The following is a 144,179-nucleotide window of genomic DNA, read 5'->3' as shown; positions in this document are numbered from 1 at the left end:
TCCATATTGCTTGGGAAGTCCACTTCCATGACACATGACTGTATTGTGTCCCTGTAAATATTTAAATGTTCGCTATTTTAAAATAGCCGATGTACAAGCTCACATCTGTGCCCACCCACATTGTGCCAGGCCTAGCCAGTTGGTAAATCCTGGCTACGCCGCTGCCCCCAAAATAATCGTATTTGAACTGGGAGGCATGCATTTTGTATACTGTAACACGGTTCTATTGTGAAAATAGCAGATCTACATGCTCACTCACAACGCCTCGCAACGCAAGGTGTTGTGAGCATGTAGATCGGCTATTTTCACAATTTCTTCCTCCAATATTTGACAATTTGACCAATGTTACATTTTTCAGGTATTAAAAAAGTCCTATTGTCACTTTAGAAATGTGCAGATACCCTCCATACACTTAAAATCTATGTTGGTTTGTTTACTGTTGAGAGAGAAAACAATGTTGAACATTAATCATCTGGGGACCCCCCGGGGGTCCCTACCCACAGGTTGAGAACCATGTACCTTTCTTAATGTAATTATCTAAGCACCCACATTCCCACAGATGAGCTGATGGAACTGTGTCTTTTCTAGTATGGCAGCGCTGGATGAAGACGACGACGATAACAACGAAGCGGAAGAGTGTGACTCGAAGAAAAAGATGGAGCTGAAGAGTCACCAGGCCTCGCACACCAACTACCTGATAATGCGAGGATTCTGTAGTCCAGGCATAGGTAGCGTTTGATTGTGTTTTGGTTTCATTGTTTTCGTGTCTACTTATTCTTAAAGTGCAAACAAGAAAATGCAGCTGAAAATTCAGAGTACCGGTATATGAATTTCACCTAAGATGTCCTTGCACATAATGATGCATTGGTAGCTGACCGGACAGTGTGTAAGTAAGTAGGCCGGACTGGCTTACTGTCGATATCAGCCGAGAAGGCAGGAGTCTATACCTGTTAAGATTAGCCAGACACCTGGGAGATGCATTGCTGAGGTGGAGCGCCAAAAGCACCATCATCTCTCACTACTTACCGCACAACTCATCACACCCAAGCCATGAACTACCTACTCATGTGCTACTGAGTTGGCGGTACCTGGGATCGAACCCATGACCATTTGGTCCCACCGACTGAGCCACCCGGATGGTGTTTCAACCATATAGTTTTACAAGCCCTTTGTTGCATGTTGCAGGAACTACCTAAAATAAATTAAGATATTCCTGTGCAGAACAAACTTAATCTGATTAATTGTGCATTATATTATTTGCTTTTTGGAGGAAGTATTGAGTAAAAAGAAAGACAATTATCACTTGATCAGTGTTAAGAAACCTGTAAATTCCTTATGTCAGTTGCAGGAAAAAACAAACTTCAAAGTAAAGAAGTTACCAACTGGCTAAGTAGAGTGATTATTATTGCTGTTATGATTTGCATCATTTAGTGATGAATATAAATTAAGAAACTCAAGATGAAGATGGAGCATGCCAGTAGCTGACCGGATAGTGTGTCAACCTCGTCTGCCAGAGGTCCCTGGTTCAATCCCAGGTGGAGACGTGTATCCTCCTCTCTCTGTCGTCCTTCTCTGTACTATCCTATCTAAATAAAGCAACAAAAGGCCTTCAAAGTATTAAATGATTGAATTTAAGTGGCTCCCTGGCTCCTCCAGTCGGTGACGCGTCATACGCAAGTGAGGATCAGTTATGCATTTGCTACAAAATCATCAATTATTAATGGATCCATTGTACTGATGGACCCTAAACATAGAAGATGTGTCTGTGTCAGATGGATGGAGTACTGAACCATTTATTCTGTGTGTCTACATACACATACACGTATATAGATAGATAGATGGATATTTAATAATCAGTGCATCACAAGGCACCCGCTAAAACCCTTCATTGTTGTTTCCCCTTGTAGCTAAAATACGTAACCTCAGCATCACTGACAGCATCGTGGTGGAGTCCTGTTTTCTAAGAGTGCAAATGCGTGACACTCCAGCTCACCAGATATTTAACCTGGAGCGTAAGTATAGACACAGATTCAGACTTAATATTCAAGTATAAACAGTTGTATCCTCTGGGAAAATAAAGTCACCTCTCGTTTCTTTCAGACTCGCCACCTTTGGACTTCTCCAAAAGTGGCCTTTCTCTGGTGCCTTCCATACTCACGCGCACTCTCCAACCCACGTCTTTGAGTTCTCCATCCACCGTGAAGGAGTGTGAAGTGCATTTGGTTCAGCAATATGGCTACACCCCTCAGGACCTGGAAGCCTGTGCTCAGATAGAGGCCAGCTTAGATGCGGTGGGTGTGATTGGCATGAGTAAACATGACTTGTACCAGGCACACAAGCACCTGGCTGAACCACCACCTGGTCACACCAGGAACTTACAGCAGTACATGCAGGTAAAAACAATGTCCTACAATTTTTTTCTTATCGTTTTGTTTGTTTTTCCCCTCTCTCTGTGTATCCTGATTGAATTTGTGGTCATTTGATTGTTCCAGGAGCTGCAGGAACAAGGTCTGGTGGTGCAAGTTGGTGGTTTTGGGCCACGTTGGGTGTCGATGGGCCATGCCAGCCCGTGGATTCTGACATCAAAGTCCAGGCCCCGGTCCCAGTCCCGCAAGACTCAGGACGGAAAGCGACCCTGGAGAAGCCAGCACAACATCCCCTTCCTTCGCAAGAGATGCCACGTAGGCTATGACAGGCAAGAGGAGCCGCCAGGGAAAAGACTGGCTGTGGAGACGCAGAAAGAGGGGGCGGATGAGCTCTCAGACGGGACAAGGGGTGCCCATCAAAATGGCAGGGACGAGTCGGAGGAGCAGGAGAGAGAGGAGGAAGGCAGGAAAAGCACAGACATTGCATCGTTAAGCCAAGAAGAGAAGGGCGGGAGTCAGTCGTTGCCTGAGGCTGAGACGGAGCCAGCAGAGGTGTCAGAGAATGGAATCCAGGAAACCAAGGTCACACAGGAGCAGGGGGGGCCAAGGACTAGGTCCATGGAGGCTGCAGGTTCACCAGCACCAGCTGATGAAGATGACAATGACGAGTAAGTAGCGGAGAGCCACCTTCAACTAAGCTATAGATCACCAACTCATTATTATCCCATTTAGGCCTAGAATTATTGAATGCTTTAACCAGTGAAAAATAGCAGATATACAAGCTCACAGCGCGGCACCGAGTGCCGCGCTGCGAGCTTGTAGATCTGCTATTTTTTGGAAAACGTCGTGAAAATGTGTGCAAATCTTTGAATATATGTATTTTCAAAGCGAACGTTTGTAACTCACATTTTGCTTCTGGGTGGTCCCTGGAACTAGATATTTTGAGATGGGGGTCCGTGGCCAAATAAATATCATTTTGGGGGTCCTTCACATGAAAAGGTTTGAGAACCACTGACATAGTAGTCTCTGATGAACAGACTAACTGAGCTCCAGTTAAGTGAAAAGGACCTTTTCTTTGACGATGGCTGGCCAGATTGTTGACATACAAACATCGGTTTTTCTAAAAATCTTAGAAGGATTCAAAAGACACTTATGTAATCGGGTCAAAAATCTAATTTTCACGATTTTTCAAAAATAGCAGATCTACAAGCTCGCAGCGCGGCACTCGGTGCTGCGCTGTGAGCTTGTATATCTGCTATTTTTCAATAGTTAAAGCATAAAATAATATAACACAAAATGTGTACCCGTTCTAAATGGGTTATAGTTGTTTACAGATTAGATTTTGATCTTTGCTGTTGCTGTGTCCAAACAGAGATGATGTGAGTTTCGTCAGTCGACCATGGCGTTTGGTGGAGAGCAGTCTGAACCGGCCGGTGTGTAAAGGCATGCTGGAGGCCCTTATGTACCACATCATGTCCCGGCCTGGACTCACGCAGCAGTCACTGTTGGAACACTATCAGAATGTACTACAGCCAACTGCCATATGTGAACTCTTACAGGTATTATGCTCTCTCTAGTCTGTCTGTCTGTCTGTCTGTCTTATTCTCTTGTTGCTTTCTTTCCTTCCTTCTTTCCTTTCTCATACACATGATATAATATACTGTGCACCGAAAATAGAACATCTACAGTCTCCCAATGCGTCTGTGTCGCATTGGGAGCTTGCAGATCTTCTATTTATGGTGCGTGACACTAGCATGGGAGTACAAATCTGCCTTAACCCTTTAAGTGCCTATCCCGAACATGTTCGGGATATTCTGGATCAAAAACAATTTTTTATTTGCTATTTTACTTACCCCGAGCTGCTTGGAGCAACGTGGGTGGTCCCGGCTCGCCCAGCGCTCACCAACGAGAGACGCTAGATGCTCCGACGATTTATTCCATTGAAAATGGTTTAAAATAAAGTTTAGACCCCCCCCAATGTTCACCCAATGTTCATTGTAGGCGGCGCGACGTATTCCAGGGTGCCTATCCCGAACATGTCCAGGATATTTAATAAAATGAATTATTTTATCGGAGGCCTCAATGAAGCCCCGGTCTAGACGTCCATCCTTGGCCGGGACTTAGACACGGCCATCCACGGGCCGTATTCGCGCTAACGGCCAAGTGTGTTAAAAGTGATGACTCAACACTTTTCATCACTAAACCATAGTCTTGTAGGGCAGGTTTTTTTAGCCCAAGGAATGTTTTTTGTGAAAAACGGATGCTTGCAATGGATTCAGAATCATGAAAACCCCCTAGTTTGACCAGTTATATGCTACTTAAAGCCCGACTACCCTCACAAAAAACATGCAGTAATCCTGGTCTCTATACTGCCCCACCCCCTGGCCAGCTGGTGTGCCTAATGGAGTGGAAAGGAAGTGTTTGGAATAACGTGTTCCTTCCACACACTATGTCCAACCCTAGGAACAAGAGGAAGGGACACCAATGTAATTTTCGCTATCTCGCAATTCCAATCGTCAGATTCGTCGCACCATGGGTGCCAAACTGCAGCCGGAAGTTCAGTAGAATGCACTGGAGTCATTGGAAGCCTGTGGACCAGCTCATGAACAAACACTATTTCTGAACAATTGAGTGACCTAAATTAAAAGAAAACATGTCACACATTTCTTTCTGCTGTGTTGATTTTTGATGTGCGCACTGTGTAATTGTATAGCAGTAAGTATGTTTCTGAACGTGCCAATTATCGCGAGATGTCCAACGTTACTTATGAGACAGAAACTATTATTATTTACTGTTATCATTATTATTATGTACTGTGCACATCGAAAAGCAAGTGATTGTAAAAATACCTGTGATATGTTTTCTTTTATATTCCTGAACCAATTATATGACAAAGGTCTCAGTAGTTCATAAATAGTGTTTGTTCATGAGCTGATCTAGCCGGCTCCATTCCCTGCCATATACTGTATTTCATCGCAAATCTGGTGCAAGTTTTGGCACCCATGGTGAGCGCCATGGTCGATCAATGGCGCATTCCCGGCGTCGCGTGTTTCCCTTCCTCCTATGTTCCTTGGTCCAACCGGGGCAGTCCAGGGGTGCCGCCGCTGCCGTGAGATCATTTGATAATATTTGGAATTTATTTGGACACTTGAAAAAATATTTAGTATCATTTTAAACTTGAAGTACAAAGTTATTTTCAGTCAGTTCTAACCAAAATGGCTATTATCTCAACGTTTTCCTGTCGGGCAGAGACCTCGTATCTCCACGTTTCAAATGTGTACGTCTTTTGGTAAAGCAAAGCCCTGCTTCATCATACAAGACCGTCGCACAAAACTAGTGAAAACAGCCGATCTACAAGCACACAACGCCTCGCATCGCGAGGCGTTGTGTGCTTGTAGATCTGCTGTTTTCACTAGTTAGTACATTTTATAGATGATAAATACAAAACAAACAGTTTTGGACATAGAAGGTTTCCACCCGACAACGACGATATGCTATGAATATAAGGTGCTGGGTGTGAAAATTATAATGTAGGGGTGCCTCGGATTAAACAAATATTTATGGGGTGCCCTGAGACAAAAAGGTTTGGGAACCCCTGTTCTAATGTACCCCCTCTCGTCCTCCACAGGCACTGATCGAGTTGGGCTGTGTGACGAAGAGAGTCCTGGTCAAACGTCCAAAAGCGTCCCTCTTCTCCCGCCCTGCACATCAGAAGGTGGACACGGCAGACACGAGGACGGAGGAGCCAGACGCAGTGTTCTATGAGCCCACCATCAGCTGCTGTGTGCGGCTCGCTCAGGTGTTTCCCGATGACCCCGACTGGAACTACTTCTCCCAGTTATAACAAATAGCGGCGCGTGTCCTGACCGCTCCTCATTTTTACGTTGGTCACACACACGCATAAGTCGTTTTAAATTCTATTTTGAAGACTTGCGACTAGAGAAGTATTCTGGGCACACTCAGCGGTGACGCCGCCGAGACCTGCCAGGTTCAGCAAGGTTTTTATTCAGATTTTGACAGTTGCAATAAGACTTTCACTTCTGGTTTTACAGAATAAAGACGTCATTTCTTTTTGTTTTTGTTTTTTAACTGGAGTACATATTTCCTTCCTTTCATTGTAAACATAATTTATTTTGTATTTTAATATCGTTTTGGCTGTGGCTGTTCTTTTTTACAGGAATTTGCTTGGAATTGTAAATAAATGTCCCAGATATTTCTTCATGCCGTGTGCTTTTGTTGTTGTACTGTAAAAGTGCATCAATACAATCATTATGCCGAGTGAAGAATTGCCTTGCATTGCATTGCATGGTCAATGGTTCTCAACAGTGGATCCGGGGACCCCAAGGGGTCCTTGAGGGGGTTCCAGTGGGTCCCCAGCTGATTGATTGATGGTTAGGAACCAAATGGACCCTTAAAGGTGTGTAATCCTGAGAAGGCACACATGTACACATACTTGTACACTCCTGAAGTTAAATGACCACTGAGGATTTTACAGTATTATTGTGTGCGGTCCCAGCATATCACTGGTTTACGAGGCTAGCATATCACATGGTAATCCGTGGCAAAAAGCATATCAAACTGGATACCTTGAAATGAAAAAGATTGACTGAGGTTTAGGTTTTACTGTAAGCACGGCTGGGGCAGCAGTAGCTCAGGAGATGGAACAGACATCTGGTAGCCTGAAGGTTCTTTCTTAGTTCCATTCCGACTGAGACGACGCACTTCTAACGGGTCCTGATGGGCACGTTGAGTAGTGTGACTGTGTACTTCTTTATATGACTAACGGTATGTGAATGTGAAATACAATTTAAACCACTTTAGGTGGTCGGAAATACTAGACAAATGTTATATAAATGCAGTCAATTTACAAATTTAAAGTTAGGCTTGATCCTCATGCAACTCATTAACAATATGGCATAATGAGGCACTGATGGCTGAGTGGCTAAGGCACATTGTCCATATAAATGCAGCCTGACCGTGAGTACGGGGTTCGATTCCCAAGCCCGACAGACCTTTGCAGCATGTCACTCCCTGACTCTCTTTACTGTATGAAAATGAAGGTTAAACAACTAAAAAAAATCTACAAAAACAATATGGCATGTTAGGACGTTCGATATGAAGTAGCATAAACTGGGCATCTAGTAGTCTGGATATTCAGCCATTGGATAGCATTAATGAAGGAAGGTACAAGGTTCTTCATTGTTACATCTTATGTAGGCCTACTTTTGTTTGGCTTTTCTGACAATGCATTAGACTTCCAACTTTTAGGGTTCTGAACCAATTCATTTTCAGTGGAAACACTCTTTTTTTGGTTTGATATTTGGCGGGAGAAATAAAATAACCGAACCGGTTCAACCCTGGTGGAAAAGGAGCCTGAGTGTCTCCATAGGGAATCACTGCTGGTCATCAAACTATTAAGAATGTGACAAAAACAAAAAGATATTCATGAATTCAAGTCTCCATGGGGTAATGGATAGGAAAAAAAGGTGAACTATACCTATAAGTGAACTATAATGAACTTGCAGGCAGGGAGGCATACCAGTTCACTGCCCAGGAGAATGAAACTTGCCATGTGTTTCAGGAAGCCACACTTGACCTCATCTGACCTCTACAGTAACAGTATCTGCTACTATAATTAGTGTGGGACGTGAGCGAGCCCTGTTGTGTTCTTTGTGGGAATTTGTGCGTTTGTTCAGGGAGCTTACAGGGAGGAGCTCCCCAGCGAGGAGCTTACAACGCATCACAATGTGAGGCGTTGTGATTGTCGTTTATTTTCACAATATATGTGTCCGTAGTCAGTTAAATGAAGTCCCCTCACATGTATGCAAATTACATCCTTCACATAAACTCTGAACTCTGAGGGAGCCAGGGAGTCTAATGATCATTATACAATGTCCTGATGTGTGAGAAAATATTTCAAAAAGAGGAGAAAAAAAGGTTTATCTTATTGACAATCCAAAACGGCTGGAAATATTTTATTTTTATGTGGTGTAATGTTGATAAGGCACGCTGACTAATGACTATCAAGAAAATAAAAACATGGCACTTCATGTCAAAAAGGTTGCGGTAGTATCGAGCCCACATCAAAATAACGCTTGAAAATAGGTTCTTGTTGCCTTAGAGCAGTGGTTTTCAACCAGTGGTGCTTGTAAATAAATGTTACGTTTTTTAAGGGCCTGGGGGCCATTCCAGGTGCATGGCCCCCAGGCCCAGCTAAATGATAGACAGTTGGTATGGTAACCAAATGGGCCCTTATAGATCTTTAACTCTTGAGTGTAGAATGAAATCAAATGTTGGTTGGAATTGGTCAGAAGCCTACACAATCAGAGAAGGTAGAAGAATTGTTATTTTAACATTTGCCTATCATCTATCCTATTGGTACCAACATGATACAGCATGGAATTGTGGTCACAATTTTATCCAACGATAAGTAAAATACATTGGACCTTGGTATGAAAAAGGTTGAAAACCACTGAGTGTGCTGCTGTTGTTTTTCCACACACACCACCAGGCACCAGGGAGTGGAAATAGCTGGAATATTTCCTCTCTGATAAGGAGCGTTTGACACTTTCTCAGGAAGAGCAAGTGAGAAAAAGAATCAGAGTGGGTGGCTATGCTGATGAGGAAAAAGTTTGTAAATTAAGTAAGGAATTAAGTGAAAACAGATTAATTCATGACAGTGATTAATGACAGATACAATAATGTAGATGATGAGAAAAATACTTTTGTGATAGAACTTTAGAAGGCAAGAGTAAAAGGCATAGGATCATCATTCATCCTGTTGTAAGGGATGTGATTGTGAAACTGTTCCATTGCCAGGCAGTCTTGGCCGGGGGATTCCTGGACATCATGTGATAAACATCATCAGGAAGTTAGTCATGAACCAGAGGAAGTCACTGCTTAGGGTCTCTCTCTCTCTCTCTCTCTCTCTCTCTCTCTCTCTCTCTCTCTCTCTCTCTCTCTCTATCTGTGTGTGTGTGTGTGTGTGTGTGTGTGTGTGTGTGTGTGTGTGTGTGTGTGTGTGTGTGTGTGTGTGTGTGTGTGTGTGTGTGTGTGTGTGGTCTCAGTTACAGAATACAGTAGCTACACCTCCATTAGCAAGCTTATTATTTATAGCCTATAATTTAACCAAAACATAACTACAGTAGATGTGTGGAAAAAATACATTTTAGTTAACTCAAATAGAACTACAAGGCTTTACAAAAAGTCTGAACTAACTAACTTAGAAAACTTGTTTGTTTTAGAAAACTAAAACAAATTAAAAGCTGCAGCCCACTTTGGTTCCAGATTTCTTGCTTTGCCTGCACCCTGTTCCATCATATAATTTACCTGATCCCCCCATCTCTCTCTCTCTCTCTCTCTCTCTCTCTCTCTCTCTCTCTCTCTCTCTCTCTCTCTAAAACCGAAATTAAATAGTCTAAATCTGTGAGTGACTGCTCACACCGGAATGATTACAACACACACAAGGTTTTATTACAACATGTATCTAGAATGTGGGTCTTTTCCGGGAAGTACCTGCCCTTCCTCGATCCTCAGCTCCCCGCCTCACTGGGCGCGGGTGGAAGTAGAGATGTGCTGGAGGTCCTTTCACTTTCATCTTCACCGGTCAGACGCCGAGCAGTTCACTTAACGCCTCACAGTTAACGGTTTTGGGAGCATTATTGGCTCGAGGTAGAAATGGAAATTATATTAGCTTGTCACCATGTACTTTTTGTCGGTCTATTGGTGCAGTCTACTTTGCTTCACATCAGCCATGGATCTGGTAAGTTCCTGTTAACGGAATCCTTTTCCAGCAACTACAAAACTAATGCCTATGCTACTTTAGGGTGTCACTGCTAGACTACTTGAAATTCAGTGTGTTTCATGTTATTTTAATTCGGACTAATTACTGTAATAATTGGCCAGTTACATTGTCTCTTTTAGTCACTAAAGGGGCAATGTAAAGTTTAGTGTCTCAAAGAGATTTAAAGTGGATGAGTTTTTAGAAATATGTTTAGCCTTAATCAATATGCTATTCACAAATCATAAAATATTAGAATCATAACTTCTACTAAACAGAAACGAAACATAGGTCTATAATTATAACAATAATGATGAAAAAAGTTTCTGTCTGCCTTTAGTAGGCTATTATTAGGCAATTATTATTTAGTGATCTATTCAAGCCATCTAGTTCAGTGACGCCCCACAAGCCCTGAAAACTAAACTCCAAACAGCCCATAATAAACTATGGTCCTGCTTAACCTTCCCTATCAGACTCACCTCACCGCTACTCACCAGTTAAGAGTGGGGTGGCTCAGAGTAGATGACAGAGTACAGCAACTTGCAATGGGCCTGGTGTACAAGATACACTACACCACTATGATACCCAAGTACCTGTCAAAATACTTTATAAACATTAAGGATGTACATAATTACAACACCAGAGGCAGCGCCACAGATCACTTTCAACCCAGAGTCAAAACCAACAAAGGGTCAAACTCTTTTTTCTGCTATACCACCAACATGTGGAAAGCCTTACCGAAGGCCATAAAGGAGTGTGGATCACTAGCATCCTTTAAAATTGCCCTGAAAAACCACTTACAGGCAGCAGCCTTTCGCAACTGGTAAAAAATGAACCTAGCCCAACCCTACCCTCCTCTGCCCCTTCTTTGTATATACTGCTTGTTTTAGACTTACTGTCTTCTTTTTTGTTTTTCTTTACATATCTACTGCATAGTACTGTGTTCTATTTGTCTGTCATTCAATGTTATATGAGATACTTCAATGGTTTCCAGTGGAAATAAGCTTAGTCTTTTCATGGATCTCCTTTTAGTAGACCTAGTACCAGTGAACTGTACCGTCATGAAACTGTACCTTTTCCTATGCAAACTTCTAATAAAGTCTTCAATCAATCAATCAAACCACTCCAGTGTGATCTTGACTTGAAGATCACTCACTGACTCAACTCCCTCACTCCCTCACTCCCTCACTCACTCACTCACTCACTCACTCACTCACTCACTCACTCACTCACTCACTCACTCACTCCCCTTCTTTAACCCACTGTTCTCTACATGTTGTCTCTCCCTCACAGCTTCCAGTGGCACAAAGTGCAGTGATCGTCCAGTGATTGTCCCACCCAGGCTTATAGTGAGGATTAATGACACAGCCTCTGCCGTTTGCATGCCAAGTCAGAGTTGCAGTAACTGTACAGTCGATTGGGAAGTTAGTATCGGCACAAAGACACCAAGTAACAATTCAGTTACCTGGAAAGTGGACATTATGAATGAGTGGAATCCAGACCCCTTGTGCTTTTATGAGACTGATCAGTGTACAAGTGAGCTGGACATAATTGCATACAGTAAGTGTTCTCATTATTTTTAACTGTGTTCTCTTAGAATATCTTGATTGTTGCAGCATGTTGGTACATTTGTTCATTTTGTCAACTTTGATTTAAAAAGTCACACCCATTGTGAAGTGAGCTGTGGTCGTGCTTGCATAACGTCTTCAACAGGCTACACACACACATTGCTATGGCAAAACGCTGAGGAAAAAGACTAGGATATAGGTCTAGGATGTAATTGGTGATGTAATATGGCTACACTACACACACACACACACACACACACACACACACACACACACACACACACACACACACACACACATATTGCTATGGCAAAACGCTGAGGAAAACACATTGCTATGGCAAAACGCTGAGGAAAGGTGGCTACAGATAGGTCTAGGATGTAACTGTTGATGTAATGTGATGTAATATGGCTACGCACACACACATATTGCTATGGCAGAACGCTGAGGAAAACACATTGCTATGGCAAAACGCTGAGGAAACACGCACAGCCACACGCACAGCCACTTATAGGAGCGGTTTGCACCGCTCAAAGATGCAGTTACCATCAGTGCAAATTACAAGTCACTTGCTGTTTGTACAGCCTACGACTTGACCTCCAAATTGTTGTGTGTATTTCTCCCCAGAGCCTCCAGACAGTGTGTCCATCAGTTATGTAAATCACAGTGGTCCAGAGCTTGAGGCTCAGCAGTACACCCTGCAGTGTCAGGTCCAGGATGTAGCTCCTGTTGAGAACCTCACTGTGACCTTCTACAGAGGACACCAAGCATTGGGTCCTCCTCAGTCCAGTAACAAAGATGACAAGAAACCAGTGGACGAGACCTTCTCTCTGAACGTCACCTCCAGTAGAGCAGATGATGGGGCCGTGTACTGGTGTGAAGCGAGGCTGGATCTTGGACCAGACGGCCCTCAGCCTCCTCCTGTGGTGAAATCTAACAACCTCACAGCCACCGTCCACTGTGAGTCTGAACTTTTAGATGTTCTTATTTAGATGCATGTGAAGATTCTACCTGCATTTTACTCATTTTGACCAATTCAGATGTCCTGTATAAGTGGGTACACCATTTCTGGCACTGGGTTGCAATGATATCAGTTTAATTAGCCTTCCCAATTCATAATTTAACCCATCACATATGGCATTGTGATTTCTCCAACTAACTTGTTAATGATAACTTGTTATTGATTAGGCTGCTAAATATTCGACAAATATTGGACAGGGAGGCCATGCTGTTTTGAGACATTGGCCTATTCTGGGCATGTCATGATAAGAGAACATTCAGTGAGCTTGTAGATCTGCTGTTTTTGGTGAAGAGATTTGGTGTAGAAGGAAGGTGGGGACCATGTACAACCAGACCCCTGTACTTGGTCCATCAGTTTAAGCTGTTAAATTAATAGGTTACTTACTGCTCTCTTGTGGTCAAAATTGATTATTGCACCTTAAAAGAATGTTATACAGATTGAACAACCTAATTGGAAACGATTTAATCTAGCAACAGTAACCCTGACGCATGAAAGCATAAACTCTCTGTGCTGGAAAAACTAATGTTGTATCTCAGTTTTTTGCAACATTGTCAGTTTTTGTCTCACATCTACATACCTTCCCCCAGACAAACCTCAGACAGTGTTGGGCTTGGGCAGCAAAAGCTTCACCATCACAGCAGGAGATCACCTACATCTTAACTGCTCAGCCAAGGGTAACCCGTCCGCTGCCTACACTTGGACATTGCCTCCAGCTGTCTCCAACCAGAATAGGACTTCCTGTTGTCTAATGTTTGACTCCGTAAAATATGAGGATGGAGGAGAGTACACTTGTGTTGCCAGTAACAACGTTGGAAACACCACTATGTTGTTTCATGTCACTGTCAAAGGTAAGCTGAACCTACCTGACATCACCAGTGCTGTAATTAAGTACAATTTTGAGGCAATTTTACTTTAGGCCTACTAGTATTTCCAATTTTAGTTACTTTGTAAATTTGTATTTTCATTATTAAACATACATAACCACTTCAGCCTATATAGTTACTTAAAGGAGCTATAGTCAACTTTTTCTTGAAAAACGGATGCTAAATTAAAATAATGTTCGAACATATTTTATAAAAGAAATATGCTTCAAATATGTGTTTCTGTTCAAAAATGGCCACAGAAAGCGTAAAATAATGATAAAATAATCATTTTGGCAATTGTCGGGCTGACACTTTGTTTACATCCTATCAATCCATATAAAAGAATAGACTAGGATGTAAACAGTGTCAGCCTGACAATGGCCAAAATGATTATTTTATCATTATTTTACGCTTTTTGTGGACATTTTTGAACAGAAACACATATTTGAAGCATATTTTTTTATAAAATATTTTCAAAACATTATTTTTATCTTAGCATCCGTTTTTTAAGAAGAAGTTGACTATAGCTCCTTTAAGAGAAGAACCACAGCATGAATTTGAACTTGAGAATTTACTGCATAATTGTGATGACTTACGGTAGTATTGTCCTTTGTTTCTTCTTGTTGCAGTCGACCTCCTGCCCATTATTGCTGGCCTTGTAGCATTGGGTATGGTGGTTCTAATGGTCTTCGGTGGGCTTTTCTACTCTTCCCACTACAGGCGCACTCATACGGGACACTACACACTGAAAGACATGCTCCCCTTTCGAAGGAACAACCATGTACTGTAGCACAACCTAATGGAATATAATTATGTATAAATGCACATGCAGATGTATCTCTCTCGGGGCCGGTGTTTTACTTTACAATAAGAATCACACCCGTGTGAAGTGAGCGGTGCTGCTGCTGCTGCTGATGATGATGATGATAGACCCACAATACGTCACAGGATAGGGGGTCAAATAGTAGTTGATACAATGAGAAAACACTTTGAAAACGAACAACTTCAGTATTTGATACCATGCATGGACAGATTAAAAGTGAAAATGGACCCTGTGCACAAAATCACCACAGCCCCCCACCCCCCCAGCCGCTATCTCCTTTAATGCCTTGTCTTTATGACAAAATACAGCCTACATTTTCAAGCATTTCACATTACATTTTCAAGTGCATCCGTCAGTAGAGCCATATGAATTTCATCCATTAAGACAATACATGATGGCTGACAGTTTGTTTTAATTGACCTTGGTAAATGGTAAATGGTGCATTTATATAGCACTTTTATCCAAGGCGCTTTACATAGATTGTGCATTACATTCACACACCGGTGGCAGAGGAAACCATGCAAGGCACCAACCTGCTCACCGGGAGCAATTAGGGGTTCAGAGTCTTGCCCAAGGACTCTTCGACATTAACTCAGGGGGAGCCCGGATTCGAACTGGGAACCCTTCGGGAACCCTTCGTGCTCTAATAACGGTTTCTCTACCCCTGAGCTATGCCGACCTTCTCACCTTCCGACCTTCTCACCTTCCTCACAGGCCTTCTCTCCTGCTGCCAAGGAAGGAGCAGCGGTCGAAAGAGAGAACACCAATTAAACAGCTCCAAGACAGAAGCCATTCTGATCGGCACCCCACACCAGATCAAATCATCCACACTCACCCTTCCAGATGCCGAAAAACTTGTTCTCGCCTTTATCTCCTCCCTAGACTACTGCAACTCACTTCTCATCGGGACCCCTAGCAAGAGCATCCAGAGGCTCCAGTACATCCAGAACAGTGCTGCTAGGATCCTGATGAGAGTGCGGAAATATGACTATATCACACCCATACTTCATCCTCTACACTGGCTTCCCGTTTCCTTCAGGATAGAATACGCTCTGGAAATTCTAACTCCCTGAAAGGCAAAAAGACTAACCTCTGTACCATTGGGGACCGGGCCTTCTGCTTAGCTGCTCCTCTGCTGTGGAATGCCCTCCCTGACCACCTGAGAGCGCCACAGTCAGCCGATGCTTTTAAAAGGGGACTAAAGACCTTTTTTTTTTTTTTGGCATTTTGCCTAGTAGGACTTTTGCCTTACGTGATTTTGAACCCTTTCTTAGCTGTGTATAATAAGTATGGCACTGATCTGAATGTACAAATTTAAACTGCACAGGTTTTCTTTTTAGATCCGACTGACTAATCAAAATGTTGTAAAGGAGAATAGATCAGAACAGATGTATTGTGTAAAAACAAAGGATCCTGAGCTGGTATACTGCAATGCATGCTTACACTGAAGCCATGACTGCCTCATTAGTAAGAGATTGACTCCTTATTGCTTTCACTCATGCACTTTAAATAGGCTATTTAACACTGATATTTGTAGGCATTTTTAGCAATGACTTTTGTATCTGCTTTGTAAAGTGGTGATGGGACAATACAGTTGTTTGACCTTGACCTTGAGCTGTACATAATGGCATACAGTAAGTGATCTCATTAGTGAACAGTAGGCCTACTATATCCTCAAGTGAGTGTCATACCTTTGACACCTTTGTCAGTCTTTGGCCATTGCATGTATTGGAATATCAGTGTGTTCTTCCTGCCATCTAGTAGCTGAAATGCACATTTACCTTCAGAAAGATCACTGATTCGCAATGCTTAACAAAGTATTAAGAGGTAAAAGTAAGTATTTACTCACTTATCCAACAAATGAAACATGACGTAAATGGGCTCACAGCATTTAATGCGTTGCACTCTATACTCTATGGTTGCACTGGCAAGTATAAGGGAGATTAAAATGAACAGCTTGTTGTCAGTCGGCCTAAGAGGATTTGTGTCTTCTCTAGCCTTAACATTTCCGGCATTTAAGTAAGGCTTGTTGTCTCTCAAACGACAGCTCCTATATCGCTTTTACGGTTGATTGTGAACACGCAGCAGGAGTGTGAGGATGTCGATCTGCACCGGTATTGATTACAGCGCCTGGGATCACATCTACGTCTCGGACGATGAAGATGTGACTCATCCCAACGTGGACACCGCAAGCTTGTTCAGGATGAGACACCGGGTAGACCAGACACTTAATGATGAATTGACATAGAGGTAGGCCTAGATAAAGAGTAGAGTAAGACACTTAATGATGAATTGACATAGAGGTAGGCCTAGATAAAGAGTAGAGTAAGACACTTAATGATGAATTGACATAGAGGTAGGCCTAGATAAAGAGTAGAGTAAGCAAGTGTTACCCCCTCCCCAGTCAATGACCCCTCCACCACCCAGTGTTGATTTCGTCGACTATAACAATGACGAAAAATGTTTGTCGACTGTGTTTATTACACGGACGAAAACGAAATAAAAACTAAGCTGTGAAGACTAAAACCAAGACTAAATATATTGACAATTTCGTCAACAAAATAAAAACTAGACTAAAATGTTAGGGAGGGACAAGTGGAGAAGAAAGTAATTTTATGTTTGCTCTCAGGTGTTGAAAATAGCCGATCTACAGTCGCAGCGTGACGCGTTGTGAGCTTGTAGAAATACATTTCAGTTGACTAAATCAACTGCATATTTAGTCGCCTAAAATCTTATGATATTTAGTCGACTAAAATTAGACTAAAACTAAACCTTTTCAGGTGACTAAATTATGACTAAAACGAAATGACATTTTATTCATAAGACTATGACTAAAACTAAATCAAAATTTGCTGTCAAAAACAACACCGCCACTGTAAGTGATTTTCTTCATTGCCATAGCGTTTGTTCAGTAGGAGTCTCGCTGTCTCTCCATTATACAGGATACAGAATAAACAAGTGAAATTGGAAACAAATGAAGAGACAATTTTTAAACTGGAACACTGTAAAATTGAAGCTGGGAAATGGGTACTCTCTCCTGATTGGGTTAAAGTGGCAACCCACCTGAAAATACTGAAAACAAACACTGCAGCAATGATTCTTCTCAAATAAAACCTTAGTTTTAACGAAAAATATAATTTGGCATTAAAGTAAACAAAATATGTTTATTTACAAATGTTATTTATCTAATGTATGTGCATTCAGACCACTGAATTGCCAGCCAGTGTTCATTTTTCATGAATTCACAGTGGTGGAAAATAATAATTCGAGTATCAATACTGCAATATAGAAATACTCTGTTACAAGTAAAAGTCCGGAAATTCAAAGTTTTCTTGAGTAAAAGTACGAACGAAAGTATCAAAATATATTTAAAGTACCAAAGGTTATTTTCAAATATCCTAGGTATAAAATAGGGTTAAAGTGGATTAATTTATGCTTTATAATATAATCAATTATATCTGCAAAGTAACTAGTAACTAAAGTGTTCAAATAAATGTAGTAGAGTAAAAGTACAATATTTGGATCCGTAAAAGTACAGAAGATTTGAAATACTCCAGTAAAGTATAAAAAAAATCTTATTGTAGTGCTCACTCATGATGGTGTGGCTTCCTGACAAGATATGTTCATGAGTAGGCTATACATTTTAGCTTAAATACTCTGACCGAAGAACTGATGGCATTTATAGAATTTGACCAGATTGTAGCTAAATTAAATACACCCCTACTTATATACATACTGGATATGCTGCCCCCTCGTGAGTCTGACTCTGGGCGCATCCTTAGGTCCTCAGATAAGGCCCTCTTGGAGGGCAGACATACTAAAACCTGTTAACCGGGGGTGATCGGGCACCCAGGATGCGGAATGCACCGCCAATGCAGCTAAGGTTAGCACCATCCTTCTGTTTAATGTTTTTCATAATTGCTTTTTATGTCATAGTACACAATGTTATGTTGTTATTTGTGAATCAAACTGTTAGTTTTTGCTCTGTTGTATGTGCTTTTAACCTTGTTCTGTGCAGAAGTTTGTTTTGAAAGGTGCTATACAAATAAAATGCATTATCATTATCATAAATAGGATAGCCTACTTCAAGCCCTCCATGAAATTATACTTGTGTGAATTATCATTTTATTATGAAATGGCAAAACTCTACATGCCTCTTAATTTCTAATTAGCTTAAATGATGTCTAATTGTCAGAATGCCTATAGGTGGAAGGTATTGTGTTGATTTCAGTGTCATGGCTCCATCCATTCCTGTTGTGGATTAGTGGATTAGACATGAGATTATAGCCTTATACTGGTGATAATGGGGTGAAATCCAAATAACACCCAATATGTGACATGATTAGGACCTTATCTTAGGCCATCTTTGAGGACCCCTGTTAACCTCGTTTCAACCTGGGCAAACAAAAAACATTTTCTAAATAACTCACAATTCTTCCGCATCCACAAATGTTCACACATTTTGGATCATCATAGCAGAATCTACAAGCTGTGTAGATCAGCTATTAAAAAAGGATAACTAATAAGTTAAGAGGTTAAGCTATGGCCTTAGGGATCGTCAATATTCTTCACCCCTTTTTTGTGCCAGTGACTTATATGAGTTAATGAGTATCCCTCCATCATTTTGTTTCTCCACACTCCACTCATTCATTCAAATGTATTTCATTTATCTCTCTGATCCACTCTGGCCTGACCCAACAGTCCCGTTTGGAGCGAATGGCAGAGTTTCAGCAGAGAGGTGAAGATTTGGAACATAACTTAGAAGAGTGCAAGCGGTGCATAGGGGAAACACAGGGACGACTCGGAGAGCTGGGAGAGAATGGAGAAGGAGTAAAGGAGGGCCAAGAGGATGAAAGCAAAGCTCAACTAAACGAACTCCAGGAAAAGTTAAAGAAACTGAGGAGGGATGAGAAGAAGTTTGTCAAAATGCTGCAGGAATATGAGAAAGAAAAGAAGAAACTACCATGGGATGTCGACACGCTCAGTAAAGATGGCTTCAGCAAGGTGAGGGAAAGATCTCACTGGGTAGCACTATGACTAAAGCCACGCACAAACAGGGGCATCACAAGGGGGGGAAACGTGGGACTGACTTACCAGGGCCTAAGGTGGAGGGGCCTCAATTATTTTATACTTTAACTATTGAAAAATAGCAGATATACAAGCTCACAGTGCGGCACCGAGTGCCGTGCTGCGAGCTTCTAGATCTGCTATTTTTTTAAAGTTGTGAAAATGTGTGCAAATCTTTCAATATAGGCTATGTACTTTTTTAAGCAAACATTTGTAACTCAAATTTTGCTTCTGGGGGGTCCCTGGAACTAACTATTTTCAGATGGGAAACATAGGTTTTTCAAAAAACCTTAGAAGGATTTGAAATATTCAAAGACTTGCACAAATTTCCTTGATTTTTCAAAAATAGCAGATCTACAAGCTTGCAGCGCAGCACTCGGTGCCCCGCTGTGAGCTTGTATATCAGCTATTTTTCAATAGTTAAAGCACAAAGTAATGCGTAATAATGCGTTCCCAGTCTAAATGGGTTAAACCCGCTCCCCCTATGAAGAATATTCATGGGGGGGCCCACAGTGAATTCTTGTGCCCAGGGCCCACAATTTGGTGCGACACCCCTGCGCACAAAGCAAGGTTTTGACTAGAGCTGTGAGTGAATGTTTCATTTTTGGAGCGGTGAAAGCGCTCCCAATAGACAGGTATGTCCGTGGGTATGTCCCTGGGTGGGTGGCTGGGTGGCTGGCCATGTCCGTAGCCTGGCAATACCTTGAGTGGCCACACACAACACACTAGTTAAAGGAGGGGCGCTGTTTTGTGCAGGCCAGGCACACTCACCACTCACTCACACAGACACACACACGCACGGACGCACGCGCACACGCACGCACGCACGCACGCACGCCACGCACGCACGCTCAGATTCACCGCTCCACTTCGAACCGAGGTTTGATTTTTTTGGATGGGTTTTATTATGGCTTCTGCATACTCCACCAAATACATTCTTAGTCAAGCATAACAGTCATAGGAATTTATCTAATATTCGATTTGAGTTGATTTAATCAACCAATCTGTAAAATTGTGTTTTCCACTGACAATCGTGCAGAGACCATGGCATTATTAAGTTGGTGACGTCTAAAGTTGTTTCACAATGGCTACTGCCTATACTGTATGATCTTACAAAAACTTACATCAAGAAATAATTAATTCAGCATGAGAGAAAGCATAACACATTTCTAATCAACTAATAAAGTCTTGGTCGACTAAAGCTTACCATACTAGAAGTTTGAAATATACTTTTAGAACACGCGCCAAAAATGCGCCAAAAAGACTTACTGGGGCCGTCATGACTAAAAAAAGACGGCTTTAAAGGAGTAGTTCACCCGCAAAATGACTTTATTTCTATTGATTACTCATGCCATGGAGACTTGAGATCAATAATATTTTTAGTTTTTTGTCCACTGTTAAGATAAAAATGTAATTACGGTATAGTAAATTTACCCCCATTGATTCCAGATAGAGACCCAAATGCATTTGGGTCCCCATCCGGAATCAATGGGGATACATTTATTGTAATCAAATTATTGTGTTAGGAATGTCAATGTCATTAATGTCATATGACAGCCAGTCACTGAAGAAGAAAATCTGTTATTTTCAGTGACACAATCGTATGAAAAAACTAGAAAAGATCTTTAACACATACCTTGATTTTGTCAACTTTCTGCTTTCCAGAGTGTAGTAAACATCAAGCCAATAGCAATGGAGGAGACAGAGGAGGAGAAGGAGGAGAAACACAAAACCTTTGTGGACAAGTATGAGAAGCAAATCAAGCACTTTGGTGGGTTTTAGGAACACGTGTTCTGTGTTGCTCTTCCTTTGTCTTTAAAGAGGTGGTGCCATAGTTTTGTACTTTTTCTGTTTTTCATGTGTCTAGGAGGTTGAAAGTACTTCATTAGACCCCCTTATGTTTTTTTTTTTAGAAATGATGTATTCTCTTAGTATTTGTTTGTTTTCTCGTGGAGGCTGCCACCTTGTGGTGAAAAGTGTCAGTTAAAAAACACAGATAAGATGACATCACAGAATCAACTCCTCCCCTATTTACCATTCACCCAACACTGTGGGGTGTGGCTATATCAGCTGGGTCACCACCCACCATGCCATCCATGCATACTTAATGAACTGGGGTGTGTCCACATAAAAACCCAATTCTAACTTTCTGTATACGTTTTTTTGAAAAAATCTTCCTCCTAGTATAATCATAATACCTGATAATCATGTTTTATAGGGGGGGGGGGGGGAATCATGGCACCACCTCTTTAAAGGAAAATCTTGACACGTGTGTGTGTGTGTGTGTGTGTGTGTGTGTGTGTGTGTGTGTGTGTGTGTGTGTGTGCGTGTGTGCGTGTGTGCGTGTGTGCGCGTGCGTGCGTGTGTGTGCGTGTGTGTGTGTGCGTGTGTGTGTGTGTGTGTGTGCGTGTGTGCGTGTGTGCGTGTGTGTGTGTGTGTGCGTGCGTGCGTGTGTGTGCGTGTGTGGGTATGTGTGTTTCAGGCATGATGCGGCGCTGGGATGACAGTCAGAAGTACCTGTCAGATAATACACACCTGGTATGTGAGGAGACGGCTAATTATCTTGTCGTCATTTGCATTGATTTGGAGGTGGAGGAGGTGAGTGGACTTGATTGATCTACTTATGTATGGAGTGATTGATTGATTGATTGATTAATTGATTTTATTTGGTAGGTAGGAAACACAAACACAACCCAGAATAACAGTTACAGTATAATAAAATTCTCATTTCCAAAGTGGTACTGCCATTAAAACCCCATACTTAGTTGCCTTTTGGCCCCCAGGGCTCTACTAGATCCTCTCGTGTTTCCATCTAAAATATTTTTTTAGATCAGGACAGCTGGCGTAGTCCCATTCCCGACGATCTTTGCTGGCGTCTATCCCTATCTCTCTCCCTGTTTCCTGTTTGTCTCAATGTGATCTATACATAAAGCCCAAAAAGTATCTTAAAATTAATGATAAGTGAGTTAGTTAGTTGTGGCCTATCAGTTAAGCCAAGCTCAATCTGGGGACCCATTTTGTGGACCGATTTCTTTTTTCATATTTTTTTCCAGTTGTGCAGCATATAATCTGTTCTGAGAGATTAAGCCAAACTTGGTTGGCCAATGGATACATCGGATGAACACAACGAACACACTGAATTTGTGCGTTCGCCTCAGACCCCCAGTCAGACAGATACAGATATTGGTGGCACACAGACAAATTAATAGTTTGATGAGAAATATTCACAGATGTATTTTTGGATGCTTCAATGTAGCCTGACAGCGCGTCACAGGTTCGAGTCCCGATCACAACAGCCTTTGCTGCGTGTCACTCCCCATCTCTTTCTCTCCCCATTTCCTGTCAGCCTACTGTCCTTTCAATAATAAATACATAAAAAGCCCCAAAATGAATCTTGAAATCTCTTTATAGCCCATCTACAGGCTCGGCTTGTAGATGGGCTGTATTTGCTAAATGTTCACCCCAGAATAGGGACGCTGGGTTCAAGTGGTTAAAAGTCTAGCAGGGGCAGGTCATTAGAGAAATACCTGTGTAAATACTATACTGTATGTGTGAGGGAATGCATGCATGCCCTTCAATATGATTTAGTCAAGATAATTTTTTGAAGACTGCATGTGTATGTATTGCAGAAACACGCATTGATGGAACAGGTGGCTCACCAGACTATAGTGATGCAGTTTATCCTGGAGATGGCTCGGGCGCTGGAGGTTGACTCACGAGGTTGCTTTCGAGGGTTCTTCTCCAGGATTAAGGTCTGTGAAGGTGTAGACCTACTAGTTTAGTGTGTCTGTGTGTCAGTATCTATTAATGTGTCTGTTATCACTCCCTGGTATATTTATGTCTGTATGGAGTGCCAAGTTGGTCAATATTTATACAATTCTCATTTACAATGGCTGTTAGTTAGGCGCGGACTGCTGGCATAGCAGTCCGGTCACCTAGGCTCCAATGTAGCCTGACAGAGCATCGCGGGTTCAAGTCCCATCCCCGAAGATCTTTGCTGCATGGCTATCCCTATCTCTCTCCTGTTTGTCTCTACTGTGATTTATAAATAAAGCCCAAAAAGTATCTTGTGGCCTATCAGTTAAACCAAGCTCAATCTGGGGACCCATTTATTTTTTATTTTTTTTCCAGTTGTGCAGCATATAATCTGTTCTGAGAGATTAAGCCAAGCTTGGTTGGCAAAATGGATACATCGGATGAACACAACGAACACACTGAATTTGTGCGTTCGCCTCAGACCCCCAGTCAGACAGATACAGATATTGGTGGCACACAGACAAATTAATAGTTTGATGAGAAATATTCACGGATGCATTTTTGGATGCAATGCAATGCCAGTAAAAAAAACAACAACCTCAGTGTGTGTGTGTGTGTGTGTGTGTGTGTGTGTGTGTGTGTGTGTGTGTGTGTGTGTGTGTGTGTGTGTGTGTGTGTGTGTGTGTGTGTGTGTGTGTGTGTGTGTGTGTGTGTGTGTGTGTTTGTGTGTGTTTGTGTGTGTTTGTGTGTGTGTGCATGAACTTCAGACAGCAGACAAACCATACCTGGATGCATTCAATAATGAGCTTGAGTCATTGAAGGAGCGTGTCCGCAGCTGTGCTCAACTCCGCATTGAGAATGCTATGAGGGAGTATGAGGAAGAGGAGAGGCAGAGGAGGCTGGGACCAGGTGGCTTAGACCCTGCTGAGGTCTACCAGTCACTCCCTGAGGTAAACGCTCACAACCCAAAACACTTTGAAAAATGTACCGGTGTACTTGACAGAATCCTGGAAAAGACAACGCACTATTGCTCAAAGAAAATAAAACTAACACGGTAACACCTGACATGATTTCAGTGAAATGGTTGCAAGCTTACACCATTGAAGCTTTTGACAAAGACAGCATGTTGAAACGCATTTTCACTAAATACTGTAATTTCAACAGTTGTTGCAGTGTGTTCTTTGGAGTTGGGATGGCAAGCACACAATGTAACTTGAAAAGATCACCACAAGCACTCACTTAAAGTTCTTTTAGGATCTCTTATTTATTAAATGACCCAGCAGCAGTGACGTATTTTCTTTTTCAAGAACACAAAGGTGACATACTGTACCATAATGTTTATTCAACTGACAAAAAATGGCAACCATGGCTGGACATTACACTTGACCCTGTATTAATAGTGCCCACTGCTCCTAATAGTTAGGATATGTTTAAGCGGCACTACTGTATGTCACTTTTCTTTTAATTAATAAAACTAGCCCTTACCCGTTCAAAGATATGAGCTCCGAAATGATGTGCAGTGTGTGGATTATGGGATGTGCACTGTGCACACAGTATATGAGGGATGGAAAGTAACTTTAACTGGTGCTTGCATGCTAATATGTAGGAGCATCAATGTAAGAAATACCCGTTCCATTTAACGGCTACAGAGATACTGTGTACCGATCTGCATGATTTTGGACAACATCTGTAACAGGGCCAGAACCACCCCCCCCCCCCCCCCCCCCCCCCCCCCGCCCGCCCGCCCGCCTGCCCGCCTGCACCCCCCCCCCCGTGTGTGTGTGTGTGTGTGTGTGTGTGGGTTTGTGTGTGATTGTGCATGGCCTGAACAACAGCGCCCCTCCCTTAACATGTGTGGTCACAAAAGGTACTGTAGGCTAAATAGATATAGATACACCATAAAAATGCAATTATACAGCATACGATTTGTGAAAGTGACAAACGGGCTTCACAGTTATGTCAGGTGTGTTCATATGCTGATGGTGATGCGATTTCAGATCAATTGCTCCAGCCACTGAGGAGAAACGCGGTTTCAGACAGACAGACACTCAGACAGACAGACAGACATTCGGAAAATTATATGTTAGATGTAATGTGGTCCAATTTGTATGGTAGAGTATATTAATACAATATAACATGTAATTACCTAGACACAGAGAGAATCTGACACAAATTTTGACCTGATGGTTAAGATTAAATGTATCCCCTGAGCAAGCAGGATTTGCGCACTAAACCAGGTTAAAATCCGGGGTAGAAGATGAAAATTTACTTGGTGCATCTTTAAATGCAGAGGAAAGGATTTGCGTTTGTGCAAATGTACTGTGACAGAAAATACTCATAAGGAATGTGGGCCTTATTATTATTATTATGAGTAGTAAGGTATGGGCATGGGCATCCACTACAATAGAGGTAATACCATGACATTTTAAATATAGACCAGGGGTCTTCAACAGGGGGTCCGGGACCCCTAGGGGGTTCTCAGAGTTACTACAGAGGGTCCCCCAAATCTTTGGTTGATAGAAACTTTTGTTCTCCTTTTTTTTTATCACCATAGCGTCCATATTCTGAGAACTTTAGCCAAAAATAGAACTGACCATTCAAGAATCCAAAATACACTGAAGATTGTGCTGTCATTACGCTGTCAACAATGAAACTATATGGAATCTATTAACAGGTTGTGGGTTCCTTGCTTCATCTCTCTCTCAACTAAGGGGTCCTTGGACTGAAAACGTTGAAGACCCCTGATCTAGACGTTTTGAATTTCAATGTCAGTAGGCCTATAAAAAGTTGCAACCTACCCTTATTACCAAGGAATGTAGCAGTGCCATGCTGTCTGGCCTGTGAGGTGTTTGTCCTTGCTTGCAGGTTGATGACCCTTTCTGTATTCATAGGAATTGCAGAGGGGTTTTGATGAGAAAAACATTGAAATGCTTCAGGAAGCTATGAGCAAACTAGACATCACGGTAAGTGACTTTGGGTGTGTGTGTGTGTGTGTGCGCGTGTGCGCGCGTGTGTGTGTGTGTGTGTGTGTGTGTGTGTGTGTGTGTGTGTGTGTGTGTGTGTGTGTGTGTGTGTGTATGTGTGTGTGTGTGTGTGTGTGTGTGTTTGTGCGTGCGTGCGTGATTCTTGCAATTTGAACACTATTATGAATTTTGTGCATAATTATTCTTTTCTCTAAAATCCGAACACGGATCTACACACTTAATTTCCTCATGTTTAAATAATACCGTTGATTTTCTACACCTTGCAGATTGATTTGTTACAGTAGGACTGGAACAATTTATTCGAGGAAATGTCTTAAGTGTGTTTTCTTTCACAAAAACAACCCAATAACAAAAATTGCAGCCTCTTGAAATGTGGAAATTGTATTGGCCTATATGACACACATGCATGTTTACATTTATCGCTGACCCAGACAATAAAATAACACATTGTCATTAGAGAACATTGTAGGACCCATGTGGAAAAGTGACTTGGGGAGCATAAAACATAATTATGGCCTTTTCCACTACAAGGACCAAGTGAAACGTGTCTGTTCTGGAATTTTTTCCATAGACAGTAGCCTCTACAGCACAGTTTCATTTAATCATATAAGGTTGTCAGAACCTAAATGTGGGGCCTGCTCAGGAGGCAGTACTGTACTGGCTGCCTTGTGAGCAGGGGCGTCAATTGGGTATGGCAGGGGTATGCAGCTGCCATACCCTGGGTCCAGGGGGGAAAATAAAAGTTACCTTTAAATATAAATCCATGAATGTCTATCTGCGCTGGTTATTATGTTGTTAATTTACAGTAAAATAACTACAAATGCAAAATGTAACAAAATGGTCACTTTGACTATTCTCCACACTTCTCCCCATCTTGAAAAATGGTATATTCTCAGGTTCCGCAGATCAGCTGTGCAATGCATTATTGTTAATTGTGGCACATTTACTAACATGCCAAGTTTAGCTGCACTTGAACAACCGTTCCAGGCTGCCATATCCAGACCAAGAAACCGTAGAAACCTGTGTAAAAAAACAGCCAAAATTCGTGAAAATAGCCGATCTACATGCTCACAACGCCTCGCAACCAGAGCCACCTTCAGAGGTGGCTCTGGTTATGGAAACGTGAACAAAAACCATCACAATTACAACTAAAGGTCCTGTATTCTAAATGTTACTTGTATACAAGTACAAAAGTATTAGCATCAAAATATAAATCATTTAAAATCCCATTTCACTCTTTTTTTTCTAAATATAAAAAAACGTGTCAGCTCATAACGCATTGCGATGCGTTGGGAAGTAGTTATTTTAGATCAATTACGAATAATCCAAATCTGCTAATTAACTATATGTGTAGCAGAGCACAAATACAATTAAAAATGATAAAATTAAAAAACATGGAAATATTCCATTACAGAAAAAGTCCCTCAAAATGATATACAGTAAGTATAGTACTTGAGTAAATGCACTTAGCTAATTTCCACCACACTGATTATAATTTGTCTGCCTGGAACCTGAATAACTTGAATTCTCTTCAAAGGAAGGAAAATATCACCTGATGAGGTGCATTGACTCTGGACTCTGGGTCCCTGACTCAGGAAGGGATGATGACGAAGATGAAGAAGAAGATGATGATGACGACAAGGATGAGGATGAGGAGGGTGCCGAGGGAGGAGAACAGGAAGGAATAGTTGAATGAAAAGGAAATGTCTGCAGTGGAACGACTACACAGCACAATCGTCAGTGTTCATTTAAATCCAAAGAGTTTACAAATGCAACCAAATCCATTTGTACCCCGTAAGGCAGTTGTTCCCAAACCTTTTAATTTCAAGGACCCACATAACTCAGAATTACCTGTAAGGCACTTCTAGGAATCTCCCCGAAGGGGACCATTTGGATTTGAGTTTAAATAATAATAATAATAATAGTTACCTACTCCTCCCGCGAGGGAAATTCAGATATCGCAGCCCAACCCAGCTGCTTTTTTCAGCTTAACCTAGTGCTGCCCACAAGGAGCGTGAGGGGGAGGGGAGCAGTGATGGCTGGAGCGGGGAATTGTACCTGCGACCTCTGGGGCCTCCGGAGTCCTAGGTATGGACACTAACCACTCAGCCATCTGCTCTCGTAAATGGGTTTAAAGTGTCTAAATGTCATAATGTTACATGAGAATTAGATTCACAGTGGTGATATTGAAATACTATAAGATTAGTAATTGTTTTTGTTTTGTAACACATTCAATTATAGTGATATTAAACTACTCCTCATTTGGTTGGCTCAACTATTTCACATCTCATATCAGTGTCCCAAGGACACAATCATTTGATAGGCCACTTTGGGGGGTAAATGAGGTGACAGGCCAAGTGAAACTTACTCACACACTCATGTAACGTTGGGATTCGAACTCGGGTCTCTCATGTGAAAGTCCAACATCTTAACCACTAGACCAAAGGGATATCCCTATGGTTCAGGGGAGATCCAGGTCACAGCACCATTGTAACGCCCGGGATTCTAACTCGATGAATTGAATTCATAGGACCACGATGGAAACAAGCCCTTATGGCTTTTTGTGTTATCCTTTTAGCATCATTGTATAATCGTCACTGTACTATTTTCAAACTGTTAATAAAGTTTTCAATCAAAGTATTTTGAAAAGCTCTAACCTTTCACTGAAGAGCCTGCAAAGACAATGGACAAAATGCAAAACAGTGGTGCAGTGGTAAGATACAGTATGTGCCTGTCATAGCAGAGGCTGACAGTTCAAACTTGTAGACTTGCAGACTAAGATATTTTGTCAAAGTTTCTACCAGGGCTCCCAGCTTTCTCTAAAGAGCATGTAGACAAAGGGCAAAATAAAATAAAAACTCAGTGGTAAGATCTCTTCCTGTTCCCAAGATTGTTGGTTCATAGTACCCCACTCTTACACTTCCAAAGTAGTGGAGTAGAAAGACGTAGCAACTGTTCTATAAATATCAGAGGCATCAATAGATATCTGTAACGGTTCAGCTGGGTGAGGCATGTTCTTACCATAACCGCCAATATTTGATCTTGGGAAAATGTAGGGAATGTCTTAACACAAATCTTGCTGTAACATCACAGTGTGAAAGAGCCTTTCAGTCTCAGCTACACTGCTGATATTTTACTAAGATTCAAGGCCCTTGGCTCATATACTGACAGTTTTTCAATCTATAAGAAAGTGTTAGAGTGGGCTTTGAACCAGTTATCGTGGGAACATCTAGAGAACATCTTAACACAGTGAGGTGAGCCAAGTGTTCATTATTTGCACAATCTCCTTCACCATTTATTTGAATACTGTCACAATACCTCACCACTGCACTACAGAACCGTCACACTCTTTACATTGATTTGGAAGATGATGGGGCCACTCCAATGAACACATGCCCCGTTGCACCTGTTGTCAGAGTAGGAAGCCAGTCTATGATGTCAGTACTATGACATCATATTGATTACAGGGATCTCCATACATTGACATTAAAAGGGAAACAGACAGACAGGCAAATAGATACACAGAGTGATGTGAATTTTTGGTTCTGGACAACTGCTGGAGCTGATCCAACCAACTTCCCATTCGAATGGGTTTCAATTTCTCGATATACAGTGTATGGGGGGTAAATCCAGACACACACAGATTCCGTGTACCGGTATTTATAGATATATATACAGTAGAAGTCCAACAGAAACCTTGAAGAGGTACAAGGAGCAGCATTACTTGCAAAGTCTGATAAAGGTTTACCCACTCAACCAGTAGCATGATTGCCTCAAATCCTGGTATGTGATGCTTCTATTGTCTACAGAGACATTTGAATGACAGAAAACTGAGAGAAAGATGGAGAGCAGCAGACAATGTGTATGAGAGAGAAGGAGGAATACAGTAGAGACAATCTAATCGCATGCTGTGCAGCACTTTGCACCTGGTGGAGATGTATGCTCTACTGAGCACACCTTTCTAGTTGGGTTCCGCTGGGTTCAGTTTACATTAGTGGCCTGGGTAGGACTTCTGAGGCTACGGTTCTTTTTGCAGCCGTGTCATGTAAATCACATGAATCATAAATCATAAATTGGTCATACATAAAATATAAGTAATAATACCCGAACAAGCGGTAAGAAAGCTCACACTGTGCTTTTGGCAAATATTACCCCAGAATGTTATGTTACCCCCAGAATAGATAGAAATGATACTGTCCAAGATCACTGGACTAACATGATTTGCCTTTTGCGACTCGCAACATTCTGCTTCACAGTAGCATGTCGCAGACAGATGTCCTTGAATGACCGTAGAAGGACAATCAATAGGAGGAGAGATACACGCGTGTGTCTGTGAAAGGGAGTGAGAGACAAAAGGGGTGGGCAGACAAAGTGTCCTGCTGTCCTTAAACATGCTTTATGTGGGTAAGAGACAGAAACGGTGCTCGACTGCTAGAGAGAAGTGACAGGGTGGGGCGACGTGAAGATGCAAAAGGAGGAAGGCGTATAGCAGGAATAAAGGCAAAGCCCAGGGATGCCATGGATTGGAGGAGGGATGACTGCTGTGGGGGATTAACAGATACACTGTGAGTGTGTGCTGAAGGGGAGGGAGGAGAGGGACTCTCCATGGAGCCTTTGGGGGTGGTTGGGGGAGACCACTGTGGTAGGAGAGAGGGAGATGAGAGAGAGGAGGGATAGAGGGAGGCTGGTGGAGCCACCTATTCATGAAGCCGCCAAGTGTTTTTTTTCCTCTCTCTCTCTCTCTCCGCTGTGACATACTGCTAGACTGCAGCGAGAGAGAGAGAGAGTGAGAGAGAGGGAGAGAGAGAGAAAGGAGGGAAGAGAGGGAAAAAGGAGGGAGATAGCGAAAGCAAGAAAAAAGGCACAGCCCATCTTGTCGTTGATCTTGAGGCGATCAAGGTGAGTGTGTTGTGTTCTTACACTTTGCAGGCTGTGTGTGTGTGTGTGTGTGTGTGTGTGTGTGTGTGTGTGTGTGTGTGTGTGTGTGTGTGTGTGTGTGCCTGCAATGCATGTCCAATTAGGCACGCATGGCATTGGGTATATTTTGTAAGAGCAGAACAGGTTCCTAGCTGAGCTGCATTTTGATGCACTGTTTGATTTGATTTTATGAGCTGCTTTATCTATCTTCAGAGGTGGTGATGATGGCAGGCAGCGGCCACAGTGAGTGTGTGTGTGTGTGTGTGTGTGTGTGTGTGTGTGTGTGTGTGTGTGTGTGTGTGTGTGTGTGTGCGTGCGTGCGTGCGTGCGTGCGTGCGTGCGTGTGCGTGTGTGTGTGTGTCCACAATTCTCAGTGAATGTAATAATCTACACTGTGTCACTATGTGCATTTGTCATTATTGTCATCCCAGCTCTCTTTGTTGTGTTTGTTTGTGTAGAAGACTGTTGTTGTGTGTCTTCCATTAAGTGGGTGTGTTGCCAGTGGTGGTGACCCTGGTAAAAGTCGTCTCCACCACTGCCACTCTCTGTACCAGCTCAGTGAGAAACACATGCATGCAGCGATAAACTGAATCCATTGGAATTAGGTCAATTCTTACTGCTTACTACAGTAATTATATAACAGCCGTGAGCTTTTTGTGTTGCAGTGTTTATTCACAATTGGACACTCTCAATTTACAAGCCTCTGTATCTATTCAACATGGTTGTAAAAACTATATTCATCACTACTCCTGTCCATGTCCTTCGTTTATTCAAACTGACCACAATTCTTTTCCTACAATTTAAAGATTTGTCTCCTCTTTCTCCTCTTGTATCGCAGAAGAATATGAACATATACTACATTTTTTTAGTTTTTTGGTGCATTACTGCTGGAGAAAATGTTAGAATCTTGTATTATTATTATTACTGTATATCACATTAGTATCCTTATTATCATCCTTAGTATCATCCGTAGTATGAGTAGTATCAGTAGTATCAGTAGTATCAGTATAGGGAAGTAGGAAGATATTTAAAAGACATATGAATCCTTTGTTATACTAACTACTAATCTCTCTTTTTATAAAGGAGGCTAACATGAAATGGACACACCATAGCCGAAGAAAAACAAAGGCTTCAGCAAACACGTCTTGGATGTTTGACTCCATAGATAAACCAAACTCTTTCAAGCCTAACTTCTGTCCTATGCCGAATCTGGATCCAGCCAGGCAATCAAACCGTGGAAAACTCTGACTTGGGAGCAAACGTTTGGATGTGGGATTGATAAGTAGTAGTGTGTACTGTGCACGTGGTAACAGGGTTCTGGCTTGGACATTTCATGAAAACAAACCTGGACATTGGATGAGCAAATCAAAACAGCTGGATAAAAAGTGGCTGACACCATGACCTTTGACTGGTATAAGCCACTGGCTGGCCTAGCCAAAGCAAGGCGAAAAATGAACACAAATCAAGTATTTCTTGTAAGCAAGTGAGAGGAAACATGAAATGAGTTCCGCTTCTTCTTCCAACGGCACATGAATGCCAACAGGTCATTAAAAATAAGAAAACGATAACCAACTCATCGGCGAGCTTCCAATGAGTACATGAATGCGCTTTGACAGGATATCACATAGTCCCAGCCAGAGCCAGTCCGAATCTTGAGCTTGACGGAGGAGTGCGAGGCACTTGGCGCGGTCAGATCCAAATGGGGACCGGTTGTGACCGGTCTGACCCCGGTTTCACCTTGTAGTGACCTTTGACCTCCGGTCCTGGCTCTCCACCTGCTCTGCTGCCTGGGTTCCGGAACACTCCGCCCTGGGGCCCAGAACGAGCCAACCAGAATGAAGAAGAGCCGCAGCGTGCTGTCGGTGAATGGAGAAGAGGTGAGAAGGGTGAACATAAACAAATGGCCTGGCATCAGGTGGGGCCAGGGCGCTTTGCTGCCAGGAGTCAACTGGGAACAAATTGGGAGTCTTGCCGGTGTTATACCAGTAGATGTCACTTATTCAAAAAATAACAGATTAGAAAGAGGACACAACATTTAGGGAAACAGGAGAGCAGCACTGTACGTGTGTTTGCCTGCGTGCAAGCGTGTGTGTTTGTGTTTGAATTAATTCAGTGGGCACAGAGCTACGCATGTAGTATATCGTAGGTACAGGTATGTGTATGCTCAGGTATGTATGTACATGCAAACATATTCCCGTCCGTGTGTGCGTGCAATCCGTGCATGCATGATGTGGTCAAATTCAGTGTTTATTTAACTCTGAGAACCAAATGAACCCCATTCGATACAATTTCTATGCTCTCAGAGTTCAATTAAAACCGGATTTTAGTGTACCATGTCGTAGGGCCTGCTAACCTAGTGATTGCAACACACCTAAAGCTCCCTCTTTTCTGAGAAATGAAGGCTTGTCCGTGTCAAGCCCAATTCATTAGGCTTGACAGAGAATAGCAGACCTACGAGCTGCACAGCGCGGCGCATCCGCTTGTAGGTCAGCTATTTTCGACGTGCAAAGTGTGAATCGAATCGGCCTTCAGTCAGCAGAACTCCATGAAGATTATTTCATTCTCCAGTGTCCTCTCATATATGGTGTGAGCCCCTTAACCAGCCACTGAGATGATGTGAGATCACAATCCAGGGATCAAGCAACAGGGCAGAAAGCTAAGTCATGTAAATCGGAGTAAAGCAGGCTCTTGGGCCAGTGAGGGCAGAACTCTCCATATACTGAATGGGCATAAAAGGTTTTTTTTCTTTTCTGGGAATGACCATATATGGATCCTTTATTAATAATAACTAGCCCTTACCCGTTCAAAGATATGAGCTCCGAAATGATGTGCAGTGTGTGGATTATGGGATGTGCACTGTGCACACAGTATATGAGGGATGGAAAGTAACTTTAACTGGTGCTTGCATGCTAATATGTAGGAGCATCAATGTAAGAAATACCCGATCCATTTAACGGCTACAGAGATACTGTGTACCGATCTGCATGATTTTGGACAACATCTGTAACAGGGCCAGAACCCCCCCCCCCCCCCCCCCCCCCCCCCCCCCGCCCGCCCGCCCACCTGCCCGCCTGCACACACACACACATTCCCCCCCCCCCCCGTGTGTGTGTGTGTGTGTGTGTGTGTGTGGGTTTGTGTGTGATTGTGCATGGCCTGAACAACAGCGCCCCTCCCTTAACATGTGTGGCCACAAAAGGTACTGTAGGCTAAATAGATATAGATACACCATAAAAATGCTATTATACAGCATACGATTTGTGAAAGTGACAAACGGGCTTCACAGTTATGTCAGGTGTGTTCATATGCTGATGGTGATGCGATTTCATATCAATTGCTCCAGCCACCGAGGAGAAACGCTGAGACAGACAGACAGACAGACACTCACTCAGACATTCGCAAAATTATAGTATAGATATGTATCCATATACATACAATATATTTTATGCCCATAAATGGAGATCCCTATCTGAGCCACACATATATGGGCCATGCCTTTGCCATCTGGCCAGTGATATATTACATCAGGGATCTTCATACAGTATATGGGCATAAAAGGGATACCCATATATGGACTTTTACATAGGTGATGTCACAGTGACAAGGGAACCAACCCATAGACTGTAAAAATGTGTACGTACTGACTGACTGACTGACTGACTGGCTGACTGACTGACTGACTGACTGACTGACTGACTGACTGACACAGTATAGATATCCAGGTTTTGATGAGGTAATGTCACGTGACATCAGTTCCTGTACTGACTGAAGGACTGACTTAAGGACGGACAAGCTGCGACATTTCCCATGGTATACTGCGACCTTTGGTCGCAATTAACGCCCTATACTTGATCGTGCAAAAGTATGAAAAGTAGCCGATCCGCAAGCTGAAAGCGCGACGCGAAACAACGTGTTTTGAACTTGTAGATCTGATATTTTTGCCATTTTTGAATTTGAATCCTGAACAGTTTTGGACATAATGAGGTTTCCACCAGAGCAGAGACCATGTGCTCTTTAACAACTTTCAACCTGGCATCAACCTAGGAATGTCGTTACCAGGCGAAAACAAAGAATATATACTGAAAGGCCATATTATTGATTATGCAGAGCACTGTATGTGTCCTTGCGTTGTTGTGTGTAGGGGTCTTCAGCAGTGGGTCTGGGAACCCTAGGGGGTCCTCAGAGTTACTACAGGGGTTCCTCCAAATCTTCCAATCCTTTTTGGAGCTGTGTGAAGCACAGGCTCCCTATACGTGGCCGTGTGGGTCTGTCTGTCTGTCTGTGTGTCTGTCTGTCTGTGTGTCTGTATGTAGCCTGAACTTCCTAAACTTCGGCACGCCACTAGTCCCACAGTTTTGCCACCACACACTCGCGCCATATGTCAAATCGACCGGCTTACTCGGGAATCGTGGGCTATTACTTTTCTAAGAGAAAGGTTCTATAGTTTAATTGATATTAATTTATTAGTGAATTAATTTTCCCCATTGACTTATAATGGGAATCGCAAAAACTCACATTCAATTATTTGTCTCTCGCAAACCATAGGGGCTAGAGTTTCAAGACTTGGAGAGGAGGTTCATAATGATTTCAAGGATTACATAAAAAATAATTGTGTCATTTGGCCGCATGGTGGCGCCATAACACCCCACTTTACGTTTTGGCCTGTAACTCTTGAACCGTAGGTCGGAAAATTAAAAATATTTTTTCCCTGGATTCCTTGGGTCATGACGCATCTCCCCATATAGGCCACGCCCATTTGCGCCATGATAGATTTTCCGCCATCTTGAATTTTCTCCAAAACACACTTTTTGCTCCTTTTCCTACATATTTTCTTCAAATGTCACAAAAATCGGTACACATGATCCACACACACACACACACACACACACACACACACACACACACACACACACACACACACACACACACACACACACACACAGCTCCACTTCACACGGGTGTGATTTTTATATTAACAACTTGAACCCTGGTGTCCATGGTGTCCAAAAATAGCAGATCTACAAGCTCGATCTACAACGCCTCGCAGCCTTGTGATCTTGTAGATCGGCTATTTTCGGCAAAGAGGTTTGGTGTAGAGGGGGAAAAGAGAGACTAAGTACAGAGTGAAAGGTCAAGTTTATTAGGTAATGACGCCTCAAGTGGTTGAATATCTGAAAACACACATTGACATGAATCCAAAATACACTGACGGATTGTGCTGTCAAACAATGAAACTATATGGAATCTATGAAAAGGTTGTGGGGGTCTCTGCTTCATCTCTCGCTCAACTAAGGGGTCCTCCTTGGCCTGAAAACGTTGAAGACCCCTGGTGTAGTGTATAAATGTGTGTGCCTGTGGATGTGAGCGTCTCACATCTGGGTCTGGACGACATCAAACGCAGCATGGAGGCAACACGGCGCTGTTGCCTAGCAACTGCTGCCATTCCCCCAGTGTTTTGTTGCTACGGTACTGCAGTGCAGATCAGCCTCGTAGAGCTGAGCCTGTGGAGGCCTTATCACACACACACACACACACACACACACACACACACACCGACACACACACTATGGCGGCTTTATCGTGCCACATGGACGTTGCTACACTCGCGCGCACGCATTCGATTTTATCTGTGTTGTACTGAACGCATGAACGTCTCCTGTCATTTTCAAATGGCTTTTGAATCAGAACGCGCAGACGTCGCCGGCACGCGTCCCCCTGTGCCTTCTCTTTTGTGCCTCACAGGGGAACGCGAGGTCGCGTAGTGTTAGGCGTTTGTGGCGAACGCATGTGTTAACGCACGCATACATCTAATGGCCATGTGGCCATCATGCGTGAGACGACACGGTCAAATGCAGCGCCGCCATGAACTGTACGCGTGATTGACTTGTTGCTCTGCTCTGGAACGCACGTGTGAGATGTGTGCCACCCATTTGATTCTCAGCGCTAAACCTGCGTGTGTGTGTGTAGACGTGTATATCAAATAAAACATCCAGACGTTCATGCGAGCATGCGTTGGTCTGTCTCCACTGTGGGCTGCATGCTCTCTGTGCTCCTTGGCTGACGTAGCAAATTTGCTTTATATAGGCCTATTTGAATTGGGATAAAATACAGACCCTCAAGGACCACCGGTGGTCCTTTGGTGAGTTGGTGGTCCTGGTGGTCCCCCCCCCCCAAGGACCACCGTTGGCCAAGGACCACCGTTGGTCCTTGGGGGAAGTTCCAAGTGGTCCACAGCTAAATTATGGAGAGTTGTTAACCAAATGGATCTTTTAAATCTTTAGAGTATAAAGTGAAACCAAATAGATTTCGTTTCATTTTCTGGAAACACCCCGCCATTCCGAATATATTATTTATTATTATTTGGGCGATGATGTGATGTTGAAATGTAACTTTCAGATCAGCGCATGCATGAGTCACGGCCTTGCGCCCTGCTGGTTGGGACTAATATATTAAGTAGAAGTGTGTTGTGTTTATGGACTAAAATAACAGATGCTGGTTATTTTATTTGTTTTGCCCATTTTTATATTTGCATTTTAACCAAATGTTTTAATCCTTGACTGATTGAGACTATACATATTTCGTTAATTTATTTATATTTATTTATTTATTTATTTATTTATTTATTTAACTGTTTTTGTTTTGTTTGGTGTTCCTAAGTTGAGCCCTTCGGAATGGCTGCCTTCTGGTTAAGTTGTCAGTTAAATTGCTTTATTTATTATTTGTTTAGTTATGTTCAGTTATGTTGTGTTTAGACCTTTATTTCGTTATTTGTTTGTTTTGTTTAGCTGTTAACTTCAGCTCTGAGCAGCGGCCTGGCCTGCCGGGCTCAATTTGTCACGCACATGTCGGGCTTTGGGCTGGGTCGGGCTTGAGAAAAATAAATAAAGAAAAAAATTGGCAAGATCTGTGCTTTGCATCCCGGCCAGCAGCAGTTCCAGTGAACGGGTTTTCAGCGCTGCGGGCAGAACCATCTCCGAGCGAAGGACATCGTTGAACGATTTTCTTCATCACAATTTATAAGATCGGTGAGTACAGCCTAGCCTTTAACTGTTGGCAATATATACCCAATGGCCAACGTAGAATGTAGTCATCTTGGTCTCTTGTGATCTTATCATTTATTTATAAATGTATTTTATTTAATTTCAGCTGCTTGCTGTCTGATTGGATTATTCGCCGGTGCGGCCTCCCGGCGCGGCCTTGCGCCCAGCGCTGGATTTTTGGGACTATTAAACTGAACGAATAAGTGTTGATTCATACAAAGAAAAGTGCTGTGTTACGGACTAAAATAACAAATGCTGTTTATTTTATTTGTTTAGCCTATTTATATACTTTAATTTAACCAGGGAATGGGAATGTTTCGTTGCTTGACTGATTAAGGCTATTCATTCTAATATTTTATACACATACTTAACTTGAGATTGTTTATTTTAATTGCACAAATGTCGCACAACGCAAACTCAAAGGATTGTTCATTGTTAAATTGTCCTCGGGAGTCGGGACCTGTTTCACAATTGAATAAAGACAGTTGGAAAGGGGTATCATGTCTCTGTTCTTCACCAATATTTAAAATGTAATGAAAACAAAAGGCCGCCGCTACACGCACTCTGCAATTAAGCTTGTTTAGAAAAATGTCGGTCTTCGGGCCGGGCCGGTCTCCAATTGTCAATTATGTATCGGGCTTTGGGTTAGGGTTAGGTTACATTAGATTTCTGACCATTCTGGCCGCCTCCTCCCCTCATTGATTTAATTTCTGATCACCCCTCCCTCCATCGCACATAGTGTATTATTTGTGAGGAGTTGCTCACATTTAGATGAAAGGAAAGTGCTTCTGGAGTCACTTGTATATCATATATAGGCTATAGGCTAATATAATATAGGCCGATGTGTGGGTCTCTCGCCCTAGCTCGCGCGCGCTGCTCTCTGTGCCAGATCATGTCCAAATGGAGACGCTTTTGCGCAGCGAGTGAGCCAGCGGAGGGCAAGACGAGGGGCAGAGAGAGAGAGAGAGAGAGAGAGAGAGAGAGAGAGAGAGAGAGACGTTGTCCTCTTCGTAGATATTAATATCTTGCTAAAGTATTTTCTGTCTGGTTTATTGCTGGTAGATTTTGCGAGACTCTCCCGCCGCCGCTGGTTTTATTTTTTGATTGCCCGTTTACGAACGTTGACCGCTGATAAATAGGCTAATGCGGCGCTTGCGGGGGTCCTGCGGTTACACACAGGGAGATGGAGGAGGCATTATTATGCAGCTTGGATACATTCATGTCCCTGGACAGACGTGCACGGACGATTCCTTGTTTCGGATGACAAAGTGCAGTGCGAGCGCAAACGTATCAATTAAATATGCAAGAATGTGGCAACTTCACCCCTCCCATTCGCACGACTAAACCGAATTATATTATGAGAATGTGGCCTCACCATTTAGGCCTACTGCTAATCTGCATAGATTCTCTGCCATTCCGCCATTTTTTTTGTACCATGCATGTTCCAAGCTCCTCCATGCTCCGGTTTAGATAACTACTGTACAACGCATTTGCCCTTCGCAATAGGGCCAGGTCTGTCTGTCTGTCTGTCTGTCTGTCTGTCTGTCTGTCTGTCTGTCTGTCTGTCTGTCTGTCTGTCTGTCTGTCACGCAGCAATGCATGCATGCGCTCAGCGGAGAGGCAGCCCCTTGCCTAGTTAGTAAAGCCTGATGTGCGAGGTTACCTAGTTAGTAGTATAGTAATAAGGGTAATAATAACCCCCCCCCCCTCTCTCTCTTTCCTTTAGTTGTCTTGTTATAGGCATATAGGCATAAAACGTACGGCTAAAGTGGATCAATGGATGTTTTATAATATAATAGGCCTAATCATATCTTCAAATACCTCAACATTTTACTTGAGCATACAGTATAAGTAAATCTACTTAGTTACTTTGCCCCACTGCGCCCAGTGAGAGCAGAGAGAGAGAGAGAGAGAGAGAGAGAGAGAGAGAGAGAGAGAGAGAGAGAGAGAGAGAGAGAGAGAGAGAGAGATCTCGGCAAGCGCCGAGGTCCATTTGGTTACCAACTGTCCAACTCCATCATTAATAAGCTGGGGATTGTGGACCACCTTAAGCCTCAAGGACCACTGGTGGTATTTGAAGCAGATGATCAGATCGTGCAAAACTCGGAATACCCCGAAACGCTTTGCGTGGTGTCACAGGCGAGAGAGATGAAGCAGGGATCCCCACAACCTTCATAGATTCCATATAGTTTCATTGTTTGACAGCACAATCATCAGTGTATTTTGGATTCATGTGTGAAATAGCCGATTTACAAGCTCACAATGCCTAGCAGCAGGAGGCGGTGTGAGCTTGTAGATCTGCCATTTTTGGCTAAAGTTCTCAGAATAGCCTATACGCTAGGGTTCAAGTGGTTAATCTACTGACGGCCTTAAAATAATGATTGCTGGATCATCGGCTTCTACGTCGATGTGTGTAAGGTCATGTTGCACCCCTCTTGGCCTTGGGCACAACGTATGCTTCGCCAATATCTTTATATAGGCCTATACAGACAGACAGACAGACAGACAGACAGACAGACAGACAGACAGACATAGAGAGGGGGTGGGGGGGAGACGAGAGAGAGAGACCAGCTATGGTCCATTAATGTTCATGAATCTTTTTTTTTTTGCGCAGCCTCCTCGCCAGCATGGTGCTTTAAAACGGCGAAATTAAACAAATATAGGCCTATTCGCTATATAAATATTTTGTTCGTGGGCCTGTGTTTCGCCGTTAATAGTTCTCCTTGGCTTTATTTATTTTTTCCTATAGGCCTACGCCAATGTAATGTGCACAGGAGTATTTTAGTTGCACAAAAAACAACCGCTCGCCCAGAACGAACCAACGGCGCAGTACAAAACCAAGGCAGGCAGGGTCCATTTGGTTTCATTTTACGCTCTCAAGAGTTAAGGGTCTATATAGTTCCGTTTGGTTACTCTCCATATTTTAACTGGAGATCACCTGCATGGAAACCCTAACCCCTCAAGGACCAACACAGCACTGGTGGTCCCCGGACCACTGGTTGAGACCCACTGCTGTAGACTCAATATACTGTAATCATATCGAACAAAAATAAATACCCTATGAATTCAATGAAATGTCGGCTTGACAAGTGTAACGCTGACACTGCATGTGTAATGGATGTGTAATGAATGGATGGATGAAATAATAAAATGTACTTTTCATCATGTCTGTTGCTAAGGTATGGCAACATGACTGGTGTCTTGCACGCACGCGAGGGCGCGCGTGCAAGACACCAGTCATGTTGCCATACCTTAGCTTTTGCTGAACTGACGCCACTGGTAAACCCCGACTCTGCAGGGTCTCCAGCGAACAAGACAGCGCTGATTTGGGACAAGCGCTAGAGCTGCAGGCAGCTCGCCCCGTGTTGCGTATCTATAGCAGATATACAAGCTCATAGCGTGGTGAATTGCGTGAGCTTGTAGCTCTGATATTTTCAACGCGCGTCACCATCGTACGACGAATAGGGCCTAGGCTGATTTTTAACATCCCTTCGGGATTTAAACCACGCTGACAGATCATGATACAAAAATTATGATTTGTTTTAATGGTTGTAGCCTACTACTTTAACCAAATAATAATAAGAATAATAGGCTTAAATCTGATAAAATAGCCCAAAGGGAGCCACATGATAAAATAGCCTATATAAGGGAGACATTTTCCCAGCCGGTCACAGTGTCCGGTGCCGGTGGACTTTATAATTACCGGCCAATTAAACATTTTAACGGTCAATGGCACAACGTATGCTTCGCCAATATCTTTATATATACAGACAGACAGACAGACATAGAGAGAGGGGGGGGGAGAGAGAGAGAGAGAGAGAGAGAGAGAGAGAGAGAGAGAGAGAGAGAGAGAGAGAGAGAGAGGTAATGTTCATGAATCATGGAGACTTGTAGAGGATTGATTGAATAGCCATTAGACACCTGGCACCCCCTCAAGAACCACTGGGGGGCCCCGGACCACTGGTTGAAATCCACTGTCAGTAAGAAAGTAATGACGTGCTGCCGTGCATATCACCGGAAAAAAAAAAAAGAAAAGAAAAAGTCAGGCAAGACTGAAAGTCAGGCAAGACTGACGTTAACCTTTATTTTATTTAGAACATAAGATGAAACCAAATGGACCCTGTGTTCATGAATGAGTTAGAGCTTAAAATAGTGAAAGTCGGAAAAAATGCATAACGCACCAATGGATGCGAGCGAGGCAGCAAGTGGAGTAGACTACAGAGGCGCACATGGGTATGGTAGCTACCGTACCTTGATTACAGGAGAAAATAATAAAATGTACTTCTTAAAATGAATTCATCATGCTTGTTGCTAAGTATTGGCAACATGACTGGTGTATTGCATGAGTGCCTTCCTTCACACGTGCAAAACAACAGCCATGTTACCATACCTTAGCATTTGCAGAACTGACGCTGCTGGCGGGATCGCGCAGCCGAGGAGGAGGAGGAGGAGGGCCTATTCGTGGACTCTTTTCATTCTGTCTGTCTGTCAGCATATTCATTACATTACTCTGTGTGAGTAGCCTAATGGCAAAGCATCTGGATAAATCACTGTCTGTCTGTCTGTCTGTCTGTCTGTCTGTCTGTCTGTCTGTCTGTCTGTCTGTCTGTCTGTCTGTCTGTCTTCCTTCCACACTGTGTGGACAAATTGAATGAATTTTGATATTTTTATAAATGAATTAATAGGCCTACTGTCATTGCATTTCCATTTTTCAATTATACACCGAATAGCGCAATTAAGTAGGCCTAGGTCAACGAGTCAACCCAATTAGCACTCCCGCAGCTGGTCTGATTGGACTCTGACCAGCTCTGCGCTTCTCAAAGTTACATTAGATCATTTAAACCATTGTGGCATTATTCTCAGCCAACTAATGATAGTCTATTCTGCATTCTGGTTGTCGTCACCCCAAATAATGGATTACTTCTTCATATAATTAATATAGGATATAATGCAGCACTCTTTATGTGCAAAGCCCTCTTCTATAATGATCAGATTCATTTTTACTCACAACAGAGTAAAATATATTTAAACTCTTAGGTCTGCATTGTTAAATGCAACGGAACAGGCAACAATAGTGGATGGCAATGGCATAGAATTGAATGGTTTGGTCTGTATTTGAACTGGAATGAGTTACTGCTTAAAACGAATACAATTAAACCATTGATATAAGAATCACTGTACATTTACAGAATTAAATTCTGTAAAAAAAAAAAAAAAAAAAATCTGAGATTTTTTTTTTTTTTTTTTTTTTTTTTTTTTTTACATGACATGTCACGCGTACCTTCGCGGAACCATCGTGTAAAGACGCGATGCGTCCAGACGCTTTGATGCAGCGCAACGTGTGCCCCGGAGTGCCACTGGAGCAGAACTAACGCATGCATGCACGCACGCATATGTAAACAAAAAGCCATTTGGCACACATGCGTCGCTTCGCTTAGCTGGCACGGAAAAGCCGCCATACACACACACACACACACACACACACACACACACACACACACACACACACGTGCGCGCGCACGCACGCACGCACACACACACACCATTACATCAGCTGTGTGCAATCACCTCATTCTGACCTACCAGATGATCAGATTGGGCTGCTGAGGTGATTAACTGAGTGGATAAAAAAAAGAAAAAAAGGGGGGGGGGGGGGTGAGGGGGACATCCATTATTAACCATTATTGTTTGATGTGCCTCAAACCTTTCTCCCCAGACAGTCAGAATGTATCTAGCCTTAATTATTGACTCGATCTTGGTTAGATTTTAGTTTTAAATGATTTAATATTTATTTTCTATGCTTGTATAATTATTATTATTATTTTTTAAGATGTTTTGGGAGGGTGCCCGGCTGCCCACTGGCCTACTGGTCCAGTTGCATACCACATAGGCATTGATGCCTGACGGCATCGCAGGTTCGATTCCCGATCCCAATGACCCTTGTCGCATGTCACTCCCCGTATCTACCCCCATTTCCTGCCAGTCTACTCTACACTACTGTCCTATCCAATAAAGGCATATAAAACCAAATCTACGATATGTTATGGGGCTTTTTATGGCTTTATTGATAGGACAGTAGACTGACAGGAAATGGAGAGTGACACGCAGCAAAGTTGGTCGGGATTGGGAATCGAACCATGCGACACGCTGTCAGGCTACACCGAGCTTATGTGGTATGCACCTGGACCGGTAGGCCAGCGGGCACCCAACTACGCTTGTGTAATTCACATTATCAGTCTATAATAATAACCTCTTACTGTCACTGGCTGATCATCATCCCAGCCCATGAAAATAGTTCAAGTTAACATGTGCCTGAAAAGGTTGCCCTCCCCGGCATATACAGTAACTACATGATGCAGCTGGCTGTTTTCTGCACATCGTCGTTGTCGGGTGGAAACCTTGTCCAAAACCGTTCGTTTTGTATTTATCATCTATAAAATGTACTAAACTAGTGAAAACAGCAGATCTACAAGCACACAACGCCTGGCATCGTGAGGCGTTGTGTGCTTGTAGATCGGCTGTTTTCACTAGTTCTGTGCGACAGTCTTGTATGATGAAGCAGGGCTTTGCTTTACCAAAAGACGTACACATTTGAAACTTGGAGATGCCCGACAGTGACGACATGCTGTATATACTGTATGTATGTATCCACTAAATGTCTCTTTACTGCCATTCTTTTTAGCCGTGTGAATATGTGCTAGCATGGGGCTCAACAGCCTTTATGAAACAGGCACATGGTGGCCACAAATGAAACATCGATTTTAATCATACATCAAACCACTTTGTTGTAGGCCTACAACGGTGTTGCACATGTTCAACACAACGCGCAACACCGTTGTGCCTTTTTGTGTGCTTTCAAATTGGCCTTTTTCATTAGGCCTATTCTTGAAAATCTTTGACCTCTAAGGACAAGAACCAAAATAGCAATGCTAGCTTCAAGGTGGTTAAGGGTTAGGATTTTTTTGATATTTTTGTGATATTTATTTGTGTTTACAGTAACTGCCCCCACCTCTCGTATTCCCCTCCCTCTGTCTGACAGGGTGAAGACACAGATACAGTGGGTGGTGGGGAGAAGGCGGAGTCATCTAGCTACAGCCGCTCCTATACGTCAGGGGCCACGTTGGGGTCGGAGCTATGCAGGGGGAGGAGCCGAAGACTCCCCTCTAGTCTTCAGGTATGCTCTGAGACACACATACGGGTATTTGGGTTTTTGTCCGAGTTTGCCATTGCTTCTCCAGGTGGCTTTGCACCATTGGAATTGCATTACGGAGCGTACACGTTGTTCCATTTTATTTATGGCTTTATGTCATCATAACTGAACATATGGTGTATTAGAGCAGGCTATTGCAAAAACGGGGCCGCCAAATATTCAAAACATTTCTGCGATTCTGCCAATAATAATCATATAATTTGAGTTTTTTTCCGGGCCAAACAACGGAGTCACGTGACGTTTATCCCCTTCCCCTATTCGCTCATCCTAGACGTACTGTACGTGTGGACAGAAGAATTGATGGAGCTAGTTTAGGAACTAGAACTGCACTCTGTCGAGGTGCCAACTTGCATCTTGTGCACAAGTAGGCCATGGTATGGCCTACTTGTGCACCAGAAGAGCGCGCCATGAGGTGCGTTCACCACTGGCATCACCACTGGCGATGCCAGTGACATCACCACTGGAATCACCAGGAATGCTGGTCCCTCATTGGCTGTTAATGAGTGCATCTCTCCACTCCGACATGTCTCCTTTCCGACATGTCTCCTTTCCGACATGTCTCCATTTCGACACTAACCCTATCTCTAACCCTAACCTAAACCGAACCCCCATGGGAGTGTTGCCACTCCGACAATAAGAAGTCAATTTCGGAGTGGCGACATGTCGGAATGGAGAGAGCCTCCCGCTGTGAATGATGGCGTTGCCAGAAATGTTGGTCCCTAATTGGGCTACAGGCTTAAACACACACAGCTACTTACCTACCTACATATGCAGCTGAACGCAGTGTATTGACATGTGACCCGGCAGGTGCCCTGCTGGCTCCGCCCCCGAGACCGCACACGCTCCCCAGAGGTCCCCAGCAACGTGTCTCGACCCACAACACTTCCACTGCACATACCACCACGCATCTCCATCACACATGCAGACGCTGATGGGTATGTATGACACACGGTGTAAAGTAACCAAGTAGATTTAAGTGCTGTACTTAAGTACAATTTGTAGGTACAGTATTTGTACTTTACTTGAGTGTTTCCAATTTCCAATACTTTTACTTCTACTCCACTACATCTAGGATCCAAATAGTGTACTTTTACTCCACTACATTTATTTGAAAATGTACTTAGTTACTAGTTACTTTGCAGATATAAATTATAATATTGTAAAACATACATAAACCACTTTAGCCCTATTCTATACCTTATGGCTATTTTGACTTTTTTTCTATTGATTACTCATGCCATGGAGACTTGAGTTAAATAATATGTTATAGTATTCTTTGCATTCCTAAGTCAAAAATTTGATTATAGTAAATGTACCCCCATTGATTCCGGATGAGGTTGACATCCGGAATCAATGGGGGTAAATGTATTATAATGAACATATTGTCTTAGGAATGCGACTAAAACCAAAAAATATTCTCCATGGCATGAGTAATAAAAAAAAAAAATACATTTTGGGGGTGAACTACTCCTTTTATAAAGAAAAGTTATAAAGAAGAGTTCTGCAATGCTGATATGGGGGACTGAAGCCACAATAATGCAGGTGCTGGAGCGGCTATAGGCCTATATGAGAGCTTAACTTATCGGCAGTCGCAACGAGAGTAACATAGAGGAAGTTGGGATTTTGAAGAGGGGGGGAAAAGAGAGCTGCAAATACTACGATGAATCCTATTCTCTCTTTGTTCTAGATGTGAAGTGGAAAACGGCGCGTCCCCAGCTCACAGCCCTCTGGGACAGAGCCCAGGACTCACCCTCCACACCTTCCCTCAGGGCCAGAGACGAGAGTCTTTCCTCTACCGCTCTGACTCGGATTACGACATGTCCCCCAAGACTGTCTCACGGAACTCCCTGGCGAGTGAGGGGTGAGACACAGCAGGAGAGAGAGAGAGAGAGAGAGAGAGAGAGAGAGAGAGAGAGAGAGAGCATTCATGATAGTATGCCTGCGTAAGACCAATCCACATTTTTCAATTATTGCTTTTGCTCTCTCTCCATTCCCTCTCCTTCCCATCTCTCTCCCAGGCACACAGCAGAGGACTTCATTGTCACACCCTTTGCTCAAGTGAGTTTCTCTCTCTGCGTACAGTATATTACTTTTGGATCTAACGTTATGTCTAGTACCAGCTGCACACTGGCCATCAGATGTTGCTTGCAATTTTAAATGTGTCCAACATCTTCTTAAAATCACACCCGTGTGAAGTGGAGCTGTGTGTGTGTGTGTGTGTGTGTGTGTGTGTGTGTGTGTGTGTGTGTGTAGATCATGTGTACCGATTTTTGTGACATTTGAAGAAAATATGTAGGAAAAGGAGCAAAAAGTGTGTTTTGGAGAAAATTCAAGATGGCAGAAAATCTATCCTGGCGCAAATGGGCGTGGCCTATATGGGGAGATGCGTCTTGACCCAAGGAATCCAGGGAAAAAAGAATTTTAATTTTCCGATCTACGGTTCAAGAGTTACGGGGCAAAACGTAAAGTGGGCCGTTATAGCGCCACCATGAGGCCGAGTGATGTAATTATTTTTCGATTCATTCTTAAAATCATTATGAATCTCCTCTCCGAGGTTTGAAACTGTAGCTCCTATGGTTTACGAGAGAAAAATACTTGAAAGTGATTTCTTGCATTGTCCCATTATAAGTCAATGGGGACAATTAAGCGTCGTTTTTTGCCGATTACGTCGGCATGGTAAGGCGGATCGGAACGAAAGGTAATAGAACACCATTCCCGGCCGAGCCGCACATTTTGATGTATATATTGCGCGAGTGGCGTAAATGGTGCGGCACTAGTTACGCGCCGAAGTCAGGCTACATACACACACACAAACACACACACACAGACAGACCCACACAGCCACGTATAGGGAGCTGCACACAGCTCCAAAAAGCCTACTCTGGAACCCCTCCATTCACAACAATTATAGACCAATTTACAAACTTCTGTATGTGTATAAAATATGAATCATCTCCACATCATTAACTATAAGGAGGGAGACAGTATATCAGTCTGACTTCAGATCCAAACACAATACTGAGAGACTGCTCTTACTGTCACAAACAATCTCCTACTAGCTGGTGGATGCTCTGTTCTGGTTCTGCTTTACCTCCGTGTTGCCTTTGATTCAGTCAATTATATGTGTTGGTAACACCTTTGTTGCTCAGCCCTCCTCTCATGGTCAGTATCATGGTCAGTATCATGTCAGTATATCATGTCAGTACCGCATGTCAGTATCATGGTCAGTATCATGTCAATATCATGTCAGTACCATGGTCAGTATCATGGTCAGTATCATGGTCAGTATCATGGTCAGTATCATGTCAATATCATGTCAGTACCATGGTCAGTATCATGGTCATTATCTAGGTAGTTTTAGAAATATCAATCATTATAGAATGAGAAATAAGTTTAACTCCCATTTTATCAACCTTGCTCTGACTTCCTGAGTTTAGGGCAGATTTTGAGGAAGGATCTTTTCGTGACACTGACTCTGCTGTGACACTCACTGTCTATAATAATGAGTCTGTCATAGTGAATATCAAGTGAATATTATTCACTTGTCCCAGTGCTGGTGCCAGTAACTCTCATTCCACCACAGTTTGGGTCATCTGACCAAGCCCCTAGTTCAGTCAAAAAGTGGCCCATCGAAGCACTGTGGACCTTTGCATTTGCACTTTCAATTGTACTTAATTTACAATCAAGCTGACCTCATTTTGTTTGACTCTCAACGTCCCAACCTGTAGGCCTAGGTATCTTTTTTATTATTATTTTTTCTGAGCGGTGGTAACGGTGGTAAACCGCTCCATAGAGTGGCTGTGCGTGTGTCTGTAGCCACTTTTCCTCAGCGTTTTGCCATAGCAATGTGTTTCTCCTCAGCGTTTTGCCATAGCAATGTGTGTGTGTGTAGCCTATATTACATCACCAATTACATCCTAGTCTGTAGCCACTTTTTCCACAGCGTTTTGCCATAGCAATGTGTGTGTGTAGCCTGTATTACATCACCAATTACGCTGTGCGTGTGTCTGTAGCCACTTTTTCCTCAGCGTTTTGCCATAGCAATGTGTGTGTGTGTAGCCTGTATTACATCACCAATTACATCCTAGACCTATATCCTAGTCTGAAGTTGTTATGCAAGCACGACCACCGCTCACTTCACATTGGGTGTGATTTTTTTAGTCTCCCGTTGTACTTCCTGTATTTGAATGTGTTTCCTAGCACTGCGTGCTGCTTTGGTAACCCATCATGTAACATTGATTGAAAAACTGCCATACATCATTGTTATTATATTCTCCTAGGTTCTGGCCAGTTTACGATCAGTGCGGAGCAACTTCACCCTTCTTGCCAATGTTTCTACGCCAGTCAAGTCAGTACCAACTTTCTGTCCCCAAAGGTCTTTCACTGACTAGGTTAACATGTGTTAGTAATTGATGTAAGTAGTTCTTACAGTGATGCAGTCAAAACAAGGATTGTCAGTTTTATTATGGATGAAATGTCTTGAAACTATTTCCTGTTTCAGTACAGGCAGGCATGGCATAATGCTTGCATTGAATGCTCATATAAAGTTTCAGTAATATCGCTGTGTTGTTGAATTAGTTATCACTATGTACCTTTTATTATGACTATGAGACAAATGTGTCTTACTGTGTCACTGCTGCTTATCCAAATTTCACTTTTCTGTAACAATACTTAATGTATTGAGAGAGAGAGGTTTATTATAAACAGGGGTCATCACCATGCTGGGCTGGCTTTGTGGCCGATCACTTTGTCAAAATTCTTTTTTTTTTTGCCACGGACATACAACATGAATAGACAAAGGCATAAAGAGCTATCCCTAAATGACCGTCACAGGTCTGTAACTCTGAGAGGGTTCATTTGTACAGTCTCAGAGTTATGGGGCGGTTCTTGAAAATAAAACGTTATAGTGGACTTGTGTTTCATAGTGTCACGGTAAATCAGTGGAATATATATTCTGAAGAAAACCTGGAGACTGCCATGCAGCAATTGGGTCTTATGATCAAAATAAGAACATTATAATGCTGTGTCTAGAATCTAGAATTTGACACGGCCGAGGCCAAGTCTTGCCACGGACACATTTTGTCCGTGTACGGACATATTGATGACCCCTGATTATAAAGCTCTCTGAGCTTTACTTATTTATTTTTTCCATTTGATTTGTTATCCCTTCTATGTTTAATGAAACCAATATTGTGTCCCCAGAAGGTCTCCCCTGAGTGGGGTGGCCTCCAGCCCCCGGACAGCCCTGTCAGAGCAGCAGTACCAGCAGCTGGCCGTGGAAACCTTAGAAGAACTGGACTGGTGCCTGGACCAGCTGGAGACCATTCAAACACACCGCTCTGTCAGTGACATGGCTTCCAACAAGGTACTGTGTAGTGTAGTACCCACAAACACAAAAATGAAACGGATGATGAATCTGATGTCATATGTGTGATATGTATAACAAAGCAGTTGTTATACTGTAATCTTAAACCTTTAGACTTACTTACATAATTATAACAAAATATGACATACATTGTCTGCACTTCAAGGCTGACTTTATTGTGTGTGTGTGTGTGTTTTGTTCATTGTTACACTGCCACATGGCATTTTGTATTCTGCAACACATGGACTTGCATTCATGTTGGAGAGTAACCCAACCTAATCTAACCTAACCTAACATGCCACAACCCAAGTCTAAAATTCCAGCCAATAAAGTTGTCATTTGTTCTGTTCATAAAGTATCTTTCAGTACAAAAGAAAGATCTGATGTATTATGATTGTTATGGTTATGATTGTGATGACGATGATTATTATAAATAAGTAGTCTCTTGTTGAGACACTTTATGAACCAATTATTGCAACAACTTTGCAACACATGCTGTGTGGCTCAACTCCCATGATGCAATCCCACAACAAACCTGAAGCGTGACACGGACATGTCTGAGCCCTACACTGTGGCGTTCAACACCTGTCCTCCTTATCTGTGTGCTGTCCCCGCTCTCTGCTGCAGTTCAAGAGGATGCTGAACAGGGAGCTGTCCCACCTGTCAGAGATGAGTCGCTCGGGCAACCAGGTGTCAGAATACATCTCCAGCACCTTCCTGGGTGAGTTGACTGGTATAAAGGCTACCCTCCATAACATGTCAACTATGGTGGCCGACACTGCGAGGCCCAATGTGCTGCGAATTGACACAAAACGGCACAAGCAATTTCAGAAAATACACGCCCCCGTTTGACAACTATATACAGTTGTCAAACATGGCATTACAAAAAAACGTTTCTCAAAACACAAACAGGCTCATTTCTGTGGCGCATTTCGGCGTGGTCGTTCACTTCCATTATGATAACTTTATGAAGCGAAAAGGGTGCCATGTCTTCTTCGGCCTTTCACGGCAATCTGACGCTGCATTCATGATTTGATTAATTTGTTCCTCGACCTAGTGGGAATTTGCTTGCTAAATTTACGGAAATCATGCCCTGTGTTCATGATTTGAGGCATGGAAGGAAGGAAGACGTTCTGCTCTTCACCCAGGGAGTGTGCGTGCACAGTTTCGCTGCGATTGTGCCAAAGATTAGCTGTCCTCGGACGGATGGACGGACGGACGGACGGACGGACGGACGGACGGACAAAGACAGTATCCGAATCACAGGTGAACGCTAACCTGCTTTCGCGGGTGAACGCTAACCTACTGACGCTGGTGAACGATAACCTGCCGATAGGTGAATGCTAACCTGGTGAATAAGTCTAAACCTTAACCCTAACCCGGCTAAACCTAACCCTTACCCTAACCCTAACCGGAGTAGGCCTACCGGGGATTCGAAACAGCGGGACATCGAAATAACGAGATTTTGCCTGGCAGAGACAATTAACAAACGAGAAAAACAAACAGTGGAGCGAGGCGGCCAAAACTGGAGTAATCTGAATTCCCAGATGTCTTCTTTTTGGAGTGATGTGGTTGTGCTTTTCTTTTTCTTTTTTCTTTTTTTTATGTTGTGGAGGTGATCAGCTGCATTTTAAAGTTAAAGGAGTAGTTCACCCCCAAAATTACTTTTTTTCTATTGATTAGTCACACCATGGAGACTAGAGTTCAATAATATTTGAATTTTTTTGTCGCATTCCTAAGACAAAAATGTGATAACAATAAATTTACCCCCATTCGTTCTGGATGGGGACCCGTTTCGAAACGGGTCCCCATCCGGAATCAATGGGGGTAAATTTACTTGAATCAAATTTTTGTCTTAGGAATGTGACAAAAACCAAAAAATAACATTGAACTCTACTCTCCATGGCATGAGTAATCAATAGAAAAAAAGTCATTTTGGGGGTGAACTACTCCTTTAAGCACGTACTGTAGGATGACTGATCAATGACCACATACAGAGAGTTACAATAACAAATACTTAAGGGACTTGAGAAAGCATGAATTACCCTCGCTATGTCTTTTGGGGAGAGGTAGGCCTTAATCTGAAGCTGGGAAAAGCTGGTTTTGACTACAGAGCTAACCTATTTATCACATTTGAAGGCGCTAAAAAGGTCACACCAAGCAGATGTTGGAGCTATAGCAGGCAGGGTATTGACAGAAAAGGTGCCAGATTTATGAAACCAGGTCTATGAAAACAAGCCCAAATGAAGCAAGCTCACAATGCTGTTGTGAGCTTGCATGCAGATCTGTTGTTTTCAAAAGAGATCTTGAACATTTCCCTGGCATTTCCCATCTGAAAAGAATATTGCAGACAAATTATGGAACCCCACAGGTAAATGGGGTTCCTCACAGTTTTTACTTGATTAAAAGTATCAATGCTGCAATGTGGACATTAAAAATTTACTTGAGTAAAAGTACTAAAGTATTGGTATTAAAATGTGCTTAAAGCACCAAAAGGTGAAATTACTCATTATGCAGAATAGATCAGATAGCTCAATACAATGCATCGCATCGCAATTGCGCCTCTGAGATGTAGTGGAGTAGAAGTAAAAGTACTGACTGACTTGTTGCTTGTCATTTTGTGGCCACTGTGCTTTACCCGACCACGTACAATGTGTCATGATGTGTGTATGATTGTGTGTGCCCGTGCCTGTTTGTGTGTGTGTGTGTGTGCGTGCGTGCGTGCGTGCGTGCGGGCGTGCGTGAAATCTATAGACAAGCAGAATGAAGTGGAGATCCCATCTCCAACTCTGAAGGACAAGTCGATGAGTCGTATCAGTGGAGTGAGGAAGCTGTCTCACAGCTCCAGCCTTTCCAGCACCTCAGTGCCTCGTTTTGGGGTGAACACAGACCAGGAGGATGATCTGGCCAAGGTCTGTCTGTCTCTTTCTCTTTCTCTCTCTTTCTCTCTCTCACTGTTTCTCATTTCTTTCTGACTGTTTCCCTCTGTCACACATTGTAAAATAAAAAATAAGTGTGTGTGTGTGTGTGTGTGCGTGCGTGCGTGCGCGCGCGTGCGTGCGTGCGCGCATGTGTGTGTGTGTGTGTGTGCGTGTGTGTGTGTGTGTGTGTAGGAGCTGGAGGATCTGGATAAGTGGAGCTTCAATATCTTCAGTATAGCAGAGCTCTCCAACGGCAGACCTCTCAGCTGCATCATGTATGCCATCTTCCAGGTAAATACAATTAGGCGTGCGTGAGTGTGCACGTGCGTTTCAGAATCATGAAAACCCACCAGTTGCCCCCTCACATGCTACTTAAAGCAGACTTCTTTTTCTTTTTTTAATATTTCTAGTGGAGTCAATGGGACAGTGAATATACAAATGGCCATAACTTTTTTTCACGATGTTTCCGGCAGAGCAGGCCTCTCATTCTGTGGACCTTAATGACCAAACTAATAGATAAAACAGAAATAAAAAGTGTGGCAGAACATCACAGGTTCAACCTTATTCCTTGAGCTTTTGGGCTTGTGGGTCTCCGACTAATAATATTTTTTTAGTTTTTGCCGCATTCCAAATCCAATAATTAGAGGAGACTATGAATATGAATGACATTTGTGGGTATGGAATGTTCACACGTGTCATATACAGTACAGTATATGGTGACAGTGCCAGTGTAATGGCAATATAGTCATGTTAGGCTGACATTGGCAACAGGGCGCTTCTCCTTCAGAAGCCTGACAGCCTGACTATCAGAACAGTCCCTAGTCTGTTCATTCAGCAGTTGATCGCCTGTCTGACAGTAGCACTGTTGACAGATGGTGGTTGGGTTGTTAAGTGTCTTTGATGATCCACTTAGACTTGGCTACACACCGTTTGGTGTACAGCTTGGGTCTTCAACAGGGGTCCGGGACTCCTTTGATAGGAACTTCTCGTTTTTTTTACTTGAACCCTAGCGTCCCTATTTCGAGGGGAACATTAGCTGAAAATAGCAGATCTAAAAGCTCACAATGCCTAGCGAAGCGAGGCGTTGTGACTTGTGACCTTGTAGATCGGCTATTTTTGGTAAAGAGGTTTGGCGTAGGGTGAAAAAAGAGTAGAACAAAAATAAAAACAAACGTAATACTTCCTATGGTTAATATGAGCATCAAATCAATATTCCAAATGTGTGTCTTTTTTCTTTTTTTTTTTTGCACAGGCATGCCATAAAATGTGGGATAGACCAGACATGGTTTCATGACATCATCAACCTGCGACAGGAATTTCCCCTATTGAGTGAAAGATTAGCTATTTCTAGAAGAAATAAAATATTTAAGGTGTTTTTAATTTTACATTGTAGTTATAGAGGACAATTATAATGTATTAAGGCATATTTGTCGTATTAGCCAGGGATCCTTTTAAGAGTTTAAGTGTTAAAATGTCTGAAAATATATACAGTACAATACACCAGTAAGACTCCCTAATCGGGAGATAAGCGACCGTCAGGTCGCAGCGTGATTTTAGGGCAAAATGTGTAGGAGCAGTGTCCAAAAATGTCTTTGAAAAAATTGGCCAGATGGTGGCGCTATATGGGACAGATCCATGTTGATGACATGAGTGTAGACATACTGTGTACCGATTTGCATGATTTTAGGGCATAATCTGTAGGAGCAGTGTCCAAAAATGTTTTTGAAAAAATGGGCCTGATGGTGGCGCTATATGGGACAGATTCATGTTGACGGCTCTCTTGGCGCCGCCGAGGCGGATGCGTGGGTATAAACCCAACACACCGCTACAAAAAGATGATTTCAAACAAGTCTACGAAGCCATCTATTAATCTATGCAGCACAATCTGTAGTAGGGGTCCAGGGGCGTCAATTGGGTATGGCAGGGGTATGTCCATATATGCAGCTGCCATAGCCTGAGTCCAGGGGGGAGAATACAAGTTACTTTAAAATATAAATCCATGAATGTCTCATTGTCTATCTGTGTGGTTATGTTGTAAAATTACATTAAAATAACTACAAATGCAAAATTTAACAAGGTATAATTATATTCTCCACACTTGTATTCTCCCCATCTTCCCAGGTTCCGCAGGTCAGCTGCACAGGTGCAATGCATTATTGTAAATTGTGGCACGTTTACTATATTACTGTATGTCAAGTTTAGCTGCACTTGAACAACCGTTCCAGGCTGCCATATCCAGCCCAAGAAACCATAGACATTTTTTGGGAAAAAAATAGAATGTACTTCTTAAAATAAATGTATCATGCCTGTTGCTAAGGTATGGCAACATGACTGGTGTCTTGCACGCGCGCCTTCGCGCGCATGCACGACACCAGTCATGTTGCCATACCTTACCTTTTTCTGAACTGACGCCACTGTGGGGGTCCCTGCTTCTCCCTGCATGGGTCCTTAGCCTGCAAAGCGTTGAAGCCCCCTGGTGTACAGTCATGTCCTGACTCATCCATGTGGCTTGTGCACTTTCAGGAGCGAGAGTTGTTGAAGACATTCCGTATCCCAGTTGACACCTTCGTGACCTATGTGATGACCCTGGAGGACCACTACCATGGGAACGTAGCGTACCACAACAGCCTCCATGCAGCTGACGTCACCCAGTCTACACACGTCCTTCTCTCAACGCCTGCCCTTGACGTAGGTCTCCGCACACGCGTGTGCCATATATGGGCATGCCCATATGCAGTAGTGGAAAAAGTACTCACATTTTTTGAACCGCTCTTATGTTTCACTCTAGTGCGACCGTAGATCACAGTTTAGTTGTTGCGAACAAAGGTCGCATATACCCTGAAAAACCTTGTCGTTTGTCTGCCCAAATATGAGTCATTCTGTACCACATCACTGTGACTCACTATCACTCTGTGCCACATCACTGCTCTGAAGTTTATTGCATGGCAAAGCGAAAGCTGATCACAGTGATGTGGTACAGAATATGGGCATAAAAGGGATGTCACGTGATATTGTACAGAAAATGGAGGCCGAAAACGAGAATGTTAGGGTACCCCCTTATGCCCATATATGGAGATCCACAGGCATCAAACCAAGGCCCTATGTTTAATGCCATATATGGAGATTCCTATATTGTCAATATTAAGAACATTGTTAAGGATATTATATTAAGGACATATATGGGAATGCTCATATTTGGTAATGTCCATATGTGGGCATATTCATAACTGTCATGAAGGGGTCTCCATATATGAGTAACTGGTCCCATATACATCACTGGCCAGATGGCTAAGAATTGGCGCGTCATCAGGCGTTACAGACAGACAGAGATACCGCCACAGCTTGACGGTATCTCTGTCTGTCTGTAACGCCTGATGACACTGTGGTTCCCCTGACAGATCACTGTGACATCACAGGTGACATCACAGTGATGTCAGATATTCAGAGCAGGGATCTCCATATAGGGGCATAAAAGGGATTGTATGTATGATGTCAGACAACAGAATCCATATATGGCCAAGACAGATGGCGCAACCTCACCCTTTAGGGCAAGGTTGATTTTCGCCCTTAGGCGTCTTACTGGTGTTAGTGTAACGCCTGGGATTCGACCTCGGGTCTCCCACATGAAAGTCCAATATATATTATATATCTTATAACCACTAGACCAAAGGGATATCCCTGTGCACTGGGGGAGATACTAGACCTTTCAAGCCATCAGGCTGAGGCAGTGAGTCACTACATTAGCACAAACATTAGCACGGACCAATCAAAAGATGTTCTCTCCATGACGTCACTGAACCTCAAACCCCACAAACCGACGCCGGTCGAACACCACTGAGAATCCGAAACAGCAACCACACTTGCACAGATCGTGGTCACTGTCACAGATCTCAGGCGGATCTCTGCCGACAGAAGCTCAAAGTGTGGACCAAAATTAGCACGGTCCAATCAAAAGCTGTTCTGTCCATGATGTCACAGGCCAAAAAGCACAGACCAATAAATGTTAGATTGGTTTTGATTGGGTATTCGCATGTACATGACGTCATGTGCACGGACCAGAACGTGTTTAGCCCCAAAGAATTGACATTAGCATGGACCAGTCAAAAGCTGTTCTGTCCATGACATCACTGAATTGAAAATGTGTCCATTAACATGAACCCTACCAAATGGATCTCATATTATTTTGACTCGTAATCCAGGTCCTCATCTTAAATCCCAGTTCATAGGCATTTTAAACTCCCAGCAGCCATCGTGGATGCCATCTTGAAAATGATGCCTTTCCAGAAGTAATTCTTTCCTAAATTCTAGACTATTATTTATCATACAGAACAGTAACAGAATCCATTGAAACATCTCGTATTCATTATTTGGGGTTTCAAGTTCAAATACTGACCTATCTAATATTTGACTCATTGCAAACACAGCACTAGTGGGTGAGCCCAACTTGTTTGCGATGGGTATTGAAAACCTTATACCCATACATAACACCATACCAAAAAAACTACTCACCAGATTTAGATTTGTTTTGGGGCTTTTATGCCTTTATTGATAGGACAGTAAGTAGACTGATAGGAAATTGGGAGAAACAGGGGAGACATGCAAAAAAGGTTGTCCGGATCAAGAATCGAACCAGCGACATGCTGGACCATTAGGCCAGCGGGTGCCCCGAACTTATGGGCAGTGTTTTCAACTGCCCATGACTGCAGGCCACATGCATTACGCAGGCAGGCCCATCGGGAAATGTCCCAATCCCAGTGATGGCCTATTGGATGGGCTTGGCCCTCTGCTTTGGCTACCATCTCCTCCTCATCATATACATCCACCTCAGCTTTCTCATCCTCTAGACTCTCCAGTCAATTCCATCTCCTCCGTCTCGGTCACCACTTCGGGCTCCATGATGTTAAAGATTCCATTCTTCTCCTCTATCTTCTCCTTGATAGCATCCATGGCCTGGTTGATGACAGACAGACCCACTGTGGGATCCAGTGTGGTCGTAGTCACCATGAATCGTGGATGAGCGATCAGGTTTATATGAATAGGCGTGGCTTTCGTCGAGTAGGCCTGGCCTGCCCGCAGAGCATCTTTGATGGCATTGATCCCCTCGTAGTCATAGCACTGCAAGTCAACGTCTGCTCTGATTCTGAAGGCCTGCGGAGTGAGTCGGAGTGAGTTGATCAACTCGCTCCTCTCTCTCTCCGTCAGGTCCAGGCCGTTAAGGATTGAAGGATCTGAATCAACCTGTTTGAAGGCATCATGCGCTCCATATCCGGGGTTCTCGTATCTCTCGTCGAAGACCCAAGCGGTGCGTTCAAACAAGCTCTCCAGCTCTGCATCCTTGGTGTACTCAAGCTTCTCGGCCACGTGTCGAAGTATGCTGTACACAGCTTTGGATTTGGTGAATTTGTCTGCGCACCTTTCAGCCTCCTCTTTGACAACTATTTTGTTGGATAAATCAACGTACCCTTTCTCGTTGTCCACGCTGATGACCTCTAAACAGTCATTGTGACCTATGTGGATGAGCTTGTCACTGAGCGGGATCATGCCCTGGATGTTGTTGTACTCCAAAAGGCAGACATAGGCACCCAGGTTGTCCTCAATGGACCTCACGTTCACCATCACAACATCACCCTTTGCTGGGAACCGGTGCTGGTAAAACCGACAGTTGAGTTGTGGCATCTCTGCAAAGTATATGGTTACAGAATCTGTACTGGAAATGTTTATTTATGAATCCTGGCTCTCTCTGACCTGTTTTATCCCTTGCTGAGTTGATTAAATCTCTTCACTCTCTTTCTTTGGTTGACACTAGAGTTTTGATCTGTCGGTAGATAATGCCGGTCTTATATAATGCTCATTTGTGATGTCATACTGATGTCAGCAGCTATGTCTCTATATATGGAGTTATAGGTTGTCCGGGTCCAAATATGGGGCTTGTGAGGTCAGACTTAGTGAGATGCATCTGTTATCTCCATATGGAGATTCAACATTCAACGGTAACTAACGACTAGCCATGTGACGTGAAGATGAGTGAGGGTCTTTGTAACACACACGCAGAGACTTCTCGCATTTATTGTAAGATTTAGAGGTGTAAAGGAATCCTCACCTATAAGCTGACCAGCGCTCCGGTCTGATGTCTTAAGTTATCAGTATATGCCCATATAAGGACATGCCCGCTTTTGTGCCCATACATGTAGCTGACAGGTGGTTATGTTGTCATATAGTGATGTGGCACTGGCAGTGGTTTGTTTAAGACCGAGTTAAGGCCTTTTAGGGTTTCCGCACGGAGAAAACAGACAATAAATGAACACACATGGTGTCTCTTTGACCTCATGCCCACCAGGTCCGAATTTGTACACATTCTGAAACTATAGCCTGCACTCTGTCGAGGTGCCAACTTCCTCCTTGTGCACTTGTGGCCATGTATGGCCTACGTTGCGCCAGCAGAGCACGCAAGTACTGCGTTCGGTGCTGTCTGTATGTAGGCAAGTTGGCACTCTGCCAAGGTATATCAGGTCGCAGTTGTTGTTGGTGACGTCACCAAGAATACTGGCTCATTGTTGGCTGTTGATTATGATGTCACCAAGAATGCTGGTCCTTGATTGGCTACAGGCGTAAACACAAACCGAACGCACTACCTGTGCACTCTTGTACTTGAGTACAAGAGTGCACAGGTACTGCATTTACTTGGAACAGAGTGTAATATCTATATTGCAGTACTGATACTTTTACTTAAACATTTGAGTACCTCTCCACCACTGGTGCTAAATGCCTCGAGTGTGAATGAAAGATATCTGATGAAGCAAGAGCAGGTGTATGAAATCAGAAGTCACTAATTTTCTATTTTCTTGTTGATGTATGACAGGGTTCCCCAATTAGTTTTCCCCAAGGGCCGAATTATGTCTAGGGTACCAAGCCGAGGGCCACAACATTGCAGGGGGCGACGGTGGCGTTCCCGCTACTCCAGCGACAGTTTTCGTCGTTGTCGGAAAAAAGTAGTGAAAACGGCCGATCTACAAGCACACAGTAGATCTGCTGTTTTCACTACTTTTGTGCGACCGCCTTGTATGATTTGCGAAAGAACGTACAAATTTGGAGATACAAGATTTCCACCCGACAACGACGATATACTAGTGTTGTTGCTGCTCTTATACCACCATTATTACTGGGGTTGGTGTGGGCCAGACAGTAGCCCCCCGCGGGCCGCAAATGGCCCGCGGGCCGCCTATTGGGGAACCCTGATGTATGATGTATGATTGTATTGATGCTGTTTGAAGTTGATCAAATAAACTAAACTAAACGCAAACTAAACTCTGTCTCTGTACTCCTGTGCACTACCATGCTCCATTCCCAGGCTGTGTTCACTGACCTGGAGATCCTTGCAGCTCTGTTCGCGGCAGCTATTCATGATGTAGATCACCCTGGGGTCTCCAACCAGTTCCTCATCAACACCAGTGAGTGCATGCTCCAAACACACACACTCACTCACACACGCACGCACGCACGCACGCACGCACGCACGTGGGCGCGTGCACCCACACACACACACACACACACACACACACACACACACACACACACACACACACACACACACACACACACACACTTCAATTCAATTCAATTCAAAGGTGCTTTATTGGCATGAGAAAACATACGTTTACGGTACATTGCCAAAGCAAGTGTCACAAATAAAATAAAAACAGTTGAAAATGGGGAACATAATATATACATTAGGAGGGGGTACAGCATTGTGTAAACAGAGCTATGTCGCATTGTGACATTTTATATATATACAGAGTAAGCTTTTGGAACAAATAACAGCATTATTTTTTCTCAAAATGCATTCAAAGGTAGCAGCTCTGTTTCATACTGTATGTGCAGTAGTAGGTCTAGATGTCAATCCATGGTTTATATTCCTATAGGGTGGCAATTACGAACCACACACCACTAAGGCTCAAACCCTTTCATGTCTTGGATTGACTTCATTGTATTTCTCCCCATTTCAAATGATTCTGTCCACACGATTCATGGAAGCATTGTGGAGACGTCATTGTGGGCTCGCCTATAAGGCGAGCACACTTTAGATATTGTACTGGTTTATTTATCTATCAGGCAGGCGGTCAGTAGACGGGAACTTCGGTTCCTTTCTACTCCTACATACTTAGTGAGAAAATGAAAATAAAAACATCAATGTGTTCAGTTTACAGTGGCGAAGTGTGCTATTATTTTCTATAGCAATCGGCCAAATGGTGGCGCTGTAGGAAGCCTTCGAAAGTGCAAACTTTGAACAGGTATAGCTCATGCTGTGTTTGAGGTACAGGCATGAAACCTGTATACACGTATGCGTCTCCTCATGCCGAACAACTTTTAGCCTCTTACTTTTGACCTCTGACCTTTAGATCTCCCACAATTTGGAATTATATGATAAACAGTAAAAATCTATCTCCTCCTGGAATTTTTGCGTTAAGCGTAAAAAACTTTTTTCACATGAAATTTGAACCTATATCTACACAGGCTATGTGGTGAGAAGTTTGTACGTTAAATAATGATTTTTTAATAATTCAATCAATATTGCGGTTTTATGCAAATTATTCTTCGGCCTCTAAATCATACATGCAAAGTAACATGTTCATGGCATTTGGCAAAGATGTAGAGTGTTAGTCCAAATATCACTAAAACCAATCTTACCCCAATTGGCCAAAGGGGGGCGCTATATCATTTTGAGCAGTTTGTGAAACGCTTAAACCCGTTAGGATTTTTTTTTGCAATTTGCATGAAACATTCTACACACAATCTAAGGACCTTTATCTAATATGCCTATGAAGTGCACACACACAAAAAAATAATAATAATGAATATAGCTGCAAGCAGCGATAAAGTGGCCAAAGCCAAAAACACCTCAAATCATGAACACAGCCTGCAATGTGCGTGAAATCTTGCAAGCACATTCCCAATAGGTCAAGGAACAGATACCACCCTTCTTACATTGGCCTGTTATAGCGCCACCAGCGGGTCAACTTTTGCACAACACATTTTTGGAACAAAATGGACCAATCTTTGACGTCAGTAACGTCAAAGAGATCACTGCCTGCGATCTTGACATTTTGTACTTTTATAGCCATTGTTTTCTGGCTTGAAGCGAGCCCACAATTGTTTCGAAGGAACAATATTTTTCTAGTTGAAAATATATTGTTAGACTAGTCACTCGTTCATATTTAATTTATAGTGACATTAATCTACTCATTTGGCTTGAATGCACACCCTCCAATGATCCCACTTATAACCACTTTATCTCTAGGTGTATCATTTAAATGGCTTTTTTGTGATATCCTGTCCTTGCCTCCTCCTTATCTTGACACTCCCTTCTTGGCTTTCTCCCTTTCCCTTGTCCTCACTGTTAGGGCTGTCACGATATGACATTTTACATGACGATTAATTGTCACTCAAATAATTGGCGATTAACGATTTAATTGTGTTTTTGTCGTTGATAATTACATTTCTGTTTGGCTTTTAGGCTTTGAAGTTGTACATGGTAGATATGACACATAACCTAAATATACAAAGAAATTACTGACATATTTGACAACTTACTACTTAAAAAATAACTTTGATAGTGGAAATAGCCGATCTACAAGCTCACAACGCGTCGCGATGCGACGCGTTGTGAGCTTGTAGATCTGCTATTTCCACTATTTCGGACATTTTTCAACATTCATGATTATGACGATTATGACAAAATAATTGCGATAATGTCAAATAATCACGATTAGACGATTATGTAATAATTGTGACAGCCCTACTCACTGTGTCACAACATGTCACTCCCCTCCTCAGACTCTGAGCTGGCCCTTATGTATAACGATGAGTCTGTCCTGGAGAACCATCACCTGGCTGTGGGCTTCAAGCTTTTGCACCAGGACAACTGTGACATCTTTCAGAACCTCACCAAGCGACAGCGCCAGAGCCTCCGCAAGCTTGTCATCGACATGGTCAGAGCATGGTCAAATCTCCCAGTGAAATGTCATAATGAAAAATAAAGAAATCAGAGCCGCATCGGTTAACTTTGAGCTCAATTCAGGAAGTCGTTTTACTGCAGAGTTTTGACTTGCATTTCTATTTTAGGAAGGCCATCGCCCAGAGCAACTCCTGGAGTATGCATTACATTTTCTACATTGATGTTAAAACTAATGTAACAGGGAACAAAAAACAGTGCCCTGACAATATTACTGTGGTACTCAAAGTTGTTACTTAGAGGAATAATAATGTGTATACCTATTTACTTACCTACCAGCTCAGTGGCCTAGTGGGTTGAGGGTCTGCCCTGAGACTGAGAGATTGAGGTTCAAACCCCGGTCAGGTCATACCAAAGACTCTAAAAAATGGGACCCAGTGCTTCCCCGCTTGGCACTCAGCATCAAGGGTTAGATTCGGGGTAATTCCCTGTGACATGCTAGCGTCATGTCCAGGGGGTGTACTTGTACATCAAGCTGCCTCACACTACAGAAACAGGAGATAGGCTATACTGCCCTATGAGCCTCATGGCTCGGCCGAGTCATATGGGCCTCATGGCTCGGCAAGGCTTACACTTATACCTATTTTTGCTCAAGAAAAGTATAAATTATCCTCCTGAACAGATTCTGACCGGATTCATCTAGTCTGTAGGCCTATACTTTCCACCTCTTGCAACTGGGGTTCCTGCTCTCTGTCTCCCTCTAGGTGTTGGCCACTGACATGTCAAAACACATGACCCTGATGGCTGACCTGAAGACCATGGTGGAGACCAAGAAGGTGACAAGCTCCGGTGTATTACTGCTGGACCACTACACAGAACGCATACAGGTGACTGCTGTCAATTGGTGGTTTTACTGCACACAAGTACATTATGCCAGGGGTCTTCAACAGGGGGTCCTCAGAGTTACTACAGGGGGTCCTCCAAATCTTTGTGTGATAAAAAATGTTTTCTTCTTTTTTTATATTAATCACTTGAACCCTAGTGTCCTTATTCTGTGAACTTTAGACAAAAATAGCAGATCTACAAGCTCACAACGCCTTGCGCTGCAAGGCGTTGTGAGCTTGTAGATCTGCTATTTTTGGTAAAGAGCTTTGGTGTAGAGGGGAAAAAGAGAGTGAAAGGTCAAGTGTAATAAGTATTGACTGTTTAGTTAAATATCTGAAAACACAAATGTACGTGAATCCAAAATACACTGATGATCGATCGTGTTGTCAAACAATGAAACTATATGGAATCTATGAACAGGTTGTGGGGTCCCTGCTTCATCTCTCTCTCAATAAGGGGTCCTTGGCCTGAAAATGTTGAAGACCCCTGGATTATGCCAATGGCCAATGCCCATGTACAATTTCAGACTGATAGGTCAACCCACTAAGGCAGTGTTTCTCCAAACTGTTTTGGGCTTGTGCCCCCTATCCAATATCCAGGTTCCTTATCGCCTGACGCCCCCTACGCCCAATTAAAATGTAAACTTTATTTGTTATTGTATTGTGTTGCTTATATCATTTTGAAAACATCTCATCGATTATGTATTCACGCTCACACCTTGACCAGAGAAGATGGCTATACTGCCGATCAACTAATGTTACCTGACTCACTTTCAGGATGCATATCTGTACAGGCAATCATACTGTATATGTTCTCTATCTTTCTATACAGTGATTTTTTATAAATGTTGGTCAATGCATATACTGTATTGGACCCAGTGTGAAACTACACTATCACATGCACATACTGTCCATGCACATAGGTAGCCTGGGGCCAGCCTATATACTATGCAGCTAACAAGTAACTGCGTATAGATCATCCCCTCCATGTTTTAACCATAGGTTTTAACATGTGTGGGGATGAAGTCTAGCTCCAGCTAGGCTAGCACAGAGGAGCCTCAGATCCAGAAGGGGACACGTTACTGAAGGGCCTTTTCCACCGGCAAAGAACCGGTTCTGGTTCTTTCTCCCGCCTATGGGATGAACCAGAGGTGAGCTTTTCCACCGAGAACCGGAGTTGGTTCCGAACCGTAAAAGTTGGTTCCGAACAGGAACCACAAAATCCTTGGTTCCTCTGGTTCAATCATGGTTCAATCTGGTGGAAACGCAAGCCGGTTCGCAAGAACGAACCAAGGTTCCAAGAAAGTTGAACCGGCACTGGTTCTGGAACCGGTTCTTTGCTGGTGGAAAAGGCCCCTGAGTGTATCAGCATACACGTTTTATTTAAAGTGTATGTATGTGTGTTTATGCCTGTGTCCATGTGTGAAGGTATTAAGGAACATGGTGCACTGTGCAGACTTGAGCAACCCTACCAAGTCTCTGCTAATCTACAGACAGTGGACAGAGAGGATTATGGAGGAGTTCTTCAGACAGGGGGACAAGGAAAGGGAGAAAGGCATGGAGATCAGTGCCATGTGTGACAAACACACAGCCTCTGTGGAGAAGAATCAGGTAACAATGTTTGTCCGTCTCGCTCTCTCACCCCTCCCCAACCTAACCCCCACACACAGTGTTTGCTTTCATACTATACTATGTCATCACATGTCTTTAATATTCACTGAAGGAGTCCAGAGGAAGAGCCATGCGTATAGGGGTTATCCTGCAATCTGCCAATTACTGTACTTTGTGAAAGGCTGCTGTGTCTTTTGGGAAAAGTTGTAATTTTGGCTAGAGGGTGGCACTGCGGGCTACATCATCACGGGACCCCTCAGACTTTTAGGGGCATCCACCGTGCTCAGCAAGTGCACTCATCTCACAAGTTTCTGGCAATCGATCCATTAAGCAGTGGGTCACTGAAATCAGCAGGATTCATACTCTGGGAAGCATAAATGCCCTCGGCAAGTATCATGACACACTGACCTGTATATCCTTAGCTACAGTATGTTGTTTTGGGACCAAAATGGTGGATGGATGGATGGATGGATGGCCGGACATGACCGGCATCCTTAGAAAAACAAATCACGCCTATGTGAAGTGAGCAGTGCTGCTGATCATGATAGACCCACATGACGTCACAGGATAGGGACATACGATACAATACAATTTGATACAATGGGAAAACCCTTCGAAAACGTATGACATCAGTATTTGATACCACACTGATGTCCTTGACCTTGGAAAAACACATGGACATACTCACAAGGTTACATATTGGTGCGGTCAGTCCCGCTCAAAAGCAAAACATTCAAATTCCCAACTAAGCAGGGGTTATCATCACCATGCTGGCTTGTGGTGGACAATTTTGTAAAAAATTTAATTTTTGCCACTGACATATACAAAATGAGTGGACAATAATATTACCAGAAACAGTCCTGAATCACCAAAGGGGGTCCTTGCAAATAAATCATTTGAGAACCACTAGTACTAGTGGACTCCTAAATGTGCCATGGTGTCATAGTAAATGGCATAAAGAGACTTTGACATTCAGTAACTGGGTGTTATAATCAAAATAATTAATTATAATTGTGTGTAAAAACAAAAATCTAGTATTGGTCACGGACAAGGACAGGTCTTGCCACAGACAGACACATTTGTCTGTGTACGGACATAATAGACCCTATTCACAGCTCACCCACGTACGCGCACTCAGCGAATTTCTCAGCAACTTCCTGGTGCTGACGTCAGCTTTGGAGGCTAAAATAACATAGAAATTGCTAGACTTAAAGCCAACAAATCATTATTTCGAACGGTAAAGTAAATTATAACGCTTTCTGCCTTTTACTATCTCGTGTTCTTGATCATGCTAGCCGTATTTTATACATTACTATTCGGAAATTGCATTAAATTTGCGATTTCTGTGTTAACTCTATGGGATATTAGTAGTTTTTCCCCTTCAACCGTGACGTCAGCACCAGGAAGTTGCGTAACGTGAATTCGGTCAATTGGTGACCCGTGCCTTCCCTCCGTCTTCTTCTGCAGGTGGGCTTCATCGACTACATCGTCCACCCGCTGTGGGAGACGTGGGCGGACCTGGTGCACCCCGACGCCCAGGAGCTGCTGGACACGCTGGAGGAGAACAGGGAGTGGTACCAGGGCGCCATGCCCCAGTCGCCCTCGCCGCCTCCTGACAGACACCTGCTGCAGCGCGACCGCTTCCAGTTCGAGCTCACGCTGGAGGAGCTGGAGCACAACGACCACAACAACATGCACCTGCTGGCCCACCACAGCCTGGACGGCGCCGGCGGGAGGAGGAGCAGCGCGCTCGGGCGGAACGCAAACTGCGACGACGCGCCGGAGAGCCGGAGGTCAGTGGTGTGAAATAACTAAGTCAGGGGTCTTCAACGTTTTCAGGCTAAGGACCCCTTAGTTCAGGGGTTTTCAAAGTGGGTGACGGGGCACCCAGGGGTGCCGCGAGATACTTTGATAATATTTGGAATTCATTTGGACACTTGAAAAAATATTTAATCATTTTAAACTTGAAGTAGGCCAACACAGTTATTTTTAGTCAGTTCTAACCAAATGGCTATTATCTCAATGTTTTCCTCGCAACATAATCACTAAAATATCGTCACTGTCGGGCAGAAACCTCGTATCTCCAAGTTTCAGATGTGTACGTCTTTTGCCCTGCTTCATAATACAAGACCGTTTAGTACATTTTATAGATGATAAATACAAAACAAACGGTTTTGGACATACAAGGTTTTCACCCGACAACGACGATATGCCATAAATATAAGGTGCTGGGAGTGAAAATTATAATGTAGGGGTGCCTCGGATTAAAAAAATATATTCATGGGGTGCCCTGAGACAAAAAGGTTTGGGAACCCCTGCCTTAGTTGAGAGAGAGATGAAGCAGGGACCCCCACAACCTTTTCATAGATTCCATATAGTTTCGTTGTTTGACAGCACAATCGTCGGTGTATTTTGGATTCATGTCAATTTGTGTTTTCAGATATTTAACCACTTGAACCGTCAACACTTAATAAACTTGACCTTTCACTCTGTACTTGGTCTGCTCTTTTCCCCCTCTACACCAAACCTCTTTGCCGAAAACAGCCGATCTACAAGCTCTACAATGCCTCGCGCTGCGATGCGTTGTGAGCTTGTAGATCTGCTATTTTTGGCTAAAGTGCTCCGAATCTGGACTATAGGGTTCAAGTGAGTGCATATAAAAAATCACACGCGTGTGAACTGAGCGGTGGTTTCCCCCCCCCCCCCCCCCCCCCCCCCGTGTGTGTGTGTGTGTGTGTGTGTGTGTGTGTGTGTGGCCTGGCCTGAACAACAGCGCCCCTCCCTTAATATGTGTGGTCAGAAAAGGTACTACACCACAGGCTTGAGGCTACATACAGACCCACATACAAACAAACAAACATACCTACACACACGGCCACGCTATGGAGACGGTGTGACCACCGCTCAAAAAGGAGAAAAAAGGTTTCTATCACACAAAGATTTGGAGGACCCCCTGTAGTAACTCTGAGGACCCTCTAGGGGTCCCAGACCCCTCGTTGAAGACCCTTGAACTAAGTACATTTACTCAAGTACTGTGCATATTTTTTACTTAAGTGAGTATTCCCCATTTTCAGTACTTTTACTTTTACTACAATTAGTAAAAGTTTTCAAATACAATTAGTTGAAAACTTTAGTTTCTAGTTACTTTGTAGATTTTGATTATTATAACAAAACACACAATACCACTTCAGCCCTTTTGGCCATTTGAGAATAGCCGATTTACAAGCTCACAATGCCTTCTAGATCTGCTATTTTCCAAAGATTTTTTATACATTTGAAAACTTCTGGTCCTCAGGTCCTCCTCCTGTGCGACGGAGGGAGAGCGTGCGGTGGACGAAGACGCCCGTGCGGAGGTCGAGGACGACGAGGAGAACCACAACAACGAACAGAATGAGGACGTGATAACGGTGAGACTCTTATGTAGCAATGACTGTTCTGCTGGAAACTTTATATTTTTTCACCTGCGTTTACGACTCCTCTGTATTGTTGATGCTTCTTTTTTTGCTTTGTTATCTCGCTGTACACAACAGTACTTTTTTCTTTTCATACTTCCCGGTAACTTTGTAACCTTAACTGCTGCGCTGCCTCTGGACGACGGGAGCGCATCAATATTGCGACATAGCATTTATTCGACGGTTCATACTTTCGACACGGGTGATTGTTAACCTGGTGAAAGGCTAACCTGCCGACGCGGGTGAGTAGCTAACCTGTCGACTCCCTTAGTCGAAATGATGGGACGTAGAAATAGCAAGATTTCCCCTATTTTTCCCTCTTGGGATAATAAAGGTATCTATCTATCTATCTATCTATCTAGAACGGGGACGGCGGAGGTGCAGAGGACGAGGAGGAGGAGCAGCAGCAGGAGGAGGAGGAAGGTGGCGGAGAGGAGAAGGATGACGAATTGACGGGGGAGGAGGCGCGGGAGGCAGAGGAAGGAGCAGACGAGGAGAAGGGGGAGAAGGGAGACCAGGCGGCGGAGTGCGAGGTCACAGGGGAGAGGACAGAGGACGAGAGGGAAGAAGGAGGGGAGGAGGAGGAGGAGGAGGAGGAGGAGGCGTGCGACTCGGAGGAGGGAGAGAGGGAGGACACTGAGACGGCAGAGGGAGAGGAGGTGCTGAAAGCAGAGGAGGTGGTGAACGCAGAGGAGGCGGCCGGAGACGAGAGCGCAGAGCAAGAAGAGGTGGAGTCGGAACCCGGAGAGAAGGAGGGAGGAGGAGGCACAGGAGAGAATGATGACAATGAGCAGGGGGAGGAAGAAGACGCGACTGTGACGGAGGAGGAGAAAGGAGGTGGAGAGGAGAGTACAGAGAGGGAGGAGGAGGAAGAGTGGGACGAGGCAGGTGGAAATGGAGAACGGGAGGAGGGAGGAGAAGGCGGGGAGGAGGAGAAAACGCAGGAGAATGAGGAAGACGGAGAAGAGACGGAGGTGAACGAGGGGGGCGAGCAAGTAGAGGATGGTGAAGAAGAGGAGGAGGTGGAGGAGGAAGAACAGGAGGCAGGGGACGAAGGGAAAGAGGAGGAGGATGGTTAGTCACTCATGAACAAGAGACAAGAGAGAGGTTGGAAAAATGAAGCAGTCAGACTAAAGACAAAAGGTTATGGAAGGGTGAAGGACAGAGAGAGAATGTGTGTGTGTGTGTGTGTGTGTGTGTGTGTGTGTGTGTGTGTGTGTGTGTGTGTGTGTGTGTGTGTGTGTGTGTGTGTGTGTGTCTGTGTGTGTGTGTGTGTGTGTGTGTGTGTGTGTGTGTGTGTGTGTGTGTGTGTGTGTGTGTGTGAGAGAGAGAGAGTAATGTAAGTACAGAATAGCATTGTGCTAGTGGATGAAACGACAATGAGGAATTAAGACGCCTCCTCCACCCATTCACCAGAGGATGCTTTTTTTCTCGGTCATACAGCATTTGTGCTGCTTATCCCAAGAGGTGCTTGGTGGGAAGTCTTTGTGTGCTGACTTATTGATGTCACCTTTACTGCTAAAAAAACACGTTGGGAGACGTTGAAGATGTGAATTCCAGCGGCGACAACCACGACAAAAGCAGATTTCGCATATGCCTGCCTGGACAGCCAGATGTTGCACTGTATTTACGTGACTAAAACCAAGCAAATATGAGCAGGTTTTTCCAGGTATTTTGGCCCTGGTAAAAGATGAGCCTTCGTCACCTAGCATAATGTACATTCACCACTGCCATAGGGATATGGGGATGAAGGGAACCTGTTTTATCAACCTTTTGTAGCACCCTAGAATCTAAAACCTCACAAACAATACAGTACATTCAAACAACAGCATGCAAAACTTATTTTTGATCTCATGGACTGTTATAGTTTACTCTCTCTCTTTAATCTTTACTACATTCTAATCTCTCCCCTCTCACTCTCATAGACAACAAACACACACACACACGCACGCACGCACGCACGCACGCACGCACGCACACACACACACACACACACACACACACACACACACACACGTATTTAACAGCAAGATACAGGATTACTCTGTTCTGACCATTAACTCAAGATTCTTGTTAAAACTTAACTATTCTTCCATTTTTGTCGGAAAAGCAAAAAAGTCTTGGACCTTTGGAACAAATATGATATTTCCAACGCAAGAGCAGTGCTGCGTCTTTACGATTCTTTAGGCTTGGCCTAGGAACGGTTCACACTCCTCATACACTAACCTTAAAACCATAAATGCTGGATTTCTGAGACATTTGGAATACTGGAGTAACACACGTGTGTGAACAGGGCTGTTCATTCTCCTTCCACCGGAAGCCTCTGCAACACAACTTAAGTGGTCAACTTATTAAAGCCTGATTCATGCTTCAGCGAACAAGCGTCAGGTGGTGACATGTCAGCCATCAATATGAGTAATAGACTCTATGCCAGGGGTCTTCAACAGGGGGTCCGGGACCCCTAGGGGGTCCTCAGAGTTACTACAGGGGGTCCTCCAAATCTTTTTTATATTAACCACTTGAACCCTAGTGTCCATATTCTGAGAACTGTAGCTAAAAATAGCCGATCTACAAGCTCACAAATAGCCGATCTACAAGCTCTACAAGCTCTACAAGCTCTACAAGCTCTACAAGCTCTACAAGCTCACAACGCCTCGCGCTGCGAGGCGTTGTGAGCTTGTAGATCGGCTATTTTTGGCAAAGAGATTTAATGTAGAGGTGAAAAAGAGCAGACTAGGTACATAGTGAAAGGTCAGGTTTATTAGGTAATGACGGCTCTAGTGGTATCTGAAAACACAAACTGACATGAATCCAAAATACACTGACGATTGTGCTGTCAAACGATGAAACTATATGGAATCTATGGAAAGATTGCAGGGGTCCCTGCTTCATCTCTCTCTCAACTAGGGGGTCCTTGGCCTGAAAACGTTGAAGACCCCTGCTCTATGCACAGCAGCCATGTTGGAAAGAAATTGAGCCTCTTCCTTACTTCTGTCACGTACAGTATGAGTATGTTACGAATGATGCTAACAAAGGCTCTGTTCCATGCTTCTGGTCAAACAGATTGGGGTCCAGGGTTCCAAATGGCCCCTTGCAGGTGGGTAACTCTGATTGTACAAATGGAACCAAATGGACCCCGACGCGTCCATCTGGTTCCATTTGTACACTCTCAGAGTTAAAGGGGTCCTTGAAATGTAAATGTTTGAGAACCACTCTGCCACACCAAATGGAACAGAGCCTTAGTTAGTAACATTGGCAACACCTGTGAAGGCCCAATTTATTTCCAACACGACTGCTGTACATAGAGTCTATTTCACCAAAGTATAAATCAGGCTTAAGTGTCGCTGTGGCTTCACGCTGGATTCCCCATGTATTCCATCCACCATAATGAAGTCTGTTGACTGTTTCTCCACTCCCAGAATGTGACTTTCATTCCAGGATGGATCATTACAAACCTACTGTAGAAGTCCACAATAGTCAGTTTGGCTACTCATGAAGCAATGTACAGCAGTGTTTCTCTTTTACATTTCAAGGATCTCCCCTTAACTCTTGACAGTGTACAAATGCTGTTAGAGTTACAGACTTGTATGGGTCAATTTAGACCCCACTAAAGTCCCTGGAATCCACTTTGAGAACCACTGTACTACAGGACCATGGTTGGGGTGTGATGGTCTTCCATCATTCCTTTTTCGTTTTTTCTCTCTTTTTTTTTCTTTTTCTTTTGGTAAAACCTGTATTTGGCACTTTATCTAACACCCCTGTTACATATATGTACATAATAAACATGTATTTTAATCTGATGATGTCATACAATAAATGAAAATGTAAATTATGTTTACCAGTGCAGGTGTTGTTTTCACTATCCTTTCACCCCAATGATCCTAATTGGGGTGAAATTTTACCTGTTGTTAAACTGCTAATTAAGCGTTAAATTAACACTGAGGATTTGCTGTGTAATCTTTAGTCGTGTTCTAACAATCAATCAGTGACCAATGACCAAATATAACAAACAGCAGTTTTATTGATGGCTGAAGTTACATAGGCACACATGGCATATACAAGAACGGTCTGTTCAACAGGCAATTCATAACATATTCAAGTGTAGTGGACATTGTGACAATCTTAACATTCCCACCACAAGCCTTGACCAGCATCTTTGTCAAACCGACATCTGGTAATATCAATACGCAAGCTGTTGCAAGATGTCCTACAGGAGATCAGATGATAAGGGTAAAGAGCAAGCTTTGACCAACTCTATATTCATTCAATTATCAGATTAAGACTACTACTGAATAAGGGTCAATAGCAAGGAGTCCTGCCTGACTATGACTCAAATGAGTACTTAAGATTTAAAAACTGGTTCTTGATCTGGAGTTTCACATTCTTTCATAATATTATAAAACGTTATCATCTTAATAGCCCAGGTGAGTGAGAAAAAGCCACTGGAATATTCTTACATGAATGAGGCCACTTCCTGCAACATCATAACACACCGTTGAGGCAAAAATGTAAAAGTACAAAATGCAATAATTAAAAACACCAATTTGTATCTCGTATAGATCCTGATAAATGTTACAAAGCCTAGCAAACACAAGCAGTTGCAAATAAATACACGCTACATGGAAATATACAGTACGAGGTGTGTAAGAAAGGTAACAGGACTGTGGTCGCCACGCTCATGTCACTGTGTAGTGTAACATCTCACTATTCCGCTATACTATTGTTCACTTCTTTCTCTCAGTCTTTGCTTCTGTTCGAGACTGGTGTGTAATTACGCTGCTGTTATCCTCCGTCACGTAACAGGAGGTGGCACAAAAATGGATCAAAGATTTATTTTGAAATCCCTGGTTAAATTGGATTAGCCTAACCATAACACTAAACACACAACAGCCTGGATAAGAAGCACAGAGTGAGAGAAGTTTACAATATTATATTATAGCAGAATAGTGAGCTGTTGCACTACACAGTGACTTACTCAAGAGTCACTCGTGAGCGTGGCTGCCACAGTCCTTATCTTACACACTGTGTACATCAGACACTCACTAAGATGTACAGTATATTTACATTACTGTACATAAGCTCATATCAGACATGACACACACACGCACACACACACACACACACACACACACACACACACACACACACACACACACACACACACACACACACACACACACACACAGTGGAATCAGGATCTCCACTGAGAAGCTGGATCTAGGTTCTTAGAAGCCCACCCAAGTCAGGGAAGTTATGTATCTCTCCTGTCTCACTAAGCTGCTGGTCTCCATGGATTAGGCTCAGCTTGTATCGCAGACGCACCTTACACTATAAAAAAAGGTGTAGAGAGGATGGGAAAAGGATAAGTGGAAAAGGAAAAGGAGAGGGTCAAGATTGAATGTATCACGTCAATGAACGGAGAAGAATGTATTTTTAGATCTTTTTGGATCTTTGCAATCCAAAGCCTCTCACTAAGGCTAGGAATGTTTACCTTTCCAAAATATAACCATAGAAGAAGAAAATAAATTAAATCGTCTGGGCACTCGTGTACATAATTAGCCCTATTCATGGCCCGCCCACTCAGCAAATTTCTCAGCAACTTTCTGGTGCTGATGTCAGTTTAGAAGGGGAAACTATAACAGAAATAGCTGGACTTAAAGCCAACAAATCATTATTTCGAACGGTAAAGTAAATTATAATGCTTTGTGCCTTTAACTATCTTGTGTTCTTGATCATGCTAGCCGTATTTTATACTTTACTATTCGGAAATTGCATTAAATTTGCGATTTCTGTGTTAACTCTATGGGCTTTTAGAAGGGTTTCCCCCTTCAAAGCGTGACTTCAGCACCAGGGGGATGCTGAGTGGGCGGGCCGTGAATAGGGCTAATAAGCACCAGCTGAATCCTACAGTCAAGCCCAGGTGCATTTCTTGCTTGTGCATGCCGCAGTTTTAACCGGAAGTGAATACAAAAATGTTCTTATTCAACATAAAGCTGTGTTTTGAACATATAAACAGCTGGAGAAGACACTTGGGATTACACTATGAGCATTGCCTGGGAGTTTATAAATAGATTTTGTTATTATTTTGCTGTTGTTAACTCGGCCACTCGTTTACTTCAATTCAAAGTATTTTCTTTCGTTCACTAATGTTATACAGCACAAACAAAACTTCTCTTGTATTCAATACATCATGGGGTGAGTAACGGATTGAAATAAAGTCCTTTTTTGGGTGAACTTCCCCTTTAAATGTATAACTCTGCAGTACAGTCAAACTTACCCTCTGGGGATTGGCCAACAATAGCACCTGCGAGACGGCAGCTGGAGGGAGCAGGGGATTATATGGAGGTAGATGTGTTGCTGATGAGGGTTGCAGTTTCACTGACATTACCTGGACAGATAACAGATAAACACGCTCAGAAAGTGATCAATGTTTATTTTTATTACGACCGTAGGTCGCAGTTTACCATCAAAACCGTCAAATCTTGACCGTATCTGTCCGTATGGCTTTTATGACTTTTATTGCCATATATGGAGATCCCTGTGATGCCAGGGGAACCAAATCCCTTTGGCCAGATGGCCAAGACATGTCGCGACCTCGCCCCCTTAGGTATCTTACTGGTGTATATATAGAGCATCGCAGTGAGGTGTCGGAAGTCCATTTTCCATTCATTTTCAACATAGGGTTTTTCATTATCAGCCACAAAGTCGTAGCAATTCAATGTACACTTACCACTAGGCTGGTGGTTGTAAAATGGTTCTATATGCTCCTGTAGAAGCCCCGAGTATGTATGCAATCACTCTAGTTTTAGTAAAACACGTTTTAATCAAGATCGCACGGAGAAGAACTGCAATTCCCATACTGCTAAACATGTACATCCGGTGAAATCGACGTCTGTGATTGGTCTAGCTTCTTCTTCTTTCACATATCTTGCGGTTACCGCGGAAGTAGCTACTGCCCCCTGTCTTCCCGGCGGATTATTGCACATCAGCAGAACTCCGTGAGCGATCGTCTTTCTTTTACAAATATGATGCACTATGTTAAGGATGACGATAAGAGCGTCCACAGAGATGACAATCACTACATTTCAGGCCATATGCTGGCCTGGATAACTAAACTGAGCGTGATTTAAGGGCTATATTTCAGGAAACAACAACAACATTCGCAATGCATTCTGGGAGTGTAGTTTCCGCAATTTTAAAAATAATGATGTACACAGTCTTGTACCCTGCCCTTTCTTTCAGCTTTCTAATTAATCTTTGCATTCAAAAAAATGTGAATATTGACATGATCCCTCTCCAGCCGAGGTGGCTTACAAACGTTTAAATAAATACTTTATGAAACGTCTATGGAAGAAAAGAATGCGGAAAATGCTTCCGACACCAGAGTGAGGACGGAGTGGGGCTTCAACTGCGATGCTCTATATTAGAAAGGTGTCACAAGAGACAAAAGGACTGTTACATTTGGTCATGCCATTACATTTGGCAAGACAAAAACTGAAACAGTCTTACTAATCTGAACCACGGCACATACATAACTTCCCTCCTCCTTCCTTGTCCATCTATACACTCTCTTCCATTAATGCATGTCACCATTTAAACTTTTAGTGACCTCTTCTTCAGTGTTTTTGTGCTTTCTCATTTGGCCGGCTGCAGTGGATCCAGGGTTCCCATGGAATATGACTGAAGCTTGCTAATATTGCCGTTATCATTATTGTTGTCATTATATGTAGTTGTTACACTAATGTTGTCGTTGCCATTATCATTACTCTCTCTCTCTCTCTCTCTCTCTCTCTCTCTCTCTCTCTCTCTCTCTCTCTCTCTCTCTCTCTCACATTCTCTCACATTTTTTGTACACTACTCTTACAGATTTTGTCTTCTTTGTATTCTATCCTGATTGGCAAACGCAAAGTGCAATTATCATGAAGTCGGGCACACACGTTCCCACTAGGCCGAGGAAGAAATGCCACTTAATTCTTTTTTAATCAGCCTCATGGTGGCACTATAACAGGCCGATTTGTCGTTATACCTATAACTCCACCGATCAGTTTCAAACTTTGTAAGCGCACTCCCTAGAGGCCAAGGAAAAACCCTTTCCCTGCATTTTTCACATCAGCCTTTTATAGCGCCACCATGAGGCTGTTTTTTGACAAACAAATGTTTTGACATTTCACTGTCTCTGAAGCTAACTTGTCCACTCACCTTGGATTGCGTTTGACCCCGCTCATTCATAACCACCTAATTCAATACCACCCAATGCACACCCACAACCAACATGCCACACCTGGTGGAGACCTGTGCTTGGAAGAGCACTGCTTCTAGTTCAGGGGTTCCCAAACTTTTTTGTCTCAGGGCACCCCATAAATATTGTTTTAATCCGAGGCACCCCTACATTATAATTTTCACTCCCAGCACCTTATATTTATAGCATATCTAAAAAAATAATAATACTAAACTAGTGAAAACAGCAGATCTACAAGCACACAACGCCTCGCGATGCAAGGCGTTGTGTGCTTGTAGATCGGCTGTTTTCACTAGTTTTGCGCGACAGTCTTGTATGATGAAGCAGGGCTTTGCTTTACCAAAAGACATACACATTTGAAACTTGGCGATACGAGGTTTCTGCCCGACAGTGACGATATTTTAGTGATTATGTTGTGAGGAAAACGTTGAGATAATAGCCATTTTGGTTAGAACTGACTGAAAATAACTTTGTACTTCAAGTTTAAAATGGCACTAAATATTAAATAGTGTCGAAAATAAATTCCATATATTATCAAATGATCTCGCGGCACCCCTGGACTGCCGTCGCGGCACCCCAGGGTGCCCCGTCACCCACTTTGAAGACCCCTGTTCTGGTTACCTTGGGAACCGCAGCTTGAAACAGGAAGTCTGTCACTAGAAGAGCAGAAGTGTTCACGGTAGAGAGGACCATCACAGCAACACCTGGGTGTTCTGGAGGAGGGTCTTTGGCAAAGTGGATTGAAACATGGACCCCGCCCTGATCAAATATTGTGATTGGCTCCAACTGACCTATCAGAGCAAAGGAACAACACTCGTATTAGTTAGGGAAAATTTGCAGAATACCTGTCAAATCTGGGAATAAATTCCTTACCAAACAATTTCTTCACCAATGTGTTGGTAAAGGTGTCTAGTAACATATCTAACAAAGATTGAAATTCAACATCCCTAGCAAAATATTTGACAGCTAGGGTAATTCTGGGTCTCATTCACTTACTATACACTGTACTATAAGGGAAAAAAATTACTCCCAAAAATATGCTTTAAGTGGGATGTGAGGGGTCTAACTAGTTGTTTTTAATTATTCTGAATCCATTGCAAGCATTTGTTTTGCACGAAAAACATTCCTTGGGCCAAACATGGACCCCATACACCTTGTGAAAAGTGATGACTCATCACTAAACCATCGTTTTTTTGCGTCTGATTTTGTCCCTTACAGAATAGTGTATAGTAAGTGAATGAGACCCAGAATTACCCTAGCTGTCAAAGATTTTGCTAGGGATGTTGAATTTCAATCTTTGTTAGATATGTTACTAGACACCTTTACGAACACATTGATGAAGAAATTGTTTGGTAAGGAATTTATTCCCAGGGTTTTATTAAAATTCCCTGACTATATGTAGCTTGTTACATGACGCCAGGTGAGACAGCTTGTTTGCATTAATAATGTTGAACACGCTACTGAAAAGAGTTTTGTTTGCTATTGTTTGAAAATATCTACAGTATATAAAAAAAAAAAAAAGACGATTTCTAATAACTAACTAGAACAGTGGTTCTCAACCTTTTCAGGACGCGACCCCCAAAATAATCATAATTTGAAATGGGGACCCCCCACCCTGCACAAGCACTTGGAATTGTAGGAGTTTGCATTACATTTAGTTTGACTCGATCTATTCCATTGATGCAAGGCGTTGTGAGCATGTCGATCTGCTATTTTCACAATTTCTGCCTCTAATATTTGTCAATTTTACCAACATTTGACCAGAGGTACTAAAAAGGTTTTTAAAGTCCTTAAATTGCCATTTAGAAATGTGCAGATACCCTCTATACACTCAAACTTTATATTGGTTTGTTTACTGTTGAGTGAGAAAACAATGTTGCACATTAAGTAAATTATCTGGGGACCCCCCAGACCACCCACAATTATTCGGGGACCCCCCTGGGGGTCCTGACCCACAGGTTCTCAACCACTGAACTAGAAGAATGAGAATGTTATCAATAAATTCCAAGTTTTACATGCTAAAGAAGCTGATGAAGTTAATGCTGGAGATGGAGCTGAATGGTTTTGCAGTGAGCACCTACAGTGCTTGGACCATACTGGTAGTCTGGCATGTTTCACTAATTGTCTATGAATCATGGTATACTTGACATTACTGCCAAGACTGTTCTAAAGCTTTTTGTTGTTCGTTTGACAGTACAGTATGAAAACCACCTTGCAGACTCTTTTCTTGTCAGTTAAATTATAGTCATCCAATCCATCATAAATTGATTTGAAAAGTCTAGCTGAAAATAGTCCCCAGAGAAGATATTGATTTAAACATCCATGAAGTATTAACCATGCAATGATGTTTAAGTAAAATTGTCTACAAAATCGAAGAGGAAAAGGGTCTGTTTATCGCCAAAGATATGAACAAACACATGTACCGACGATGCCTCTAATCTTTTACATGGCCATTTAAATCAGGGAACATACTTGGTTTGATTGTCTCCAGTGGAACACAGATGCCTGCTAGGGGTTGCTGAAGGCGCAAGCTCTCCTCCACTTTCACAGGAGACAGTGACATCTCCATTTCTTGTTTCTGTGTCTTAGATGGTGATCCTGACCAGGTAAAAGGCAAATCTTGAGCGAGTGACCTACAGTACAAAGACAAAAGACAGTTGGTATTGTGATGTCCAGTTTAGAATCGGAAGGTTTTCCAGTTAGTTAGACTACCCCATTGGTGTGTGAATGGGGTGAACATTTTAAAGAGCTTTGAATGAATGGTTAGACGATTAGAAAGGCACTACAGTAATAAATGTCTGTTTACCATCCATCCTTTATGGAGTTTGTGGAGACTGTGTTCCCTCCACCTCCACGGGCTCTCAGAAAATGGTCACTCCCTTCATTTTCATGAACAATGTTCATATGGACACATCCACTGAGCTGGTAGAAAGGAAAGCTTCTGTCAAACAAGCATTCAAGTTCCCTCATGACAAAAACAAGAATTAAAGTTTTTTGTGCTGGCAAACCAGATTCCAAGTCGAATCTTACCTCCATTAATTCCTCATAGTGTGTCTTTGGAGTAACTGGAGTTTGGTTGGGTTTTGAGACCAGATGATCAAAACCTGTAATGACACCAAATGGCTGCAGGTCAATCAAACACATTACTTGAGCCAGAGCAAGCCAAGGTCCCAACAAGGGAAATGACAAATGACGGGTGTAAACGTATAGTTTATCACACACCCATTGCCTTATTTATTCATATATCTTATCAACACTTTTTTTATCACTACATTTTATTAAAGAATGTTATCAACACTTTTAAGTTCACAGATGAACATTACTGTTAACTAGAAGCAGTGCTCTTCCGAGCACAGGTCTCTGCCAGGTCAGGTAGGTTATTGTGGCCTCCTGGTGGCACTATAATAGTACAGCGTGAAAAGGGTGGCATTTGTTCTTTGACCCAGTGGGAATGATTTCACGGAAATCTCACAATGTGTTCATGATTTGAGGCATTTTGTTCAAAACGGACAAATCCTGCAAACTTTGGAAGCCAATCTTAGCCAATCAGGATGGAAAATGGGAAATCTGACAGATTCATGTTGATCACATGACTGTAGAGATACCGTCTACCGATTTGCATGATTTGTGGACACAATCTATAGGAGTACTGTCCAAAAAATGTGTTTAGCAAAAATCGGCCTCATGGTGGCACTAGAACAGTTCCATGTGAGAACATGTGGGGCTGAGGTTCTTAATTGTGTTCTTGCACAGTTTGGGCCTGGTGGAGACAACAAGGATCTCCCCCAGTTTTCCGACAGTGTCAGGGGTGGCCAACAAGTTACTTACTTACTAAACTCAAGCTCAGAATCCAATAGAGATACTGTACCTAGTTCTATGACTCCCTGGTCAGTCGGTGAGGAGGTAAACGTAAGAAAGGAGGACAGTGGAGAGGAGTCACAGGCAGAGAAGTCAGAGGGAGAAATGGACCTCCTGTGAGGCTGTGGAGAGTCCAGTGCTGACAAGTCGATGAGGTGATAGCTCTTAATCTCTCTAGGACTTGTGGGAGCTGTAGTACAGGATTGAGAGAGCATCAAACTACAACCCAGTGGCGTCAGTTCAGAAAAAGCTAAGGTATGGCAACATGACTGGTGTTTTGCACGCGCAAGGCGCGCGTGCAAGACACCAGTCATGTTGCCTTAGCAACAGGCATAATACATTTATTGCCAGACCCATGAAATGGGTAGGCCTACATAAGCAAATGTCGGTCTGTCCGGGTTTTCTATATAAAGGGTATATATGATGATGACATGATGATGACATGCCTACAAAAGGCATGATGTCATAAATGATGATGACAGACAGGGGGTCTGGCACAACCAGGTTGACCTGGTCTAGTTTTAAGAAGTACATTCTATTTCCCCCCCGTTTCTACAGTTTCTTGGGCTGGATATGGCAGCCTGGAACGCTTGTTCAAGTGCAGCTAAACTTGGCATGTTAGTAAATGTGCGGAGAATATAATTATAATACCTTGTTAAAGTGACCATTTTTGTTAAATTTTGCATTTGTAGTTATTTTACTGTAATTAGCAACATAATAACCAGCACAGATAGACAAAGAGACATTCATGGATTTATATTTAAAAGTAACTTTTATTTTCCCCCCTGGACCCAGGGTATGGCAGCTGCATACCCCTGCCATACCCAATTGACGCCCCTGCTACAACCTCAAGAAATCAGTCACAAAAATGAACACCACAAAACATGGTGCAATGCATCGTTTCATTCACAGAGATCTACCTACCGCTGGTTTTACATTCCTCCGTTGGTTCTCCATTTGTCCTTCCTTTGCCTACTCTTCTCTCCACCTGGCACTTGTAGGCGTTCACTACCAGCGTTAATTCATCATTGGCTGCGAGGATCTGGGCCAGTGCCGCATCATCATCCATCGTGTCGCTGGCCAGTCGGAACAGGCTGGGCCTCAGCCTATCACAGCGCTCATACAGGGCCTGCCGTTAGGAGAGGGAAGGGAAGGGTCAGCTCCGTCGATATGAAATAGTATTAGATACAGTAGGTCATAAGCCGCCTACTTCTGTGTTCAAAATCACCTACTTAATGAGATACTCAATGACACTTATCGCTACTATATACGATCATAACCAATGCAACTTCACATCAAACTAACGTGTCATGGAGGCCTCCATGGATCGATTACTTCCTATTCTGTGTTGGACATGTAGGCACCGAGGTGAATGGAAATTAATGTTCTATACTTTTTCAACAGTAAAGTCTCAATATATGATACAAACACATTCCCCTCAACGTGGAGTTACCTATGGTTACAGAGGAGGTGGGGTTACGTACTGTACATGTACTGTCTGCTTGATGGTTATAGCACATAATCAGGCGTTGAGGATTCATGGGTTTCAAACATTCATTCCTTCAACTCCAATTAAAACCCTTACCCTATCCCTAAACAAGAGTTCATAGCCTTGAATTAGCGGGGCCAACTCTGGTAGGTGTACTGTAAGTAGATGTGTTTATTCCTAAAAAAAAATCAAACCTCGGTTCGAAGTGAAGCGGTGAACTTTTATTCTATGTGTTCCAGAGTTATGAACTCTGGAACACATAGATACATTCTTTATTCTGAATGAATGAATGTTTTTATCTGGAGGGCCGAATTGTCATGTGAAGCTTGACCAATCCTCAAAGTATCCAATCATCAGACCGGGACGGACACCACACATATATTCTGGACATACGGGACAGATTCTGGACGTACGGGACAGATGAAACCTGTTAATTCTGGACTGAAATGACCATATATGGACATGAGGTGACACACATTTTGTTTTTGATAAAACCTGTTCATTCTGGACTGAAATGACCATATATGGACATGGGACACACATTTTGTTTTTGATAAAACCTGTTCATTCTGGACTGAAATGACCATATATGGACATGGGACACACAAAGCCACCTCCTTGGAAGCGGCTTTCACCACTTCAAAAACATATAAACATATATCATTGTACCTTCAATTGGTCAATGTGTTGTGATGAGTCTCCAGTGTGTCTGTGTTGGTCCAATAGTTCCCTAAGCTGCCTGGTGCTTGTCTCCACCTCTTCTAGAGTAGACACACGCTTTGACTCTTTCTCTGCTTTTTCCTGCTCCTGGCACAATCAAGCAAACAAACAAACACACTATCAGCAATACACAACACCACCATCACCACTACCGATATTCCCCCGGCCCCTACAACACAGCTCACCTCTTTCATGGTGCTTTTAATAAGTCTGTTGGCGGCTTCCAGGTCCTCTGGACGGGTGCTCTTCAATAATCTGGCTAATTGCTGAAGTAATAACAAACATTAGCACGCAAGCAAGAAAAACACATGGTTTTGCATTAATTATGAGGACTTTTCATTGACTAAATTAATTTCCTATCTAAGCCCCACCATAACCCTTTACATTTACCCTAAATTCAATCTGGGAACCCATAAATCTGCTTTGTTTTTCCCTCTGGAGGCACAACGTCCTTTTTTTGTGTAGAAAGAAGAACACAGTTTGGCTCCTCCCCTTTCTTAGTCCACTTCCTTCCAGGTGCTTCTGTGTTTATTCCTACTAACAACAATACTACATATTTAGGGCACTGGTGCTGACATATTCTGCTGTTAGCAGAAACTGTCTTGAGGGATTACCCTAAACTTAACATGACCCTAATTCTAAGGCGCGCTACAGACATTTGCGAGAGCTATAGTGTCCGTATCGTCTGAGAATGAGAATGAGGGGCAGTCCAATTCATTGTCAACGAAGGTCACGTGGTATTTTGTCGTTGCCGTGTCTCTTGGCCAAAAGACTGTCTTCGGTTGAGCAAGAGACACGGCAAAGACATGAAACCATGTGACGTAGATAGAAAATGCATTGGACGCCCTCACCTCCCCTCTCATTCTCAGACGTTACTGAGAAGATGTCTCATGCGTAGGTGTGATTCCGGCCTAATACTAAAGCTATGGCCTAACCCAATAGTTGCCCAATTAATGCACAGGCAAACTTACTTTACTTTCCATCCAAATGTCCTCACTATCCACTAGTTTTCTAAATGTTTTAGATCATGAAGATGGCAAACAAGTACATAATGTAATCGAATGCACACACACACACACACACACACACACACACACACACACACACACACACACACACACACACACACACACACACACACACACACACACACACACACACACACCTTGGCCTTCTCCTCCTGGTCAAAGACAGATTCCAAACTTCTTTGGGGAGGGGGTGGCATCACAATAGTGTCTGGCAGTTTTGGGTCCTTCTTAACGATACCTAACAAATCGAGGAGGAAAACACTACTAAATAATTTTATTCTGGAGGGAGAAACATACATAACTGTAAGGTGTCGACTATGCGTATTCAGTTAAATAATGTCCATCAACCTATTTGCTACAGTATTTCCTGGTGTCCATGCCATCATAGGCAAACATTTTGTTTAAAAAAAAAAGAAAAGAAAGAAAAATCATACTAAATGTATGAAACTAATAAATAGTGCTCAAGCAGTTAAACTTAATATTTGGCATTAGTAAAAGAAAAATAAACGTTTACAGGGTGATAAGAGTGAAGTTATAGAGACACGGATATACAGGAGTGCCTTCAGATTTGGACTTCCCCTTTGGTGTACCTTGAGCACAACATCTAACTATTAATCATCACACTGATAATAAAACAAACAGTGTCGCCACCATGGTAACAATGCCCAACTGACATCACTGACTGACATCACTACGGTGCCCAAATTTGGAGATGACATCACAGACTGGTCTGGACACAGAACTCCATATATGGGCATAAAAGAGTGCCAGCCAGACAGAGGATACAAGGGGTATTGCGCAACTGGACATCGATGGTGACTATTCTGCCCAACGGGCACCGGTCTGGGATCTCCAACATTACTTCTGAGACTCCTACATTCAATTTTAAAACCACTGGACTAACGTACACAACCTTAAATAGGTATAAAAAACATATTAGAAAGTGCATTCAAGGTGTAGCTCTGGTGAGTGTTGTTTTAAATTCAAACCTTGTTTCTTTAGCATGCGGTACGCTTCCTGGACCTTGGGTTCATCTTTGAGCCATAGAGTCCAACTGTAGAGGACTTCTATCACTTTGTCCTTGACCTTCTGAGGACTCCATTGACCCAGATACTGTTCACACAGAACAACCAGGTTCAACACACATAATGCCATTGTCATGAATCACTGAATGATTTATCTTTCATTTAATATGAATTAGATGGATTCCATTTATAATCATATTTGGAGAAGACTGAACTCGTTGTGAACTTTATGTGTAACTCGTTTAGGGCTGTCACGATTATGACATTTTACGAGACGATTAATTGTCACTCAAATAATTGCGATTAACGATTTAATTGTGTTTTTGTCGCTGACAATTACATTTCTGTTCAGACTTTTAGGCTTTGAAGTTGTGCATGGTAGATATGACACATGAAATAAATATACAAAGAAATTACTGACATATTTGACAACTTTATACTTAAAAAAGAACATCGATAGTGGAAATAGACGATCTACAAGCTCACAACGCGTCGCATCGCTACGCGTTGTGAGCTTGTAGATCTGCTATTTCCACTATTTTTGACTAATATATGAACATTTTTCAACATGGAAACAATTATCACGATTATGAAAAATAATCACGATTATGTCAAATAATTGCGATTAGACGATTATGTAATAATTGTGACAGCCCTAAACTCGTTTTGGTATTGTTAGATTGGAAATAGGGATGCACTGATGCTAATGTAGTGAGTTAGCAACCACGCTATGAGGATTTCATATCAGAACTTTTCCTTCATACTGTACTAAAACAAAACCATATGTAACCTGTCAAACATCTGTCTGAGGAAAGCAAGATGATTGGCAGCCCTTATCACAGATTTCACATGATCTTCTTAACTGGAAGGAATATGTTTTAACAAGTACTTTTTTCCAGAAGTGACCACAGACGTATCCAATTACATTTAGTAGTTATAGGTGATGATCAGTGATAAATACAAGGAGTCTTTTGTCTTCTCTTGATTTGCCTAATGTGATTCTAAGTTTTTTTTTCTATTGATTAGTCACGCCATGGAGACTAGAGTTCAATAATATTTTTAGTTTTTTGTAGCATTCCTAAGACAAAAATGTGATAACAATAAATTTACCCCCATTCGTTCCGGATGGGGACCCGTTTCGAAACGGGTCCCCATCCGGAATCAATGGGGGTAAATTTACTTGAATCAAATTTTTGTCTAGGAATGTGACAAAAACCCAAAAATATTATTGAACTCTACTCTCCATGGCATGAGTAATCAATAGAAAAAAAGTCATTTTGGGGGTGAACTACTCCTTTAATACTCAGTATTGGATTCAGTATAGTAAATTCACTAGTGATAAGATAGTATCAGTGCATCCCTTAACTTAGAATCACATTAGGCAAATCAAGAGAAGACAAAAGACTCCTTGTATTTATCACTGATCATCACCTATAACTACTAAATGTAATTGGATACGTCTGTGGTCACTTCTGGAAAAAAGTACTTGTTAAAACATATTCCTTCCAGTTAAGAAGATCATTTTCCTTTGATTAGCATTACCTTTGGTGACAGAACTTTGATGAGCTCATTGAGAAAGCGGAACTTTATTGCTTCATGGTGGAATCTCTTACCACAGTAGTTCATGCATGCCTCTAGAACCTACAAAACACATGACAAACCATTGTCAGGAGAGCCATTTGAATGTTACACTGTGTAGTGACAAAGACAAAGAAAGACAGATATGACTGACAGACAGATAGACAGACAGACAGACAGACAGACAGACAGACAGACAGACAGACAGACATTTCATAACGAAAATAAATTAAACTCATTAAAAAAATCACACTTGTGTGAACTGAGCGGTGGAGGCTGCGTGTGTGTGTGTGTGTGTGTGTGTGTGTGTGTGTGTGTGTGTGTGTGTGTGTGTGTGTGTGTATGTGTGCGTGCGTGCGTGTATGTGTGTGTGAATGTGAGTGTGCGTGCGTGCGTGTGCCTGGCCTGAACAACAGCGACCCTCCCTTAACATGTGTGGTCAGAAAAGGTATTGCAGGCTACATACAGACTCAGGCTACATACAGACAGACACGCACGCATACCCACACACACGGCCACGTTTAGGAGACGGTGTGACCACCGCTCAAAAATTGTGGGATTCAAAAGTCTGGCCACGTGAGACTACTGGTTAACCTCTATAAGCATCACATGATGTGGGACATTAGCCTTGACATCAGGACATTTAACAGTGAAACATTACAATACAATTGATCCATTCGACTGTATGGTCAGCAGGGCTCAGTAAGAATTGATCTTTGATAATGTAAATGCAATCCTTTGTGCCTTTTCTGCCACACATTATTTTACCCATGACACAATCTGGGACATAAAACTGAATTGTATGTCCATAATCGAAGTTTAACTGTAGACTACTCACAGCATTGTGTGTATTGTGGTAGAATATAAAAGAGGCACGAACCCTATGAAAAAGGTTGGTAAACTAATTATTTCCCCAAATCAAACTGATTAAGCGTTACCCCTGCTTCATTAATTACTAGCACAGGAGACAGGATGTCAGGATTAGGATGGACGTGCATCACCACGAAAGCGTGGGATGGCTCAAAGTAGCTGACAGAGTACAGCATCTTGCAATGGGCCTGGTGTACAAGATACACTACACCTCCAAGATTCCCATGTACCTGACAAACTACTTCTTAAAGGTCAAGGATGTTCACGACCACAACACCAGAGGCAGCTCCACTAATCATCATCAACGTAGATTTAACACTAAACAAGGCTCTAACTCGTTCTCCTGCTACACCATCAACATGTGGAACGCCCTTCCTCAAGCCCTAAAGGAGAGCAAATCCCTAGCCTCCTTCAAAATTGGTATGAAAAGTCACCTTCAGACAGCTGCTACCCGTGACTTGTAAATAGACTAAGCCCCCATGCCCCCCCCCCTTTTTTTATTATTCTTTTTTCTGCCTTTGTATTTGATGTTATGCTTTTGAAACTGATATTATCCTAGATAAAGTACTATGTTCTATCCGTCTGTCTTTCAATGTTATATGAGATACTTAAAGTGTGGTTCCTGTGGAAATAAGCCTCGGCTTTCTAGGATCTCCTTTTAGTTGACCTTGTACCAGTGATTTGTACTGTCATGAAACTGTACTTTTTTTCTATTGCAAACTTCTAATAAATTCTTCAATCAATCAATCAATACAAATTGGTAACAGATAGTCATTCTTAACATTTTCTAGAACATTTTTATTCAATGAATTGTTCTTTTCAAACCACCGGCCTCAGTGCAAGCTTGGAAATGCAAATGAGTTTCAGTTAAATAAAAACATAGCGTTTCCGAATATGCGTGTCAAATTAATGGCAGCTTTACTTCTTTCCTTTTTTTTATTTGAAATATAAAAGGGATATTCTAGCTTATTTATTGACTACATTCAAAAGTAAAAATCTGAAATCAACTCAATAGCACATTCATATTTCTATTATTCATCCTGAATAATTAAAATATACCATACAAATGTACATATCGTCACTGTCGGGCAGAAACCTCGTATCTCCAAGTTTCAAATTTGTATGTTCTTTCGCAAAGTAAAGCCCTGCTTCGTCATACAAGGCCGTCGCACAAAAGTAATGAAAACAGCAGATCTACAAGCACACAACGCCTCGTGGTGCGAGGCGTTGTGTGCTTGTAGATCGGCTGTTTTCACTAGTTTAATTCATCTTAAAAATGATAAATACAAAACTAACGGTTTTGGACATACAAGGTTTCCACCCGACAACGACGATATGATTTATAACTATTTGCTGGAATTAGAAAACTTACAGTAAGAGCTTGCAGAGCCTCTCTCTCCTGTGGAGACTGGATCTTGTGGGCCAAGAGAGGAGTGGCTACCTGGGGTCTGAGAGGACACAATGACTCAACAATGACCCACTGCACAGCATTGTGTGAATGGGGTGACTGGTAGGTTAATATAATATGCTATGCCACTATCAAAAGAAGTGCTAGAATATGTTCACATGAACACTATTATTAAAGGGGAAGACCACCCATTTTCAATATTGAACTATGTCATTAATATACCTTAGAGGAGTTGTGTGGAAATAAATAAAAAAGTTCCCCCTCTTCTGTGTTGCCTAGAACTGGAGGATTGATTTTGGGGTTTGTATTGCAAATTACAACTTGATGACAACACACATTGTACTTTACAATACAAACCCCAAAATCAATCCTCCAGTTCTAGGCAACACAGAAGAGGGGGAACTATTTTTTTATTTCCACACAACTCCTCTAAGGTATATTAATTACATAGTTCAATATTGAAAATGGGTGGTCTTCCCCTTTAACAATCACACAGGTCATAATGTAAGGAATTGAAAATGGACGAAAAATAACCAAGACCAAAGAAATTATGAAAATGATAAATACAACACTGCTATGGTAACATGTCATTAGTTCGAACACCCTTTGGATCGACCACCAAACTCTAACCCAAACCCTAATCCTAACCTCAGTAAAACTATGCCTAACCCTAACGCTAACCCTAAACCTAACCTCAGTAACCGTGACGCTGGTGATTATCTAACCTGCCGACGCTGTTCGACCCAACGGGAGTTCGACCTATGGGGCAGTCCCCCACTGCTATGACTGGTGGTGGTTGTGATTTTCTTAGGGGTGTGCTGCTTTCTTTAAAACTTGATGGTGTCTAGAAGTAGTACAGATTGCTCTAGTCTAGAGTCTAGAGACAAAGGGTTTCCAAACTTTTCAGGTCGCGACCCCCCAAAATACTTATATTTGAACTGGGGATCCCCAACCTGAGAAGCAATTGGAATTTTAGGCATTACATTTAGTTTTACTCGGTTCCACAGATAAATATTGTGAAAATAGCCAATCTACCAGCTCAGAACGCCTCGCAATTGACCAATTTGGTGCAGATAGATACTGTATGTTGATACTGTATGTTGGTTTGTTTAACTGTTGATAGAGTAAACAATATTGCACATTAAGCTAAACATCTGGGAACCCCCCAAAACATTGGGCCCCCAGTTTGGGAACCACTGCTCTTCCTCCTGATATGAGAACAATAGTCTAACTGACAACCTCTGACAACATAACCGATTATCATGGTGGCTGTGAAGCAACCATTTCTTATCCGCTCTTCTTCTGATGAACTAATTAAGCCATTGGTTCTCAAAGTGGGGTCCAGGGACCCCCAGGGGTCCTTGAGGGAGTTCCAGGGGGTCCTCAGCTAAATGATATTTAGGAACCAAATGGACCCTTACAAGTCTGAGTTAAATTAACATTGATTTTACAATATAAATTGGGGTCCCAGAGATTGAAATGCCATTAAATGGGGATCCGTACTCTGTAGCGTAATATAATGAATGTCAAACTGGGGGTCCTTGAAATTAAAATGGTTCAGAATCACACTTATGGGGGACCCTGGCATATCTTTTCAAATGCGGGTTAATAAGCGTCAATTTGGGGGTCCTTCACATGATGAAAAAGTTTGAGAACCACTGAACTAAGCCAGTCAGTGCCAGTGGTTCTATATTCTGCATCCACCTATATGAATTAAAGCCAATTGTTGCATAATGGAAGACATGTTCATGTTTTTCAATAGTAGGCCTATATATTTTACTGCTTACCCCTCAGTCTCTTGGTTTATGAGCTCATAGAAGGCTTGGATACAGTCCCACCTGTCATCCTGGTTAGCGGGGTCTGTGGCCTGGTCTGAGACCATGGAGGACAGGACAAGAAAAAAAAGCCAAGTCAGAACAGTAACAGGATAGTGGGTAGTCTGGGCACCAAGGAAGAGTGGGCATCTGTGTGTTAAATTGGCATCCCCCCACAAAATGTTAAAAAATAACATAGGCCTATTTGGTCCAGTAAATTATGCTATGGCCTGCCCTATAGCCTACAACCTAACATGCTCAAACACTCCTCAATCAATTCGAATATTTCTACAATTGCTACAAAACCTGTACATCCAGTAATTGGGCATAAACAAGAAGTTGAAGGATACAATATTAGGCTAAGTGCATGTTCACACATGTAGACCTATAGGCTACTTTACAAGACCATTTTTCAAATATATACAAATACATGAGATGAGGCTTACATTACTTGAACATTTTTCAAATATTTTGCTTTTTAACATTTTGGACAAAATAGCAAATTTTACATCGATGTGCCCACCTGATCTGTAGCCTATCTCAACAAACATCTAACAAAATGTAGCTCCTTTCGGAACCCCTCACTCCACTGGGAGCTGCGTAGCAGTGAGGGGTTCCGAAAGGAGCTAAACAAAATGTAGAATAATAAAGGAAAGGCATATTGCAACAATCATTATCTTGGCATCACTTTTTGATAAGACAGTGTGAGACCGTGCTGTTGCAAGATTCTAGAGCTGTTTGTCACTCACTACAGCGCGCTGTGAAGGAGCCGCCGCCCCCGCGCAACAAGTTAACCGTCTGCAGTTAAGTTGCGTCTGAAACGAAAGCCGCAACTACTAACGAAGAACGAACTCACCCACAAGATCAACAACAGATCTCACCTCAACAGCAAGAGCAACAGTGCCAATGGGACATGCAATACGCTATGAAACTTCCTGTTCGTTTACACAACCCAAAGAACTGCGCATTATTATTATAAATGTAAAATATAAAATACCACAACACGATCGACCTTGTCGACTCAACCTTTTAGCCCAAACAAACCGGTTCACAATAATATAGGCTATGTTGCACATTATTGCAATATATACTTTTGAATTCATGATCATGCGTAAGAGAAAAAGAAAGGTGATCAAGTCGGATCCAAAATAAAAACAAAACTTAGCAATCACGTGCCATTAGATTACAACGTATTCACTTACTGAGCCATGATTCTAATGTCCCTCCGCTTCCATGGGTCGCCATAGCTGTCGTCGCCAAACAAGACGCAAATGTTGTCTACTAAACTCTGATAAGAGCCGTCGCTGTCCGTCTCTGCAAGAGCAGAAGTGTAGACCTAAATGTCGCCTGGCCTCCTGCCCAGCCCAGCTCTGCGTTGCGACATGTGACACACAACCTCAGCTTAGTCAGGAGTCATGCAATTTGTCAAGTAGTAATTTGTCGGTCACAGACCGTCACACACGACACACCGTCCCTTTTATCTACCATGTGTTGCAAGTAGGTTGTGAAAGGGAAAGTTGTTTAAATATGCGTTATTAAAGGTGGTTTCCATCTTCCTGACAGACTTAAATGGGTAAACTGGGCCATATATAAAATATAAAGCAAATTAGTTTTTCTCCTTTTTTTCTCCCTTCTTCTAAATTTAGAGTAGCCAATTATTTGTTCGCCCTTTGTCTCCCTAATTTAGTAGCATAAGCAAGCATACCGCTATACCTTACACACACATTAGTAATAAAGTATTCAATTAATCAAACATATTGCAATTGTATTTTAGAAAAAATACAACTAATAATAAAAAAAGCTTTTTGGGGTAACTCAATATAGACTATATTAAATGAAGTCCAACAAAAACTAAAAACAGCTTCCCTCTTATTTTGCCAAATTCATCATTAGTACCTACATCTAATTATTTTCTCTTTAAAGTGTATTGTTACAATCAAATATAGGCTACTACACGGGTTCCAAAAATAAAGTAGGCTAGAGCCAGTCAAGACTCTGAGAGCTGTGCTTTAGTGCTGTACTGAGTAAAAGTACTTATACCTTCCATTAGTGACCCGCTGACTCCTGACCCAAGAGACGCACTAGTCAGTGACTGTACATCTCTTAGGTCAGCATCACATGTGCTATTGAATAAAACGAATGAATCATCAAGAGCATGAACATTGTTTTAAAGCACGGTTCCCCAATAGGCGGCCCGCAGGCCGCAAGGGGCTACTGGCCCCCACCCAGTAATAATGGTGGTATAAGCAACAACACTAGTATATCGTCGTTGTCGGGTGGAAACCTCATATCTCCAAATTTTTATGTTCTTTCGTAAAGTAAAGCCCTGCTTCATCATACAAGGCCGTTGCACAAAAGTAGATGCGAGGCGTTGTGTGCTTGTAGATCGGCTGTTTTCACTAGTTTAAATCATTTTTAAAATGATAAATGCAAAACAAACGGTTTTGGACATACAAGATTTTCACCCGACGACGACGAAAACTGAACAGTCGCTGGAGTAGCAGGAACGCCACAGTCACCCCTGCATGATGTGGCCCTCGGCTTGGTACCCTAGACATGATTCGGCCCTTGGGGAAAACTAATTGGGGAACCCTGTTTTAAAGTATTTGATTGTAAAATCACTGTAATAACTCAAGTATTACATTTTTCACATACAGTATCAGAACTGCACCAGGCAAAAAACACATTTAATCAAAACATGATCAAGAGCATCAACATTGTTTTAAAGTCTTTAATTATAAAATCTCTGTAATAACTAATTGTTCACATTTGTGGACCAATATGGCCGTCCAGTCTTCCGCTGGTCTGTGTCTATGAGAGATGCAGGAGTTTCTGGAAACGATGCCTGATCTCTGTTGGTCCCAAGGACACCATCATCTCAGCCACACTGGGACCTTGCTGCAGGGTAGTGGGGAGAAAGGATACACAATGCTTAAATCACACAACTACAGCATGATGAATACAAAGGAATTGACTTCCTCTTTCTATAATATTCTTTCTGCTGAGTCATTGAGATGAATCAGACTCACTGTACTGACTGTCAATGAACATTGACATGACCAAATCCTACTGCTCAATGGTCTTTAACATTGGATTTTAACATTTAACATTGTGTTGCTTTATTTCTATATGATCTGACTGTTTTTTATTTTCCTTGAAATTGTGTTTGTGTTGCCCTGCTGTGAAGTGAGACCCCTCGGGGTGATTTTGTACTATAAATAAAAATAAACTTACTGTAGCCTTTTGACTATTGCTATTCATTTCCATGAATTAAGAGAAACATTTTAATAGAATAGGTTCTGGGCGTTACTTCACAGAGGAAGATATTGGAGTGTAAGGAAGATACTGGAGCACCAACATACTTTACATTTTTGTCCATTGAATATTTCTATTTTTTTTTTTCTATTGCTGTAAGTTGTTATTTATTTATATTGATACGTCACATGGTATATTTCCCCCCTAGCTATTTCAGCTTGTTTACATCTTTATATGATCTCAATTCCTCATATGTGCAAACCCACCTGGCTGGGCAATAGAAATAATTATCATTCGGACTACTGGCATAACATTGGCCATATTCTCGTATGCATTTTGAAGTAGATATCCATTAATTCCGGTGTGTGTGTTGCTTAACCAAGGTACCTGTAGACCACTGAGTGTCAGACGTAAAATCTTCATCAGCTCTCTGTATTTGGTGCTCTTTGTCTTCTTTGCCAGGGCCTTTAGATCTCCACTGAGACGCTCCACTGACAAGTCCTCTCCTTGTTCTTCAACCAACCTGCATGAATGCATACATACAGTGTTTATCAACTTACACAAATATACAAGTGGGAAACGTCACATGTATTCTCAAGAACTAGCTTTAAAGCATAGCCAGAGTACTATTTACAGAATTACTTAGAACAGCGTTTTTTTAACCAGTGGTCCTTGAGGGGTTTTCCAGGTGGTCCCCAGCTAAATGATGGAGAGTTGGTAACCAAATGTATCCTTATAGATCTTTAACTCTTGGGAGTGTAAAATGAAACCAAATGGACCCTTACAGGTCCATTTGGTTAAATGTTATGCTCTCGAGAGTTAAATAATTGTTATAGGCTACATCTGCATTACTTCATTTACAAGAAGTCTACACAATTAGAGACAATTATTTTTATTTTTGATCAACATTGGCCTGTTGTGCCTCCAAATCAATACAGCATAGAATTGTAGAACACAATCTTATCCAACAATAACAACATATTCAATGTTTTGAGACACGGAGACAGACAGACAGACAGACCCACACACACGGCCACGTATAGGAGCGTATATGACCACCGCTCAAAAAGGTTGAAAACCACTGACCTTAACACCAGTGCAGCAATGTGCTGGGCCTCTGAAGTGAGTGTTGCCACCTGCTGGTAGGAGACAGAAGGACGCACCCACAGGTAGGAGTAGCTTGGCGTCACCAGCTCCTTCAGGGAGGATATGTGACCCTACAGAAGAAGAGCAATAGAACATCAGTAGATGAAATACCATGACTAAGATGGAAGGGCAAGAACAGAGAAGTCACTGTAGAAACAAATAAAGTAACCATGGAATCTCATCAGACATGTAGGAGACAGAAGATAGCAGGAATAACGCACTAATAGCAGTTCATAACCCATTAAAACCAGGAAAGAATTTTTGATTTTAGCCATATACCAGGGTCAAATAAGCAGATATACAAGCTCATAGACATAGAGCATCACTTCGTGTCATGCTATGATCTATTTTTGAAAAATCATGAACATTTGTGCAAATCTTTATATTGAAGCAAACATTTATAACTAAAATCTTTGCTTCTGGGTGTCCCTGAAATAATATATTTTGAGATGGTGGTCTGTGTCCAAATACATATAATTTTGGGGGTCCTTGACATGAGAACCACTGATATAGTAACATGCGTTTATCAGAAAACGGTTAGGATTTAGAAGACATTTGCAGAATCGGGCCTCAGGTCTTAATGGGGTTAAGGCCACAATCCTTAAGTTTCACGTGTGTTGTCTCCATCTCCCAATGGAGAGAGGTAATTGCAACATTGTCCCAAATACAATAACGATCTAGTGTCAAATTTGGTGCACCATCTGCTTCAAATAACTTTGACACTGTCAACCAGTCAGTGACCAATACACTAGGGACACTTTCTTTATGTATCTGCCATGCTACCATACAGATTGGTTTAAGTAACATTGTGTACATTCAAATAAGTCCTAGATTGTAGCTTTAACTGACTTTTGGCCTATAACCAAAAAGGTCAGATGCATGCTGCCAAGTTATAAAATGTATCACTGTTTCATTCACCGGTTCAACTTTAGAATGAGGTTTTCCTAATTTATAAAGGATCAGATTACCAACAAAAGAAACTGAATTCCGCCCATTGCTTTAGAGAAAAAAACTCCTCATTGTCCTTAAATGCCTGTAGCGTTTTATTGACAAGCACATTCAAACAGATCTTAGGTAAACATATCCAATATATCTAGACAAAACGTTTCTTATCTATGGCTTTCAATTTTCATAGGTGGTTTTACGAGATCCACAATGCTGAGCTTTGAAAAGAATGTCAAAAACACACATTTGCACAAACCACCCACATCACATGACCCCTCTTTACACCTCTGAAACATGATGGATAGTATTAGAAGTAAATCAAACTATGAGACATAAATGAGTCACAAGGGGCATTTCTTGGTTTATACTGTTATGCCCTTTATTTTTAATGTGTAGACCTTGAACCAGTAACCTATTTCCACAAGCTCAGAACACAAGAATCTGATGAAAAGCAATCTCAGACTAAATACGCTGACCTTTAATCTCTATTATGTCATTTTCTTAAGTGAGTAAAAATGAAACATTTTCCCGTCTGTAAGGTAGAGTATGTTAATACAATATACTGTAACTTGTACAATCTTGGTGGTTGTATTTGGTCTCTGTGCTCTTTCATCGAGACATTTAGATCCTCTGTCTAGGTTAGTACATTTCTTGCTAGCCTGGCATCCAGTACCACCGATATGTCCTTAAATTAACTCCCACATAAAACACATTTCAAGGACTGCCCTTTTCACCTACTTAATGCAAAAATGTGACACATTCCGCCTCAAAAAGATGCAGAAAAACAAGTCCACACATCTCTTACCTCCAGGCTTGATTATTGAAATTCCTTATCAGGTTGTCCCAAAAGGTTTCTAAAGACTCAATTTCTAAAGACACTACGATTGGTCCTTATTGTATTATTGATGAATTGAGTACAATGGACTCAATGTGATATTATTTTAGTATAACCTTTGAATGTACTACCTAGCCTAATTTCACTCAGCTGGCTAGAGCCAGGCTATGTACCTGTACTGTTAACAACCTTGTTATTACCAGTAAGACTCCCTAATCGGGAGATAAGCGACCGTCAGGTCGCAGCGTGATTTAGGCCAAAATGTGTAGGAGCAGGGTCCAAAAATGTTTTTTAAAAAATCGGCCTGATGGTGGCGCTATATGGGACAGATCCATGTTGATGAGATGAGTGTAGACATACTGTGTACCGATTTGCGTGATTTTAGGGCAAAATTTGTAGGAGCAGTGTCCAAAAAAGTGTTTAAAAAAATCGTCCTAGGTGGCGCAGTGGTTAGCGCTTCGCCTCACAGCTAGAAGGTCCTGGGTTCGATTCCCGCCGGGGGACGCTGTGGGTGCTGGGGGCGTGTTTCTCCCTCCGCGTCATCAGCGCCCACACCCTAGGTGGGGTTGGCGATAGGGCCTTTCTGTGTGGAGTTTGCATGTTCTCCCCGTGTCTCCTAGGGTTGATACCCTCACAAAAACAAGCAGTAATCCTGGTCTCAATAATGCCTCCCCCTGGCCAGCCGGGGCGCCTGATGGAGGGGAAAGGAACTGGTTGGAATAACGTGTTCCTTCCACGCGCTAAGTCCATCCCGGGGAAATCCCTCCTGTCAGGTGAAAAGAAACAACTTGGACTACCCATGCATGAAGGAAGCATGAGGTTAGTCCGTTGTCTCCCCAGGCGCAGCAGAGGGAGTGCAGAGCCCAGGATTACATAGGCAATTGGCACTGGGTGAAAAAATGTGTTGCAAAATCGTGGGATAAAAATTATAAAAAAATAAAAAAAAAGAAACGTCCTGAAGGTGGCGCTAAATGGGACATATTTATGTTGATGGGATGAGTGTAGACATACTGTGTACCGATTTGCGTGATTTTAGGGCAAGAATTGTAGGACCAGTGTCCAAAAATGTGTTTTGCAAGAATCGGTCTCATGGTGGCGCTAGAAGAGGGCCATGTGAGAATTGATGGGTGGAGGTTGTGGTTTGGCAGGCAAGGAGCGTGTGCAAAATTTGGCATGGATCGGGGCAACGGTTGCGGAGATATGAGCAGGGCAAAAGTGTGACGTGTGACGTGTGACTGGCTGACTGACGGACTGACTGACTGATGGATGGACAGCCGGTGGAGGTTTCGATAGTAAATGCGACCTGACGGTCGCAATAAAGAATTCAATCAATCAATCAATCCATGACAAATCTGACTTCTTTTTCCGGATCTTTGCTTCTGTCAAGCTCTTTCACTCCAACCAGTAGAGCTAGATGGTGCTGACCAAGAGTGAGGTTCTGTTTGAAGTTTCTTCCTGTTAGAGGGGCTGTTCATGAAAGGCATCATAGATGTGATGCTGCCGGTTCAAGAGCCAGCTATTTATTGCTAGGCAGCGTATCAATGCTTGCATTTGAGTCTAATGAGTCTATGATAATTCAGGACAAAGCTTACACGTCTCAACAGAGATACAGTTACATGACCTTTCTCCATGCACCTTCACACTGTCAGTATTAAATAACGGCATAGTATTAGACACAAGGGGAAGTTGACACTGTACCCAGCCACTGCACATACTGTACAATATACAGTATGGTGGAAGTAAAGGAACAAGCCTATGAGAATAGTCTGGCTGGAGATCACTGTCAGGGCGATGTAACATTCCCCCCCAGGATGACACATTCCCCTTTACGACAGTACTAATAACATTAGATATTAAAATAAGACGATGCAAGTTGGGAATTCCTGCCCCACCCGTTCATAGTTGTACTTGTTGTCAACGTACCCGTAATACCCAGGTCAGAGTACCCAGTGAGGTATGGAGATAACAAGGATCCTGAGGCGTACATGAACATAAATGGTTTACAGATGGACCCGCAGACATAAAGACATTTTGTGCATTGCCCTGTAAATAATGGAGTTCTGTTATAGTATGCACCGCCACTTATATTGGTGCTGTGGCGCAAAGCTCAGCCAATCCGTGAAGCCTATGGGTCAGTGCCAGTGGCCAATCACTGCCTATATCACACAAACCATAAAACAGGTTTATTAGTTCTCAGAATTCCCCCGGGTCATCTGACAACCACACACCAAGTATGAAGTCAAACAGTCGGACGGTTTCCAAGTTATGTCCAGGACAGACGTCTGTAATGTATAACTTAGTGAACTGTCGTTCATGAGTGATTCGTTCATAAGACTTGTGAACGATTCGTTCAAATGCCTGATATGTGTCGTTCACACTTTTGTCCACTCCCCCTAATAGCTCCCAGTACACAGGACAGGAGGGCGGGCTGTTAAGCGCGATGTAATAAAAACGCTCCCGCGATAGTGTTTTACACGGGACGATCGCGTTATGAACGGTGAACTTGAACGAATTGTTTGAACGGATCATTACCGTGAACTAAATGATTTGTCAACTGAAATGAGGATTGCCCATCATTAGTATATAGATGGACAGAAATGGACCATTTCTACACCATTTATTCAGTCCCTTGGTGGCACATTATTGTAAATGTGTATTCTAGATCTAGGATGTGTGTTATGGGTACCTTGCGAAGGTGTAGGATGCGAGTGATATCTTTATCTTGAATCTCTGTTGCATAGAGCTGTTGGATTTCCCCCTGGAGATCCCTCACCAACAAGCGACAATGCTCCTCGTCTTCTATTCGCTGCTGCAGGTGGATTCTACAGCAATGACATTATATACAGTACTAAGATGCTGGAGAAAATAATAAACCAACAAATGAAAAAAAAAGCCTTTATGTTTACTAACTGGGGCTAGTGTGCAAATGTGTGAAATATGCACGCAAATGTACCCCTGCATTATGACTGAAGTGTACATTTTACCATCATTGTCACATTTGATTACCCAGGTAGATTACTGGCAATCAGTACAGTCAGTAACGAGATGCATTTATGTAAAATATAGCCATGAGATTGTCCGACTCGGAACACACCAATATTGTCTGAGATTTGCTGTGAATTTTTAATAAAATAAATTAAGACACACCAAAATGAATGGAAAATGCTATTTTGAATCTACGGTTCTCCAATGTACATCTTACGATACGTTTATTTACATTGGGCTTATTATGTTTTGTAACTCACCTGTTGAACTCTGGGAGCTTCTCCAGGTCTAGAAGAGCAGAATGGGTTGTGATCTTTGAAGGAGTAAACTCAGAGATCAGCTCATCTATCCTGCGCCCCATTCGATTTGCTGCAAAGCAACATTACCAACATTACAACGATATATTCCAGAACTAGATGTTTCTTTTATATAAAAAGTCCTGGTAACCAATTGATACAAGCTCCAAATACAGGAGTTTGAGGCCACGTAATCGCATTGACCAACTGCCCTCCTAGATCGTTACCCTGACCACCACACAAACATTTACCTAACCATTACTAACCTAATGACAAAAAAAAACAAAACAGATACTAACTAGAAGCAGTGCTCTTCCGAGCACAGGTCTCCACCAGGCCACACAAATCGGCCTGTTATAGCGCCACCATGAGGCTGATTTAAAAAATGTGGGGCAGAGGTTCTGAATTAGCATCCAGGGAGTGTGTGTGCTCAGTTTGGCAGCGATCGGGCCAACGGCGCCGGAGATTAGCTGGTAACAACCAGGCCACACAAATCGGCCTGTTATAGCGCCACCATGAGGCTGATTTGAAAAATGTGGGGCAGAGGTTCTAGATTGGCATCCAGGGAGTGTGTGTGCTCAGTTTGGCAGCGATCGGGCCAACGGTGACTGAGATTAGCTGCTCACAAACTGCGAGGACGCACGGACGCACGCACCGACACACGGACGGACGGACGGACGGACGGACGGACGGACGGAGGGGAAAACATACTCTCCCTCAGCCTTCGGCTGGTGGAGACAATAAATGCATATTTAGCATAATATCTAAGTTTGTTCGGGTATGTGGCTGTCGTGGGTAGCATTAAGGGTATGGTAGTGCCAGTTCAGGAGCCACTACCTTATTTAAAACATCATCTATTAAAGGAAAGCTTTTACAACAAGGGTTCGTATTTTAGATTGTAATTAGAGAAAAGAAAAGAAGAGTGTTAAAATGTTTTCATTTACTTCTTTCTATTGTTTTAGCGATTTTAATTACATTGATTTCAGTGGTTGGGGGCATGCGTGCAAGTTGCTAAATATGTAGATACAATAAGCCCATTCCCAAGATGCACCACAATCTTTCATGGGTAGATGTGACTTATGGGAGCTAGTAGTGTTACTGTCAATAGTCACAAAGAAATATTGCCGGCATATTGTGTCTAAAAAGACACATTTAGGCCCCCAATGCACTGAAATCAAAGTCATTAAAATCACTAAAACAATAGAAAGAAGTTAATGAAAACATTTTAATACTCATCTTTTCCACCCTTCCATCACCCTTCACTCACTCGTGAAACCAGAACCACAGTTGGTGGTGATATCCAGCAACGCCTCTGGCAGGATCCCATTTCTCTGGTAACTCTGTATGAATATGTCCCCCTGCCTCTTGGACAGCTTGCTGCCATCTTTATTCATTAGCAGGGGCAGGTGTCCGAAGGCGGGTGGCTGCCATCCCAGTGCACGGTACATAAGGAGGTGTTTGGAGGTGGAGATCAGCCATTCTGAGCCCCGCAGAACATGGCTGATCCTCATGTAGTGGTCGTCCACTATGTTGGCAAGATGATACGTGGGAAATCCATCTGCTTTCATCACCACAGGGTCCCCTTCCACCTATAACACACCAAGGAGAGAAAGAGAAGGATGAGCTGGAGAACAGAGGACATAGTTTGTGTATGCTGCATAACAGGTAGTGGAACGGGGGGTGTGGAAGAACCAGGGATGAAATGGGAGAAGGAGATGATGAGATCATTTTATTATACATGAATGAAGTTAAAATACTGCCGATATTTATGTGAATCCTATGTTTTGTTTAGTGAGGACGACATATATGGGACACAATATTGGGGGAGTGTTATGTGACTGTCCTCAATACAATGATAGGATCATTCACATTGCAAATATCAGCAGAGTTGACCTTCAACGGAGGGATTAGTCATGCCTATCGGACCTGGGCCACCTCATGGCGGTTCCATCCAAAGATAAGATCCTGGAAAGGCTCCACTCCTTCCTCCAGACGAAACCGGACCACATATGGAACTCCCTTGGCGAGCTTCTCCTTCACCTGGTCAGCCCGCAGGTGTCGACACCTATTATCATACCTGGTGAAAGAGGGATACATGTGTAAGAGTGTACGTTTCAGTATATTGGGCAAGTGGACGTGGTGGTGTACAGTACTCAGAGCTGCCCATAGGGATGTAACTCAAACTACCTGGGAGTCTGCCCAATGCGCTGGGCTTCTTTTTTAAGCAGTTCTAGTCTCTGCGCGCTGCAGAAACAGTGGTAGGCATGTCCACTCTCCACAAGCTGCTGGGCCGTCTGGCTGTAAAGGTCCAGTCTCTGGGACTGCAGGTATGGTCCAAACGGCCCTCCCCGGCGGGGACTCTCATCTGGAGGTATACCTGGGGTAGAGTAGCCAGGAGGGGGTGGAATGTAGCCAGGATAACTTAATATCAACAAGCATCAAATCACACAGATCAGTGATTCTCAATCTGAGTTCATAAGGATGAACAATGTTTATCTTTGAGACTCAAATCTACACAGTAAATGGAATACAATGGACCAGTAAGGGTCCAATTGGTTTCAAATTACAATAGAGCAGTGAAGTCATGACGTGACTTGCTCATCCCCCGGTTCAAAGAAGTCATTTCTCTACGGAGAATAATATTGAGTCATCTTAAAATCGTCTCATATAAGCATAGTGGTCCAAAAATAAACAAACGGTCTCCACGATATTGTCGGGAGGTGGCTCTGTATGGTTCATGATAGTCGGTCACTCATATTTGATTAAGTCTGTTTCTAGCGAAAATGTGACTAATTCGGCGACAGTAACATTAGCGTTTTCTCACCATCAGTTGATTCTTCATATCCATATGAGATCATTTGTTTATGTTTGGAACACAGTTCTTATATGACGCGATATGAAAAAGGTCTATGGGAATTCAGAATGGGGGGAAAAAATGCGAACCAGGTAGGATGTGTAAATGACATCAAACTTCACTGCTCTATTAGGTATACGCTCTTAATCCAGAAGGATTTACAATAGGCAAGCAATCGCAACGTACTGTAAAGGCCCTATCAGAGTCTGCGGTGAAGTTTTCTAGCTATCACCTAGGCTTTGTAATACATTTTTAGGTGATAGCTAGACAACTACACCGCGGTGATGACTTATCACCACAGACTGTACTCTGATAGTCTGGGATCACTTCACTTTACGGGGTTTGATGAACTTTGATCTGGTCGGGAGCAGAAACCACTTTACGTCATGTTGTAGTCCTAGACGGACTACACTTTGGCCGGAACTATCAACCGGATTCATTTTTAACCCAAAATATTAATTCCCCTGCACCCAAGGACATAGTTTTAGGGCCTACCTAATAAACACCTTGATGCGGCGTAGTTTTGCTTTCGAAAAAATCGTTTGGTATGTGCATCTTTTAGTCCAACTCGTAGCGACTGGCAAGACTACACTAGGCTTCTCAAGCATTTTAATAGTGATTGGGGAAACAAATGAGGGGAACTAAATCAAAGCGACGCTGCTTCTTCTAGTGGTTTCCGCGCTTTAGGTGGAAACCAAACGGTCTGTTGTGAACGAACACCAGGCTTTCTCCCCAGAAAGACTGGTAGGCGAGGTTAGTACTCTGATAGGGCCTTGATACATCAAATGCATAGAGATAGTAATCTAAAAACATAGGTAGACCAAGAACCTATTCAATAAAATCAATAAAACAAAACAATCAAAACATCAGCATCAATAATCTGTACATCGAAGCTATAAACACTATAGCTTCGATGTATGATTAGGATGCCAAGTCGAAAATAACCTGGCATCAGTCTGTATAAAAATCTATCTAAATTACATTTTAGCCTTTGCATAAGCCTGTAAGGTTTGAGTTACAGAGCTGTAACACCTCAAAGACTCCTGTCTCCTGGGGTCCCCAGACCACAGGTTGAAAACCTGTGACATGATAATTCAAAAGCATCAAAGCAGAAAGCCAGAATACCATCTCTGTTAGTTTGCTAGACCACAGGGGTGGTGTCTCTTACCAGCCCACTCCAGCATGTCCTCTATGGACTCTGCTGCTCCTGGCACCAGCCGGCTCTGATCCGTGTCTTCAAGTCGCAGGATGAACGTGCCACCATATTTCTTGGAAAAGATGTAATTGTACAGAGCAGTACGGAGCCCTCCAAGGTGTAAGAAGCCTGCAGCACAGAGCAATATTGTATGTACAGGATGTTATCAAACATATAATTTTCCAAATGTCTGTCTGTCTGTCTGTCTGTCTGTCTGTCTGTCTGTCTGTCTGTCTGTCTGAGTGAGTGTCTGTCACAGCGTTTCTCCTCAGTGGCTGAAGCAATTGATCTGAAATCGCATCACCATTAGCATATGAACACACCTGACATAACTGTGAAGCCCGTTTGTCACTTTCACAAATCATATGCTGTATATTTTCATTTTTATGGTGTATCTATATATATTCTGCATCTAGCTTGAGGCATATCTATTCTGCATCTAGCATGAGGCAACATGTTTAACCAGCTCTGTGTGTGTGTGTGTGTGTGTGTGTGTGTGTGTGTGTGTGTGTGTGTGTGTGTGTGTGTGTGTGTGTCCACAAATCATGCAGATCGGTACAACACAGTATCTCTGTAACCATTAAACGAAAGGTTATTTCTTACATTGATGCTCCTACATATTATCATGCAAGCACCAGTTAAAGTTACTTTCCATCCCTCATATACTGTGTGCACAGTGCACATCCCATAACCCACACACTGCACATCATTTCGGAGCTCATATCTTTGAACGGGTAAGGGCTAGTTATAGAAACTGGCCTAGCATCAAGAGTCAAGACAATCATGAATATATTTTAGCGATTCGATTTGTAAAATCTACATCGATAAACTGCATTTATAAATCTATGAATAGTCTTATATCATAGATATGCAAATATCAAAATCGATCAAAACCATATTTATCATAGTCTTGATCCAAGGCTATAAAAAACATGAACACACAAGACGTGTGGTGGTCAAAGATGTTATAATTAGATGTGTACAGTAGGTCTCCAGTCCAGTCTATGCAAGTTCTGGACTGGTCAGCTAACTAGTTAGTCAACTAACTAACTTACTTTACCTGTTGGACTGGGTGCAAACCTCACTCTGACTTCACTGTGTTCAGCAGCAGAAGAGCATCGTCTGCTCGCAGTGGTGTTACTAGTATGGACGTCTGTCCACCTCTTGCAGTGTAGCGGTGCACAGGGTAAACCTCTGGCTGCTTGGAAGGTCCTTCTTCCTTTGTCAACATTAAGACATCGTTTACACGATTTCAAAACGTGGCATGTACTGTTCAGCACTAGCTGCACGGCTGCCGAAGAACAGAGCATGACAATGAAACTGTCCGATTCTGTGTTGTTGACATGTGACATGACACGAGTTAACGCTGAATGACGAGTGACGTCACCACGGACGTAACACATGAACCGGTCTTCTTTGTACAAATTGATACGAACTGAGTTTCCACACGTCGCCCCCTACCGTTAGGAGGAATTAACCGAGTCAGTGTTTTAAACAGTCTATGGTGTGATTCAATGTGATTCAGGATGAATATTGGGATTCTTTGAATTAATATTTTATTATATTAAGGCATTATTGGAATGATGTGGCAGGAGTAAATACTGCTTGCATCTCTATCTGATCATAAGCAAGGGGTGACGACCACGCTTTATAGCAGGGGTTTTCAACAGGGGGCCTCAGAGTACAGGGGGTCCTCCAAATCAACTTTTTTTCTCCTTTTTTATATTAACCACTTGAGCACTAGCATCCATATTTGGAGAAGTTTAGCCAAAAATAGCAGATCTACGCGCTGCGAGACGTTGTTGTGAGCTTGTAGATCACAACAACGGCAAAGATATTTGGTGTAGAGGGGAAAAAGAGCGACCAAGTACAGAGAGAAAGGTCAAGTTTATTAAGTATTAACGGTTCAAGTGGTTAAATATCTGAAAACACAAATTGACATGAATCCAAAATATTCCGATGATTGTGCTGTCAAACGATGAAACTATATGGAATCTATGAAAAGGCATGGGGTCCCTGCTTCATCTCTCTCTCAACTAAGGGGTCCTTGGCCTGAAAACGTTGAAGACCACTGCTTTATAGTGCTTTGCTGGATGCTCGTGACATCTCACTGATGTCACAATGAGTCAGCTACTGTATATCAATTTATGATGTAAATATTATTAGAACTAGAAGCTCGGCCGCCCAAAGGGCGGCCGATCGTCTAGTCGGCGACCTGGCCAACTCGGGAACAATGTAAATAGGGAATGAATGCCCCGCCCTTTAATGCAAACCTCATTATACCTTTTGTCATGATCCGTTTTGACCATCTGTTTGCGTGTGTCCATTTATGCCCATATATGGAGATATCTGTCTATCTGCGTCCATTTTATGTCCATATATGGAGATCTCTGTATCTGTTTGTCTGCATCCATTTGATGCCCATATATGGAGATCTCTGTATCTGTTTGTCTGTGTCCCTTTATGCCCATTATGGAGATCTCTGCATCTGTCTGTGCCCCCGACTACCTGCTGCGGCGGGGAACACGCGTGCCGAATTTGAAATGGGGAATTAATGCCCCACCCTTTAATGCAAACCCCATTATACCTGTTGTCATAGGACCCGTTTTGACCATCTGTTTGCCTTTGTCCACTTATACCCATATATGGAGATCTCTGCAGACAAAGTACCGGTTCCGGCCCTACCCTTTAATGCAAACCCCATTATACCTGTTGTCATAGGACCCGTTTTGACCATCTGTTTGCCTTTGTCCACTTATGCCCATATATGGAGATCTCTGCAGACACAGCACCCCTTACTTTACTTACAGAGCGCCCGGGAGTTCCCTAGCCCCTGGGCTCCTTATTCCCCTTTATTATTTAAGTTTAGCGTGAGAGGGAACTGCCCGGGCTTATCCACATTATTCACCTGGTTCTCTTAAAGGCACAGCCCGCTAATTCCCCTGAACCCAACCGCTCTGAAGAGCACCCTGAACTTTGCTCACCTCAAAGTGAGAGGAAGAAAGACTTTAGTTTGTGCCACACTCAGAGAGATTTTTTGTTGACTCATGTAGCGTACGTGATGTCAGAGCCTTTTATGAAGTGATGTCACAATGAGTCAGCGCTTGCTCCGGAACAGCCCGATGTCATCTCCGCATACGGAGATTCCAAACCTTTTGTGCCGGATCCGAAAAACTGTGTATCGGGTCGGGTCGAGGCCTAGCTAAGAACGTAGGCAAAGGTCTGAGCTATCTGTGTGCGAAATTTGGAGTCTGTAGCAACAACCATGTGCTGTCAGGGTTCATCCAAGCGATTCGGGCCAATTCGGATTCAGCGTCCATTGGCTTCAATTAGTAGTCAGGACTCCGCATATGGAGATTCCGAACCTTTCGCGTTGGTTCCGGAAAACCGCATATCGGGTCGGGTCGAGGCCTATCTAAGAACGTAGGCAAAGGTCTGAGCTATCTGCGTGCAAAATTTGAAGTCTGTAGCACCAACCATGTGCTGTCAGGGCTCATCCATGCGATTCGGGCCAATTCGGCCTCGGCTTCAATTAGTAGTCACGATGATATCAGCAGCACAGATGTCTCTCCTGGCTCCATATATGGAGCTCTATAGATCAACCACTGCCAAATATGGAGTTTGTGATGTCAGACTTAGGGATTTTTACAGAAAAATCCACTTGGACTCATTGATGATCTGATTTGTCAAAGGTCAAGGTGTGACCCAGTGTTCAAATGAGACCTTGGCTTTCAGGGAGTTTTTTTTTTTTTGGGGAGAGGGAGGGTACTGTACACAATACATGCACGCACATACAGAAATGCATGGAAATACACTCTCAAGTGCTTGACAGAAACCTTTTATCTCCAAGTTTCAAATTTTAGATTTTTTTCTTTTTTTCTTTTTTTTTTTGATAAGTAAGCCCTGCTTCATCACACAAGTCTGTCGCACAAAACTAGTGAAAATAGCAGATCTACAAGCCTCGCATCGCAATGCTATTTTTGGCTATTTTCACTATTTTAGATAATTGCCAGACCCATGAAATGGGTAGGCCTACATAAGCAAATGTCGGTCTGTCTGTCCGGGTTTTCTATATAAAGGGTATATATGATGATGACATGATGATGACATGCCTACAAAAGGCATGATGTCATAAATGATGATGACAGACAGGGGGTCTGGCACAACCAGGTTGACCTGGTCTAGTTTTTAACATGATATACCAAACGAACAGTTTTGGACATATAAGGTTTCCTACCGACAACAACGATATGCAGGAAAAATATAAATATAGCCTATATGCAGAAATGAAAATGATGATATTTTAGAGCTCTGTCTTTCTGGGGAGCTTGTGTCTCTGGGGTTCCGAGCTCCCCATGGCTCCCTGTCCCATCACAGTGTCACTCACAACAAGTTGTGAGCTTGTAGATTTGCTATTTTTGAAAAAAGTGATAGTGTTTAAGTGTGTCTGCAGGTCCATGAAAACGAATGTATTAACAAAAGCTTGTGACTAATCACGAAATTGGATCCATTGCCACACAGGTTCTTTTTTCCATTTCCTGAAAAGTGTTGGTTTTCCACACGTCAGTGTAGTAGTAGCAGTAGTGCCTATAGTGCCCCGTCTGGGGCGTGACGTTAATTGGTGTGGTGGTTGGTGCATACTGTATACCCTTCATGCAGAAGGTGAGGTTCGAACCCTGCCTAGGGGGAGAAGATGACAGCCAGTCCCATGGCCTCCCTTAAGTAACAAGAAATCTTGTGAAATAAAATGTGGCCAACCAATCATCAAGGACGATGATACACGAAAGAAGAAGAGGCCAGTCTGGACTTTGGAGCCATGTGGAACTCCATATTTGGGCAAGACTGATAACATATTTGATTCTGCACATCAGTAGCTGTTAATATACTATGACGTCACCAAAATGATGATAGTCATCTCCATGTTTGGGCAAGCACTCTATTTGGGCAAAGAACATGGGCAGAGATTGCGTGATAACCTTGAGATTGGTGAACCGCTCCTACATCTGGCTTTGTATGTATGTATGTATGTATGTATGTATGTATGTATGTATGTATGTATGTATGCATGTATGCATGTATGCATGTATCATGCATGCATGCATGTATGCATGCATGCATGAAAGCTTCGCTGGATGCTTAATGAAACTAGAAATGGCTCCGGCGGAAAGGGGTCCCTGAGGGTCCCTGGGGGTCCCTGGAGCTCCGGGGGTCCCTGTTGGGGTGGAGGTTGTGGATTGGCAGGCAAGGAGTGTGTGTGCAAAGTTTGGCATGGATCAGGGCAACAGTGGCGGAGATATGAGTTGGGGAAAAGTGTGACGTGACGGACAGACTGACAGACAGACTGACAGACTGACAGACAGCCGGTGGAGGTTTTGGTAGTAACTGCGACCTGATGGTCGCAATAAAAGACACCGCTCACTTCACACTGTGATTTTAGTTCAAGCAAATTGAAGAAGATGTAAACCGAAAAAAGGAGCCTATTCAGAGCCCTGGGGGGTGCTGGTCAACAAAGTAGGGTTTAATTGTTTAAAGGTTCAGCAGTTGGATAGAGGTATGTACTGTATGTTCAAAACTAGATGTGGCTCTTCTAGTTCTGCAGGGATAGGGCCCTATCAGCTTCCTGAGGGCATGATGTTACAGTAAGTATGAAGTATGAAGTATGAAGTATGAAGGGTGTGTGTGTGTGTGTGTGTGTGTGTGTGTGTGTGTGTGTGTGTGTGTGTGTGTGTGTGTGTGTGTGTGTGTGTGTGTGTGTGTGTGTGTGTGTGTGTGTGTGTGTGTGTGTGTGTGTGTGTTCCTCATCACCATTTCCTCATCACCTGTTCTTGGCACTACAAGTGCCAATGCAGGTATTCTTGGCACTTGTAGTAGAGTAACCTTTTACTATGGCCTTAAAGTTGCGCTTGTTATCGATGGTATTGCGTAGTCTAATACAATGATGTTATGATTACCAATTAATTATTACACACTATTTTGGGGGCAGATTGTTATAAAGTGACCAATCCAGGTTTTGTTTAGGATGAAACACAAAACCTGTGTTGCCATTTGACTTGGGTCCTCCCCATATATCCATCTGTGCTGCTCATCCTACAAATGCATGATCATTACAAATATGGGACATCATTGTAAAGGGAAATTGACTATAGCTTTCCAATAATAAATGATACAATTCTGCTAGTATAGTAGAGATATGATTAGACAAACTACTTTTGAGCAGTTTGGAGACACACACACACACACACACACACACACACACACACGCACACTTACCTAGACTACTTTTGGGGACGCATGACAGAACACCCCCCTTCCGGGGACTACCCTTTCTGAATGGTTTAGAGAGAAGCCGCGACCAATGGTGGTGCTCAGAGGATGCCCACTTTACCAAACCGACTTGATAGGTTTGATTTAAGCCTTCTTTCAAACGTTGGATTTTTTACCTGGACATTGGGGACAATCACATCTAAGCCACCTTTGGGGACTTGGGGCGGGGCTTATTTCACACTACAGGAAGTCACCTTTGGGGACTTTGTCTATACATACACAAGTCTACTTTAAGCCACCTTTGGGACTCTGGGAACATAATTCTAAGATTTTGTTGATTTATTTTAAAGCTCCACTTGACAGGCTCCTACTTATGTTGTGGAATGCTGCTGGTCAAATTAACCAACATGCTGCTATTACAAATAATATGTTCATAAATATTAATGTGTACATTAGGGTCTAATAATCAAATTAGTTATTAATCATTTAATATTTGTAATGCAATGAATAATGTAAATATTATTTAGGTCCTATTGTAGCCTTCTTTGGCTGCCGATACTACCATGTCATTGCAGGAGTTGAATGCAACAATGTGCAAACACAGCAGCATAATTTGAAGTACTGTTATTGGTTCTATGTAGACCATATCCATGTAAAAATGTTAAATCGGAACTTGTTTTTTTCTGTATAATCTTGAGTTAATACGGTATGTTGCCATTTGCCCCAGAGAGGCAAATAATTGCCACCATTTGCCATCAGAAATGGAAAAGAAAAATCTATGACCCGTTATAACATGTTATAACATTATAACAATGCAATGTGACATAATTTACAAATGCTGTACTTCCTCCAACTCTATATACTTAAACAATTGCAATTGTTTTTACTGTATTGTTTGGGACACCTGCTTTGGCAATGTTAAATGTTTTCTCATGCCAATAAAGAACAGTACAGGACTCTTCCTGGCGTGCGACCTCGCAGAGAGGGGGAGGAGCTTCCACTTCAGCGTGTCGGCTCGCCCCGGCCTCCCGGACTTCTGCTTCCCGTTCTTCGGCTTCACTTGCTGCGCCATCGACGACGGCATGCGTTTCCAGAGCAACGGGGGCGGAAGTGGCTCCGGCGCCGTTAGGGATGTCCAGCTCCTCCCCTCCCTCATCAGGAGGTGGATCGATGTCATCGTCGTTTCGTTTTTCGGGCTCCCGTCCAATTGCGTTCCGGTCTTTGGAGCTGTTCAAGAAATTAAATGAAGTTACAACAATATGACCACTACGGTACTACCACTCATCCAAACAATAACTACAATAATGCATTATTGCATTATGGTCAAAACCGCATGTATTATATATAGCCTTACTTAAAAAGGTAATCTACATATCCGTATTTGCAAACATACCAGTCTAACCAGCAATGCGACACAGAAGTAAAGTGGCCGACAGACTTGACACTATGGCAGGTAAATAAAATGTTGGGGCATGTGGATTTTGCTTTGGAGTTGCCCAAGTGCATTATTTGAGTTAGGTGTCTTTCAAAATAAGATATTAATCTATTTTTGTATTATCATACAGTATATAATTTGCTGGTATTTGGCATCGGCTAACCCAGAAATTGTGGTATCGGGTATCGAATCTGACATTAAATAGGGACATCCCTATCTCAAATATTATTTTGAATGTGACCGGTAATCCTGGGCTCTAAACTGCATCCCCATGGCCAGCCAGGGCGCCTGATGGAGGGGACAGGAACAAACAACGTGATCCCTCCACGCGATACGTCCAACCAGTGAAACTCCCCCAGGTCAGGTGAAAAGAAGGCAGCTTGGACTCCTCATGCATTGAAGGAGCATGAGGCCAGTCCACTGCCTCCCCAGGTTGGTGGGGGGTGTGCAGAGCCCAGGATCACATTAGGTAATTGACACCGGGTGAAAAATGGGTTACAAAATCGTGGGTTAAAAATTATATAAAAAAAAAAAAAAAAAAAAAATTGACGGTCCCTACCTGTGTTGGCAAGCCGCCACGCCTCTCCCCCCTGCCTTGCCCCTGGTGGCAGTGATCTTCCTCTGCTTCCTGCTCCTCGGGGGGTCATCATAGTCTCCATAGATGTTGGGCGGCTTGCGTACCCTCTTGGGTCTGTGGGTCACGCTGGAGCTCACGCTGCTCCTGGTCCCACACAGGCTGCGGGAGGCCGGGGTCTGCACGATAGGGAAAGACCACATGCTTAGACTGATCGTTAACTGAAGCTGTTACTCAACCCAACACAAAATACCCTTTTTAAAAACACAAATAAACACATGGGAAACCCTCACACCCACACCATATATAAAATTAAACTTTTCAATTGTCAGCAACTATGGTTGCGCCACACTCACCTTGCCCAACACTGTCAATTCCAAACCACTGAGACAAAGTTAAGATTGAGGACAGCTTTCCACTAGCACATACCTGAGTGACCTCTGTGGCATGCGTGCCATCCTTCACCTTTGAGCAACTGTAAAAAGTAGAGGTGAAGATACCCCTACTTGATGGTCCAGATGAGTCAGACATCGGTCTGCAAGTGCAGTAACAATAAGTTAGACTTTTACAACCAAAAATACTAATACCCATTACCCAAGCCCCAAGTGCTTTCTATATTCGTAAAGGGAATTCCACACATTTACCATTTTCTTCTGAGAGCGTACAAATGCAAACAAACGAACCCTCACGGGTCCATTTGGAAAAAAGCGGTATAAAGGAAAAAACAACAACATGGTGATAAACACATCTTGATGACATCAAGTTCTGATTTTTTTCCATACATCCAAATGGGTGGAATTTCCCTTTAAGTATGCTACATTGGTTATGTTTCTGATTTACATTATATCTGATGCCTTTAAATAATCAGTATCTATAGTTCACATTTTAATACTAATTTGCACCAAACACCAATAAAGGCCTACATCAATACTACCAAAAATGGTTCAGCACAAATATGAAAATCTGTAATTAAAGTAAAGACATTTGCAGTAAACTCACTTTTGATGTAAGCACACCAAGATTCCAAAAACTGCACTAAAAGTTATCTTCTCTACTGGGCAGAACAATAGAAACTAATAATTGGACGTGTCACAGGTGTGTTCAATATCATGTTTTATATCATGATTGTATTATACCCCAATTAGTCCCAAACCTTGTAGCTTCAAAAGGTTCTGTTATTCTATATAGGTTAAGTTATTCAGAGACTGTGCAGTTGTATCACCTGTTCACATAGACCAATTGGGGACACACACACACACTATACTTTAGTGTATGTGTGACACTCATGCCAGATTGGGGACATCTTAGTGGTAGTTTTTGAGGCAGGGAGGAGAGGTCAGCATTATCCGGCTGTCAATTATACTTTTGAATGTACTGTACATGGACATTTGCTAAACATGTTTTCTCATCGCAATAGTTCATCGAATTGAACTTGAATTGGAAATTGAGTGTACACGAGTGTGTTCACTTATGCCTGTTTGGGGACATTTTAATGGGGGAGGGGTTGAAATACAACTAGTAGCAAAGAAAAAACATTTCTGTTGCACTTCACATCATCAAGTTGTGTTTCAACACTGTAATGATTTCTTTTGTTCATACATCTATATGGTTCCCCCCACAGAAGGGGAAACTGTTTTCTTTCCACACATCTAAGATATATTAATGACAGTAAAATATTGAAATGGGTGGAATTCCCCTTTAAGTATGCTACATTGGTTAGGTTTCTGATTTACATTATATCTGATGCCTTTAAATAATCAGTATCTATAGTTCACATTTTAATACCAATTTGCACCAAACACCAATAAAGGCATCAATACTAACAAAAATGGTTCAGCACAAATATGATGCAAATCTGTAATTAAAATCAAGACATTTGCAGTAAACTCACTTTTGATGCATGCACACCGAGATTCAAAAAACTGCACTAAAAGTTATCTTCTCTACTAGCCAGAACTAGAAACTAATAATTGACTGACTACTTGCCAGCCCATAGAGTCCCATGTAAACAGAGGCATTTTGAGTAGCCCAATGTTTTATGTTAGAAATGTCTTAAGTCATAATGAACAGTATAACTAACAGAACATGATTGAAATAACTTTCAAATAACTAAAGCTATAATATATTTTATTTCAATTGAATTATTCTAGTGTTGAATCTAGCTCAGGCCTACTAGTCTTCTAGGCAAGCTAGCTAAGCTAGCCAATGGCAAACACATAGCTTGGAAACACTAGAGCCAATAATCCATTAAATCCATCTAGTAAAAATGTATTGCATAAACATGATATTATGCTCTATTATCTTACAATGACTAATCAGAAAATTTAAGAAGCTATTGTCACTTACCAAAGTTATCATCTTCTGTAGCCTCTATAGTAAGCACACTGCTGCACTGTGCTCCTCCGTGGGAAGGCACCAAAATGAGTGCAGGTGTGTTGAATTGGTTCCAATTGGGGACACAAGCAGAGGGGGATGGGTGATATTAACACACAGTTGTATCACCTGTTCACATAGACCAATTGGGGACACACACACACACAATACTTTAGTGTATGTGTGACACTCATGCCAGATTGGGGACATCTTAGTGGTAGTTTCTGAGGCAGGGAGGAGAGGTCAGCATTATCCGGCTGTCAATTGTACTTTTGAATGTATGTACTGTACATGGACATTTGCTAAACATGTTTTCTCATCCAAATAAAGCCCTTTGAATTGATCTTGAATTGGAAATTCAGTGTACACGAGTGTGTTCACTTATGCCTGTTTGGGGACATTTTAATGGGGGAGGGGTTGAAGTGTCACTTATAGTTATTGTAGGCTACAAGGAAAAGCAAATTAGGCTTATGGGTAGAATACAACTAGTAGCAAAGAAAAACAAATCTGTGGCACTTCTCCAAAGCTTTTGGATCATGGCAGTCTCAACTGCTTTTTTTTACCCACGATTTTGTAACCCATTCACCCAGTGCCAATTGCCTAATGTGATCCTGGGCTCTGCACTCACTCTGCCAACCTGGGGAGGCAGCGGACTGACCTCCTGCTTCCTTCAATGCATGAGGAGTCCAAGCTGCCTTCTTTTCACCTGACACATAGTGCGTGGAAGGAACACATTATTCCAACCAGTTCCTGTCCCCTCCATCAGGCGCCGGCTTTCCAGGGGGAGGCAGTTTAGAGCCCAAGATTACTGCATGTTTTTGTGAGGGTATCTACCCTAGGGGACACGGGGAGAACATGCAAACTCCACACAGAAAGGCCCAGCTCCACATGGGTCACATTGTGACTCATTGGAGCTTGTAGATCTGATCTGATCTGGCACAGATCAGATTCAGGCCACATTCAGTCTGCCAGTGTAAACCTGGCCTTAGAAAGTCAGACCAGAGATACACTATGCACCTGCTTCAGAAAGGCACGGCCCTAACTGAGCCCTCCTGGGATGGCCTGGTCAAAGACCGTCTTCACACTGCAGTCACATTCAGTCAAATCCGATTCAGATCGGATTTCTTGCTCATGTGGCCCATACATTCACACTACCGCTTGCAAGTGACCCAGATCGGATCTGTGCATTCAGACTATTTTTAACAACTCCCCTCCAAGCTACACTATCTGCTTTGGTTGCCGTGGTAACCAACAACAATTGGAGATTATCTACCATTCCGTAAATGGCATTAATAGTTTCCATATATTTAGTCTTTTTGAGATGTTCATTTGTACAGAGGTATCGCATCCCCCAAAGTGACAGAAGCACTGGCGTCTGACGTCGATCATTTCACATGCTCCTTACATTTACCCCCCACTCCCTTCCGAATTCCAATACAATATAGCATACCTTTTTCATAACGAGTCAAATAAGAACTGTGTTCTAAAAATAAACAAATGACGGTATCCCAGCGGTTTGACTTGCATGGATATAAGGGATTTACTGACTGAGAGAAGACGCTGATGTTATATGTTATATTACACTGCTGAATTATTAATATTTTCGCTATAAACAGACGGTATCATAATGACTGACTGCGACTGACTGACTGACTGACTGTTGTAACATATAGGCTACAGAGACACCTCCCTGACGATATCGCTTGGACAGTTTAATTATGTTTAGACCAAAATTCTTATACTAGACGATTTAGCCCTCAATTAAACTTCTGCGACACAGTACGGACCAAGAGAGTGGCACGGTGGCACCAGGGACGTGCAGAGAGTGTTATAGTGGGGCAGGGGCCACTGCAGATCTAGAAGCTCTCAACGCATTGGGCTGACACGTGTTGACGGTTTGCAGAAAAACTATTTACGGGGCACAACCCAACAGGACTGGAATTTGCATTTCTTTCACCATATATCCTGCATTCGTGGTCTGGAAAGGGCAGGTGTTTTACAAACGGGAAAAGGGGTAGCTTGGGGCTGAAGCCCCCTTTAGTGTATGTGTGCACGTCCCTGAGTGGCGTTATATATTATTATTTAATCGTAGCCTATGTTTAATTGTTTCTCCCTTTTTTTCTTTCTTGCTTTCATTTAGTTATTTTAGGCTAAACACAGACTGGAAATGAAAAGAGTCGCGCTGTCACGTGGTGTCTGGATCGCGCTGCGAGTGACGTTTTGACAGTTTGATATACGACCTGGGTCACTTCATGTGGCCGTGACAATCAGACTGCGGTCATATCGGCTCAGATCCGATCTATATCCGATCTCAGACTACCTCCTGAAGTGACCCAGGACACTTTTGAAAAAATCGGATTCCATGTGACCTGTGTGCATTCAGACTGATTTAAGCAAATCAGATTTTTTTCTTGAAATGACACAGATCGGAAATGGCAACTTCACATGCAGTTATTTATCCAATGTCATGCATCTCTCTCTCTCTCTCTCTCTCTCTCTCTCTCTCTCTCTCTCTCTCCTTTAGACATTTTTTTAACAATCCGTTCCAACTCTCCTTCCATATTCGAGGTAGGCCAAGTCCAATGGCGCTGGTCTCGATTTTTCCGGACACCGTTAACTCCCAAAGGTCACGGAAAAGACTGGAGGTCACCAAAAAAAATGTTTTCTTTCAAAACGACAAGAATGTTTTCCCACTTGGTTTTTCGCGCAGAATCCAACGGTGCCACTCCCGTCGCTCTCCGAGGTCGGCAAAAGGTTCAAAATGGCCGCCAAATTTGGCTAAAAGGCCATAAAAGGCCCCTAAAACGACATATTGGCTATTATTAAAAGACAACAGAAGATACACATCCCCAGTTGGTTTTCCGCCCCGATTCCAACGGTGGTGCTCCCATCGCTCTCCGACATTGGGAATATGCTAACGCTAACCCTATAATGGCTAGGGTTAGGCTAGGGTTAGGGTTAGGCTCCCAGAAACGTGTTGGTGAAACGGAGACCAGATTCCGACTCAGCTCATCAAGCTGAACGCGGCGATATGTGTGTCCCCGCTGACTGCCTCATGGTTCTCTCGGTACTGCCACCCATTTATTTCAACCTTTTCCAATGATCAACGCGCGATTACTCGGGAACACAAGGGTGTTGAGCAAAGTTATTCACATGACTGCGTCCGGCTCTCCGAGACCTACACGGCGATGTGTTCGCTGTTCTCGTACGACACTTGGAAGTTTGAGAATCTGACAAGCAGGAGGGTATTAGAGGTCTAACTCCTAACACCATCTTGAAGGCCCAACTCAGAAAACCTAATCTGAGAACCACAAGATCAACATTCTCATCCTAATTGTATAGCCTCAAACCATAATGTGCACTGAATTCCATGTTCATTTAAAGTTAACTCAGAGCAAAATCTAGACTGAACATTTGACAATGACAGTTTAGTGGGGAGAAGGGTGCATATTTGAGTGTATGTATGTTTGCTCATAACCACTTTGGGGACATTTTAGTGGTAGTCTGGCCGTTATTATCTGACTTTCAATTGTACGTATACACTTTGTTTGGATGATATATAATTCCACTTAAGCTTTGGCAATGTAAACATAGGTTTTGTCATGCCAATAAAGCCATTTGAGTTCAAATTTAATTGAAAATTACGTGAACCGGAGTGTGCTCACTTATTCCAATTTGGGGACATTTCAGGTGGCTCTGACATGTTTAAGACTCATATGGCTGGTTAAGATTCACCTGGGGGTTTCATGTGTGGTCAGGGTTAGGATATGGTTTGAAGTAGGGTGTCAAGCTATTGTGTGCCGGACTGTTGGTACTATGTCGGACCAAATGATATGCACTTGGGAGTGGGGTCAATGACCCTGGATGATCACTGACTCTTTATCCTTCTGACTCGTAAGGATACCTCAGAATGTTTGATGTAATCACTTCAATCAATGGCGGATGTAGGGATTGGTCTGACTTTGTAGTCAAAGAGGGCAGGGAGCTCTACTACAATTAGCCGGCCACATCCCACCTATGAGCAGCACTGATCAGTTGGAGTGAGTTCTTGGTTCCCTGTCTTGTCTCTTTCCTGCCTGTTTCTTGTCACCTTACCTCGCTGGTGTTCTGTTCTGTACTAGTCAGTCTTCTCCAGCCCCTCTCCACCATGCCCTAGCCCCCAGCCCCTGGATCCTTGTTCTATTCCAATTGTTTTGACCTGGCCCCTCTGCTGTATCCCCTCCTGTTTGTTGTTTTTTAGGGCGTCTGTGGATCCGCCCCTTCGGTGAGGGGTATTGTCAGGATCTGCTGTCCATGTGCTGCTTTGGTTGTTTTTCCTTTTCTGTAGTATGCTACTATGCTTTGTGTTCTTGGATTTTATTTTGAAGTTATGCTTTAGTGTTCCTGTCTTGCCTTGTAGTTGTTTAGCTGCCTTGTCTAGTCTTGCTGATTTTTGGTTCCTGTTTTCACCTGTGTCTTGCTTTCCCCAGCCAATCCTTGTGTTGATTTGATTTTCAGTTCACCTGTGTCCCGTTATCTTGTGCCTATTTAAGTCCTGTGTTTGGTTGTGTTCTTTGTTGGATTATTGTCGTGTGTTTAGTCCTAGTCGGTTTTTGTCTGTTCTCCTTTGAACCTTTGCTTAATAAAGGATTTCCTTTTTCTTTGAACTTCCTTGCATTTGGGTCCTACTTGGAAACCACATCCTGACAGAAACGACCAACCTACAGGCTTGTATAGTTGCTCTACCAGAGCTCGAAAGTCAACCACTCCACGGAACTAATGTGTAACATGGCCATGTGCCTTGTCATAATTATGTGATCCATGGTTATTAGAGCCTGTTGGTTTTGAGATAGTTTGATAGGATTATGACTGTGTTGTAATGCTGCATGATAGATGTGAGATCATGCCCAAATCTCTTCTTTCTTCTGGCCCCAAAATTATGGAATGCACTTCCCATTGCAATAAGAACTGCAGATTCACTCCCAATCTTAGCTCATAGCAGTTGTCCTAGCATTGACCTCCTACAGGCGTATGCAAAGGCTCAACTTATGCATTTCTTATAGCATTTTTATTTAATAGCAGATTATGTAAACATATATCATTTCATGTAAACTTAGCACTATATAGTATAATATAGATTTCCTACTGTTAGGTTCTTAACTTATGTATGATTATGATGACTATTGTTGTGTGTATAATATGATGTATTGCCCCAGCATTCATAAAGAGCATCTGCTAAATGCCTACACAGCTGGGCCCAATTTACTGGCAAATGTAACAAAAACAGTTTGCTGGCGCATATATGCTGTAAAGATTGCCGAGCGGGCAAGGCAGCAAATCAATGGAGTCCAGTCCAGTGGCGACCTTCAATCATGTTTATTTCCTTTTTTTACAAACTTTTTTCAACTTTTTCTGACAGTCTCCTCTGTACCTGTCATCTCATCAGAAGCACACAGACTGACTCCTTTTTATATGGTGGGCCCCTAGTCCCTAACTGGCCCATACCATTTCCCAGGTATCCAATACATTCACCCCCCCCATAAAACACAATACAAATGTACCTAAAACACTAGCACCGGGATATGCTCCTTTAATTCATATTTCTAGTTACCGCTATGCCCACTAATATATATACACCCACCATACATTAGTAAATGCATTAGAATCATTCTCAATCTCCCCTCTATCCACTTCCCACTTGGCTTCACCCTCCCAGGACTATAAATAGGGTGCATGTTCCCGGAGGGAACTCTTTTGCCCGAACACCACCCTGGGAGGAGGAGAACAGACAAAGGTAAGTTTACACATCACAGCTTGCCATTCTGCTTGTCAATTCAAAGTATACTACTACTGTTGACTCCCAGAACTAATGTGCTTTATCTTTTCATTTGTAGGTGTACAATGGGACCAGCAAGTCTACACATTCAGAGTGAAATCCACATACAGTTCACCAAACATCTCAAACCCCCCCTGACCTTCATTAAATGCCTTTGTTACATTCTGTGTCTTTCTTAAACCATTACAATACCTATGCAGAACTGTGTTCGAATATGAATTAGTTTTAGTAACGGCGCCCCGTCGTTACATATGCTTTCCCTGATTTTGATTTATTTTGATTTAGTTTGAGCTGAGAATTATATTTGTACAAGGATGAAGTATCCACAAAGAACTACAACTAGCTCTGCAAGTGTATTATGAAAAATGTCCCCAAAAGTTGGTGGCTAGCTAATTCAATGTAAATATTGCTATTGTTAGTTTGTAATGCTAACAGTAACTCCAGATTGTCTAGTCTACAATTGTTATTAGATGCAATAATCAGCTAGTGACACAGGATGAGGACAACAACATAATATGGTAATGTACAGGGAAGTACAAGCATCCAAAGAGCTAACAATGCTACAATTAGCTGTGTAAGTGTGAAAAAATGTCCCCAAAAGTCACCCGGAAGTAAACCGGAAATCATCATGTAGTTGCAATATTTCACACTTTCAGTAGGGGGCAATGTAGAGCACACACTCCTTCGGTGGGGGGGGGTGGTGGTGTTATACGCACATAACATACACAAATCCTCAAAAATGGTCACATTTGGGGACATTCGTAATTTTAAGAGAGAAGCCCTTTTAGAGCATGTAGAACAAGAATATAATGAAATTTAAGGATTTCCAATCGGGGACGGTACATTTTGTCCCCGATTGTCAAGCTGTCCCCTATCAACTGGTGTGTATCCTGATAGATGTCCCCAAAAGTAGCCTAGGTAAACGCACGCACACACACACACACACACACACACACACACACACACACACACACTGATTGTTTGTCCACAAATGTTAAGTATGCTATCCAGATAGCATGTTTGTTTGGACAGATGCTGATGTTTACCTGGTATCCTAATTACTTTGTAGCACATCATTGTTTTCTGTGTTTCCTTTACTACTCTGGCCTACTCTGTTTAAGCAAAAGTCTGGAAATTTACACCAAAAATAAAAGTACAAAATGTTCGAAAATAGCAGATCTACAAGCTCACAACGCGCCGCGATGCATTGTGAGCTTGTAAATCGTCTATAAGATTGTCAGCTAAATGCTTAACATTGTCCTTGAAAACACATTTCAAAATAAACAAATTAAATTGGATTAGTATCTTCTTTGTCTGTATCTTGTTGTTGTTGTTGTTGTTGTTGTTGTTGTTGTACTAGGTGCACACAATGATAGACCTATGAATCCTTTATCTGTTCAAATGGAGAGCAAACCCACCCACTTAATCCACTTATTGTATTGTGTCGATCCCCTCCCCACTTTCAGCATCATTTTGCCTTTGTGTGTATTAAAAACATAATAGCCGCCAACACAGACACAGAGACAATGTATTGAGAAAGGTCACCATAAAACCAGTCCAACTTGATCTGTAAGTGTGTACGTATATGCGCAGGTGCAGCAACACACATGGAAGTATGCATTCACATCTTCTCTGTACAGTCACTCAGTATACCGGTACATACATGTCAGTCACCCAGCACTTTACTGACCTGGCCCTTAGAAAGCCCTGGACCTGAGTCTTGACGTACTGTAAGAGTGGCATTGTATATATACATCATTGAGTTGTTTCTTTCGGCCTAAGTTACATACAAAGCCCACACCCTGTTTCTTCTGAATGGAAGTTGTCAATCAGATTGACCAAAAGGCAAAACCAAAGTCAACTTACTTTCAGTGAGTTACAGTTTAACTTTAACACCTTAGCCACCTACAAAATGGATGTAGGCAACAAACTTTCTTCTGTGAAAATAACAGCAAACATCAGTGTACTGTAGAATAGATCATTTTGTTCAAATAACACCTGTCATTTGGCTACAGAAGATCCATCCATCCATCCATCCAGCCATCCATCCATCCATCCATCTTCAACCGCTTATCCAGAATCGGGTCGCGGGGGTAACAGTTCCAACTGAGACCTCCAGATTTCCTTATCCTGAGCAACTTCCTCCACTCCCTCAGGGAGTATACCGAGGCGTTCCTAAACCAGTTTGGAGATATAATCCCTCCATCTGGTCTTTGGTCTGCCACAGGGTCTCAGGTGTTAAACTGCCTATACTGCCTAGACTAGGAACCACTGAAGTCCACTGAAGCATTATGCGGGCCCGCATAATGCTGTTGTTACTTTTATAATAAGGCGGCACATGTTCATTCATAATTTCATCATGGTCAATAGGAAAGGTACACTTGAACCAATTGCCAAATCGCTCAACCAGACACAATGGCAACTGTCTTGCCTCTATTCATTAGAGGTCTAGTCATAGTAGATATAAAATACACACTGCTTTACTGTGAACAAAGCCAGAAGCAATCACATAGAGGCGTGGCCCACTGCCCAGTTGTGCTCTGCGTGAATCACTGTGTAATATTATACAACAGGTTGTTGTCTCCCCCACTCTGTTGCTCTTGTCTCTACCTCACACACACATGCTTACAGTAGAGAGGCGTGTCACACTCACCGCAGCCGGCATGCCTTGTCTTAATGCTGTAGGCTAAATTAAATTAACCCTTTTTTTCTTTTTCTTAAAAAGCACTTAAAAAAAAGAACACAATTGACAACGTAATTGACAATGACAATTAAGTGAAACATAAGTGTTTTAACCAGAGGTTGTTTTTTGCTGCACCATAGAGCATCATCATCATCATCATCTCTGCTTTCCCACAGCTCTGAGCTGGTTCCACCTGTCTCAGGTGACAGAGTGGGAGGGAGGAGGGGAGGAGGTGCGAGGAGGGAGGGACAGAGATAGAGCGAGAGAGAGAGAGAGAGAGAGAGAGACAGGGCGATCCCTTACACATGATACCGTTCAAACAGCAGGACAGGAGGACATACTGCTCTTAGGATACAAACCTCTAAAGGATTTTATTTAGGTAAGCTTTGATTTCTTCATTGCGTCCTTAGTACCGTAGGATTTGATGTTAGCTGACTACCATTTCAGAAACTCACCTTGTCTTTAGATGTACAGTAGATTGGGTAGTCCTTTGATTTCTTATTTTCATTATTTGTTTGCTGTAGGCTTCCTGATTTATGTATTTTCTAGCCTATTTAACAAGCTACCGGTACATACATTGACGTATGATAAAATTCACAGTATTGGCGCGCACTTATAGGCTTTATATGATAATACAATTATATAAGAAATACTGATTTGGATTTGTGTCATCTGACATGTTTGCGTGCTCATGATGTTGCTAGTATGCACCAGTTTACTGTTTACCTTTGGCAACAACTTTCCGGTTAATTACCGAACGACTATAACGACGACGATATAAGTATTTTTATATTAAAATATACATTGTTAAATGGAATTTATAGAGTAATATGAAGGGAAAACACATCCTGTTTCATCCTAAAAAACTAAAAAGTAATTAATGAGTAATAAGTAAAAAATTATTGAACCATCATCATACAGATACCTCTCATTTAGAAGGCAGTAGTACACAGTACACACCTGTGTTCATCTTCTTATATTAATTTAACTCTCATAGTATAAAAAGAGTCAACATTCTGCGAGTTAAATGAACATATTTTACAGTATAGGCATTTACACATAATGGAGAGGAATCAACAGAACCAATATATTTTGGTACTATAGTATAGCCTACTCTTTAAGTTAAATTAACACTGTTTAGCCATTGTGTAATGTGTACCCACTTCTGCATTCAATGATGAGACTCTAAATTAACTTAATGAATGCTCAATCAGAAATTCTTTATTCCATATGCATCCGAAAGAAGACAAAACTGAAAATAGTGTGTTAAGTTTGTCAGTTTGTTGGTTACTTATTACGATACTTAGAAAGACATTCTGTTTGCTTGACCACAAGTGTTAAGAATGTTATTTAAATAGCATTTTGTTTTGACAGCCACTAGGTTTCATGTTTACCTGGTATGAAGCACAAAATTGTTTGCACTTTACTTATGTGACCATTTACCCTGTCATTTATTGACTACGGTTCATTCCATTCACTCTGATCTCACACTTGCAAGTCACAAGTGTGAGATCATCTGGAAGAAAGAGAATAAATAAATACAAATAAAAGACAAGCTAATCCAATCATAGTGCCATCCAATACCACCAGGCACTTTTCCATATCGTAATTTATTGCCACTTGAGTAAAATGTCCTTGAATGTATATCACATTCATCACAGTGATTCAGAAAAGCCTGTTATTCAACCAGTCAAAGTTACAAATGCCTGGCCAAAGAGACAAGCAAGTTGGTTGAGTTGTGTGTGTGTGTGTGTGTGTGTGTGTGTGTGTGTGTGTGTGTGTGTGTGTGTGTGTGTGTGTGTGCGTGTGCGTGTGTGTGCGTGCGTGCGTGCGCGCGTGCGTGCGTGCGTCCGTGCGTGCGTGCGTGCATTATTGGTTGAAAATTCAAAAAGAAATCATCAATCTTAATATGTTATAATGTCTTAATATATAGTCTTTTAATGTTTAAGTTTTGTATGAAGCACTTCCTTTGTTGTTGAAATGTGCTATACAAATATACTTGCCGTGCCTATAATTCATCTTTTATTCTAGGTAGCGTAAATGATCTGGAGCTTCTGGAGTAGTTTTGAAAGTTCTATTATTGAGTTTATTTTTAAAATAATTATTATTAATTAGATGTGAAGAAGCTGACTGAGTGCAGTGTAGTCCTTCTCATGTACCTGACTGCCTGATATAACAGATTGTTTCTATTAATATTGTAGAATATCTACCGTATATATTAACGAGAAATCACCTCAAGCACATTGTTGAACCAGAAAGTAATGTAGCAGAGCACCTGTTTCCTTTCAGGTTAATCATACAGTTGCAATGATTCATTTATTTTGTAATAATAATACATACCGTAGGACTTATATAACACTTTTCTGGGCACTCAAAGTCGCTTTGTGAACTTGTTCAGTCCATTTGTCTGGTGTGTAGTTGACTTGAAAGGTAGGGCAGCATTCTTTCAACGGATGCATCTATCATCACATAACCTTTTCAGAGATTAAGCTACAGTACCGACTCTATAGTCTCTCACTGACCAGACACACCTTGATGCTTATCTGCATGCCAAAAGCTCTGCAACCTGTGAGCTTAACAACATGACCCTGTATTCATCCCTATTCTGGATAGCCTCATAAACCATCCCGGTCGAATGAATTCATGCATCTTCTGTAGACTGTTCTGGCCCCAATCGCTGGGTGGGCGCTTTCAATCAGCGTCTGTCAATCCCAAGGACCTGAGCGCAGGCGCTGATTGGCTCTTCCACTTTTTGGTTTCTGCAAATCGCCCATCCAGCGCTTGGGTCCAGACCAATCTGTAGAACAGGGGTTCCCAAACCTTTTTGTCTCAGGGTGTTGTGTGCTTGTAGCTCGGCTGTTTTCACTAGTTTTGTGCGACAGAGGTTTCTGCCTGACAGTGATGATATTTTAGTGATTATAATTGCGAGGAAAACGTTGAGATAACAGCCATTTTGGTTAGAACTGACTGAAAATAACTTTGTACTTCAAGTTTAAAATGATACTAAATATTTTTTCAAGTGTCCAAATAAATTCCAAATATTATCAAATGATCTCACGGCTCCCCTGGACTGCCGTCACGGCACCCCAGGGTGCCCCGTCACCCACTTTGTAGAAGACACATGATTGTGTGAATTCACGAGAACCTGGATGGTTTACCAGGCTATATTCTGGGCATGTCATTGGTAAACATTTGGGAAAAAATCACACCCGTGTGAAGTGGAGCTTGTGTGTGTGTGTGTGTGTGTGTGTGTGTGTGTGTGTGTGTGTGTGTGTGTGTGTGTGTGTGTGTGTGTGTGTGTGTGTGTGTGTGTGTGGATCATGTGTACCGATTTTTGTGACATTTGAAGAAAATATGTAGGAAAAGGAGCAAAAAGTGTGTTTTGGAGAAAATGCAAGATGGCGGAAAATCTATCATGGCGCAAATGGGCGTGGCCTATATGGGGAGATGTGTCATGACCCAAGGAATCCAGGGAAAAAATATTTTTAATTTTCCGACCTACGGTTCAAGAGTTACAGGCCAAAACGTAAAGTGGGGTGTTATAGCGCCACCATGAGGCCAAATGACACAATTCTTTTTTATTTAATCCTTGAAATCATTATGAACCTCCTCTCCAAGTCTTGAAACTGTAGCCCCTGTGGTTTGCGAGAGACAAATAATTGAATGTGAGTTTTTGCGATTCCCATTCTAAGTCAATGGGGAAAATTAATTCACTAATAAATTAATATCAATTAAACTATAGAACCTTTCTCTTAGAAAAGTAATAGCCCACGATTCCCGAGTAAGCCGGTCGATTTGACATATGGCGCGAGTGTTTGGTGGCAAAACTGTGGGACTAGTGGCGTGCCGAAGTTTAGGAAGTTCAGGCTACATACACACAGACACACACACAGACACACACACAGACAGACAGACAGACAGACACACACACAGACCCACACAGCCACGTATAGGGAGCCTGTGTTTCACACAGCTCCAAAAATATTTAGCAATGACATGATTTCTCACAGGGGTCAACTATGATTTATATTGTGGAACAGTTGTGAATCCACCCAACATTCGACAAAAGGATGGTAAAAAAAACAAAGGAAGACAAAGAAGAAAGATATAGGCACAAAAGGCCCTGTAGGCTATTTGTTGAGAGCTCAACCTGTTATGTTCTGTTCTGTTCCCCTTACCAGCAACCTTTCCCTGGAGAGTTCTCAGGCCTCATGAGAGCTTTACTCACATCATTATGAGATCACGCTACCTCTTCCTACTGATCTATCTCCTGGCCATCTGCGGGGGTAAGGACATATCGGTTCATTTAACTCTCAAATACCTTGAACGCGCCCGAGTCGCGTTAGATTTGAACCACTTTAACCGTTATTTTATGCTTTAACTTTAGAAAAATAGCAGATATACAAGCTCACAGCGCGGCACCGAGTGCCGCGCTGCGAGCTTGTAGATCTGCTATTTTTTGAAAAGTCATGAAAACGAGTGCAAGTCTTTGAATATCTTTGACCCGATCTTTGACCCGACTTCTAAATCCTTCCTCTGAATCAGTGGTTCTCAAACCTTTTCATGTCAAGGATCCCCAAAATTACATGTATTTGGCCACGGATCCCCATTTCAAAATATGTTGTTCCAGGGACCACCCAGATGTAAATATTTGAGTTACAAATGTTTGCTTTTAAGTAGATATATTCAAAGACTTGCAAAACAAATCATGATTTTTCAAAAATAGCAGATCTACAAGCTCGCAGCGCGGCACTCGGTGCCGCGCTGTGAGCTTGTATATCTGCTATTTTTCAATAGTTAAAGCAGTCAATAATCCTAGGCCTAAATGGGTTAACCTACATACAAGGTTGTATTTCATCTGATTAGGTTTACTATCACAGCCAAATGTAACTCTGATTGTGTAAAAACGTATAGTTGTGTGGCATTATGGTATATTTATTAAATAGTGTTGGGTTTTTTTACACCGTAAACTGACAAATTAACTAAATGCACTACGGACTGTCACACTATTTTATTATTATGTTTCGTAACAAAGCATTTCATAGATTTGCCATAATGCTACAACAAGATGGGTACAGAGTAGTTTCACCTTGTGTATTGTTACTTTTTGCTCCCTAGGGGTGAAACTACAATACATTCTGACATTATACACAAAGTAATATACATTAAGTAATCAAATCTACTGTCTGGCTAGTGGCAATAGCCTTGCTATCAGTAATTAACCCGATAGTAATCATCAATTTCATCTTGTTTCCTCAGAGACATTGAGCATAGAAAGGTAAGAGCTGCATTCCTACTTGAAGTTAATCCCCGGTTTGGACAATGATACACGATTAAACAGTCAGTAGAGTAGTATTGTATTTTGTCTAATTATAGCTGTGTGAATGCCCTTTCCTTTCCTTTGAAATGCTTCTCTCATATCTTATCCAATGGAGAAGAAATGGAACCTGCATTACGAAAGATACCTGTGTTCAGGTGAGTGAAATCCTCTCACAAGTACATTCTGCTCTCAAGCAAGAATATTCATATGTATGCACACACTCATATGGTATATACTCACACACACACACACACACACACACACACACACACACACACACACACACACACACACACACACACACACACACACACACACACACTGATTATAGCATTATGCAGTTCTTTGATCTCATCAACCCGAAACGTAGTCATCTTTTTGGGAAAGCCTGCTAAAAATCATTTCCTCCACGTTTCGTGACAATCTGCCTATCCAATCTCAAATTACAATAATCTGCTAACACACACACACACAAGAACAAACAACGATTACAATACCCTGTCACTCATGAGAGTAACACAAGTGCTGTGATCTAGGGGAATTCTACACAATTATTGGCCTATTGAAGAATGAATCAAACATGACATCATCCAGGGATAGTTTATGTGGTTTGTTCAAACCCTTTAGCACTCACTATAGTGAAATAAAACACAATTGAATGGGAACGTTGGAACACACAAAGACAGAAATCCTTTCATTGTCAATCGAGTTGCTCCAGGCATCTCATAAATGACATAAAAGACAGATTAGTCTATGTTCTCTGGTATGGGCATACATAGCTCAGGGTATACATGCAGTGTTTGCAGGTTGACAAACTGATTTGATAGTACTGTACTTAGTACTTGTTCTACAATGACTAAGCAGTAGCTAAACTGGTCAAGTCACATACCAACAACATTGTGATCTCTAAATTCAGAAGCATTAAAAACATTTACAATCTTTGTTTTGCTGTTTGCAAACCAGGTTAAGTACAACCAAAGGACAAGATAATAATCGCACATTTAAGCAGATGATTTTTAACTTGATTTTCATCATTCTTTTTTGACTCAGTTAGTTGTAGCCCCTGAGATTATTGAAGTTTCTGAACACTTGTCTCCCCTTTGTACTTAAACTCTTATCTGACATCAGAATAGACGCCACCATATTTAGGGTTTTAGAACACTTTTGTAGTTAATTTATAGGCCTACCGGTACTGTATGTATATGAAATGTAAATAATTAATTAAGTTAAATAAATATAGAATATGGATAAAATCCATAACCAAAATAAGACAGAGACGAGCCAAAGGACAGTCCATAAATTGCTGTATTTGAATAGAGTCAGACAAGGAAGACAGACAGTGAGCATACCATCCTAGTGGTAGCTTGCTAAATTTCTCTCTCTTCCAAAATGGAAGTTAACATTCAGTATATAAAGAGTACAGTTATGACAGTAGGATCTTCGTGGGACTCATTCATTTGTTCCCAGATCATAACAAGGAAGACAGTGACACGTAGTGTTGGTAACTTTCCACTAGTGACATACAGTATATCATGATTTCGTAGCCAGGGCAACCAAAGTTACTATGACCTGTAATCTATTAGCCTGAGCTTACAGTATCCGACCAAAATGTGGTCTCCTATACTGTAAGTTCAGTTCATAATATATCCTTATATGGTCATATGAGCCTCGTACACAAATCATAGAATTATGTATCATAATTCTACCCTAACATTGATATCGTTTTGTCTCTTGCCATCAACCCTAGGTCTCTGATCCTACCTCAGACTTCCTCCAGTGCGTGGGACTGCCATCAACAGACACAGGGAAAGATCACATGATGCGGCTGAAAGGAATCGTCGATGCTGCTTTGGACATGTACACCTTCATGGTACATTAGTGTTCACAATAACAAAGGGAGGTTCTAGACTAGAAGAGCAACGGAAGGAATGTTTGTTACAATGCGTTCCAATGTGATATTGTGTCACCAAACAGTTGCACCAAAATGACTTCGTCATTATTTCTGAGGGCAGCGCACGGGACATTCTTCACAGTGACCCATTACAGTTTAATTGTTTTGTTAAAGGGGAAGACCACCCATTTTCAATATTGAACTATGTCATTAATATACCTTAGAGGAGTTGTGTGGAAATAGAAAAAAAGGTTCCCCCCCTTCTGTGTTGCCTAGAACTGGAGGATTGATTTTGGGGTTTGTATTGTAAAGTACAACGGTGTGATGTCATCAAGTTGTACTTTACAATACAAACCCCCAAATCAATCCTCCAGTTCTAGGCAACACAGAAGGGGGGGAACCTTTTTTCTATTTCCACACAACTCCTCTAAGTTTTAATGACATAGTTCAATATTGAAAATGGGTGGTCTTCCCCTTTAATCTGTTACACAACCTCATGTGGAATTGTCAGTGTGTATTATTTACTGTTCAGCAGGGGTGCCCATCACTCTCTTTTGACTTGAGAGCTACAGCTCAACATGATCTACCCACCAGATCATGACATAGTGGGGGAAAGGTTTTAGGTTAGGTTAGGGTTCTTTGTAGCCTACTGCTACTGACTCTTGAAAACAAACCATTGCATCGGGGGGTTTGCCTTTAGAAGCCAGAATGGAGCTGACAGGATCTTGATGTCAATCAATCAAGTCACCTTAATTCAAGTGACATACTGTATAGGGGTTTTGTGATTTTTGTTTATAAATATTTTTCTTTATATTTGAATTATATTTTTAGTGTCATGTGGTCTACCTGCACATCCTCTACTGGTAGATCACAATCTACCTTTTGGCTTTTGGGCACCACTGATTTACAGGTATGTGTAATACAACTGTAACACACAATTCATCAAGACTACTTTATACCTCCAGAGATCCAGTGTGGCCGGAGTGCCCATTTTGTCCCTGGCGGGAGAAGTGGACTTCAAGCCGGGGGCCGAGGCCTTTCAGGACCAGGCCCTGGTACAGATGTGGCTGGAGGTCAAGATCAAACCTCTGCTCAGCTCCATCAGCAAGCAATTCCTGACCTGCCTCAGCACCAAGAACTTCAGCTGTGAAACCTACCAGACTGTGTATGTTTGTTTCTGTTTCCATAGCTTACCAACGATATTTCTGCTCTCTCCCACTAGCATGTGCACACATACTGTAGACATCAAAGGGTGCTTGAGCCCCTGCCCTTTTATCCGTCTGTAAAAAGTGCCCTTTCCAGACCATGAATGTAGTTTTTACTATGGTGAAAGAAATGCAAATGCCCTCTTTCCATGCCATACCTAAAGGCAGCATTCAAGAGAATAAGCCCTATTCACGGCCCGCCCGCTCAGCATCCCCCCGGTGCTGAAGTCACATTTTGAAGGGGTAAAACCCTGCTAAGCCCATAGAGTTAACACAGATATCAAAAATGTAATGCAATTTCCGAATAGTACAGTATAAAATACGGCTAGCATGAACAAGAACACAAGATAGTAAAAGGCACAAAGCGTTATAATTTACTTTACCGTTCGAAATAATGATTTGTTGGCTTTAAGTCCAGCAATTTCTGTGATATTTTACCCTTCTAAACTGACGTCAGCAGCACCAGGAAGTTGCTGAGAAATTTGCTGACTGGGCGGGCGGCGCCGTGAATAGGGCTTATTGCCTTGTCCAAACTCTCCTGAAATTTATGCATCATCTTATGTTGAGAGAATTGCCCTCTCTGTATAGAAATCCATGCCGTTATGCCTCATCTCCAGTGTTGACTTGATTATGCTTAGTTCAGTGTGGTGTCAAGCACCAAAAATAGCCGACCTCCAAGCTCACAACACGTCGCAGCGTGAGCTTGGAGGTGGGCTATTTTTGATATTTTCAGCAAACTGCCCTTTATAGACATTTCAGCCCCTGCCTCTCTAACATTCTCTGCACTTCCCTGGACATATTCATCTTCTAACTTCTTTGAACTTTTAATCCTGCAGAGTGAAGGAGTTTAGCCATTACTTCTCGGAGATGGATCCCGCCAGGCAAAAGTGGATCTACACATTCTTTATGTATCCCTTCCTGGCTAAAGAGGGACTTAACGGTACAGCTTCCATATAGCTGAACATCAAACATCATTGTGTTCAATTACAAAATATTACGCCTAAAGATAAAGCTAACAATATACTAACAATACTCCCAATGTGTGTGTGTGTGTGTGTGTGTGTGTGTGTGTGTGTGTGTGTGTGTGTGTGTGCGTGCGTGCGTGCGTGCGTGCGTGCGTGCGTGCGTGCGTGCGTGCGTGCGTGCGTGCGTGTGTGTGTGTGTGTGTAGGTTGTGTACATCCAGGGCAGAACAGTGAGGAGTGGCTGATGAAGAACTTTGGTTCCTTCAAAGCTCTTGCTCGTATGGAGGACTTCTCAGCGCTCAACATGGTCTTCAGTGGGGTGAGTTCACATCCCTATACTTCCACCATGACTCATTATGGACTTCTACTACAGCCAGGGGATTTACTGTTTGTAAACCCGGGTCCTATGTTTAGATCATTTTTGGGTGGGTGTAAAAGAAATATTGTAATTTGTCCATTTGTTTGTCTCAGGAAATGTCACGTCTGTCGACGACTTACCCCTCCGGAAGCAACATTTCCGGGGGCGACAGATTGGACCAATTAAAAATGCTTTACACCCAGCCTTATTTGTTTGTGAAGAGGACAAGTACTTTTAATTGAAAGTCATGCATAAAAATCAAACCTCGGTTCGAAGTGAAGCGGTGAATTTTTTTCTATGTGTTCTAGAACTATGAAATCTGTGTTCTAGATCTATACATTCTGTGTTCTAGATCTATACTTTCTATGTGCTTTAGTTCTATATTTTTATGAATTCTGAACGAATGAATGATTTTATTTGGAGGGCCAAATTGTCATGTGAAGCTTGACCAATACTCAATTCTGCATGCACGGGCACATGTATGGGACAGACAAAGCCTGTTCATTCTGGACTGGAATGACCATATATGGACATGTACAGGACACACAAAGCCACTCCTTGGAAGCGGCGTTCACCGCTTCAATAACATCGTCGTTGTCGGGTGGAAACCTTGTATGTCCAAAACCATTCGTTTTTTTATATAATTTAAAATAATGAACTAAACCAGTGAAAACAGCCGATCTACAAGCACACAACGCCTCGCGGTGCGAGGCGTTGTGTGCTTGTAGATCGGCTGTTTTCACTACTTTTGTGCGACGGCCTTGTCTGATGAAGCAGGGCTTTACTTCGCGAAAAAAAACATACAAATTTGAAACTTGGAGATACGAGGTTTCTGCCCGACAGTGACGATATATTACTTACTTTAAAAGTACAGTACCCTTCGCAACACTGACTATGAATATTGACCTTTCCTTTCTCTGCGTATCTTCCGGGTTGCAGTTGGAGGTTCTTCACCTGCTGACCCCGCAGCAGAAGGCTGAGCTGCTGCTGAGGCCCGAGGTTGCAGGCCTGGACAACGGGACCCTCAGCCTGGTCTTCCACAGCTTGATGAGCGGTGGTGGTCCTGGGCCCAACCCCACCTCCACTCCTGGAGACAACTCCAGCTGGACCACCCCAGGATACTCATACCCCTCACAAAACCCCAACTCACCGCCATCACCACCAAAGAATAGCTTCAGAGAGGTTGTATAGCTTTAGATATCGTACGATAGGCTCTGTGCATGGCAGCCATATTGGAAAGACATAGGGCCTCTTCCTTCCCTGCAAGCCAAATGACGCCATGATGACGTTATGATGACGTCCTCCTGTGACTCCGGTGACGTTCAGAACTAGGCCAGATCACAGCCCATATGGGGATGAATGTCCTTGACTTCATTACCGGGACATCATATGAACTATAGGATTATTGTTATTGTTTGTAATGTTAGTTGAAATATGAGCATGTAAGGTTATATTCTGGGACATATCTGTTATGATATTTATCTGGCCTCGATCGGATCCTCTCTGATTAATCCAGGACGTCCGTTTTCGTGGGCAGGATTTATGTTGTTTGAAATCAGGTGATATTCTAGGCCAGATCTGACTAGTCATGGTTTGACTTGATCTGGCCCCAATGGAGACGTCACTGATTGGTCCAGGTCCTGACCGTGCTTGCTGGGTTACTTCCTTCTCATGGGTTACTAATCGTGACTACTAATTGAAGCCGAGGCCGAATTGGGCCAAATCGCATGGATGAGCCCTGACAGCACATGGTTGGTGCTACAGACTCCAAATTTCGCACACAGATAGCTCAGACCTTTGCCTACGATCTTAGCTAGGCCTCGACCCGACCCGATATGCGGTTTTCCGGAACCAACGCGAAAGGTTCGGAATCTCCATATGCGGAGTCCTGACTACTAATTGAAGCCAATGGACGCCGAATCCAAATTGGCCCGAATCGCATGGATGAGCCCTGAAAGCACATGGTTGGTGCTACAGACTCCAACTTTCGCACACAGATAGCTCAGACCTTTGCCTACGATCTTAGCTAGGCCTCGACCCGACCCGATACACAGTTTTTCGGATCCGGCACGAAAGGTTTGGAATCTCCGTATGCGGAGATGACTGACATCGGGCTGTTCCGGAGCAAGCGCTGACTCATTGTGACATCACTTCATAAAAGGCATCACATACACTAGATGAGTCAACAAAAAATCTCTGAGTGTGGCATAAACTATAGTCTTTCTTCCTCTCACTCCGAGGTGAGCAAAGTTCAGGGTGCTCTTCAGAGCGGTTGGGTTCAGGGGAATTAGCGGGAGAGCCCTGAAAACACATGGTTGGTGCTACAGACTCCAAATTTCGCTCTGACTCGACCCGACACCCAACAGATATCTCCGTATATGGGCATAAAAGGGACACAGGCAGAGACTTCTCGCGCAAGCGCTGACTCATTGTGACATCACATCATAAAGGGCTCTGACATCACGTGGCATACGTGTCAGATGAAAGTATATAAGCCGGCTTCTAAGCTAAGTCCAGCACTCTTGACAGACCTCTGCATATCGTGACTACTAATTGAAGCCGAGGCCGAATTGGCCCGAATCGCATGGATGAGCCCTGACAGCACATGGTTGGTGCTACAGACTTCAAATTTTGCACGCAGATAGCTCAGACCTTTGCCTACGTTCTTAGATAGGCCTCGACCCGACCCGATATGCGGTTTTCCGGAACCAACGCGAAAGGTTCGGAATCTCCATATGCGGAGTCCTGACTACTAATTGAAGCCAATGGACGCTGAATCCGAATTGGCCCGAATCGCTTGGATGAACCCTGACAGCACATGGTTGTTGCTACAGACTCCAAATTTCGCACACAGATAGCTCAGACCTTTGCCTACGTTCTTAGCTAGGCCTCGACCCGACCCGATACACAGTTTTTCGGATCCGGCACAAAAGGTTTGGAATCTCCGTATGCGGAGATGACATCGGGCTGTTCCGGAGCAAGCGCTGACTCATTGTGACATCACTTCATAAAAGGCTCTGACATCACGTACGCTACATGAGTCAACAAAAAATGTGTGGCACAAACTAAAGTCTTTCTTCCTCTCACTTTGAGGTGAGCAAAGTTCAGGGTGCTCTTCAGAGCGGTTGGGTTCAGGGGAATTAGCGGGCTGTGCCTTTAAGAGAACCAGGTGAATAATGTGGATAAGCCCGGGCAGTTCCCTCTCACGCTAAACTTAAATAATAAAGAGAATAAGGAGCCCAGGGGCTAGGGAACTCCCGGGCGCTCTGTAAGTAAAGTAAGGGGTGCTGTGTCTGCAGAGATCTCCATATATGGGCATAAGTGGACAAAGGCAAACAGATGGTCAAAACGGGTCCTATGACAACAGGTATAATGGGGTTTGCATTAAAGGGTAGGGCCGGAACCGGTACTTTGTCTGCAGAGATCTCCATATATGGGTATAAGTGGACAAAGGCAAACAGATGGTCAAAACGGGTCCTATGACAACAGGTATAATGGGGTTTGCATTAAAGGGTGGGGCATTAATTCCCCATTTCAAATTCGGCACGCGTGTTCCCCACCGCAGCAGGTAGTCGGGGGCACAGACAGATGCAGAGATCTCCATAATGGGCATAAAGGGACACAGACAAACAGATACAGAGATCTCCATATATGGGCATAAAATGGATGCAGACAAACAGATACAGAGATCTCCATATATGGGCATAAAATGGATGCAGACAGACAGATACAGATATCTCTATATATGAGCATAAATAGACACAGGAAAACAGATGGTCAATACGGGTCCTACAGAGATCTCCATATATGGACATAAAATGGACGCAGACAGACAGATATCTCCATATATGGGCATAAATGGACACACGCAAACAGATGGTCAAAACGGATCATGACAAAAGGTATAATGAGGTTTGCATTAAAGGGCGGGGCATTCATTCCCTATTTACATTGTTCCCGAGTTGGCCAGGTCGCCGACTAGACGATCGGCCGCCCGAAGGGCGGCCGAGCTTCTAGTGATACTAATGTAACTCTGAGAGTGTACAAATGAAACCATATGGACCCGGTCCATTTGGTTCCATTTGTCCACTCTATGAGTTGTGGGGCAATTAAAATTGAAATGTTTGAGAACCACTGTGCTACACTAAATGTAACAGAGGACCTGTAAAGGAAGTAAGAAGAGGCCCAATTTCTTTTCCATTATGGCTGCTGTGCATAGAGCCTATATTCTTTCATCCTCAATAAAACATTTACCAGATTGTTTATTGTAATCATTATAACCTTAAACAACATTGTTTTGTTATTCTGTTCTTTTTTGAAACACTTGCAGGTGGTGAATGGGTTTATGGGAGCTTTCAGGCCTGTTGGGAGCCTCGTCAGTGAGTTTGTGTCTCTCACTCGTAAGGTACATACAGCGTGCATTATAAATAATATATATATGAGAAGCCAATTTCTTGTTTTTATATGACTTGTTTATTATGATTATGATTATGCATATTACATATCAGCTAACCTGACAATGACTTCCTATCTGTTGTTCTCCAGAGAAATGTATCCGAGATAAGAAGCACGACCCTGACCCAGACCCTGCTGAACTGGACCCTAGCTGAGCTGGCTGGCATGTACAAGCCACACAACGCGTCCATAGCCCCATCAAGGGAAGAGTTTGATGTGACAAATGTGGAGGATTGGTACAACCATGTTGTAACGCCACTATTACGGAGATTCCTACCCCACGGTCAACTCCCTGACCAAATCAAGGAGGCCTTCCACCAAGTGTTGTAAGTACAATTCATATTCTTTCATAGATGCATGAACAGTCCAGCCTCCATATCTTTGCAATTATGTTGTGAAGGCAAGTCTTGACCAAAGTCCCAAATCTTCCCGGATGAGCAAAACTAACTTAATTAAGACTACCGTTGGCAGGGATGGATTAACCCCCGCGAGGGCCCCAAGCTGATCATTTTTTAGGGCCCCTCCCCACACAATCCCCCACCATAACACCCCCCCCCCCCCCCACCCCCCCCCCTTCCCTCCCGACACGCACTACCCAGCTCGGATTTTAAGCCATGATGATCATCTGTGGGCCAAGAAAGCACCTGTAGACAACAGAGGAGGTGCCCACACATTTGATATTTGATTAACTTATACATGTCATTATAGTAAATGGAAATGAACAAAAAGACAAACATTTATAAATGGATTAACTCCAAACTTGGTTAATTTATACTCATAATATTGATTTGAAAAAGAACACAAGGACACAAACGCAAGCTCCCAAATTCTAAGACATGAACTCAGGATGGCTGTCAAAGTACAAATTATTAAAGGGAACTTAAATACAAACCGATGCAAGGAATATGGCACTTTGTGATAGTGAACCTGACAAAACAAAGGTCAATAAAGGTCAAATGGTCTGGATTTTGGAGTGATAACAAAGGTCACCCTCTGGTGGCCATTCAGAAATATAGCAGGTTATGTCCCTTGTCCCTTGTTTTGTCCATTGTCCATTAGCCTATCTATGAAGATGCTGATTGTTGTGCTTGCTTGTTGAACAGCTATTTGGACATGGGCAATGACACCGCTGAGGTCCAGGACACTTGCAGCATCACCCTTGAAGAAAGATCATGTGGCGTAAGAAGGCTTTACTATTTCTTTAATTAAACAAAGATGTTTTTTATCTAATTTAAATGCAATACACAAAGGATTCCAGATTCTATTCTAGATGTCTTCGGGAAAGTCATGCTCGTACATCCAGGCATTATCCTTTTCCCCATCTCTTCTACCAGCTCACCAACGCAGTGGAGAACGTGGCCCGTGTCATGCACTGCGTTGCCCGTAGCAACCTCACTATGTCAGAGGGGACCATACTGAGAATGATCACAGAGCTGACCGAGAGGCTCACCCTACTGGTCATGGAGTTCTCCACAGCGGTAAGCCTCCATCAGGTGCTCACTGGTGGTCCATTTCTGCCCATAAGTTCCCTTTCGGCAGTGGTGTAAAGTAACTAAGTGCATTTAGCTTACAGTCACAGTACTGTGACTTAAAGGGGAAGACCACCCATTTTCAATATTGAACTATGTCATTAATATACCTTAGAGGAGTTGTGTGGAAATAGAAAAAAAGTTCCCCCCTTCTGTGTTGCCTAGAACTGGAGGATTGATTTTGGGGTTTGTATTGTAAAGTACAATGTGTGATGTCATCAAGTTGTACTTTACAATACAAACCCCAAAATCAATCCTCCAGTTCTAGGCAACACAGAAGAGGGGGAACTTTTTTCCTATTTCCACTTAACTCCTCTAAGTTATATTAATGACATAGTTCAATATTGAAAATGGGTGGTTTTTCACTTTAAGTACAATTTTGAGGTATTTGTACTTTACTGGAGTATTTCCAATTATCCATACTTTTATGTATAGGCCTACTCCACTACATCTCAGAGGTAAATATTATACTTTTTCTCCACAACAATTATTTGAAAACTTTAGTCAAAAGTTACTTTGTAGATTTTGATTATTATGACAAAACATCCATTAACCACTTCAGCCCCACATACATTTCAGAATAGCTGATTTACAAGTTTCACAATGCGTCTCGATTGACGGATTGTGAGCTTGTAGATTGTCTATTTTCAAAAGATGTTTATACATTGAAAATGTGTGAAATGGGCCATTCCGCATAATGAGTAACTACTTTCTACTCTGGCATTTTAGGTACATTTTGATGCCAATGCCTTTGCACTTTTGCTCAAGTAAATTTAGAATTCCGGACTTTTACTTGTTACATATTTCTACAATGCAGTATTGATACTTCTAGTAAGACATGTGAATACTTATTCCACTGGCCAAAAATGTATATTTTACGACTCCTCTTTTCCCCCCTGGTTTCAGAACTTCACTGAGCTGGCGTCCCACTTCAGAGAAGTGTTTGCTCAGGTGGAGTCTCCTTCCCTGACCCAGGAGAACCTGGAGGACCCGGACTTCATCCGGATGTGGTTCCAGATCAAACTGCTGCCTCTGCTGCCTACGGTTCCCACAAGCCTCCTCTCCTGCCTCAGCCTCAAGAACTTCACCTGTCCCGTTTACCAAGCCCTGTGAGTTGTCTGTCCCCTATTAAAGGCAGGGGCGTCACACCAAATTCTGGGCCCTGGGTACAAGGATTCACTGCGGGCCTCCCATGAATGTTAACTATTGAAAAATAGCAGATATACAAGCTCACAGCGCGGCACCGAGTGCCGCGCTGCGAGCTTGTATATCTGCTATTTTTGAAAAAATCGTGAAAATGTGTGCAAGAAACCTATGTCAAGGACCCCCAAGATGATATGTATTTGGCCACGGACCCCGATCTCAAAATATTTACTCGGTGCCGCGCTGTGAGCTTGTATATCTGCTATTTTTCAATAGATAAAGTTATTAGGGCCCCTCCACCTTGGGCCCCAGTAACTCAGTCCCACTTTCCTACCCCTTGTGACGCCCCTGATTAAAGGCAACGCTATCCTCTCTAGAACAGTGTTTCTCAAACTTTTAAATTTCAAGGTCTCCCCCCTAACTCTGACAGTGTACAAATGGAACCAAATAAACCTGTTAGGTTTGTACACTGTCAGAGTTACAGGCTTGTATGGGTCAATTTAGACCCCCCTAAAGGACCCCACAAAGTCCCTGGTATGCACTTTGAGAACCACTTCTCTGGAACATTATATTTCCCAAATGTTTTCAGCTTGATATCCGAAAGATACATTTGGTGTTTTCCCGAGACCCCCCTCAAAAAATCTAAACTAATCATTATGAATGAAAAATTATACATCTTTTGAAAATGTATTTCTTAAAATCTCTTCTTAAATTTCTGAAAATCTGTTGAACATTTTTGAAAAGATTTGGGGACTTTGTTTCTTTTTGAAAAAAACAAAAGACAGCCCTACGTTTGGAAAACACTTCTCTAGAGAATAGTCCTGGTGTAATGATACATTTCTTTGCATTGCCGGGGACCAGAGTAAAAGAGCTGAGTCATCATATGCGTCAGATGGATCCTGAGCACCAGCACAGCCCAGTGATGTACGAACACTTCATCCATTCCTTCTTGCTACATCACAACACGTCCGGTAAGTGAACCGAGTAGCCATAGCTAGAGACACGAGAACAAGCTCAGAGGCCCTTTATTCACCATTTGTCTGCAGATGTACAGGAATCTGTGTTGGTTCCAGAGTACATTTTGAGTAAAACATTACTCAATTCAAGTACCATACAACTATAGCCTACATTGACTTGCGTATGTATCTTCAGATCCTCAGTGTGTCTCCTCAGCCAGTCATAGTGCAGAATGGCTGGAGAGGAACTTTGGATTCTTCTCCATGGTGGCCCCCGTCAGAGACTTCTATGACCTCAACCGTAACTTCTCTGGAGTGAGTTTGGACAACCTGAACATTTTTACTGGAAACATTAACTGAAAATATTGGTTTTATTGCACTTAACTCAAAAAAATCTGCAACTTAACAACCTTTCAACCTGCCGTGTATCATCACAAGACCACAAAAGCTTTAAAACAAATTGTGATAGCGATTTGCGAGTGTGTCATTGTAATTCAAAAACGTATACAATAGCTTTCAGTGGTTAAATCTCGCATCCTGCCCTCTCCTATTATCACAAGCGTAATTTGTATAGGGTTGATGGGTTTAATAAACCCAAGGGCCCCCCTACTGGGGACAGTATTATAAATTCATAGGCTATTATATCGTCATTGTCGGGCAGAAACCTTGTATCTTCAAGTTTAAAAATGTTACGTTTTTTTTTCGCAAACTAAAGCCCTGAATCTTCATACAAGGCCGTCGCACCAAGGTAGTGAAAACAGCAGATCTACAAGCACACAACGCCTCGCGTTGCGAGGCGTTGTGTGCTTGTAGATTGGCTGTTTTCACTAGTTTAAATCATTTTTAAAATGATAAAATGCAAGACGAAGAGTTTTGGACAAGCCAAGGTTTCCACTCGACAACGACGATATGTATTTTGTCATTTCCAATATATCATGGGTCTCTAATCTCCTAGTCTATGGGCCCCCCTCACAGTAGTACAGGGCCCTTTTGATCTGAAAACCCATGCAGAATAAGATCTAATTTCGCCCCTGCCTATTATGTTCTGTATGTCTGTCTCTCTCTTGTCTTCAACATGTGCAGCTGGAGGTTCTACACCTCCTGACTCCAAGGCAGACTGCAGAGATGCTGCTGGTGCCTCTTCCTACTCCTCCAGAGAAAGACGTCGTGGTCCATGCAGTGTTTGACCATCTGACACAGTCTCCGGGAGACTTTCCTGAGTTCCTGCACCACCTGGTTCTGCTCGCTAAAGAGGTGACCTCGTCTGTAGAGCATCTTAGGATGCGACCGGGTATTTCCCGGTGAATCTGTGCGCAACGGTGGGGGCTTGGGACTTGGGAGTGTGGGGAACACGCACCACTGACTGCTGATGGAGAAGTTATATAGCTTAGCCTTTATGTATTGAGGATGAGAGGCACTCTTGCCGATTTAGTAAGAGACTCGTCGCCAATTGCAAGATATTTAAAAGTTATTTGGGGCCATGATGATAACCCTTTCTTCCCACAACTAGACTAAGGATTTACATTGTCTGTGTTATTGTTTACAACCAATTATTCACGTGTGGCAAGATCGCGGTTCCACTAGTTTTTAGTAGGCTATAGTGTAGGCTTAGAAGCCTTTTCAGAAGTTAATTTAATGTTCTCCATTTAATGATTTCCTTTATCCTCATCTAATCTTGCGCTAATGCACGCAACTGTTTTTGCCATGTTTTTAAAGCCGTGTAGGCTTTTCAGAAGTTCATTTAATATTTTCCATTTAATGATTTCCTATATCGTCATCTTCCTCTAATGCACACAACTGTTTTCACCAGGTTTTAAGGTCTTATTTTAGTTGTTTCTCATAAGCTCACGACCCTCCTTGCCCATCGGCCCCCACCTTTGCGCACAGATTCACCAGGAAATACCCGGTCGCTCTTAGGATAGCTTCAACACATTTACAGCAAAGTAATAATAACCAGTAAGATGCCTAAGGGCGAAAAGAGAGGTTGCGCAGGACGGAAATCGCACAGGACGGAATAAATTTGCGAGTGTGATTCGAGTTGCGGTTGTTCAAGTTGGACATGTGAGGTCAGATGTAGAAGTGGTATCCGGTATGCTA

At 42.5% G+C, this 144,179-nt stretch overlaps 6 protein-coding genes across 6 annotated transcripts in view; 3 read left to right on the top strand and 3 right to left on the bottom strand.

The window, feature by feature from the left end:
* The window catches only part of gtf3c1 (general transcription factor IIIC subunit 1), a 47,015-nt gene extending 40,480 nt beyond the window's left edge, over positions 1-6,535 (top strand). The window contains exons 37-42 of the mRNA XM_080722012.1: positions 589-728; positions 1,908-2,012; positions 2,101-2,393; positions 2,493-3,034; positions 3,739-3,925; positions 5,995-6,535. Coding sequence (XP_080578138.1) covers positions 589-728; positions 1,908-2,012; positions 2,101-2,393; positions 2,493-3,034; positions 3,739-3,925; positions 5,995-6,210 — 1,483 coding nt within the window. The 3' untranslated portion in view covers positions 6,211-6,535. The remainder of the gene's footprint in view (positions 1-588; positions 729-1,907; positions 2,013-2,100; positions 2,394-2,492; positions 3,035-3,738; positions 3,926-5,994) is intronic.
* Positions 6,536-16,519: 9,984 nt separating this feature from the next.
* On the top strand, positions 16,520-27,924 carry LOC308282351 (hsp90 co-chaperone Cdc37-like; the record flags this gene model as incomplete). The annotated part of the gene is made up of 8 exons (XM_080722698.1): positions 16,520-16,636; positions 19,123-19,425; positions 21,154-21,259; positions 21,971-22,086; positions 23,118-23,240; positions 24,012-24,194; positions 26,136-26,207; positions 27,766-27,924. The coding sequence occupies 8 exons, from the start codon at positions 16,520-16,522 to the stop codon at positions 27,922-27,924; spliced, it is 1,179 nt and encodes a 392-aa protein (XP_080578824.1).
* A 5,056-nt stretch (positions 27,925-32,980) lies between these two features.
* On the top strand, positions 32,981-70,656 carry LOC308282350 (3',5'-cyclic-AMP phosphodiesterase 4C-like; the record flags this gene model as incomplete). Its single annotated transcript, XM_080722697.1, has 20 exons — positions 32,981-33,022; positions 45,225-45,359; positions 46,203-46,330; positions 47,083-47,256; positions 47,414-47,453; positions 49,676-49,743; positions 50,598-50,760; positions 51,388-51,481; positions 53,515-53,672; positions 53,874-53,972; positions 56,205-56,369; positions 61,030-61,129; positions 63,513-63,667; positions 64,395-64,517; positions 65,943-66,125; positions 67,593-67,918; positions 69,421-69,532; positions 69,940-70,110; positions 70,198-70,392; positions 70,489-70,656. The coding sequence occupies 20 exons, from the start codon at positions 32,981-32,983 to the stop codon at positions 70,654-70,656; spliced, it is 2,799 nt and encodes a 932-aa protein (XP_080578823.1).
* On the bottom strand, positions 58,515-59,357 carry LOC308281552 (eukaryotic translation initiation factor 2 subunit 1-like; the record flags this gene model as incomplete). Its single annotated transcript, XM_080721784.1, has 1 exon — positions 58,515-59,357. The coding sequence occupies one exon, from the start codon at positions 59,355-59,357 to the stop codon at positions 58,515-58,517; it is 843 nt and encodes a 280-aa protein (XP_080577910.1).
* Positions 70,657-74,536: 3,880 nt separating the features above from the next.
* On the bottom strand, positions 74,537-92,904 carry LOC308281388 (ADP-ribosylation factor-binding protein GGA2-like). Its single transcript, XM_080721555.1, has 16 exons — positions 92,809-92,904; positions 91,580-91,664; positions 89,757-89,832; positions 87,479-87,577; positions 85,901-86,024; positions 85,049-85,149; positions 84,069-84,149; positions 83,833-83,970; positions 82,599-82,803; positions 81,685-81,864; positions 80,847-80,920; positions 80,623-80,738; positions 80,289-80,449; positions 78,438-78,607; positions 75,855-75,965; positions 74,537-74,905 (listed from the first exon to the last, which is right to left on the bottom strand). Exons 1-16 carry the CDS (start codon positions 92,849-92,851, stop codon positions 74,795-74,797), a joined length of 1,875 nt encoding a protein of 624 aa, XP_080577681.1. The 5' UTR covers positions 92,852-92,904; the 3' UTR covers positions 74,537-74,794.
* Positions 92,905-94,390: 1,486 nt separating this feature from the next.
* Positions 94,391-106,432, bottom strand: LOC308281935 (nondiscriminating glutamyl-tRNA synthetase EARS2, mitochondrial-like). The gene is made up of 10 exons (XM_080722275.1): positions 106,178-106,432; positions 105,091-105,246; positions 103,256-103,445; positions 102,995-103,145; positions 102,336-102,657; positions 101,033-101,141; positions 100,474-100,609; positions 95,948-96,078; positions 95,249-95,384; positions 94,391-94,504 (listed from the first exon to the last, which is right to left on the bottom strand). The coding sequence occupies exons 1-10, from the start codon at positions 106,425-106,427 to the stop codon at positions 94,418-94,420; spliced, it is 1,668 nt and encodes a 555-aa protein (XP_080578401.1). The 5' UTR covers positions 106,428-106,432; the 3' UTR covers positions 94,391-94,417.
* Between the last annotated feature and the right edge of the window lie 37,747 nt (positions 106,433-144,179).

Source organism: Nannobrachium achirus (assembly GCF_963921795.1).
Source record: "Nannobrachium achirus genome assembly, chromosome: 3".
Taxonomy (NCBI): Eukaryota; Metazoa; Chordata; class Actinopteri; order Myctophiformes; family Myctophidae; genus Nannobrachium; species Nannobrachium achirus.
Note: the sequence above shows the minus strand (reverse complement) of the source record. Positions and strands in the feature narration are given on the sequence as shown.

Bases quoted from the DNA above. Each gene is read 5' to 3' on its own strand.
- LOC308281935 (XM_080722275.1), bottom strand. From the start codon at position 106,427: ATGCTCTGTTCTTCGGCAGCCGTGCAGCTAGTGCTGAACAGTACATGC. The intron at 102,658-102,994 runs GTCCGATAGGCA...GGTGTGTTATAG, and splicing joins ACCGCCATGAGGTGGCCCAG to GTGGAAGGGGACCCTGTGGT. The intron at 95,385-95,947 runs GTCAGTGGTTTT...GCATTCATGCAG, and splicing joins ATTGCTGCACTGGTGTTAAG to GTTGGTTGAAGAACAAGGAG.
- LOC308281388 (XM_080721555.1), bottom strand. From the start codon at position 92,851: ATGGCGACCCATGGAAGCGGAGGGACATTAGAATCATGGCTCA. The intron at 84,150-85,048 runs GTGTGTGTGTGT...TTATTACTTCAG, and splicing joins ACCAGGAGGAGAAGGCCAAG to CAATTAGCCAGATTATTGAA. The intron at 80,739-80,846 runs GTAAGATTCGAC...CCTTTCTACCAG, and splicing joins ACTATGAGGAATTAATGGAG to CTCAGTGGATGTGTCCATAT.